At 36.0% G+C, this 121,896-nt stretch overlaps 2 protein-coding genes across 8 annotated transcripts; one reads left to right on the forward strand and one right to left on the reverse strand.

Moving 5' to 3' along the window:
• Positions 1 to 5,487: 5,487 nt before the first annotated feature.
• Positions 5,488 to 70,516, reverse strand: SERPINI1 (serpin family I member 1). 4 transcript variants are annotated; one of them, XM_037002801.2, is made up of 10 exons: positions 69,876 to 70,516; positions 67,256 to 67,299; positions 30,130 to 30,397; positions 29,558 to 29,788; positions 27,822 to 28,016; positions 26,119 to 26,323; positions 19,293 to 19,390; positions 7,537 to 7,623; positions 6,034 to 6,123; positions 5,488 to 5,815 (listed from the first exon to the last, which is right to left on the reverse strand). In XM_037002801.2, the coding sequence occupies exons 3-10, from the start codon at positions 30,377 to 30,379 to the stop codon at positions 5,739 to 5,741; spliced, it is 1,233 nt and encodes a 410-aa protein (XP_036858696.2). In that variant the 5' UTR covers positions 30,380 to 30,397; positions 67,256 to 67,299; positions 69,876 to 70,516; the 3' UTR covers positions 5,488 to 5,738. The 4 variants fall into 4 exon arrangements, with proteins under 4 accessions (XP_036858696.2, XP_017506827.3, XP_017506826.3 ...); XM_017651338.3 differs by lacking the exon at positions 67,256 to 67,299 and having other exon boundaries at positions 69,887 to 70,516; XM_017651337.3 differs by lacking the exon at positions 67,256 to 67,299 and having other exon boundaries at positions 69,876 to 70,512.
• A 216-nt stretch (positions 70,517 to 70,732) lies between these two features.
• Positions 70,733 to 111,574, forward strand: PDCD10 (programmed cell death 10). Of its 4 annotated transcripts, XM_037002822.2 has the most exons (9): positions 70,786 to 70,886; positions 71,759 to 71,859; positions 86,857 to 87,064; positions 95,075 to 95,128; positions 99,503 to 99,620; positions 101,744 to 101,870; positions 107,442 to 107,520; positions 107,812 to 107,894; positions 110,510 to 111,574. In XM_037002822.2, exons 3-9 carry the CDS (start codon positions 86,969 to 86,971, stop codon positions 110,589 to 110,591), a joined length of 639 nt encoding a protein of 212 aa, XP_036858717.1. In that variant the 5' UTR covers positions 70,786 to 70,886; positions 71,759 to 71,859; positions 86,857 to 86,968; the 3' UTR covers positions 110,592 to 111,574. The 4 variants fall into 4 exon arrangements, with proteins under 4 accessions (XP_017506828.1, XP_036858717.1, XP_036858725.1 ...); XM_017651339.3 differs by lacking the exon at positions 71,759 to 71,859 and having other exon boundaries at positions 70,733 to 70,886; XM_037002830.2 differs by lacking the exons at positions 70,786 to 70,886; positions 71,759 to 71,859 and adding an exon at positions 71,343 to 71,432.
• Positions 111,575 to 121,896: the final 10,322 nt, after the last annotated feature.

The following is a 121,896-nucleotide window of genomic DNA, read 5'->3' on the forward strand; positions in this document are numbered from 1 at the left end:
CCAGAGAAAGAGTCAAATGAAACTGAACTCATAAATCTTCCTGAAAGAGATTTCAAAATAAAAATCATAAACATGCTCAAGGAGATACAGAAAAATATTCAAGAACTCAGGAATGAATTCCGGTTGGAGATCCTTTAATTACAGAAAACACTATCAGAAATGAAACATACAATGGAAGATTTTAAAAGAGATTAGACACAGTGGAGGAGATGATAAATGAAATAGAAATTAAAGAAGAGGAATACAAAGAAGATGAGGCACAGAGAGAAAAAAGAATGAAAGAATATTGAGAGAATTGTGACCAATCCGAATGGAACAATATTCATATTATAAGGGTACCAGAAGAAGAAGAGAGAGAAAAAGGGATAGAAAAGTGTCTTTGAGGGGGTAATTCCTGAAAACTTCCCTAATCTGGGGAAGGAGATAGTTCCTCTGGCCATGGAGGTGCACACATCTCCCAACACAAGGAACCCAAGGAAGACAACACCAAGACATATAGTAATTACAATGGCAAAGATCAAGGATAAGGACAGACTGTTAAAAGCAGCCAGACAGAGAAGTAAGATCACATACAAAGGAAAGCCCATCAGGCTATCATCAGACTTCGCAGCAGAAACCTTACAGGCCGGAAAGGAGTGGCATTATATATTTAATGCAATGAAGCAGAAGGGCCTTCAATGAAGAATACTTTATCTGGCAAGACTATCATTTAAATTTGAAGGAGGGATTAAATAATTTCCAGATAAGCAAAGCTGAGAGAATTTACATCACAGAAACTATCTCTACAGTGTATTTTGGAGGGACTGCTATAGATGGAAGTGTTCTTAAGGTTTAATAGCTGTCACCAGAGGTAATAAAACCACAGTAAAGAAAGTAGAACAGTTAATTACTAAGCAAATGCAAAATTTAATCAACTACCCCCAAACTCAGTCAAGGAATAGACAAAGAATACAGAATATGACACCTAATATATGAGGAATGGAGGAAAGAAAAGGGAGGAGAAAAAGAAATGTTAGATTGTGTTTGAAATAGCATACTAAATGAGTTAAATCAGACTCTTAGATAGTAAGGAAGTTATCCTTGAACCTTTGGTAACCACAAATCTAAAGCCTGCAATGGCAATAAGTACACACCTATCGATAATCACCCTAAATGTAAATGGTCTGAATGCATTAATGAAAAGACATATAGTCACTGAATAGATAAAAAAACAAGACCTATCTGTATGCTGCCTACAAGAGACTCACTTTAAACCCAAAGACATGCACAGACTAAAAGTGAAGGGATGGAAAAAGATATTTCATGCAACTAATAGGGAGAAAAAAGCAGGAGTTGCAGTACTTGAATCAGTCAAAATAGACTTCAAAACAAAGAAAGTCACAAAAGACAAAGAAGGACATTAAATAATGATAAACAGGTCAATCCAACAAGAAGATATAACCATTATAAATATCTATGCACCCAAAACAGGAGCACCTACAAATGTGACACAAATACTAAAAGAATTAAAAGGGGAAATAGAATGCAAAGCATTCATCCTAGGAGACTTCAACACTCCACTCACTCTGAAGGACAGATCAACCAGACAGAAAATAAGTAAGGAGACAGAGGCACTGAACAACACATTAGAACAGATGGACCTATCAGACAACTACAGAACTCTCCACCCAAAAGCAGCAGAATGCACATTCTTCTCAAGTGCACATGGAACATTTTCAAGAATGGATCATATACTAGGCCACAAAAAGAGCCTCAGTGAATTCAGTGAATTCCTCAGTGAATTCAGAAAGATTGAAATTGTACCAGCTAGTTTCTTAGACCACAGAAGTATGAAACTAGAAATAAATTACACAAAGAAAATGAAAAATCCCACAAACACATGGAGGCTTCAGAACATGCTTCTAAATAACCAATGGATCAATGACCAAATAAAAAGAGAGATCAAACAATATATGGAGACAAATGACAACAATAATTCAACACTGCCGCAAAATCTGTGGAACACAGAAAAGGCCGTGCTAAGAGAAAAGTTTATTGCAATATAGGTCTACCTCAGGAAAGAAGAACAATCCCATATGAACAGTCTAAACTCACAAGTAGCGAAACTAGAAAAAGAAGAACAAATGAGTCCCAAAGTCAGTAGAAGGAGGGACATAATAAAGATTAGAGCAGAAATAAATAAAATTGAGAAGAATAAAACAATGGAAAGAATCAATGAAAGCAGAGCTGGTTCTTCGAGAAAATAAACAAAATAGATAAACCCCTAGGCAGATTTATCAATAAAAAAGGAAAGTCTACATACAAAAACAGAATCAGAAATGAGAAAGGAAAAATCACTACAGACACCACAGAAATATAAAGAATTATTAGAGAATACTATGAAAAATTATATGCTAACAAACTGGATAACATAGAAAAAATGGACAACTTTCTAGAAAAATACAAACTTCCAAGGCTGATGCAGAAAGAAACAGAAAATCTGAACAGTCCAATTACCAGCAATGAAATTAAATAGGTAATCATAAAACTACCTAAGAACAAAATTCCTGGTCCAGATGGCATCACCAATGAATTTTATCAAACATTTAGTGCAGACCTAATACCCATCCTCCTTAAAGTTTTTCGAAAAGTAGAAGAGGATGGAATACTCCCAAACTCATTCTACAAGGTGAGCATCACACTAATACCAAAACCAGGCAAAGACACCACAAAAAAAGAAAATTATAGACCAATATCCCTGATGAACATAGATGCAAAAATACTGAATAAAATATTAGCAAAACGAATTCAAAAATACATAAAAAAGATCATCCATCATGATCAAGTAGGATTTATTCTAGAGATTCAAGGATGGTACAACATTAGAAAATCCATCATCATCATCCACCACATCAACAAAAAGAAGGACAAAAACCACATGATCATCTCCATAGTTGCTGAAAAAGTATTCAACAAAATTCAACATCCATTCATGATAAAAACTCTCAACAAAATGGGTATAGAGGGCAAGTACCTCAACATAATAAAGGCCATATATGACAAACCCACAGCCAACATCAAACTTAACAGCAAGAAACTGAAAACCTTTCCTTTAAGATAGGGAACAAGGATGCCCACTCTCTCCTCTTTTATTCAACATAGTTCTGGAGGTCCTCACCACAGCAATTAGACAACACAAAGAGATAAACGGCATCCAGATTGGTAAGGAGGAACTTAAACTGCCCCTTTTTTGCAGATGACATGATTTTGTACATAAAAAAACCCTAAAGAATCCATTCCAAAATTACTAGATCTAATATCTAAATTCTGCAAAGTTGCAGGATACAAAATTAATACACAAAAATCTGTTGCATTCCTATACACTAATGATGAACTAGCAGAAAGAGAAATCAGAAAAACAATTCCATTCACAATTGCATCAAAAAGAATAAAATACCTAGAAATAAACCTAACCAAGGAAGTGAAAGACCTATACTTTGAAAACTATAAGAAACTCATGAGAGAAATTAAAGAAGATACCAATAAATGGAAACACATTCCAATCTCATGAATAGAAAGAATTAATATTGTTAAAACAGCCTTCCTGCCTAAAGCAATCTACAGATTCAATGCAATTCCTATCAAAATACCAACAGCATTCTTCAATGAACTAGAGCAAATCATTCTAAAATTTATATGGAACCACAAAAGACCCCAAATAGCCAAAGCAATTCTGAGAAGGAAGAATAAAGCTGGAGGGATTACGCTTCCCAACTTCAAGCTCTACTATGAAGTCACAGTAACCAAGACAATTTGGTACTGGTACAAGAACAAAACAATAGACCAATAGAACAGACTGTAGAGCCCAGATTTAAACCCAAGCATATATGGTTAATTAATATACGATAAAGGAGCTATGGACATACAATGGAGAAATGACAGTCTCTTGAAAAACTGGTATTGGCAAAACTGGACAGCTACATGCAAGAGAATGAAACTGGATTATTGTTTAACCACATACACAAAAGTAAACTCAAAATGTAGCAAAGAACTGAATGTAAATCTTAAAACTCTAGAACTCTTAGCAGACAACATAGGCAAAAATCTCCTGAATTTAAATATGAGCAACTTCTTCCTAAATGCATCTCCTAGGGCAAGGGAAACAAAAGCAAAAATGAACACATGGGACTACATCAAACTAAAGAGCTTCTGTATGGCAAAGGATAATATCAACAGAACAAAAAGGCATCCTACAGTATGGGAGAATATATTTGTAAATGACATATCCACCAAGGAGTTAACGTCCAAAATATATAAAGAACTCACATGCCTCTACACCCAAAAAGCAAATAATCCGATTAAAAAATGGGCAGAGGATTTGAAGAGACACATCTCGAAAGAAGAAATTCAGATGGCCAACAGGCACATGAAAAGATGCTCCACATCACTAATTGTCAGGAAAATGCAAATTAAAACCACAATGAGGTATCACCTCACACCAGTAAGGATGGCCAGCACTGAAAAGACTCAGAACAAATGTTGGAGAGGATACGGAGAATGGGGAACCCTCCCACACTGCTGGTGGGAATGTATAGTTCCACCATTGTGAAAAGCAATATGGAGGTTCCTCAAAAAACTAAAAAATAGAAATACTCATTTTTTTTCTTCCCCCACCAAGTAATACCATTATTTCAGCCAAAGGATAGCAAAATAACTTACTAGAGACCCTAAGAAATGGACATGGCCCCCACTCGAATTGACTACCACTTGTACTAGAAAATAAGACCAATACAATCTGTAGAGTATTATTGAAACTCTGCAGAAGTCTCAAACACAAATTCCTCCAGGAGTCATCAGACAACCACTGGGAAAACAAGGTACATGATACCCCAATTATACAGACATTCAAATTCAAGACATAAAAAACCTCCCAGAGAGAATAAACAAGAGCACCTCTCTGGGCAGCATTCAGCATCCAGTATCTGTATTAGCTTGACTTTTCTAGCTAATTCCCTCGGGATACACCAAGGGCATATTTTTATTATCAGTTTTCTCATATAGCTTATTTTGGGACTTTGGGGAAATTTGCTGTAGTTAGGATTTTATTTGCACCTGCAAAACAAGGTGCTATACTAGGCTGTAATCTACATCAGGTTTATAAAACCGAGTGGATTTTCAAGACATAGTAAAGTATAGCTATAATAATCTACGGGTTTGCATTACATTTTTCTAGCAAGCTTTGTCCTGGAGCCATACAGAAGATGCTCAGTTTGCATTCTTTTCTACTGTACGTTGTCTTCAGAGCAATAAGAATTAGAATTTTTGTGGAATACCTGTCTTCATCTCACTTGTTTTTGATTGTTATGTGTAAGTGTAAAATGATGATTTACTTTGGAGCTTTGATTCTACATGATCATGAAATATTTAAGATGTCCAAAAACATTACTGTTTTCAAATTTCACCTATAGGTATCTTATACTACAATTTCTAAAATGAAAAACAGAGCTCTTCACATATTCAACATGTACTTTTATTTTAAATACCAGCACAACAAACACAGTGACATGACAGGACCATTACCTCAATAATACTGATAACATTCCTTGACAATTTGGCTTATAATTTACATACCTTGTTTTTATCTATAGCTATGTTAAATATTATCTTAAGATATACTGTAAAACACAAATGTTAAATATATACCAGTTACAAACAGAGTGGGCTTAGCTACTGTTTTCATGTTATTCAAATGAAATGACTTAAAGTTCTTCAAAATCATGTCCACTTGTGTTCATTGTTTCAGGATGCATGACCCGTCCCATGAATAGGATTGTACCTGCATTGGGTTTGAAGTGAACAAAACAATGAGATATTTATTTTTGTTCTTGCTTATAATTAGCAATGTTCTAAAAATGAAAATATAAATAGATTACTGTCATTTAAAAAATTACTTGAACATTAAAATTATCTGGTAATACAGAAAAATATTCTGTCTTTAAAAGAACATTTGTTTTTGGCCTATTAAATGATATTCTGTTCTCATAACAGACTTACCTGTTCTTCTGTTCCTGATAAGGAAGAAAAATGGATGGTCGACAATAACTTGAGGATACAGCACAGCCATCCTACTAATTGCAATCATTCCTACAGAGCCGAGAGAAAGTAATTACATGTCTGTGGATGTGCAGGGACTAATGAGTAATTTCTCCACCCATCTATGTTTAATGCAAAAGGAACAATTTATAAGAAACAATATTTTAAAGACTTAAAGAGAGAAAAATTATAAATAAAAGTGTTAGCATTTCAACTTGATCTTTAAAAAAAAACAAATACACACACAATGCACACACACACACACATATACACACACACACACAATTTCTTCCCTCCAGCCCACCAAAAATACTAGTAAAATTTATTCTGCCTGTTACAGATTTTTTGTTTTTGGTCTCGGATAAATACTTATGGCTTTATTATCATCATCTTTGAATTAAGGGAAGGAGAAGAAGAAATAAAACACCCCAAACAAAAACATAAGACAGTTTCTTCATATTCTGCAATCATGATTTCTTTTGTCTGAAATGGGGATTTTTACACAGCAAGTTTCCAGGCTTCTAGTAAGTGGCCAGAATAGCAGTGATTAAAGGAAAAATACAGCAGTGAGAGATGCAATGGTGTTTCCTACAGCTGGGGAACTGAATTCCCCTGAGATCCTTATTACGGGACAATCATTTTCTGCTTGCTGGAAGAAGATTCATTGTCAGGAAAATGTCAAGATAAAATTATATAAGATTTTAATCTTTCTTGATGACTGAGACTACTGTGTTCCCATTTCCTACTAAAAACACTGGTTTAACTGGTGATGTCCTAGGACAAATTTTTGCAGAAGTTTAAAATAATGCGCAAATAATGATATGTTTCATTTTACCAGAGGAGGGAAAATCCTACTAAAACTTGATGGTAGCTGTTGAACACAGGTTTGATACAAATCCAAACAAGTAAATAGAAAAAAAAGTCAACAGAAAAATTATTCTACCTTATCTAGGTAGATCAGAACATTAAAAGTAATGCAAGACTTTTACCATTTTGCTTTGGACATATGGTTTAGGTAAAAAATTTTAAATAATGTATTATAGATTATGATTTTATTATTATTATTTAGTTAAAATTATTTAAATTTATTACATGCTATCATATACTTTGGTTTATGTGCTTTTAAAAAAAATCAAAACTTTTCACTGACAAAATTAAGAACTGACTTCTACAAGTAATTAAGTAGAAAGAAAAATTTAAAGAGGCAGCACAGCAGGAAAAGCTATTCTACAGAGCTGCCAATGCCCTCCTGCCTCTCACTAGGGGTGGGAGTTCCTCCCCGTCAGGGCACTGGAGTGAGCGCATGCTTCAGATCCTATTTAGGAAATTCTAGCTGGTTCAGCATTAGTTTGGCTTCTAAGTTAGAGGAGAGTCAGTTTTTCACCTTGGTTCTAAAAACGACCCCCATCCCCCACCTGGCATTGCTTTAAAAATACAGATCCAGAAAAGGCAAGTTTTTGGCACCTGAGCTGGCAGCAGCTTCTGAGCCTTCTTCATTAACCTCTATAAAGGACTTGTGAATCGCTTTGGAAAGGAAAATCTCTTTGTTATCTGCAAAAAAGAGATTAACAGAAGCATTTCTTCAGTATCAGAGATATGGAAGCATTTTACCCTTTAAATAGACATGAGAAATATAAGTGACATAGAATGTTGATATAAAACATAAGACATGATGTAAGAGTGCATTTACGATTTGAGGGAACTGTTGAAGATGTATTTTCTGACTTTCCCTTATTTTACGTTCTTTTGTTAATTTTCCCCTGCATTTTTATTGGTAATTTTACCATTGTTTATGTCTTGTATTGCTAGAAAAAAGGAAATGTGGCTGTGTTTTTAATGGCAACTTCAAATTAGTTCATAACTCAAGATAAAAACATCTCACACACTGTGCTCTAATTTGAAATTTAAAAACACAAAATGAAAACAGAAATCCAAATATAACCAAAATAAGAAATATTTTAAAGTCTTTAATTACAATAATAATATAAATATCTTTGGCAATGAGAAACAAAATAGACTCTTAGGTTGTAGAAATGCGAATATTTAAAAAAGTTTTCCATTCCAGTTAATTGGTTTATCTAAGGATTCACAAACATGCTTTATTCAGATATCAGAGGACATACACATTTTCAATAACAGGAGAACTTGTCTCCCATTGAATTGCCTTTCTATTAATGTTTAGTTTTAAATTAATGGCTGTTATGGGGCTCTTCTCTCAAAATTCATATGTTAAAGTTCTAATCCTCAAGACTTCAGAATGTAACTTGAGATGGTCTTAAGTTAAAATGAGGCCATTAGGGTGGGCCCTATTCCAATATGACTGGTGTCCTTTTAAGAAAAGGAAATTTGGCACAGTAGGTACAGAGGGAAGACCACGCATGATGGTTAATTCACATGTCAATTTGGCTGGGCCATGGTGCCCAGATATTTGGTCAAACACTATTCTGGATGTTTCTGCAAAGATGTTTTTTGGATGAAATCAACATTTAAATTGGTGGACTTTGAGTAACAGATCACCTTCATGATGCGGGCGGGCCTCACCAACCTGATGAAGACTTTCATGGAACAGCGACTGGCCTCCCCCGGCAGGAGTTCTGCCAGCCGACTGCCTTTGGACTGTCCCTGAGGCCCAGCCTTCCAGCCTATACTGCAGATTTTAGACTTTCAAAGTCTCCACACTGCAAGCCAGTTCCTTAAAATACATCTCTCAACCTCTCCCTCCCCTCCCCTCCTTCACCCCCACCCTCCATCCAGTCGGTTCTGTTTATTTTGGAGAATCCTGACTAATAGAACATGTGACGACACAGGGAGAGGACGGCCGCCAGTAAGCCAGAGAGAGGCCTCAGAAGAAACCAGCCCTGAAGACACTCTGATCTCAGAATTCCAGCCTCCAGAACTGTGAGAAAATAAACGTCTGATGTTCAGCCACTCAGTCTGTGGTACTGTGTTATGGCAGCCCTAGCAAATTGTACAGTAGCTTTCAGTTTTGGGTTTCCAACTTTGCCCCAAGATTAAAGCAAAACAAACAAAAGATCCTCTAACATATACACAAGGAAGAAAGGATTACTCAAATTTCTACCACACACACACACACACACCTTTTTTTTCAATTCTAGGAGGTCTAACTGAAATTTAAGGTAAATAACTGTTGCTGCTGTCCAGAACCATTCAGTAGAAGCCCAGTTGATTGACCATTAGGCTACCTAATAAGACTTTGTAAGTAACCAAGTCCAGCCCACAATATACATTTTTCTTTCAAGTTTTCAAAAACATAATTATTTTACATGGACAGGGAATGATGTTCAATAGGGTTTTTGGTACACCTATTGCATAGCACCCACTTATCTTGAATAATCCCCAAGACAGCTGAGTGACATCTCCCAATATACTTTTAATAGGATATTACTTCCTCAGCTCATATTTAGTATTAAGATATAAGCACTGCATTATGAAATAGTCTGTCTCACATATTATGATACTTTCTTCTAGAATACATTTAATGACTGAAGAAAAAAAGTGCTCACATCAAACAAGTATGACTAGCTCCCTCAAATTCACAATACTCATTTTTTTCACAAATAAAAAGAAAAATATAAACTGCATTAAGTAGTCAAATATATTTAGTTGGCAAAACAAACACATGAATTCCAAGGCCATAAAATATATGGATTATTTAGTAGCTAATTGATGCTATGCTGTTTTCAGATTCGGATGCCCATTTTCATTTCTCTAACAGGTAAGGTAGTATCATGCATCAAGAGCCAGTATTATGGCCCTGAATGCAAAAGTGATACAACCCAGTTCCTAAAGGGTAATGAGTGTCCACATTACCAGCTAAGACCTCTTCAAATATCTGAGACACCCAGTGATATTTCAGGAACATCAATTTTCACAGAGAAAACTGCCTTCAAGAGCCCCTGAGTCTGATCTGCTGGCTGCACTAAGCACCTTGAAAAAAACAGAATCTCGTTCCCTCAATGCTGGCTTCTGCCTCACAGTCATATGCTCTCATTTGCTCTCATTTACCCACACAAAATGGGGGCTGGGGAAGGGATACTGCACAGCCCTGTGGCAGAAAGATCAAGAAAGAAAAAATACTGGGTGTTCGTCCCAGAGAGCTAGTTATTTAAGATAATTAAATGGAAAAGAAAAACTGTTAACAAGATTGACAAAGAAAGAGAGATTACCCCAAAAAGGATATTAAGACAAAAAATGAGAATATATATAAAGATACAGAAGAGAATTTTAAAAATCACAAAAAATATTATGTATAATTTTCTGCAGATATGTGTTAATTAACTTTATGAGTTATAATTTATTTACTAGGAACTGTGTCTATTCATAATTTAAAATTTGGTAAGTTTTGATAGATACGTATTTCTGTGAACCCACCTCCATAAATAAGATATGGAATATTTCTATCTCCCCAAAAAGATGCTTTTGCTTCTTTCTGCAGACAACTTTGAAAGTGAACCGATTTGCCATCAACTGGGCAATTTTACAGAAATGTATAAATTTTGAAATTGAATCAAGGAAGAAATATCTGAAAAATCCATTAACCATTGAAGTAGTTGAATAAGTAGTCAAAAACTTCCTCACAGTTAAGGACTCCAAGCCTACATGGTTTCCTAGGTGATTTTAACCATAGCTTCAAGAAGCAGATAAAATTTTCTTTTATAAAACCATTCTTGATTCTAGAAAGAGAAGAAAAGCAACCTAAGTCATCTGTAGGGTATTCTTACCTTGCTTTTAAAATTGAACAAAGGCAATCTAAAAAAAAAAGCAAAGTCATAGGCCAAATTCACTTATTAATATGGAGGTAAAAGTTCTTTAAAAATCAGAAAATTAGGCCCTGAAACATATATAAATAATTTTTTAAGTGAGTTTCAAGGGATGTCAGTGTGTCAAGACGCAGCAGTTGAGAACTGCTCTAATTGCCTCCAGTTACTGTTAAAGCTTCTTCTGAGATGATCTTACCAAATACAACTCAATGGACGCCACTACCCTCCTTAAACCCTGTATCCCCTCCTGCTTGCTCTGCTTCCGAGCTCACCTTCAGTTTGTTGCGTACCCACATACCTGCTCAGTCTGTAATATGAGGACCTTCATGAGGTTGCCTCTGCTTCGTCCATTTACCATTTCCACACCATGCACTGTGTACCAGATTATCTGAATTACAGTAGCTTTAACATACCATACTTCATCACTTCAGTATCTTTGATTCTCCCAGAAACTCCTTTAACCTTCACAGAGTCTGACACCTAATCTGCTTGTAAGGCTCATCTTCTAGCCCTATCAGGCCTTTTCTGTTTCTCTCTGATTCCTACCCAACACTAATGTAGAACCAACCCAGGACTCTTTCCCACTGAAGCCAGGATCTAATTCTATTGAAGACTTTAGAATATACCATATTTGTTTGTATTGAAATCTCTCTGATTCCTGGACTGCCCAACAACTTTCTTAAGGCAAGAATTGTGTCATTCCTCTTAGTTTCCCTGGCTTCTGGCAGTCAGTGGACCTAATGAAGGCACTAACCTAAGGATGGGGCCTTCCTGGTGTATCATTGTCCAGTAGGTAAGCCGGTTGACAAGGCAGTTGGTGACTGTGGGATGAAATAGGTCAGCCATTTGCATACTGGAAGGCTTTGGGGACGGTCGCCCTATGGGCACCATGGTCACAATTCTCTTCATGATGATGGTTATAAAGTTTACTCTTGTAATAAATAAAACATGACGTTAATCCAAAGTAGATGCTCTAGGAAAACTGGCAGAGAACAGCACCAGAGAGGGAAAGAATGAATACAAACTTACACGCACATTAAGAAACTTCAAAATCAAACCAAGGGAATGGGATGCTGCAGACCGGTGTCTACATAGATTTCAAAGACAGCAAAATAAAGATACAATCCAGTGTTCCAGCTCCCAAGGGTGACTGACTGCTACACAATGGACAGAGCTGTCTGTACATATAAACAAGACCTCAGGGTACTTAACCCTTAGGAAAATGCCATCCCTTTCCTTATACAAGTAGGAGAAAATGTAACAAATAAATCACATCACAGATACTGAAGTGGGAAAAAAGTAAATGAAACTTTTTTCTTTTGGGACAAACTTCAAACAGTCACATTAAAAATCGATAATATGGAAGTGGTTTGAGCAAGAATGTGTCTGCCACCACCAAATTTTCAAAGGAGATCAGGTCATGCAGGCAAACAGGCAGAGTCATAGCCCTCTCGGCCTGCCCTGCCGTCTTGCTTATCCTTGTGCAATCATGTATCAGTCAAGGCCATCTTTCCTGCTAGGCCACACACTTATTCCTTGAGGGCCCAGCCCTTGCCTAGCCTATTCATCTCCTCCCCACAATTCCTTGTACACTACCAGGCAGCAAGTATGCATCAGATATTTGATTAATCAGAATATGAGGGGAATAAGGAAATTTATACTGATGAGCTGGTCTCACAGGTTAGAGAAAACTTAACCATTCTCTAAAAACAGATAATAAATAAATCAAAGGCAAACAGCTACCAAAAAACCACCCCAAAAAACCCCATACATTAGCCCCAAGCAGCCTTCTCTTTCTGGCCACAGCAGACAATGCTGCCCAATAACTGGTCCTACTTTTCCCGGGGCAGCATGGAGCCAGGCTTTTCACAACAGATAAGATGCGAACAGGGGCAGCAAACCCTAGGTTCCCCAGAGAAGAGCTGGGCAATAATTCAAGCGCTCCTAAAGAAAGCAGGGGAAAATACTAAGGCATTCATTCCGTCACTGAGCAAATATTTATCAAGCACTCTGCTGGCATGAGGTACTGTGTGGGGCACCAGCAGCTCTAAGTCTCTGTGATTAACACGGTGTTCGCAGGATGGCCACCATGCAAGTGGATGCCACTGCCTCCTTTGTGGCACCGTTCCTAAAAGACAGCCGATTTAAATTGATTTCTGCATCGAGGACATGCTTAAAATAACAACATGAAGAGAGTTCCACAGAACCTTAAAATACCAAAAGTGTCTCCATACTTTAGTTCTAAAATATTTTTAGCTTCAGTCCCACCCATGAACTTCAGAAAAGTTTGTAGAATTTGAGCTACTTCAAGGCAGGAGTAGTGTTTGTTGTTTGTTTTCTGGATAGATTCTGTTATAGGCCAGGAAATACTCAGTATTTATTTACTCATTCACTGATTCATGTACTAAGCACCTCCTATGTGCCAGACACTGTTGATGAACTGGGCATACTATGGTTAACTCAACAGTTCCTTCCTAATAGGGGGAAAGCAGACATTAAGTAACAAGGACAATTAAAAATCAAATCAATAAGTGACCACAATCAAGTATAAATAAGCAGTAAGATAGCTGGTGAGTAGGGCAGGGAAGAGGAGCTGTTTGACATAGGGTGTCAGCAAAGGCATGTCTGAGAAGGTCCATTTGAGCTGAAACCTAGAGAATACAAGAACCAGCTGTGGAAGGCCTGAAGGTAGAGTTTCTGGTGAAGGGAAAAGTTGGTGCAGAGGCAGATGAAGCCAGATGACTTCCAAGGACCCAGCTGTGGGGCTGGAGCAAGGGGTAGTGAGGGGGGCTGGTGGTGTCAGAAGCCCCATACTTGGACAGGTGGGACCCAGAGCCATTTCCTTCCTGTGGGCACCCACCTGGCACCTGTCCTGCTCCCCACACTGTGCTGGGCTCTGAGGACAGAAAGATGTCCATGACACAGTCCCTGAGTTCTAAGCTCAGGGACAGGTATGCAAATAAACAATCTAAAGAAAGGTAAAGAGTGCAAATAGCACTTTGGACTATGAGAGTCCAGATGAGGGAAAGGTGATGTTGGGTGGGTTCTTGAAGAATGAAAAAATAAAATCAGGGCATTCCAAGCAGAGGATTGTATTTGCAAAGTGAGAAGCAGCGGCAGTGACCTGCAGGCCCAACTGGAGCCCAGGCTCTGAAGAGACAGTGTCAGGGGATGCGCCTGATTTTAAGAGCTTGGATCATGATGCCAGAGAGCCTGGGCTTCATCCAGAAGTAATGAGACATGGCTGCTTTTATTTTAAAAGTATCTGTGGCAGCAGCTGTAAAGGGAGAGTTGGATGAGCAAACAGCAAGGGGCAAGAAGATCAAGACTGTCAGCTGTTGGAATAGTCCAGGCAAGAAAGTAAGAGGAGAACTGGAATTATGGCATTGGAAGAGAAGTACAGCCCTCTGGCTTACAGGTGCAAGGAGAAAGAGAACAAACAGGGCAAGATGTAAGAGTCAGTCTAGCATAAATCTAGCCCTATCAGGCCTTTTCTGTTCCTCTCTGATTCCTACCCACCACTAATGTAGAACCAACCCAGGACTCTTGAGTTTGACCTGAATATGGCCTTTGCTGTGTCTTCTTAATTCCTTTATTTTATTGGCTCCTTTATTAAAGCTCGTACTTTATGCTGAAGGATTTAGTATTCTTTCTCCTTCCCCTTACACATTCCAAGAGGATTATCTATTAAGCCAAATGCTGACAGTCATTCATTTCCACTACAAAAATAGCTCTACTCTTTTACAAGATCCTTGCTGCAACTAGGTGAGCATTTTAAATTGAGTCTGAGAATAAAATGATTTTCTGCACTCTCTAGATTCCATGTTTATTGTATGAGTTTTACTATGTTTTATGTTAATGGCAGTTAGTGTCAAAAGCAATGGACATCGAATTGAGCTGAAAAAAAATACATAAATACAGACCATCTCATCTTAGTCATTCCTTCATTCAGTGAGTCCTAAGTGGAAAACACAGTGCTGGGTGCTTCCTAAACACACATAAAGATCAATCTTTGGAAGGTTTCAGTTCTTGCAGGGGATTTTTGATGGATAAATAATGATAATATGGGATTAGCCGTGATATGTGGCATAAGGAAAAGTACAGAATATTGTGGAATTTAAGAAGGATTGATTACATCTGATTGGTGTAATCATGGTAGCTTGATGAAGCTGGAGATACTTGAGCCTAGGCTCAGCTCAAGAGGCATTTTGGGTGCGGGGAGATTTCATAACAATGGGAAGCTGGGAGATGCAAGGCGCCGAGCGAGATTCCGCACAAACCGTGTAGGAGGAATCAGCCAGAGGGAAGGCTGGAGGGAGCTGAGATCTGAATGCCCTGTCGCGCATCAGACAGCAAACAGCAGACTGAAGGGAGGCTCTGAATAGGACCTGGAATGACCCAGACCAAGTTTCAGGGCGATTCATCTTGGCAGTGGTGGATAAAACAGATTGGATGGAAGAGAGCTTAGAACCGTTTAGGAGCCTGTTGAAATAGTCCAGGGCATCAGTAATGTGAGTCTGAAGTGAAGGTGGATGCCATGGAACAGAAAATGAAGAGTGGTTTCAAGAGGTCTTAGCAAAGGACTTTAAAGTCACTCAGTTTTACAAAAGCAAAAGAGTGTGAAACAGGACTTTTTTTGTTTTGCTTTGCTTTATTTTTCCACTGCTAAATCCCATTTGTCATTTTGGAAGAAAGATAATAAGTTCACTACATAATTTAAGACTTAGCAGTGTCACACTGGTCCTGAATTGTTTTCCACATGCATTCAAATTCATGATATCTGCTGATAATCTTATTTTTTCAAGTTTTTCCTAGTTTTCAAGTAAGAATTTTAATTGAAGAAGTAATACATACACAAAGTAAAATCCCAAACAGTAACACGGTGGCATATGAAATGAACACTCGTCTCTCCTCTAAGAGCCTCTGTCCCATATTCTGGAGGCGACCACTACCATGATTTTCTAAGCCATTGTTCAAAATGTTCTCTGCATTTAGAAGCTTAAATACATTCCGACACTCTCCTCCTCCATCTTCTGACACAATATGTTCCCATTCTGGCTTTTAACTTTTCTTCCCCCTCTTCCATGATGCTTACTCCAGTATAGGGTTTCTCAACTCATCACTGTTGACAGGTGGGGCTGGGTAATCCTTGTTGTGTAGGTCACAGGGATGGAGAAGCATCCCTGGCCTCTACAAACTGGCTGCCAGGAGCACTCCCAGGTGTGGCAACCAAAAGGTGTCCAGCTATTGCCAAATGTTCCCTGGAGGGCAAAATTTCCCTGGCTGAGAACCACTGCTCCAATAACACATTTCCATCCCTATTCCTTTTATTAAATCCAGCTATTTATGTCTTTCTCCCCACAAGTCTGTATGCTTCTTTAGAGCAGGTATATTGTAATCATTTCTTCATTTTTATGATATAGTACTTTGCTCACACTCTCTACCTCACAAAGAATTGTTCAGTGAAAGGAACAGAAATGGCATTGAATATAATTAATGCTCTCCCTCTTATATGTCATGAAATTCTCACCATGAGATTCATTAGAGAGTAATACATGCTAATAATATGCCTGGGTAATTTGGGGGTTACTAAATGTCATAGACACTTCAATCTTCAAGGTTTTCATGTTATTTGGAGAGGCAAAAACTAGACCTGTGTAAAGGATACCAACCATGTAATGCAGAGCATATGTTACCCAAATAAATGATACAAGGAGTAAATGCTATCATATTCAGAGGAAGCAGGTGGCAAGTTTTATAATTGTGTCCATAGCCTTTGAATGAATGATTCACAAATTAATGTGTGTGTGGTGGAGTAGGGAGAATGGGAGAGAGAAAAGGAAGGATGTCTTGGTTGAGGTGGGTGGTTGGCTCAAGCTGCCGGATCTCTGGCAAAACTAGGAATTTAAGAATCAAGAATTCCCAGTGAAAGTTTGAGAGGTTGGCTTTAGCTCTTTCATAAAGTTATCCCAAAGACCCGAACTGGGTAGTGTTTGAGGATGGCCGATCCGAGATTTCTTACTGATGATTTAAGGAGTTAAATGTTCCAAGAAATGTACTATATACTGGAGGGCCAAAGGAACCTCTCCTTTCCTTCCTGCCCTCATTTTTCCCTTCAGCAGAAGTGTGCTGTGTGCCAACTGTGTGTCGGCCCTGTACCAGGTGCTGGCAATGAAGCTGCGAGGACACTGAGGGGGACTCAGTGCTCCTGGTGGTATGATCAGATGAACTGGGTCTTCACAAATAGATTCTATGAACTCCAAAAGACCCTACTGTTATTTCAAATCTCCAAACCATATGCATTCATAATGTGTATTTATGCTCTATTGTCTCTGTATGTAGTAAAGACAATTAAATACTACCTTATAAACCTTCCAGACACGTCAAAAATTTTAAGCTACACTGACCACAATAATTGTTCTGTCACTGAAGCGCTACTCCCTCAGGACTGAAAAGCAGCAGATACTCTGTCTGTCTAACTGCCTAGATGTTTGGGTGAGACAGTGAGGAATCTCTAATCAAACTGGAAACAGGGCCATGGTAAAAAAGCAGACTGTAATTATCCTTTTGGAATTTGGCCAGTATGGTAGACAAATTCTCTCAACTCCTTAGAGGGAGCGTAAGAACTTTAAATTATATTATGCTTGAGACATGAATACATTTCTGACTCAAGTACAAAGGAACCTGTTACTGTTTGAATCTCCACCAGTCCCACCTTCCTGACAATCCCACCGAAGAATTCACAACCCCAGGATATTGGGTGTGAGCCATGGAAACCTTTACTCAGAGAAAATTCCTTTCTCTTGTGTGGACACTAACATTTATATAGCAGACATTTAAAAACAGCTTTATTGGTATTTTGAGATGTAAGCTCTCTAAATAAGGTGCAAATGTGGTATTTAATACATCAGTATCAGCTCATTGCTAGAAGCTAAGTGCTGCTTAGAAAACAATCTGCCCAATCTTCGGTCTGGGAGGGCAAAGCCTCTTTTCATTGTAGACTCCTTGAGAATTTCTCGAAAGCTATGAGAGTATCTCCACCCTGTCTCTCTCTCTCGAAAACACACACACACACACACACACACACACACATCCCTATATGCAATTTCAGAGGTGGAGACATTCACACACACACACACACACACACACACACACACACACACACACACACATCCCTATATGCAATTTCAGAGGTGGAGACATTCACACACACACACACACACACACACACACACACACACACATCCCTATATGCAATTTCAGAGGTGGAGACATTCACACACACACACACACACACACACACACACACACACACACACACACACACCCTATATGCAATTTCAGAGGTGGAGACATCCATTTCCCTGATTCTAATCCAGGCCCTCACACTCCAGGCTTACAGGCTCTTTTTTGGTCAGCTTGATTTTTTAATATCCTGTAACAGGAAAGGAACTCTAGATTCTCTCCTATAATACATGAACTGAGAAGGAATCTTCTGTCACCTCAGCAATCTCTAGTGGGAGAACTGTGTTCAATAAACTGCGTATAAAGAAGACTTAAGTTGAGTTTCTTTTATCTTGACATATATATATATATATACATAGATTTATATATGCCTTTATCTCATTAGAAAACACATTGTATTATTTTCCTTAGCCTATAGAAATGATAGGAAATAACCATTATTTAAAGCTAATTAAGTCTCAAACTGCCAGGTACCTTATTTCAATGGTAAATGTCTTAGGGGTAACTGCTTAAAAATATTTCTGAAAGCATTTTACATGTTTTAAGTACTTTAATGTTATTAATATGTTATGATTTTTTTTTTGCCCTGAACAAATTAGTGCATCTGAATCAAAGAATTCAACTGGATTTGTTTCCCTTTAGGATACTTAAAATAAATTACTCAATGCCCAATGTGACAGGCATATTTTAAAGCTACTTCTTCAAAACCACTGTTTTTTATTGAAGATTTAGGATAATATTTACATCATCTCACCAGGTGTTGTTTTAGAGAGTATCTAGTTCTCACAGCAGGTACTCATTTGTGCTTGCTTCCTTCTTTCTTTCCTATATAAATTATTATGACATTCCTATATGATTTATTTATATAACTATTAAATCAGTACATTTATTGATGATCTACTCTACAAAGTATTGTGGCAGATGTGATGGGGAATTTAAAGATGTAGAAGACAGGTCTTCTGGAGAGTATAATCTACAATTAGAGATAAGGCATGAGCTAGAATAAAATAAACTTAATGGTAAGACTGTATTCACAGTTTTGCTTGTAGGAGTTAAACGTATTTGTTATATTTATCCAGCAAGTAATACCTATATATTTCTCAGGACCCCATCACAAATAGAGGATTCAATGTCATCATTTTAAAAAGCATTTTGAAAAGACATTTCTTTTAAAAATTGATGTTTATTTCCTACCAGACAAGGTTGTCAAATTTGCATTTTTGATGAAAACTTCAGTTATTCCAAGAGCCTTCAAAACATCTTTCAAATCAATTTCTTGTTCCACAGTGAACCTGGAGAATGCATAGGGGAAAAAGTATTTAGTTACAGCACTTTAAAAATATTTAGTTACAGCACCTTGTTACCTGGAACAATAATAAAATGTTAGATATACTGATTTTCTTTTTCTTTAGTTTTCTCATTTTTTTTTTTTAGATATGTTGATTTTAAGGGCAAATTTTCAAAAACTGGCTTTGACTGCAAGTAGTATTTGATTGTGCTTGTAAAAAGAGGGGACAGCAAAGAGAATAGTGTTAAATTATTAAGTAAGAAAAATACATTATATGGGCACAAAACTATAATATACTGTAGAATAAACGAATTTTGAGATCAAGAATTCTCAACATAATAATATGTAAAACTTGCAAATGAATAGCTTCAACCTAGTAAGGAATATATTTGATTTTTTAAGCTGGTAATGACTCATCATGCATTTACCATTCTCTTCTTAGTATCCTGCTCAACGTCCACCCTATGGAAGGGATTACGTAAGAGCCAAGTTCTGCTGTGCAATCCAGCATTTCACCTGCATACCCTCAGAGAAGGAAACATAAAAGCTATTGTGTTAAAAAATACGTATTATCATCGTTACATTCACCTCTGGGACATAAACCTGTTATGCTAGCATTACAGAAAAACTGTTAATCAATGGATTACAAATATAATCTTCACAATTACAAGAGAGATTATTTTAAACAAAGAGTAACATTTTTTGTTCTAATGGACTTTATGAATTATTACATATAAATTTCCATCACTTTTCTAAGAAATGAAACATTATTTAAAAACTTAAATGAAAATAAGTACAGTGACCATAAACAGAATATTTTTTTTAAAAAAAGGTTTCCACAGAAAACCAGATTGATCCTATTATAGAATTTCTCCCATACCAATGAATTGTGTCACACATATTTCTAGTGAATGATATGGAACAAGATGGCTGCATGAACAAACAAATGCATTTTTAAAAGTAAAGGTTTTTACTGGCTTTTTATAAAAAGTGAAAACAACTGGTTAGAACTGAACGTTTCTTTTCTTCTAAGATGTTGCCTCCCTATCAGCACAGATCATAAATACAAGTTTTTAGGCAATGGGCTGTGTCCTGAAAAGATCTAAGTCTATGATAGTCACTAAACATCACATAGCATCATTTCTGATGTCTGGTGACAAGGGAATGATTGCTGTAAACAAGACTCAACACCAGAAGGAATGATTGGGGAAAATAGTTTTAGCAGGCCCCGGTTTATGGAAAATATATAGTAAGTATATAAGCAGTAAATATGTAGCGAACATATGAAACTAAGTACTGAACTTTAACTTATACTTTAACTTGGACTCAACATTGTTTGTTTTGTTTTCTACAAGCAAACATTGATGGTGAAAGAAAGGAGTTGAGTAGGAAAATACGGAATGTCCCAGAATACATTTGATGTCTTGATGAAGGTGTTTTGTGTGTGTGCTTTATTATTAATGTTTTGATCCCTTATATGGAGCTTACTATATATCAGGAACTGTTCCAAGAGTATAAAAACAGAATAATTTAAATATCACCACAGTCCTTGGAAGGAGGTATTATTATTATCTTCCGTTAATAGAAGAAGAAACTGAGTGGCAGAAATATAACTTGACCAAGGTCAGACAGCTAGTAAGTGGCAGAGCAAGAACATGGACCCACCTAACATAACGTATATCCTCATCCAGCTAAAATAGGGAAGTGAAGGAAGGTACCAGTAGAGGATTCTTTTTACTTCCTAAAAGCAACTTGGTTTGTTCCATACTTCTGAGACTGGCTGTTCATGTGAGGATGGTGATCTTACCAGACTGAATTTGGACAAGTTCATTACTTTTTGAGACTCAATTTTGGCATGTGGAAAATGGCAGTAATAATATCTACTTCATAATACTGTTAAGGGAATTAAATAACATTTCTAAAAGTCTTAGATGGTGCTGGCATGTAGGACCCATGCAGCAAAGGGCAAATACTGTTAGTGTACTTAATATATTGCAGTTATGTATAATATTCACATTATTAGGGATGTCAAGGTGTTGTATATCTGCATTTTAATAGTAGTGGAGGAATTTGATTAGATAACTATTAATCCTTTCTACTTTAATGGTAAATTAGTCAGAGCTACTATCTTTTTTGTTTTAATATTTGTAGTATCTGACAGGGCAAAACACATATGTTGAAATGAAATAAAATTTAGGTGTCTGTGAGAGCATTCAAAGTTGAAGACAGCATGTAAACAATTTCTACTTACCCACTCCTCATCTTTTTTTCCTACCAAACTATTGAAAAATAACTATTACCTACTTACTGTGTCTTCTTATTATAGACTAATATTAATATAAATAATCATTATCACATCTCATATATGGAAGGCTTACTGTGCCAGGCACTATGCAAATACTTTTATGCATACTATCTCATTTAATCATTGTTGTGATAATCTCAAACAATTCTCTGAGATAGGTACTATTATCTCTATTCCACAGAAGAACAAACTGAATTCAAAAAATCTAAGCAGTTTGTCCTAATCACACAGCTAGTATGTGGTATAATGAGGAAATGAATTAAGGCTTTTCTGACTGCAAAGTGCCTCACCACCAATCACTATAATTCCAACAATGTTTTATTTAAAGATGAACAAGCAAAAAAAAAAAATATATATATATATAGACAGATTTATATTTTACCCACTGAATTTAAAAATAAAAATCCACAAAATAGCAGTAGACTCATAGACAGAGAAGTAACTAGTGGTTACTGTGGGGAAGGGATTGGGGTGGGTGGGGAGACTTTGGGGATAAAAGGGCACATAAGTTCTTAATCATGATATAAGTGGGTCACAGGGATAGTAGTACAGCATAGAGAATATAGTCAATGATTCTGTAACATCTTTCTTTGTTGACAGATAGCAAGCACACTAGTGGGGGTGAGGACTTAATAATATGGGTAACTGTTGAACCACTGTGTTGTATATTTGAAACCAATATAAGATTGTTTATCAAAAAACTTCAATAAAAATAAACACAATTAAAAATCCACAAAACTCCTTTTCTGAAGCCAAAAGGCATGCCTGTTTTAATAAAAGCATGCAATGTGATCATACATTTGCAACTTTCTGAGTAAGGTGAAGAGGTATGGAGAGGGCAGAAGCACTGGAGACTGAATAGATGTGTGGAGCAAGGGTTAGAGAAGAAGAAATATATATTACATATAAGGAGATGTCTGTAATTTACAAATGATTAAGAAACCAATCAAACCCTTTGTAGACAGCCCTAATAAAAAGCACTCTTGTTAAAGAACAAAATCAGATAGTTTATGTATTGTTTTTCTTTTATGAACATGAAACTGAAATGCTTTATTTGTAGACAGTCACTTCAAAATAACAGAATGGTTTCTGATTATAAAATAGAGAACCACTTTACATCCTTTGATTTCTAGCACTCTGATCCCAAATGACAAATTTGAGGCTACTAAAGTCAAGAGTGGGAAGACGCTACAGCCACATACATCTGCATTCTAAGTATTGAGATGCTTGATTTTGATATTACAAGAATCTTCTTATATCGTATACAATAAAGAGGAAAGTGTTTATTAGAACTGGTTTTGAAAAAATCCTACTTAGAGAAAAGTATATATACAGCTACCCATAGATTAACACAAGATAAATACTAGGGCTGAAAATGTCCATTGAAAAATAAACAATCATAGTGATAATAGGCAATAATTATATGAATGCTTACTTTGTACGAGGCATTATTCTAAAGCGTTTTTTAGATATTTTACATATATCTACATATATGCCAAACTACTTTTTGCTGGAAGAATATCTGGCAATCTCATTTAAGTCTTAGAGATGAATGACTGACTGTGTATAAACCTGGTTTTTATTGGATTTGGTGGTATCACATAGGTATAGCAACTGTACTTTCTTCTGAATAGATTCTTGTATTTTGGATAAAAATAAAACTTCAGTTTAGCTTATGATTCCTACAATATTTATTGTTCATGGGAAAAATACAAAAGTAGTTGTCCCTTCCCAACCCCAATACCCTATACCTCTTAAGGAAAACATTTAAAAGCTATCTGTGTAAAATCTAGTATAATAGAAAGTAAAAGTACCCATCAAGCAGGACAAGAATATGGTCAAATTACAGAAATGCAAAGTTAAATTTTGAGAGTGCTGTCTTCAAATGAATAGAGCTACACAAACCATCTAAGATGAACACTTGAGTGAACCTAGAACACAGCTATTTGAAAATTTTACCTTTGCAAAATGGGTCACATAAATCATTACCCATATTGAACATTTCATGGATCTTAATGCTGTAAAATGGAGAGGGTGGATAGTTTCCCATTGATCATTACTGACACATAAGTATTTGGAAACAATCAATCTCTTAAAAAGGGAAACCAAATTTAGCTTACCTAGCTATTTAGCCTCCCTCTCTATGCATTAGCCATGCAGAGGGAGAGTTCATAGAACTCCTAGAGAAATGAATGCATAGTAATTAACTGAGCTTAGTTTAGAAACAGGCATTAATATACACAAGCAAGCTAAACTATTTCATAATTGAAGAGTATCTCTTAGAAAATGAAAATTTAATTTCCTTCTGCTGCCACATTCAATTTCTCAGTGGACAGGATCTGGAGGCCATATTTTCTAGTGAATATGGTTGAATTAGAATATATGATACTTATTAAGCATTTATTTGGAATTATGTTAAAATAATTCTAAGAAACTTTGCATCCCTGCAGAACTGAAGCATTTGGAGATGTTGTACTTAATCCATGGAATTTAATGAGGGAAGCATTAATACTTCCTGAATTTTTCATAGCAAAAGGAATTCTTTATAAAATGCAAGGTAAAATACAAAAGTAATGATAAAAGGTCACCAGATGAATTTAAGTCTCAATTATGTTAAATTTAATTATTAATGTTTAAAAGCAATTTTTTCTTTTAGAGTTAAGACACATTGTTTATATACTCCATGTAAGTATACTATCCACTATTGTGTAGATGACAATTATAATATATAAAAAACCTTGGCTTTATTAGATATACATTAACTTTCCTTGAGATTAGATTTATAGTGGAAACTTTCTACATAAATGTATTATCATGGAAAGTTATGTAAGCTAAGTATCTTAGCCAAAAAGAAAATAACTAAACCATTTGGGTTATGATTACCTTAGTTTTTATATGTAAACTAAGATATATATAGCTACATATTATATATGGTTATATATTATGAATATATAACATTAACATAAGGTATATATATATATCTAGCCAAAAAAATCTACAGTTCCAAATCTCCTTCATTAATATAAGCAAACATCAGCTAACTTTTTTGGAATAAATGAGCATTTATGTAAGATGTAACTTTTAAAGGACAATACCAAATATTAGAAAAAATATAAATAAGTTAGTTTTTAGGAATTTAGCTTTAATAGTAGTGTTTTATTTATCATTTTTCAAGAATCTTATTATTTGTATAATTTTCTCATAATTTTTCTACTACTACTACTACTACTACTACTACTACTACTATTACTACACACACACACACACATATGTGTCTTTTGGTTCTTTATTTGTATCTTGTTTTCTAGCCTAGAATCTACATATTATGTTTATAAACTTGTCTGTGCTTACTGGTCTAGCTCCCTGACTAGATTTTAAGGTATTTAAGGGTGGAATAAATAAATTCTGGGTTTGATTTTATACTTATTGTATCTTGGAGGACAGAACTGATTCTATCCCAGACAAACATACAGAAAGAAAGCAACACCTCTAAAAAGGTATTTGCATTGTGGGGCAGTAACATTAACATACTGTCGTAACAGGAAGGTACATACACAAGGCGAAAGTGAGGTCACCTGCTCCATCAGACGGTTTCTGGAAGGCTTCCTAGAAGAACTAGGTGCTGTACCCTGAAGCCTAAGTAGACTATATCTGGCAAAGAAATGTGAGGAGGGCATTTTAGGCCAATGCAAAAATATATATTGAGACCCAGGGGCATGAAAGAGCCTTACGTCTTTACCATAATTATAAGCACATGGACAGTAATATGATGCAAAATGTTTGATGTGGTGAGTAGTCAGAGGTAGGGGTGAGGAAGTAGATGGTAGTCAGAACATCAAGACCCTGCATGGCTTTTCCTCTTTCAGCCACAGGGAGAATTCTGAGCTTATTGTTGCCTAGTTATGATTGTGTCTCAGCCCCTAGCACAATGACTTGCTTGCACTTCTTCCAACAACGTCAGAGATTATTTTCCCTCCAGCTATATTCAACTTCAAATATTAATGAAGTGCAGGAGATTGCCATTGCAAATGATATTCGGAGATGATCTATTGAAGAATCTTTTAAAATAAGGCTTAGACTATTGACTCATATCTGAAACTAGGTCTCAGTAAATAGCGAGTAAAGCAGTAAGTGAGCCTGTGCTCTGGTCAGAACCACATGAGTATGAAAAAATACTTTAAAAAAAGAAGCAGAAGAAGCATCAGGAGGAGAAAAAGGAGGAGGAGGAGGAGGAGGAGGAGGGGAAAAGGAAGGAGGGGGCAGGGGCAGGAAGAGGGGGAAGAGTGGGAGAGGCCGGAGAAGGGAGAGGACAGAAGCACAAGACTTAATTAAAGTTCAAAAGCAGTGGCAAGAGAATTTCGGGGTCAGAACTTTCCCAGAAATCCCTGCCTCCACGCTCTCGGGGGAGTCACACAGGCACCTCTCACCTGGGCAGGTACACTTCCACTTTTTGCTTCTTCACGGAGTTTGCCCATTCTTCAATCAGCTGTGCTTTGACCAGTGGCTCCAGAGCGGCCAGTGGAACTTCCTGTCTGGACAAAACCAGCATCATGCTTATCTCATCTCCCTCATATGGGATTTCTAGGACTTGGTAGATACCACCAGCTTCATTGGAGCCATCACTAAATTCCCCTAAAAAGAAGAGAAAGGTGATAAAAGACCCATATCAAAGCCCAAATAAAAGAATTCAATTTGTTATAACTTTCTTCCAAAATAGGGTACAGAATCCAAGAAATTCAGGCATCTGAGAAAAAAGAGGGTTTATTTTTAAAAAGGCCCTGAAATTCAAATGAGTCATCAGCCCTGAAGAATTTACTTTGGAATCCCAGAATTATTTCATACTGATTGTATAATATGTTCCCTAAACTTACTTTTTGTTTTTAAATGAGATACTGCAAAGGAATATATATTTAAAGGGTATCATTAGAGACAATGAAAAGTCCCAGTTAGAAAAACAAAACCCTGGATCCAAGATGGATGTAAATCACATTTACCAATATCCACCTGATTTCTAAGAAAAGAAAAATTGACTGCATAATGCCTGGTGCTCCGTTTTAACACAGTTAAAAGTGTTGAAGCCAAGGTAGAACAGACAAAATGAAGCCTATTGCATTCTGCAAGTGTTAGCTAGTATATTTGTGGTGATTAAGACCTCCAAATTAAGTAATTGGGTAAATTAGGTAATTGGCTTTGTGTTCAATGAGCCTAAATTGACTAGGCTTTAATAAAAAAATTAAGAAGTCTTTAAAACAAATGGTCCAGCCACTACTTTTAAATTTTCTCCATTAAAAAAAAAATGTAATGCTTTCGTTAATGATTATTTTTCTGTAACTGATCTTGGTCCTTTAGACATCACATTAAACATTGTAGCTTTCAAATAAGTGGGTATTTTCCTTTATTATTTTTACTGTTAATTTGATTATGTATGTGAATTTCACAATGTATTTTCAAATAGAATAACTACTACTAGTTCTAACATGTATTTTGCCTATGATTAAAAATCTGCCCATGAGAACAAATTATTACAGTTCAGCATAGTGTGTAGGAAGGATTAACAACATAAACTTCTGAAAAGTCCAATTAAACACTTTGAAAAGAATGCCAAAGATACTGAGACAATATTATTGACAAAGAACACATTATTTGAGACAAATATATTGATAAATCATAGCCTTTCAATAAATGAAACTATGAATGAATAATTATGTCTGACCATGCATACATAAGTCTGAAAGCAGAATTTTAAGAGAATGCTTATAATTCAAAAAGTGGTGAGGAGTCCATATCAAGAGCGGGGTGGAACATACAGTTCACTGAAAACCACCCTAAATTCAACAACTTTCTGGAGTAACTCAGAACATTCTTATACCAGGGCAGGTATGTTCACATGAATAAAGCCACTCTGCAGGTATGCTCAGCTTTATAATTAAAGAAACATATTAGAAAACTGTTGATGCATGTCATATTCACTCAGGATCTAATTAGATGCCTTTGAAAATAGAGCCAAGGAAATTGAATTTTAGCTCAAACCAGACTGACGAGAAATTTGGGTAATGAATATTTCATGCTCTTTCTTGTAAATTTGTTGATATACTGCAAGAAGAGAAAAATAAAAGTCAAAATGTCTTACCATAATAAAATTCTCCTTGTTGATACATCATTGGAATTTGAACTTCACTTTCATCATCTTTAGTAAAGGAGAAGGTTCTAGTATTTTCAGGTCTAAATTGTGACTTCCAGTTTCCCTTGAAATAGACAGCATTGATGAGGGCCAGGTGAGTGACAGTGTCAAAATCCCTTGGGGATACCAAATCTTTCAACAGATCTAGTCAGATAAAAAAATGAATGGATGAAAATTAATATTAAATTGGAAGATGAAGGGGACCAAAAGGTTATCAAGCTACCATTTGATAGAGTGATCCAGAAGAGCTGTCTACCATTACTAGATATACAATAAAAAATTAAACATATCTTACTTTCAAAGGAAAAATGTTACAAATACACACACATGCAGTCACAGATTAGGGGCAACTAAACATCCACACCACCTAGAATAACACTAATAGTATCTTGACACTTGCACAGACTACAGAACCACACACAACAAAATCTCAGGCTTCACCAATTTCTAGTTGCAATGATATATGAAAAACTCTGAACATAGAGCAAGCACTCAATAAATGTTTCTAAGTTTATTCTTGAACAATGTACATGATTAAAATAGGCTTTCTACCAAATACAACCATTTTTGACTAGGTGAAACGAATGAAAGCCAATTTAACTCATGATCCCTATCTCTTTAATTTGCAACATTCCTTTCCAAGTTAATTTTGAAATCCATTGTGTCTTTGTTGATTACTAAAAGTTTTTAAAAGAGTTTAGAAATGAACAGCTTTTAATAATTCAATCTGTTGCAGGTAGATTCTTATTCTTGACTTATTCTTTGAATGTCAAAAAAAACCCCACAAAGGTTTATTTCACCCTACATTTCAATCTTACAGTTGAAAAAGATAGGACCAAAATTTGCTCTGTATTCTCTCATTTTACTAATCATAGCAATTCGATGGGTGCTTAAGAAGATTGCTGTGTCATTTGAGGGATTACAAGATATAGGGAATGTGATCAGGATTTTTTTTGTTGCTGTTCCAACATAAAATTTATTAGATAAACATTTGGGAGTTTTGACGATATAAATTAATTTAATGAACAGCTATAGTAATCTCAATTTGGTCTCATTTTTTTAGATGCTAATTTCAATTTGATGGTAAAATTGGGAAATAAAATGGAAACACATGAAACTTTTGGAAAGCTTTCATATATTGAAAAATATGAATTAGAAATAAAATATGAAATAAATACATTTCTTTCTAATTCTCCATTTATTTGGGTTTAAAATGGGCTGCTCTTTGTAAAGGAAATCCTATATAATTTTTATTTACTTCCAATCAAATTCTGTGTTTTTAAAACCAGCAAACTTCCTTAAACTGATTTTTAATTCTCCTTTATTCTACTTTAATCATATTGTTAAGAAAGTCATCAACTGCCATTTTAACTAGTATCTAACTAGCAAAATTTCATACAATAGTTTAAGGTTACTATGCAGAGGAAATTCATCAATTGGAGAGCACAGATTTCAGATTAATTTAACAGTGCCAGAAATCTATACATTCCAGAAGATTTAACTTCTTTCTCAAATGTTTATTCATAAAGAATGTTTCTAAAATCTATAAAATATAATTACTAGATATCCAACTAAATGCTATCAAACATGAAAAAAATGCAAAAGGAACCAGGGACAAATAATTTCAGAATTAGAAGAGAGTTAAAACTAAGCTATTAGAGAAAGAAAGGAACCAAATGACATACTATTTGTGTTATTCTCCACCCACTTATTGATATGGTTGGCCACAGCTATATTTTGACTGAAGTCCACATGATTTACTTCTGCATTAAAATATTTTTTCATCATTTTCAAAAACTCATCCTTGACGTGAAATCCATTTTGCACAAAGAGGGAACTGGCAATTTTCATCACATACTGGCTCTCTTCAACAGTTACCATGTTAGAAAAATCTTTCAAAAGGGAAAATTCTTCACCTGCAAATGACAAAGGATATGTTTATTGGTGAAACAAACACAGTGAAAGATCAAGGAGAGTGGAGGAGCAGTAAAACATGCAAGGGAAATTAATAGAAGAGGGGCCATTGCACAGCAATGTTTATTTAAGTAATAATAATAATATATAGTTTTCTTAGATCTACTCAGCCAGGGGATAGAGCCAGTAATGAACACCTGCCTTATGTTTCTAATGTTTCTCCTAGTCATCCCATCACAATGAGATCACTTATCCTGCATAGTACTGCTGCCTCTGGCACAAAAAACTGAGTTGAAAGTTAAAAGTCAAACCATCTTGAGAAATCCAACCTCAGCACACTTACCATTTTTCAGGCTGTCATATCCCATCAAATGACGGATTTCTTTCAGGGTAGACCCTTGGGCTGCAAGGTCCATCATTCCCATTGCAAGGGTGACACTCAGTGGGGAGAAAAGAATATTTTCATCTTCTCCAGTGGCTCGAAGATGATTATACATATTCACTGACAACTCAGCAATGGTTTCATCAGGGTAAGTGGCCCCTAAAGCCAAATTTCGCAGAACCAGCAAAGAGAAGAGTCCAAGGAAAGCCATGTTGGAATAGTTTCAAGCCTGGAAAACAATAATTTTCATATACACTATGTCAGAGAAATGGAATCAAAGGTGAAATAAAAAATAATTATTTTTTGGCAAAGTTTTGGAGCAAACCAAATGTTTTTAAACAGTGTTAATATCTCTATAATTAAAGCCCCACTAAGGGACATGTTAGAAGATTCTATTTTAAAACTTTGATTAATAGTCTAGTGAAGAAACAATATTGCTAAGTTCTGAGAATACTCCCAGGAATAAGATAGCCCCAGTCCCCACTTCTATGGGGTTAAGAATATGTATAGCTCCATATACAAGTAATTATAGGTCATGTTTGGTAAGGCTAATTTATCTGTTTTTCATAACCTCACCATATTATTTTGGTCATGATTTTGAAACAATTTATTCCAGCTTACATTAAACTGTGTAGGGCCAGGACAATTACAATGAAAACCAGAAGATATTTACACTGTTTAAGATGAACTAGTGAAGTTAGACATTTGAAAATGCTGCTTTACCCATTTACTGCAATTTATAAAATTAATGCACAATACAGCTGGATTACCCATGGGTGGGAAGAGATCAGACACATACCTACCATGAACCCTAGTTTATTTAGCCCAGGCTGTAGAACTCAGAGGAAGTGGTAACTCAGAGAAGAAACAGATTCATCACGTCCTTGTGTGGTTTTATCCTTATACATTGCTTCCCTATGGGGCTACCAGTGACAATCTCTGGACAGGGAGGAGATTTCTACAACACTGTTCTTTAAACTCAGGCTTACTACCATTTCATCTTATACCAACACACTGGTGTTTCCGTTTAAATGATTATTTCCAAGCATCAGGCTTATTTGGTTCTTAAACCACTTTCTCTCAGTAAGAGAAAATTGTGCCAGTGCCCAGATAACTCGGAGTAATATTCCTGCATCTCAGCACTGCAGTATCCCAGAAGCCCTGTCTCCCCACAGAGGGCACACACTGACTGCCACACACCGGGACACATGTCCCTCTTTCCCCGTATTTGCACTTTGCTGCTGCAGGAATCTGAAAGCTAAACTGCCTACTTACACAATTAAGTAGCTCACTTGTTCTTGATCATTTTTTTAAAATCATCATTAAAACAACATGTAAAATGATGTTGTGCAAACTCATTTGGAATATTGTATTTTAATTATCATGGAGCATTAACAGTCCCCATCACTCGGTTAACAGAGTGCATACACACTCAACAACTGTGTGTTTCCAATGGGCTTTTGAGTCAGAAAGTCCTAATCAGTCCTGTAATATTTCTAATTCTGATTTCAGAAAACTGCCCGGTTACTTTGTAAGTCCTTCACACTTTAAGGTTCAGTTTTAGGTATCATTTTTTGTCTGAGAAGTTCCAAGTTCCCCACCCTATACCCCTCTTCTGTATTATGGTTTAAATAATTCTCACTGGCTTAGGAAGGGAAGGTTGTCAGTATGTAAACATGGACTCTCACAACACATGGTGAAGAGGCAAATGATGGCTGCTGGTGGGACATCAAGTGCATTGCTGCAGAATAGCGTCTGTGTCACGTGCAGAGCTGGGCAAAAGCCAGGCGCACAGAGCACAGATGCCCGGCTAGACTACCAGTGTCAGCTGTCGACGGGAGGCTGCTGGGGCATCCTCTGTTCCTTCTGCACTCCAGAAACCTCCAGGAAAAGGTGGAAGTAGAATAAATGAGATTTCTCTCTACATATATTCAGATGGAAATTTAGCAAGTGCCCTTCTAAGTTCAAAGAGAATTCAAGACATATCTGGTGTTAAATACTTAAGATGTAATACTATTTGGTAGAACTCTGAAATCCAAAAGAGATTCAAAAACCCATGCCTTTAATTATGACACTATGCTACTGTCTGACATGCCATCTTAACTTCTACCCTACAAGACCCAAACCTGGGCTTTATTACTCTCGTTTAATGTTATATAGTATGAGACCAAGAAATTAAGGTCACTCTAAGATAGTAGCATCTGTCATTCATTAACAACTATATGGAAACTGCTGCACTTAACATGAAAATCAAATTTTAGGCTAATAAGAACATTGCATTCATATAAAAGAAAAACCAACCTATTGCCAATGAATAAGCATTCCAGAAAACAAGGCCAAGTCTGTCATGTTTGTAGGCATTTTTTTTTTACAAATGAACCTACCATGATATATTAATAAGCTAATGTATGATGTATGACCTTTGGCAAGTCACATGCATTCTCTCAGTCTTTGATTCCTCATTTGTGAAATGAAGATACCAATTCTTATTCTGCACAACAATTTAAAGAAATAAATGAGATAGTGTGCATGTTTGAAGCACTCATTTTAAGCTACAAGTTACACTGATAAAAGAACATTATCATTAGAAAATAATTTGTATATTTGCTAAGTCAAGCAAAAAGCTCCAGAGCCAAAATGAGTATTGTATCACTCCTGTTGGTCCATCTAGTGTAGCACTATTAGCCATTCATTCAGCCAAGACTGATAGAGGTACCATGGAGATATAAAAATTTATAAGGACAGACTCTTGTCCTTAAGGATCTCACTGTGCAAGAGTGTATGACCTATTACAGTGGTTCTTATCTTTTAAGAAAAGAGAGTCTTTCAAAAACCAGGAGTAGGGACATTCATCTCTTCAGAAAATGTACTCACATGGATAACAAAACATTGCATTCACTGGCCAGGATATTGACTGTTGTTAAGTTAGGAACTCCTGGCCTAGAGCAGATGGTTCAGACGCAGAAAGCAGCAGCATTTAATGGACCTACAGCTCTGCGGTGTCCCCTTACTGGGGGAAAGAGATTCCTTCACTGCTAGTGTATTCAGGCTTCTAGAGGTCTCCTGGAAAGAACACCCATGTTTATGAGAGGGCTCTCTCCAGGGCAAGATTTAAATTTTCTGTTAGGAAATTAGAAGCAGTATAGCTCTGAATGGTGGAGCAAGTTATGGCAGGAAACTTTTTAGTACAGACATAAAGAACTCTGCTCTGGAATACACATTTTATCCATAGTTAAGTGATCTTTCCTCCTTTTGAAGATAAGATTTCCACTGTGCAAGCAAATGACCTCTGCTAGACTGGTCCACCTTTCTGATCACACCTCACCCCACCCCTGGCCCTGGCCCCTTCACCTCTGCTGCCCCTGCTACTCCCTCTGAGGGGATTTTTCAGAGAGGGGAAGACTTCCTTCCCCCTTCTACCTTCTCAGTGCAGGTGTTCTCCATGTATCTATTCCTGTGTCATGCTCTTCTCTGCTAACTTCCTTCAAAACAAAAGATGCATAAACTATTACCCCGTTTATATTATTCCAAGTAAGTAAAATTTCAGCTCTGGCTTCATTTTTATCTTAATTTCTAATGTGCATTGAAAAGTTTTCCTGGAGTCTCTAGTCTTTGACTCTTGCCAACACTTCAAATTCAATGACTCAAACATGACTTTGTCTTCTTGATCAGACCCACTCTTTTTTTTCTTCTTAAAAGTCTTTGACTCCTGTTCACCTCTTTTTGCCTTATGTTCAATGGACTGTCAACACTTAGTCCATGCTGCATCCCTGACACCTACTTATACACCATGTCATGGCCACTACTGTGGCCACAGTGGCCATGCCTCCTCTTAGTGCATTCTCAAGGACTCCCCAAACGGCTTTTAGCCCATCTCCGACCCCAGGTTACTGCCCTCTTCAATTCAACATATGCATAGCTTCCAGATAAATTGTCTTGATGTACTGTAATGAATAGGTATTCCTATATCTGTAAAACCTCAGGCTCTCCCTCGCGCTGAAGCCCAAAATCTTTAGTCTTAAACATAAACCACTGCACTGTGACCCAGTGTAACTTCCTACTCACTACTCTCTTTCAGGGATCTTGAAATTTTAGCCAGATTCCCTTTGGCAATACCTACACACCAATTTCCCTCCCCTACTGCTGGCTTGTGTAGCTCTCTTCCGGGAACCATTTCAACCCGGTTCTGTATGTTCAAGTCCTAACCATTCTTCAAGGTTCTGTTCCACTTCCATTTCCTTCATGAATATCCTCCTGGTTCTTCAGTTAAAACAGCAATTTCCCCCTCCTCTGAAATCTTGGCACATTTTATCTCTGCTTCTCCAATAGCGTATACCATTGTTTTCTCCTATTACAGGTAATTCTGTACATGCGATATTTCTTTTCCTCGGCATTTTCAAAGCACACATGGAAGTGCATTCATCTTTGTGCACCTTAGGATAACCAGAATTAGCACCTAATGCATTGCACATAGTAGGTTTCAAATAAACATTTGTTGAATTAATATAGCATGAGATATAAAGGGCCACAATGCTGCCTGAGAAGTAATAGCAAGAGCAGCTGCTGCTTCTAAATTCTCAAGGCTAATTTAATCTTAGTTCACAGGTATGAGCTCATTTCCATTTTTTATTCCCTTTGATAAAGTGTTTCCTTATTGAGTCTGAGACTGTCTTTCCAGCCTGACAAAGTGGCACTGTCACCAGTGCTGGCATAAAGCAATGGCTGGACATGGGATGCATTAACAAACAAGCACACCCCCTTGAAAAATCACAAAAGGTGCTACCTAATTTTACTGTATTAATGTTAGTTACAAAATGCTAGGGCCCCACCATGAATCTTAATAATCGACTCATTCTAAAATGAGTTACACTCACATGGAGCATTTCTTTTTGATTCATTATTTTAAAGCTGCTATCAAGATGCCTTCACATAAAAGCAAAGGGCTGCAGTACAAGGATAGCAGTGGGTAACATTGTTGTGCTAGGAAATTCAGAAGCAGCTGAGCTGTGAATAAATGACATTAACTCTTGCATCTCCCCCAGTGTGAATGGTAGGGTCAGTTGTGGGCATGTGTATGTGTGTATACTGCTTTAGAAAACACTTCATCTAAACATGTCAGGGAAGTAAATCTTATAAGACAGGTATGGGGTGGGGAATCACAGAACTAAAAGCTAGCACAATAAACAAGATAGTTGTTTAACTTCCTTAGAAATAAATATTATTTATAGAAAGGTGACTAGTCACAAATGCAAGTTGTTGCTTTTCTCTCATAACCCAATTATTTGAAATTAAAGAGAAATGGTTTCATAATTGTGAGTTGAGAAAAAAATGGAGGTACTCTGCAGAAACAGAAAAAGACTGAAGAAGTTTCTTTCTCCAGCAAAAAAAGAAACCCCGCCATTGGAAATACCCAAGGAGATACATCTAATGCAAAGAACATTGTCCTGAAGCCCTCTGGCCTATTAATTCTCAGATTTTTGCATGTAAAGGACTAGTAACATTTTAAAGTGAGGGGACCAATATAGGATTGCTAAGTTTTTATTTTACCAAGTAATTTACATTAGAATTGGGGCAAAAAAAATTTTTTTAAATATAGTGCCTCTTACAGACACATAAAAAAAGGAACACATCAACTACATAAAACTTTAATATTTTAACATGAAAATAAGACAGTTTTTAAAGTGGATAATATGTGAATTCATGAGGTTTCACTGCTTTTTTTTTTTCATGGGTTGGCACAGTGTTTGGAAACCCTTGCCCTAACTCGGTTAGTACTAGTTCAGTTGGGGAAATTTGGAACAAGTTGACGTTTCCAAGCTTTTGTTTCTTGACATACTAAGAGAAAGGGTTTAGCCTAGATCAGCAGCAGTGAAGCTGGGAAATTTGTCAAAGAATTTGTCACACACACACACACACACACACACACACACACACACACACACAAAGAATTATTTATCTTGTGAAAGAATCTGTATTTCAGCAATCTGTAATTTAGCAAATTTCCTCAATTGTAACATGCCTGGTATTCCTCCCTGCTGCCAGTTTTAACTTTTCTTAAATTGGAATAAATCTTATAATCAAGATCCAAAGAAACTAGCTATTTCTCAGACAGAGAAGCAAGTTGCAACACTTGTCACTTGCGGTGTAAACATCATAGCCTGGACACGTTCCTTAGCTACTCGCTGATCCTTGTTCCCTCAGTTCATGCATTTCCACTGGAGCTGCTTCCCACACTTTGGTGAGGTTTTCCTTAAACTTGGATCCAGAATTGTCCTCAGTAGGACTGTCCTAATATGGCACACTGAAAAGAAATAGAACCACATTTGCAGAAGAGAACAGAAAGGATATAAATTTACTGTAAATGAGGCAAGTATTCATCCTTTCAGAAATGAACCAACTGATTTCCTTGTAAAACAACAACCAAATGTTTTACAAAGAATCCAAGAATAGAAGACATGTGTAAGGAGACAAGTATGTGCAAGTAGATAAATCTCTTGTCCTTGGGATATATAAAAAATAATTGTCTGTTGGATGCCAAACAGTACAATTAAAGGCAGAAGAATTTGCCAGACCTCTTAAAATAAATTACAGTGTTTTCAAAGGGAGGAAAGGTGAATGACCCACGCATACTTTGTGAAGGACTATTGCTCAGGTGCTAAGCTGTCAAAAGCTTCTTGGTAACTTTCCAAACTAGCTATTTAAATATGTGAGGGTAGTGCTGGAGAGGTGGGCTAGTAAAATGATCAAATTGAAATGTAGAGAACATAACAGTATTCTTGGAAATGCCTTAAGATTACACTTGTAATCACAAAGACACTAAAATGTTTTCATTGGAAAGTGCAGTATGAAAAGTATCATGTCATATTCATGATAAATGATGGACAAACATGGTTCAGAAGAATGATAAGAAGGCTAGACCTAAACGTTGGTCATTAAGGGCATAATATGCTAGGGCATGAATAAATACACTCCATTGTACTATTTTTTAAAAGAATTGCACATTTTTTCTCTAAAATTTTCTTTCTCCCCAAAAAGTTGTTAAGTTGAGATGTGTCTTAAAACCATGAGTTCAGAAGAGGGAAATAAGGGAATTCAAGGAGGTTTAATTCTGAAATTGCAACATCTATGATATTATGATACAAAAGATTTAATTCTTTCATCTTTTTTTCCTTTGCTTCTACTTCCAGCTATCTAGCCCACTGTGACCCTTTCTATACTCATACATTTTTCAGTAAAATACATATCTCTATTCTTTGCTCTGTCCTATTGAATCAGGCATAAAGGAAAGCGCATCTGGTCTCTCTCAAACAGAGCAAATAAATGGCCAGGTAAATCGAAGGGGCAGAACTATGAAGAGAGTAACCTATAAATACTTAATTTGCCAGAAAAAATTATGAAAGACTTGGAAATGGGCCCAGATGATTACTTCAATGTGTCTTCAATGGAAAACTATGCATTATCCAGAACATAACCTTTCAGGTTATCTGACTGTGGGTTTTGGACCCTTCATTATTTCTGAACAATTTTACAATTCTGTAGGTTGCAGATACGTGACAGTGATGCAAATGATTCTTGTCCATAAAAACACACAGAGTGAGTGCATGGCTTAATGAAATTGATTATTACCCTGTGGATATTGACCAGAAGCAAATGCATTTTAGTATTCCTGATGGGTTTATATATTCATCTACTTTTTGGATGAATTGTTTGTAACATCTTACTGGTTCTTTATTAATTAATGAGCTAAATAAAAATTTTGATATCTGTTCATTTTACATTTGTATGAAAGTCAAGATTACATCCTTTTCTTTCTTTCTTTCTTTTTTTTTTAAGGCTAGAAGACAGTTTTATTGAGCAAGGAAAAAGTTCATTCTTGAAGGGAGAGGGGGTGGCCTGAGAGGTCAGGACCAGCCAAGATTATAACCTTTTAAAAAAACTATCATTAACTACTTTTTTTAATACTTAAAGTTAGAAATTTTTCTTTCAAAAATATTTTCGTGGGATACTCCAATAATCAGAGTAGGAAAGAACTAGAATGTTAGTCTTTTCTTAATTGCAGAATAATCCTTCATTATTGGTTGAATTAGTACTGTACAAGTGGTACTGCAAAATGATATAGTACAGCTCTGTTCACATAGCAGCCAGAGCTGAGCTGGCTGTGCTACAAGTCTTGAGTATTTTGTATTCATCCAAGAGGCAAGGTAGGCCTAGAAAAGTCTATGGTGGCCTGCTCATTTGGAGACTAACCAGTCCTGGAAATGTTGAGAAACAACCAAGGGAAGATGTGGTGCTAAAACTCCCCAGAATGCCTAAAGGGTTTTGGTATATGTGCTGAATTCCTCAGCATCAAGAGGAGGCTGACTGGAATAAAGATGAACTTTGATTTAGGAGATTCACCTTCTTTAATAGTAACTAAGGCTTCCAGGGAATGCTTAGGTTTTCCCAGTAACCTCTCTAGGACATAAAACATCCTCTATCTAGTAGAAGGTAGGGGCTATAAACCTTCAAGAACATTTCACAACAAAGATAACCTCTTGGGAAATTGTTTTGACTCAATAAATAGATGCTGAATAAATAAACCACAAATCTTTTCCCAACTTAGGCCATATAGATTTCTAAAACTCCACTACTGTGTCTTTCAAAAAAGTAGAAAAAATGCAGTCCAACAGATAGAAATAACACATATGTGTACTTGTTCAATAAGGTAGTCATTTGCCACTAGTGACTATTCAGTACTTGTAATATGCCTAGTGCAACTGAGGAAGAAGAATTTCAATTTTATTTAATTTAAATTAACTTAAACAGCTTCATATTGCTGGCAGTTACCATTATCAACGGTGTAGAGCTAAGAGTAGGCTGAATAGATCTACTCTTCATAACACTGGTTCTTGACCAAACAGCCCATAATATAAGTGTTTAAAACAAAAACGGAAAAATTAGTAGAAAAGACCCTACAAAACATGTCTCCTTTATCTAAAATGGTTTACCTAAAAACAAACTCCTGTTCTTCAGGAGATCTCAACTGATAAAGAGGCTCCATTTGGTATTCCATAAGCAGTTGGTTAAAGCAGGTGACGATGAGAAAATAAAATCAATGCCAACAAGAACCAGTAAGCTGGCAGGTTAGTCCTCCTGGAAATGTGATTTGGGCTTTCCATAAAATGGTAATGAATAATTCTGTTTGGCACAATTGGGGAGATCTGTCTTTGCCAATGAGTAACTTCCTTTGGAATACTATCAGGAGAGCTAAACAAGTGACACACAGGCCCTAAAGCAAAATTCAAAGAGAGATGGGTTAAAAAGTCATGGTCCATCAAGGTCACGTGTGGCCCAAGGCCATTTTATACGCAATAATAGTCTTTGCTTATCCACTAATGTTTTAGAAAATCCTACTGATTGCTCTTTTCCCAGCTTATGGGTTTAGCTGTTTATAAGATTTTAGAATGTTCTTGCTGGAAACACTTTGCCCCAATCCTCATGTTACAGGTGAGGATAATGAGTAATTTGTACTGAACAACTCCTTGTACACAAAAGATGGTTAATGAACTACTATAGATGCTAAAAGAATAAACTTCAAATGTGAATGCAATATCTAGAATTGATTTAATCAATTAATTCAATAAATACTTGTCCTTGACAACTACATGTCAGTCCACATGCTTGGTGCTGTGACACAGAGAACAGGATGGCACAAGAGGAATGCCTTTGTGGTATTTTCCTTCATGTGTTAGATCTATATTGTTTAAAGAGAAAACCAGCCTTTTATTCACATCTTTCAAAATATTAGATTTCCTATTTTTTATTAGTAAAATGTTGCTCATGTAATAGAGATTTTAAAAGTTGGCTGTGTCTCTGAAAATCTAAAAATGCTTGGACATAGGTTGCTTCTCAATTATTTTGCCAGTGGAGGGAGTACTAGCTTGACTCCTCCACAGATCATCAATTAACACTTGAATGTATCCTGAAAGGCTGGGAAATGAGGTAAAATATCCAGAGGAGTTATTTAGTGCACAAACCTACAGAAAAAATTCTCACAGAAGGGCTTGGAGAGCATTCAAAACTGGGTTTAAACTTGTTTTGATATGCTTTGTCAGAACTGTAAGTGTTCTATTGTAATGCATTAATACATTAATAAAGGATAAAAGTCAGGGCCTTTGGGTAGCCACACCAGATACTCAGTATTTATATTTGCATTTAAGTTGAATTATATTTGGGTTATATTTACAGTAGTCTTACTTTCTTTTTTGGATTCTCTGTCTCTGTCCACTATAATACAGGCTTCACAGCTAAGTTATTTTTCTCCTTTGGCTTTAACCCCTTGCCTCATTTTATATGACCGTGTGTGAGGGTTTGAGAACATGCCTGAATGCATAGGTTCTTTGCCTCAGTGTCTGTTGAGATTACACAAAGCTATTTCCTTACCTTGGCTAATAACTATAATATTCTCAAGATCTGAGTGATCTTTTAATAAGATGGTTCAAGTTCATTGGATTCTAACAACAAGGTGAGTAAGGAAGGATATCAGTATGAGGGTAAATCTTGTGAAACTGCCATTTTGTAAGCCAAAGTGGTCAAATATTGGCAACTTATATGCTTCAACCTACTACGTACTGAGCATTTTCTTTGTGCCAGGCTGAAGATTAGAACATTCACATGCAGTTTTGCTGCTTCGTATTTCATAGTTTTTCAATGTTTTGCAAAGTCACAATATTTCATATTTTAAAAATGCACAGAGATCTGGAAAAAATATTTATTATAATTTCCTCTTAGGATTCTTTTCTTTTTAACTTGTGCTAGAAATGCTAGGAACTGAGAGAAGGTACTCTGTAACTCATACAAAACACTAATTTATAAATTAGGTGGCTCTTTAAAATAAAAAACACAAAATACTCCTGACTCACGGTTTCTGTACCCTGGGGAAATTAAGTTGCATGCATAAATTTTTAAACAGTCCTTTGCAGGACTATGGGCTGTGGGGAAAGTGAAAGTGAGAAAGAATGTGTCAAAAAATAATTTTACTGCTTTGCTTTTTAATACTCCTGTAAACTTAAAATACAAAATTTCCATAATACTGAATAATGGTATATGAATGCCTCATGAAAATACCTACCAGTTAACTCTATTTGTAAAGCTGACATACACATTGCAATATAGAAGGATTTCTAAAAGAAACTTTGGTTTTCTCTTCCTGTTCATCAATGTCAATGACTGAAAAGGTAACTTGTAATTCTGTTTGCGGAGGGTGGGCCAGCAAGTAAAATACAAGTAGATATAAAAAGGCTCTGTGAAAGTATTCTGGTTACATTTCCCCTTAATTTTCAGAACCACATTTACAATATAGTAACAGCCTTAGGAGGTATATAGAAATATGAATTAAGGAAATCAGCCAATGTTAATGTTGGCGAGGCAAAAAAAGGAAGAAAAAAAAGAGAAAAAGAAAAAGAAAAAGAAAAAGGTATCAGCCACTCATTTTCAAATATCTGGAGAGAAATGGATTTAATTATTTTCTTCTCAACCTCTTTAATGTTTAACAGTCATCACTGACAAGAAATCGTCCCTTAGCAAGCTCCTTACACCACAGTGTAAGGCTTTTCCCATCACTGAACAGGTAAAGTGGGAGGGATAGTTTATGGATCCCGTAGCTTAAGTGCCAGCACTCAACTACCCTGGCATGCCATTAGGGTGCACTGCACTCCTTACTGAACCCCTGAAGGATCTCAGAAGAGTCATGGTGAAATGCAGGAAAGGATGTCGGCTTTTTGTTTTGTTAACTTGTGGGCCGCTTCTTACCTGCCTTAAGCATTATCAAAAGTTAAAGCTAGTTGTGTCAGAGAAATTCCAGAGAATATTTTTTGACTCTAAGATAGGTGTCAGAGTCTATCTTGTAGATGAGACTTGTCTATACATAAATTAGAATGAAATGAAATAGTTCTCAGCTTTCAAAAAAATTCAGATAATTGGCCCTGCAGAGAATGACTGAACCATGGGCATCACGTTGCCATGAGCCTTATCGATTTTACACTGGAACAGATCTGCAGGTCAGTATGTTAAATATACAGGTTTAGAGTCCCAATAAGGAATAAAAGTGAGAGCCAAAGCTCAACTCAAGTCAACTACAAAAGAGGCTACTCAAATGGGATGGATGGGCTGTCGTATTTTCTCACTTCTCGTATTGCTTGAGAGTCTACATGTGAGTATCTGGGGGCTTGAAGATCAAGGAATTGTTAATAAAATTCAAGAATATAAGAATATGTGTTTTGAAATGAAGAGAGAAATTCTTCCCATAAAATATATCCTTTGACTTCAGTTTTCTCCCCAGGGACCAATTAATTCAATGAGTTCTAGATCTGAAATAATAATATAATGGAGCAGACGTGGACATTATACAAATTATTGCTAATCCATAACAAGCTGGAGGGTAGGTGAAGGTAACCCCATTTTGTATATTAAGAAACTAAAACCTAGTAAGTTTAAGGTGTTTTACCATGTTCCCAGTTTACTAAGGAGTTTAAAGGAGATCTGAACTTTTGTCTGAAGCCTTCAAATCCCACACTATTTTTGCTCTGCCATACTGTCCCCATTGGATGGGACTAAGAGGTCACTTGGTCCACTTTTTGTATTGAATGCAGGAATTCCCTGTATAAGACTGACTGCTTAAATTCTGACACATACACAAAGCTTTCCATCTCAGTTTTTCATTTCAGAAATACATAATTTCACAGGTGTGCAACTATCTTTGCAGGATAAATTCCTGTAAGTTACATTGCTAGGTCAAAAGACACAAGTACTTGTAATTTTGATAAATATTAACAAATTGCCATCCATTGAGGTTGGGTCATTAAAAAACCCTACGAATACACTGAATAAGAAATCAGGAGGATCTACATGAAAAAAAGTTGAAATGCTGCTGGAGAAGAGACACAAAAAAAGACTAGAATACTTCATCTCCGATATAGTATTCTTCCTAAAATAAGGACAGATGAGCATGTTAAACAACACCATGTGGGTACAATCAGCAAGAACCAAATGGTAGAAAAGCCACAGCACAACTGATTTAATTTCAACAAATAAAATGTAGGAATAAAGGGCAGTGAGAGTCAGGGAAGCTGGGAGACAGATGGTTAAGAGAAACTTAAGAGACATATCAAAAATTGCTATGTCTGGACTTTATTTGGATGCTGGTTGAGACAAATTTTTTAAGTAATTTATGATCTTATTAGTCAATTGGAAGAAAAGACTGGGATAAATGGAAATTGATACCTTATTCTTCAATAGGAATCATAAAGATATTATTCAGTATCATAAAGATATCAGTTCTCCCTATATTACTTTATACATTTAATACAATTTCAAAAAAAATTAGCAACCTTTACAATTTAGACAAAGTTTAAGCTTGCATAGAAAAGGAAAGAAGCAAGAATAGCAAGGAAAATTCTTGGGAAAAAAATAACAGTGAAGAGATACTAAAATGCATTAAAAACCTAATAATTAGGAGGGGTGGTGAGAAATATAATTCAGTAGATGATAAACCTGGCATGTCAAATCAGTGCCATAAAGATATTACTCAGTATGTGCTACTGATGTTAGGAGAACAGAATATCCATAAAAAATAAAGATGAATACTTTGTACTTCAAATCAAAATAAATTCCAGATGGATCAAATTATAAAAGTGAAAAAAGTGAAACTAAAATTTCTGGGAGAAATCATGGGAATTTAAAAACATATCGTTCATAAATATACATACATATATCTTTCATACATACAAGCATATGTAAATATATACACATGTATTTGTTAGTATGTTATATATGTATGCATTACATATATATTATCTATATATTTATAATATATGGATGTATTAATAAATATATGTATTTATAGCTGTATTATATACACATATACACACACACAGACACACACACACACACACACATATATATATATATGGTATTGAATTGTCTTTCTGTGACAAAGACCAGAAGACATTAAAGAAAAGAGTAATTAATATCACTATGCAAAAATTAAAAATCTGTACAGCAAAAACAGTGTAAGCAAAGTCAAAAAAACCACTGACAAACTGAAAAATCTTTAATTACAGATAAAAGGATAATTCCCCTATTCTATGCAAGACTTCTATATATCAATAAAACCAACAAAAATACTAAGGAAAAACAGGAAAAGGATATGAATAGACCTTTCACCAAAAACATATTAAAATAGCTCTTAAATACATAAAGATATGATCAAACTTTTCAGTAATTATTAAAGTAAAAATACAGTGAGGTACCATTAGTCACATATCAGATTGATAAAATATTAAGGCTTAACTCTTAAAATTAGAAAATGATCCTAAGGCTATTTGATTTGTGGGAAAAACTGGATGGAAGTCAAAAAGCAGGAACATCTTAGAAGTTTCAGAATATGCCTATAATCTCTAGGGTTGGTGTTATGGTTCTGTCTCAGTTATGTGAAGGTCACAGTATCACGTAATTTCTCTAATCCAAAATGCAACTGACTAGTAAGTTCTTTTAAACAGTCAAAAACAAAAATCCATAAAGATACGCATTTTGTATTGAAGCTTGAATACTTAACTCAGAGGGACACGCCTTGGTCCCTACTCCAGAAATGTTAATATTTATTTACAATTCTAACAAAGATTTTTTTTGATTTCCCATCTTTAGCAATTGAAAAATAACAAAGAGGCTCCTGGAGACAGGTATACTGACTATAGGAAGTAGCCACAAAAAATGTTGGTGTACAGCAAATGAAAAACTATGTAGATCTGACAGAGGACTTAAAGTTTAGCCATTTACTAGGGGCACATTTCCTATGAGAATAATAGTATTCTTGTAGTGCCTAGTGTAGGATATTCATGATGATGATGCTTTTGAACCATCTCAAAAATATTACCATACTCAGTTCAGTAGAGTCTGGAGGGATGTATGTAAGTTAGATAAACCACCATAAGCCATCTGAAACAAAATATTGGGGTATTTACAAGGATACATTTCAGCTGTCGACAAAACTCAAATATATAGAAAACCAAATTTCTCCTTCGACACAACTAACTATGGTACCACTATAGTTTAAAAGGCAAATAATAAATTGTCATGGGTGTAGTTTTAACCTAGAAGTCAGATTTTCCAGGCTTCAATAATCTGGAACTGACTTATATCTAACATACCTTCTAATTATTTACTAAGGAGTAGTTTTGTGGGTTTATGACCTTATTGCAGAACATGGCCACTGTCCTATTTCAAAATTAGATGTTTTAGCGTAATTACACTAACATTTTTTTAGCAGATGTTTTAGTGAAATTATGTCCATATTTGAATCTGCATGGCATAATAATGGCAGCAGTCAGTACCATCTGTTAATGGCTCTCTTTGGTGTCTGTGGCAGTAAGGCTCTCTGTGGTCTATTTTTTTTTTGGTTGTGGCTCTCTTTGCTGTTCTTCACTTTTTAGCAATGAAAATGAATGGCATTTTAAAACTCTTCAAGTGTTTTTGCAGTAAAGCTACTAGGCAAGAAAAGGTGTCCTCCCTCAGGGGGGTGAACTCTTCAACACTGAGAATCTAGTATGATGAGATAGTGTGTGTAGCCTCTAGGATCATTAATATCATTAATGTGAGGCAAAAGTCTCAGACTAAATGGCTTCTGGGAAAGCATAATTTATTCAGAATGGCATGACTTTAAAATATATTTATAACCTATTCTTAAAAAGTGAGATAAAAAAAAAGTGAGATAATAAAACAGTTTCTTTAAATTGGAGCTTCTCAGTGGGTGGTTTGGGAACTTCTGACTTGCCCAGGAGACCAGAATTTCCTAGGAGGTGCTGAAAAAGCTGGTGGGGAAAATACAAAAGCTTTTGAATCAGAAATCCTGGAATGGTCACCAGTTGTCTGTATTTTTGAGAGGTTTCAGGCGATAGATGTACTCAAGTGTGAAGCAGAGCTGGTAGTATACCAGCAAGGATGTGCCTCTCAGTAAAACCGAGATTAGAACACCGCAGCGTCGATGAGAGGAGTGGGGAAGGAGGAAATGGCTGAGGGCTAATTACAAACAAGGCACTTTACAGACCAGCTGACTCATTCCTTTAAAATCGAGTGGTTGTGTTGCTTCTATTTGTTTGTAGGATGACTGTTTAGTACCCACTTCCTCCCTAGATTACAAGGTCCACATGGGCAGGAACCAAGTCTGTCTCCCTCAGGACTACCTGGGCCTAGCCCATTGTTTGGTCTGTCCACCCTCCGTATTTGCTGAATGAACGACTTAGGTATATTATCTCCACTTACACATGAGCCAACGGAGATTCAGAGAGGGTAGACAGCCTAAGACTACATGGTCTCTAGTAAGTGGAGAGTCAGTCAGGGATGGCTCCGAGGCCCAGGCCCCTTCATGCCCAACAGCCCCTCCTTGTCACAGGGCCTTCAGTTTGTTTGTAAAAGGGGCCTATATCAACTTTACCTGGTAAACACTCAAATCCTCAAAAACCCCTGTAATGGAGTTTATTTAGCAAATAAAGTAAGTTACATAGTACTTTAGAATATGATAAATATCCTGGCATACAAAAAACAACTCAGCAAAAGGGGCAAAGAGAGTGAGGATGTGAGAAGTATTCCAATTTTAAATAAAAAGATTAGGAAGGCTTCACTGCATAGGTGATTTTTGATCAAAGGCTTCAAGGAAAAAGCAAGCCACTGATAGCTGGGGTCCCAGACCAGGGATTAACCAGAGCAAGGGCCTCAGGAAGGAGTGTGTCTGTTTAGGCCAAAGATCAGCAAGAAGCCAACAGGATGGGATGGAGAGGGGATGAAAGCCTGACCAGACTGAGCTTTGGAGGAATAGGAAGAGAGGATTCAGACACAGAGTAAAGAACCATTTGAAGCAGAGAAATCCAGCTGGATGGAGAAGAGGGTAGTCAAGGGAGGCTTTTCTTTGTTTGACTGTTTAAGGTAGGAGAAAAAAAGAAGGTGCTTGTTTCCTAGCGGTAATGCTGCAGGAGAGAGGCAGGAGCTGATGATTCAGAAGAGAAGAAAGAGCAGGGCAGGAGTGGTGGTGAAGGAGAGAGCATGAGGCCTGCGCGTAGGTGGGGGTGGCCTTAGAAGCTCAGACGGTTCATCTATAGAAGCAGGAGAAAAGGCAAAGTGTGTGGGTACAGGTGCTTTTAGGTAGTGGGAGGCTGTGGAAGGCTGTTGATGGGTTCCTTTTCTCCATGAAACAGGATGCACGGTCATTAGCTGAGAACAAGCCTGGGAATGGCTGCTAGAGAACTGCCTTAAGAACATTTTCACTGAATTGTTCTTGCTCATAAGCACTGTACTTGGTATTTCCGCTTAAAACTATGGAAATATCTTATGAATATACTCTTGCCAAAGCAGTGTTACTTATTTTCAGTTAGAATTAGCTTGGAAAGTACACTGTGTTAAGTAATGAATGTTGGAAAATAAATTAATACAGATTGAAAACCTTCTCCTCTGCTCCCATTTGTACTGCCATTTGCATTGTAAATTTATTCTCTCAATATTATATGTTTTGAATGTCACTGAGAAATTTAGTAGGTTGCTGAGCTGCACCCCAGAAGTGGGTTTCCAACCATAATTTAATTGGAAGGGTCGTAACTAAGTTTCACCATATGGGTCTGCCAGATGTAATCAATGCAATATAAGTTTGAAGAAGGCATTATTGAGTGTGTCGAAGCACATTTTATAAGCAATGAAAGCTATCATGTATGCAACAGAAATCACTTGGATGTCTTATGAAATTAGGACATTCGTAGAATATGTGTTAGAGGGTTAATGTAGAATGAGTAATTTTGGTTGAAAAAATAGTATGAAAGATAACATACTATTTAAAGACAAATGTAAGTCAGATAATAAAGATATGACTCACTACACCTCCACTCTACCACAGCAATCAAATCTGTGAGGCTAACATGGTATTAATGTGTTTATATTAATACATTTGATGATACAATTGGAAACTGATACAACTAGGAATTTAGTTTTATTAACAGAGAATCTGGACAAATTCCTCAGCTATTAAATAGAGGCTCATGAAATATTTAATCTGGGGCCAATGAATGGCTTAACAAACTGAAATTGCCACCACTGAACTTTCAGCTTGTTATTTGGAATCTTCAAGACTTGAGGGTGTTGAAACTCAGTGGCTAGTCACGAGTAAACTTACAGCAAAATCTGTGATCCCAAAGTCTGTCATTCCAAAGTCCAAAGATAGATTCAGAACAAAGGATCACAACAGAGTAAACCAAGTGGTTTACTGTGTTCTTCCCCTCCAGCTCAGGCTGGAGAGGGCTCTCCTACAAAGAGTTCATCTGCCCTAGTTGTGCATCAAGAGTAAATGTTGTATTAGTATTAAAGTCCTGCTCACATATAGATGTATATATTCCATAAGCCATCAAAACAATGGCACTCCAAAGCTGAAGATATGACATGACCCATCATTCAGAGAATAATCGTCTGGTCTTTACATTAGTTATCTAGCCAGTGGCTGGCCCTTCTCCTGCTAGACCCATTATAACTCTAGTAAGATCCGACTGAGGGCACCATGCAGAGGAATTGAAGCCAGCCAGCTGGACCACAGAGATATATGGGCAGCAAGACTAATTTAAACTTGCCAGTGAAGCAGAATGTTAAGTAGATTCTAAAACAATCCCCAAAGCATAGTTAATGTGAAGAAAATAAAGTTTACTTTTAAACAGCCTGTAAGTGGCCTTTCACGGTGGATGGACACTAAATGTTTATAGAGAAGTAATAAAAGGGACCACAAGGGTCCAGTTTTATTGTACTACTATTCTACTGTAGCCCAGCTGCCATCTTCAGAGGCTGAGCTACCTCTACCTCAATTTAGAATGATATTCTTAGCCCTTTTTATCTAACTTCTATTTCTCTTTCAAAACTTCCCTCATTCAAGACAGCCCCACAAAGTCATTTCCATTTTTTGTATGCATAGTACTCAATGCAGTGTCTTGATGGGAAGATTCTAAACAAATGATTGTTGAGTGAAAGAGAGAAATAGCTACATTTATGGAACATGAATGAAAAGAAATTGGATTAAGAGTGAGAAGACTTGACCTTGTGTTCTGATTCCACCACTCACTAAATGGCAAATGTTTTACTCTTGTTGGGATTCTGTTTCCAAGTTTATAGAATGGGAATAACTGTGCCCTCCCCAATTTCTTTGTAAAGTAGTTATGAGAATAAAGGGGTCGTAGTGAGGAGAGCAGGGTCTAACAGAACACCTGACTCCATAATGAGTAGACTTGGGCAAATCACTGAAATGACTGAATCTATTTCCTGTGTCACATGTGGATCATGAAGACTTTCCTATTTCTTAGGCTTCTTTTATAAAGAGGCATTCAAACATCAGAAAGCATATGGCCTTTTTATCCAAGTATTAACATCTTAATTATGAATGAGGCACAATTATGAAAGCTGGGAAGTTAACATTAATATGATGTTATTAACTGACCTATGGACAGACCATAGGCAAATTTTTCCCAATAACTCCACTAAAAGCCTTTTCTGGTCCTGGATTCTAACCAGAGTGCCACATTGCATTTAGTTGTCATGTCTCCTGAGTCTCCTCCAATGTTTAAAAAGGTTTCTTGTGGGTGGATACATTAAGACTCTGCAAATATTCTGTTTCTCATACTTTTGGCCAATAATTATAATATCTGTTGATTATTCTTACCTGTAACAATTATTATGATGTTTGCCAAACGGATATTTTTCTATGTCCGTCATTGTTTCTATATTCATCCATAAGAACACTAGTGTTAAGGAAGAGCTATCTCTTTTCTCCTGTGTATTCAGATTACTTATCTGTATAAGTATGGACTCATAGGTATTTTAGTCTGTGGTTATAGCCAATTGCTATCATTATTTATTTTATTTTTGAAATTGTCCTAGATTTGCCATGACCTTTTTAGATGGGTTAACTCACACAGATCAATGCCTTGCTAAAAATAAATCTACCCCAAGAAATGCCTGTTTGGAGATACGTCATATGAGAAAAAATTAAAAGGTATAATTGGAGAAGAAAAACTGTCTGAGGTATCAAGGGCACGGGGTCCTGGATCCAGACACCAGCAGCTCCAAGAATGAAGACCAAAGACCTATAAGAATACAGAAGCTCAGGATACTGACCACCTCTGACATTTACACTCTGGCTGAAGATACAGCCATCTGGCAACTGGCAGGAAGGGAGTTTAGGGACATTTATAACCCTGCTTCATCTGAATATACAGAGGCTGGTAAGAAGTATAATTACAAATTCAATATCCATATGTCATGGTCTGTATGTATGAATGAGAAGGAGAAAGAAGAGAGAGAGATTAAGATATCACCAGTTTAGGCTACTTTAATGAGGACAGATACCTTTTGAAAACAGGTAAAATCAACCTTGAGTGTGATTTGTATAACACAAATCCCTATTCAACAGGTGATCATGTTTGCTCATAAAATCACTTACTAATTCATCATACAGACTCATACTTTGAATATTTAATATGTCCCTAGGACCGTGCAAACACCATGAATATAAGCAACAGTTAAACACTGTCTTCAGTGACCTTGCAGGTTCAGTGGAACTGAGGTCCTTTAAAAAAGCTGAAATGTTTCAGGCGGTCTTAGAAAAAGTTCTGGGTTTCATCAGTAACATTGGAGGGCTGGTCTTTGATCTTTAAGATTCTTTCCAGTATCAAAAGTCATTTGATACTATGATTCACTAACTTGATTATTTTAAGAATTACTGTTTAATGTGTTCTAGAATATCTTAATCAGTCATAGATGCACTTTTCTCTTTAATAAAGCCTTTGTAGCTGTTGAAATACTTACTGAATCTCCCACAGTTGATTCCCTATAGGTGGAAAACTCATTTACACACAGTCACTAACTCTATTTTTCACACAGTGGCTTAGATTTGTGACAATGAAGAGTCATATGAGACTCAGAATACATTATTTTTAAAGTCAGGGGCAGACAGTTGCACACTGTAATTACTTAGTTTTCTTGTCTTTTGATCAAAGGAAATAAAATGCCTAATCTTAAGAGTTGTAGTGTAACAATTGTAGTGTTGGGACTAGAAATTGCTTTCATGGCTATGACTGTTATATTAATTACAAGGGGCAGATGCTTATTTACATTTCCCAAAACAAGAAAGATGACTTATTTTATGACTGGTGGCAAGATGTACTTATTTGGAAGTTTAAGAAAAAAAATTAGAAAATCGGCAATGCCTACTTGTTTTAATAGCTTATAGTACAGGCTTAACTTTATTAATCTAAACCTAAGCTATTTCATTAGTACTAGAATCTAAGACTACAGAGAAGAAAAGTGAAAAACAGATGAAAACCAAGACTTTTTTAAAAGACTATTTATACTATATCAAATTCATATTTTATATTTACTGCAACTTCAAGTATGAACTGCAGTGATATTGGTCTGCATTGTACGAGTTTCTAGTACTGACCTTGGACTTCTTACAGTTCCCTGTGTCCCAACCTCTTAACTTAAAATAGCAGATCCTTTTACAAAGCACAGCTATACTACAATGGACTAGACTGAAAGGGTCTAATTCTCTCACTTAATTTTTTTAAAAACAAGAATTGATTTTTCCTCGTAAATTCATTTAAAAATATTGAATCTACCATCATTCTTTGTTACTTGTCTATTTCATATGAGGTGAAGATGTGTAAAAGATTAACAAAATCTGAATTTACTCTAAAAGGAGGTCAAGAGTGATCATCACAATACCATGTGCCTTCTTTCAATTTCTTAATTAGAAAGTGCTTCCAAACTGTCATCCTGAATTATACCCTGGATTCAAATGTATCATCTCACCCCCAAACAGAAAAACTTACGTTATGGAGATGGCAGTTGTATGTGTAATTATCGTGGGAAATATGACCCAGTACCCTGCTAGGAGATTTGAAAGACTAAAGTAAATGTGGAGAAGGAATTGGATTTGTTGAATGAGTATGTTTTGGAAATACCAGTTCAGACAACAGAATGCCTCACCGACCCACCTAAGGCTGCAGGAAAGAGTTACCAGAGATGTTGTGAACAGCAGGAAAGAAGGAAGCAAACCAGGGATGCCAACTGGTGGTCAGTACTGGAGGCAAGCAGCTCTGGGCTGGAAAGGACCCAAGGCCAGTGTGACCTTGAACTCCAGGAATGGGCACACAGACCCTCAGTGAAAGACTGAGGAATCTTGAAGTGGAAGGAAATGAAAGGACTTAGCTGACCAACTCCGGGAGCACTACAGAGAAGCAGCTTGAAAATGAGATACCTCTAACCAAACAATGAAGGTGTGATCAATTAACTTCCCTTCTTGAATAGAGCTCTGCCAGTAGTTTTTACTTCTCATGGGTTAATGTGAGGTAGTGACATTCCCAGTGTGTCTCAAATATGTGTAAATTCAGATTTTGCACTGTGGATTTCCTTAAAGCCAGTCTTTAAACATTCCTTAAACCTTAAACCTTAATGTTATTCTATGTTGACATTTAAAATATTCAAATTTGAACAGCCTTCATATACCACAGAAAGCACAGCTTTATGCTAGAAGCTGCAACTTATGAAAATATATGCTCCGTAGAAGTAGGGCACTTCAAATTGCTTAAATATTTCAGCTGCATGAGCACCCAAATGCTTGTAAACATCTGACAATTATAGAAGAGTCGAGGGCTTTAAGAGGTACTTTTATCTGATTGCTCGAGCTGAGTCTCTGTAGCCCAGGGTCTGGCTGGAATGTGTAGTTCTGTTGATGATTTCTCACTCCCCCTATTTTTGGGATTTGTGGCCATCCTGTGGTGATTCTAACCCTCATCCCTCTCTTGCCTGGATTTCATACCTAATTAACTAATATAAAAATGATCACAGAGCTCACCAATTCTTAAACTGAGACAAAACAAAGATAAATGTGGCATAACTGAGTCTTCCAACCACTGACTGGGACTATAAAAATCTCCCTTGAAAAAGGAGCTTGAGTAAAGTTATTACATTATTTTGGAGCATAAGAAATCCACCCCCTCTCCTTTAAAAAAACTATGGTGAAGCAATTATCTTTAGAATTAAATCCAAAGTAATATACCAGAGCATTCAAGCACACATTCTGATATTTCTTAACAATGAACTATATATTATTTTGCAGTTTCTTTGTGTGTGTGTATGTGTGTGTGTGTTTATTAACAGTCTTCTAATATACAGTCCTCACTTATCAGATATTCCAGTGACATTGGTTCTAAAGAGGTATTTCTCAACATTTGCCTCAGTACACCTGCAGGATATAATATATTTGAGAATAGTTTCTCTGTAGTAGGCAGTGGGGGTGAGGTGTAAGTTTAGGTAGTTTAAAAAAAGCCAGAGATTATTCTAATGCACTCACCTCACTGTCCCCTACTTGCAATCTTTATGGGATCCCAGGGCTTTTGAGAATCATTGGTATAAAAAAAAAATCAAAATTACATTTTGAAAAAAGCCTTGGGGTTTCCAGCATTTATTGAGTACCTGCTATGTACTAAGTAAGCACTTTCTATGGTTTCTCTTATTAAACCCTTCACAGTGTCATGAGAAAGGAACTTTGCAAGGAAACAGAAGTTCATTCACTCAATGGATATTAAGCATCCACTATTTACCACGCACTTTTCTAGGCTTTGAGGAGAGTAGTGAACAAAGTAGACGAAGTATGTGCTTTCAAGAGCTTACACCCTAGGGTCTCAAAAATCTTAACCAAAATGAAGATGGGATTTGAAACCAGCCTGTATCCCACATACTAAGTTACATTTCCAGACACCCCCTTCATCACACCTCTTCTGAACAATCTGGTTTTCTTCAAGCAGGAATATCAAGCTAGACTGTGTTTTGCTTGAAGCAGATAGCATCTACTATGTACTGGCCCAGACACAGTGGTGAGCACAGCAGACAAAAGCCCGTATGGACCTTATGTCAACCACATACACACACAAAATTGAATTGCAAACTGTGTTACGTGTAATGAACAAAAAATAATAATGTGCTATATGAAAAAATCATGGGCCTGGGGGTCCTACTTCAGACTGGGGAGGGGATCAGGGACAGCCTCTCTGAGCAAGTGTCATTTAAGCTAAGAGTTGAAGGATAAGTAAATTAAGGTCCAGATAAAGGTAGTAATAGGAAGACCTGAGGGCAGGAAAGAGCTTTGTCTGTGAGGAACTTAAAGAAATCAGTGAACAAAAGGGAAAGAGGAGGCTAGCTGGAGTAGGAAGGAGCCAGATCAAAAGGGGCTTGTAGACAGCAAAGATGTTACATTTTCTCCTAAATGCAGAACAATTTAAGAAGCTGATATTTGAAGAATGGATTATAGGGAGTCTAGATTAGAAACCTAAGGGTAAATTGGATGGTTACTGCAATAACCCAGGTGAAAGGGAGACAGTAGTCGGATTAAGGTGGCTGCAATGGAGATAGAAAAGGAGTAGGCTTTCCGGCTATTCTTATCTCACAGACAGACTGGACAGGACACAGGTAATGGAAAGGAAGGACGGCTCCCAGCCTTCTCCCAGACGGCCTGGGTGGGCAGAGGTGCCTTAACTGAGATGGAGAACCTTGGACCAAAAGCACAGAGGGATGAGAGATCAGGAGTTTTGTTTTGGATGGATAATTCAAAATGCCTACAAGACATCCAGTTGGGGAGCTAAGGTAGTGACATAAACAAGGCCAGAGTTCAGAGACAGGTCTGGAATAGAGATACATTTAAGAGTTGTCAGCACACTTTAAACTATCAGGATGGATGAGTTTCCTGAGGCGTGAGGGGAAAAGAAGGCCTACGATCAAGCTCTGGGAAATTCCAATACTTGCAAGAGATAGGAGGATGGGAATTAAAAATGACTGTCCATGTGAGCAGAGGGCCTGGCAAAAAGCAGGGACACACTGCATGTTTATTATTAACATACAAATGAAACTGTTTTTAGTTTCTATTGAAAAATTTTCCCAGTTTGGTTTAATACTGTCTTGGTTGGAATAGCTGCTGATGTATTACATTGAACCCTGTGAATTATCTTTTTTTTTTTGTAGGTCAAAAATAGTCTAATCTCAGCAATCATAAAGATCAATCTAATACAACCCAATTATATTGTGGGACAGTATATAGTTCCAGAATGTTGCCCATCATCACACATGAGAAGTAAACTTTTGCTAACATTAGAGGCTTCTCTGTTACCTTAGATATTCCAGAAGATATTAAAACAATTCTTACATGGCAATGCTGCATACTGCTTACCTATTAGTTTTACCCTGGCAATCAAGCTGACAGCCTGAAAATCCCATTGACAACCTATCAGCATATTCAGACTTTTGATAAGCCCAATAAAATTATTCCCTAAGCACATTCAGCAGGGTACATATTTGCAATTTTACACATCCCCAATTTTCTGTCTGGCTTAAGAAAAATCTCTGATTTCCTACTCCTTCCTACAGGGAGAAAACATTTAAAAGAAATAGATATGAGTGACTGCTCTATAATAGTCATAGCTTGTAGATTCAGCTTTGAAAAACTACGCTGATGACAGTTTGAGTTACTTTGTATAATCACAGCTCTACCTATTTTATAAAACAGACATAGTCCAAAAAGTTAGGTGAGTAATTCAACAGCACATTTAAAAATTTACCAAGGGCTCATGATATAAAGCTGGCATTATAAACTCAGATGTCAGATGTGTGAATTAGGCCAGAATAATAGGGAGGACTGAGGTCTGTGACAACTGAAGAGTGTATCCCTCACCTAAAGGATTTTTTTCTCCCTAAAATATGAACCTTGCAAAACTATTCAGATGGGAGGATTTCAGACCGATGAGCTGACAGTTTAAGGCATCTGATCAAATGTAACTTTGCAGAGGTTTTTTTTTTGTATTATCAGTGGACTTTTATAATTTTTAAATATTGATTAACTATGTTTAGTAACTATGGACCATTCTATAGAAATACACAGTGCATTCTGGTCACTTTTGGAGTAATAAACATAAGTCATGTTTAGGTTAGAAACAAATGCAAACTTGGTACTATGTGGTGATACCTGGGGTAACTCACATAACTTTCTATAACTCACTTTCTCATCTGTGAAATGGGGACCAAAGTATAATGAGATATTTAGATAATATGGCCAGTCATCCTGTTATTTTCCCATGATAAATTGTGCTGCTGAAATAATACTTCTCATAAAGTTTCCTAAATTCAAACTGGAAAAGAGAAAGCTTACATAATGTATAATTAGTCATTACATAAGTACATCTCTAAAATAAATGTAACAATCAAAACCATTACTTTAGATATTTGGATAAATACATATATGTAATTATACAAAGAAAAAGCAAAATTTTTGTTTTCTTAATTTCTCTGAAAATGTCATCTTGGCTGTGTATTTCAGCCAATAGCTGTGAATTTACTCCTTAAGCACCCAACTTTTTACTATTTGCATGAACTTCATGTTTTTTCCCAGAAAACAGGGAATATAACTATTTTCCTCTATTTTATGTCTGAGCATCTTCATTCTAAATATACTGTTCTTCATTTATCCAATTATCTACTGAGCATTATCCCAAGGCACATGTCACTGGACTTCACTGAGGTGTCCAAACATGTACCCTTCAGACGCTTATGTTTTAGTTTCAGTTTTTTCCTTCTCATTTATATCAATGAGAGGGTTTATATCATTGAATCCTTATTGGTCTAAACATGAAAATAGTATTAAATAGCAAATTAAACAGTTATTAAAAGTATACAGGCTCTAAAAAAGGGTTTAAGAGGCTAACAAATGAATAAAGTGAATTTTACTGCATGAAATTTAGCTGGATTGGGAAGCTTACTTTCTGGGTTCTAGGGAATGCTAAGGAGGGAATTCTGGATCCATTTGATAAATGAGATATTCCTATTAAAGGTCTTCATTTACAAGCTACTCTTAAGTGGAGACAGAAGAAAACACTTCTTAAAATATCAGCTGGTGCACTATTGTATTTAAAGTGAAACTGGGTTTATGGTTTTGTCAGCCTTATAATCAAATGGGTGTCTTATAAAAAGAGAGCAATCACACTAGTTTGCCATATGTGGTTAATGGTTCCTAGTGATGGATTATTCATTGTAGATAGCTAGCTGAACATTATATTTTCATAAGAGTAAGAAGCATAATTAATGTTTTGTGGCACTTAAGCAGGTGTCAACCCAAAAACTAAAATTGTCCAATTTCGGTGATATAAAAGGTAGGTGTTAAGAGAATAGAGCAACAACAAGAATGTTAAGACTGAAAAGAGAGGAAATGAGACAGTATTTTAATTAAAGCTGACATCCTCAATCTAAAAGCAAGGCTAACTTTGTACATAGCAATGTATCAATGTCTCAATAAACCATTAATTTTTACAGTGTGAAACAAACTGAATACAAATGAATACAATCCCTCTAAGACAGATTTAACTGCTTCAGCAGATTTAGGATTGTTACTGTTTTTTTAAGATTTCTAAATTTATTTTTAATGTGGCAAAAAACATACAGTTTTTCCATCTTAACTCTTTTTAAGAGTATACAATTGTTACTTTTGAACTACAATTATTCATTCTTCTTTTATTGTTCCGATTTACAACTTTGTAACTCATTCTTCCTTAGCCATTCTCCTCTACCTCAGACCGTGGGTGACAAACTGAAATGCCTCTAATGGCCAGCCGGGCAAGGCAAATGACCCAAAATAACTCAATATAAGACAATAGAGAATGGAGATGATTATAGAGAACTGGCATTCAGATACTGTAAAAACACATGTGCACTGCACACACACACACAACTGTGGGCTAATTTCTGACTTGTTTTGTAATCCCTGCAGTACAGCTAATGCAGGGACAAAAACTGTTCACTTTGAATCCCAGATTTTCCTCAGATCTCCATCATTATTACTACCACCTCTGGGCCACTGGCAACACCTCTGATTCTTCCCATTTTGGCCCTGGCCCTTTCCTTATTCTTCACTTTGTTTATTTATATCCCCTGAATCCAGATCTGACATCAAGGGGTGTTTTCAGATTGTTTTATGTATTTTAATTCTATATAACCGGTATAAATAGGCTCATGGCTATTAAATCTTCATTGTAAATTAAATACCAATATAAATTAGTTTTGATCAGATTAAAGGTTATTACCTTGAATTCTGTCTTGACTTACAAATATGGCCCACCTAGAGTCTTAAATTTATTTTTGTTTATTATTGCTTGGCCATTTTAAACTGGTAAATATTGTGCTTAGCTTTGTCTGTTAAAAACCAGTTTGTTTTCCACTCAGCATAGCAGTTTCTACCTTTCAATAAAGGACTAAATTTACTGCAATTATAATGCATTTGTTTAGCATTTTGTCATGCTTTTGTTTTGTCTTGCTTTGATTACATTTCTTTCCTACGTTCTTAAATACGTATTTCCTATGAATGTGAAAAATAAAATATCTACTGACTCCACAATTTGTAAAATAAGGCTTTTAATGTGCTTTCTAATACATCCTCTTCTGGTTTTGATCCAGAACATTATTATTGTTTTCTACTATAAAGCAACTTTTTTTATAAGAATTATTTTTAACATCTCATTTGTTTTAAAACAATATAGCAGCAACTATTTAAATGTCATTTGTTTCAGTATTTTATAGTCCCAATCTTGAATTCTTGATTCTGATTATTTGACCAGCAAGTACACATTTTTGTTGGTGGTGGTGGTAGGTGTGTCTGCCCTAGTAAGACTGAGATCATTCTTTTGTTCTTATGTACACTGAACAATAGCTTGGCTGAACAGTCAGTTTTGAATCATAAACTTATTCTACTGAAATTCCATATGCATTATTCCATTACTTTCTAACAGTGCTGCAGAAGAGAAGTCTGATGACAAGGTAATATTTCTATTCCTTTTGTTATTATCTGTTTGGAGTTGTTTAGGCTTTGTTGGTTCCCTGTCACCCCCCACCTGATGCCCCCCACCCTTCATTTTAAAAAGAAGAGAACTTAAACAAAGTGTGGCTAGATCTTCGTCTCTGTTCATTAATTCTCTGTCTGGTGTTCTGAGGTCAAATGCTATAAAATGAAAATACTTATTTTACTTTTATCTGCTGGTCTGTGTTCCTGATAATTCAGTCCTCCATAATTCTTCCCTACGTTTTTCATTTTATATTCACTTACACTTACATGTATACTTTTAAAGTGTATAATTTAGTGGTTTTTAATTTGTTCATGAAGCTGTAGAATCACCACCATCTTAGAATGTTTCATCACCCCAGAAAGAAATCCCATAACCTTTAGCAGCCACTCCCCTATTCTCTCTTAGCACTAACCTTTCTGTCTTAATGGGTTTGCCTATTCTGGATTATTTTATATAAAATGTGCCTGTTGTAGCTGCTGTTTCTTGTTGTTCAGCATGTTTTCAAGAACTGTCCATATTGAATCATCTATCAGTTCTTCCTTTTTATGGGCAAATATTCATTGCATGGCTATACAGCATTTTATGTATCCACTCATTCATTGACAGGCACTGGGTTTTTCCACTTTCTAGCTATTATGAATAAAGCTGCTATAAACATTTGTGTAGTTTTCGGATATATACATTTTTTTCAATTCTTTTAGGAATATGCCTAGAGTGGAATTGTTAGGTTATATGCTAACTATATGGTTAACATTTTAACCATATAGCCAAACTATTTTTCAGTGTGGCTGTACCATATTACAGTCAACCCAGGAATTTATGAGGGTTTGATTTTCTCCACTACCTCACTAGTACTTGCTGTTGTCTTTTTTATTTTAGCCATTTAGTAGTTGTGACATACTTATCTCATTATGGTTCTGATTTGCATTTCCCTAAGGATTAATGTTCTTGTGTATCTTTTCATGTGCTTATTAGGTGAAATAAACATCTTATTTGCTGAAATAAACATCTACTCATATCTTTTGCTTATTCTAATTGGGTTGTCTTTCTATTTTTGAATTTTAAGAGTTCTTTATGTCCTTTGGATACAAGTCTCTTTCCAAATACTTGATTTCAAATATTTTCTCCATTCTGTGGCCTGTCTTTTCATGTTCTTGAACTGTGTCCTTTGAAACACAAAAGTTTAAAATTTGATGAAATCCAGTTTATTTGTATTTTCTATTTTCACTTGTGATTTTGGCGTCATAACTGAGAAACGATTGAGTAATGGAAGGTGATGAGAATTTGTTCCTGTTTTCTTCTAAGAGTTTTGTAGTTTAGCTTTAATGTTTAGGTGTCTGACACACTCCAGGCTGTATTTTTGTAAATGGTGTGAGGTAGGGTCCAACCGCATTCTTTTACATGTGGATATCCAGTGGCTCAGTATCATTTATTGAAGACTATCCTTTTCTCTTACTGCAAATCAACTGAGCACAAATATAAGGAATTCTTAACTCTTAATTCTATTTCATTAATATGTGTATGTTTGTGTTCTTTGTACTTCCACATAAATTTTAGACCAGCTTGTCAATGCAAAAAAAGACAAGGATATTTAATGTAATGAATCTGTAGATTTGGGATATATTGCCAACTCAACATCGTTTTTCAATCCATGAACATGAGCTATCTTTCAATTTAGCAGCTCTTCTTTAATCTCTTTTAGTCATGTTTTGTACTTCACTTTGTTTTTGGTCTCCCTTTGTCAAATTTATTCCTAAGCATTTAATTTTTTTTTGATGCTATTGTAAATGGATTATTTTTCTTAATTTTGTGTTTGGATGTTCATGCTAGTATATAAAAATACAACTGATTTATCTTGATTTTCTATCCTGTAACCTTGCTTGCTGTATTTATTCTAATATATTTTTGTGGACTCTTTATGAGTTCCCATATTTTAGATAATTTCATCTGTGAATAGAGATAGATTTACTTCTTCCCTTTCGATTTGGTTGATTTTTATTTCTCTTCCTTGCCTAACTTCCCTGGCTAAAAACTCTAGCAGTGTTGAATAGGTGAGAAGGCATCCTTCTCTTAGTCCTGATTTCAAGGTGAAATAATTCAGTCACAATTAAGAATGATGTTAGCTGTGGGTCTTTTATAGATGTCCTTAATTAGGTTAAGGAGATTCCTTTCTATTCCTAGCTTAAGTGTTTTCATTATGAAAATGTGTGGAATTTTGTTAAAGGTTTTTTTGTGTGTTTATTGAGATGATCATGTATCTTTTATTTTATTGATATAGTATTACTATACCAATTGACTTTCATGTTAAACCAACCTTGCATTCCTGGAGTAAATCCCATCTAATCATGGTAAATAATTTTTATTTGTTGCTGTATTTGTTTGCTAGTATTTTTTTTTTTGAGGATTTTTGAGTCTATACTAGATTTTCTATCTCTTTGTCTTGGTAGACTTGTGTTTTTGTAGCAATTTCTCTATTTCATCTAGGTCACCTAATTTGTTACTATACAATTATTCATAGTATTCCTTATTGATATCTTTGTTTCTGTAAGATTGCTGGTTGTGTCTCCTCTTTAGTGTATTCACTTTTAATTATCTTCTTCTAAGATCTAAGAAAGTATCTGAACTTCTTTTTCTAATTGACTGGCATGGCTCTCTACAATATTCAATATGTGACTCAGCATTACTTAATTGTATTTTAAAATCTGGGTTTTACTTTCCCATATATTTAGTTTGTTTCACTTTACATCAATCTTATTGTCCCTATACAATAGTTTTAGCAACTCTTGAAAATTTCTCACAATTAAATGATACCCTTCCTAGTTTACTGAACATTTATTTTAGGAGGAAGGAGTACTCAAATTTAGAGCTTCAAATCCCCACTTGAATTAATAAAGTTATAGCTCACTTAAAATAATAAATCATAATAAAATAAAATCTAGCATTTAATAAAACAGTAACATTTAATGAGCATCTACCACTTACCAGGTATGTGCAACACACTTTATGTGAAACCTCATTTAAACAGCCTTGGAGTTAAGTTACAGACTACAAAACCAAACCTGAACCCAGTTTGTTTGACTGCAGGGCTCACATTTTTAACTAGTGGTTGACAAACTTTTCAAAAAAAGGGCCAGATAGGAAATATTTTAAGCTTGTAGGTCATATGGTCCTCGTGACAATGACTCAACTCTACTGTTGTAGTAGGAAAGCAATCTTAACAAGAGGTAAATGATAGGCACAGCTGTGTTCCAATAAAATTTAATTTATAAAAAAAGGTAGTATGCTTGCAGGCCAGAGCTTGCTGCTCCCTGCTCTTAACCAACATACCACACCGCCTTTCTTCCTCAAAGCCTTCCCTGATCACCACATAGATCAGTTTCTTCTGCTCTGGATCTTCTACCATAATAACCGCTGCAATACTAAGTCACATATCCTTGTTTTTATATAAATGTTTACTACAATGTCTTCTTTTGTAAACTATATTGACAAAAGATTACACCACGGAGTAAGTGATTTTATGTATCTTGTATCTCTCTATATGACCCAACCCCATGCTATAGACTGTAAAAATAATTTGGAAATTTACATAGTGACTGTATCTGGAGAGCTGTGTCCCAATAAAGCCATTCACCTAACATCACATGGTAGAAATGTTAAAACTGGACAAAAAAGAAGTCAATAAGGAAATGCAGACAACTGCAATATAACCAAGGTTCTATGGTCAACATCTTTGATAATGATTTTTTTATGTAGAAAAAAAATACGTATTTGTTTCATTTTATCAGTTTTAATTTCCTCCTCAGATTTTCATATCTCAAGGAATCAGAATTTATCAAAACTGTAAGTTCAGGATGTGTTATAAGAATGAGTCATAAGTTAAGCAATAATCTCCATATAGATATCAATAATATTTTTCACATTTTAGAATAGGTAATGACACAATTTTCCAGGATTAAAAATGTACAGAGTGAGTTTCTCTCTATGAAACAAAGGCTTATTTTGCTTTTCTAGGGAACTAAACAAATATTCTTTAAAAGAATCCTAAGAGTCAAATGTTCTTTCATTTGCATTTACCCATATTCCTGAATGCAGCTTACATGGCAATTCTTGATACTTTGAGGTTCATAGCAGATTTATAATAGGACCATCTTTTTCAGTATTACTGAATATGTCTGTAATGAAAAGCACAGGATGAGTATTAAATATGGCATGGGCTAGATGACCTTTTAAATAAAGATACCATTAGTCTCTGAGGAATGCCTTTGCCCAGAGACCTGAAATGTGGTAGTCAGAGAAGGAAAAACTTGGTGTAAGAAGGTTAGACTTTTCTAACCTAGAGAAAAAACAAATAAACAGAAGGTACTGTGTCATAAGAATGAGAAAAAAAATACAATTTAAAGGTAATATGGTTTTAATTATCAGACTATTGCTTAAACTACTGACAGGTTACTCCCAAATCATTCTCAAACCATTGTTCCCTTGCTTCATTAACCACAATGGCCCAAAGTCCTTGGTTATCTCAACATCATTTAAAGTTAGGGGCAGCCACATGCATGGGCCACGTGAAGATCATTGGGAAAGCTTTTATTTCCCTTTTAAAAAGAAACATGCAATAGGTACAGCTATTCCTCATTCTTTCTGCCCTGGACTAGATTGTGATGTCTGGATCAGCAGAAGAATCTACTTTGTAGCAAGCACAAGAAAAAGCATGAGGAAAAAACACCGGGTCACTAAACTAAACTACTTTATTTTAGACTTCTTATTCTGGAAAAATAAATCACTGCTATTTTATGTCATTGTATATAAAACATGCACCTGAAAGTATTTCTAACTGATACATATTTTAAAACTATTTTTTAAACTGTTAAATCATTTTGGGTCATATAATGTAAGTAAAACTTTGCTTTTAGGATTATCTTGGATAATAAGATTTCTTTCTCCTTCAAAACGTTTAGTTTTATGTTACTAATTATTAGCTAAATCTGCTGTTCATTAAAAACATAAATAGTTATTAATAGACCTTATACTTTTAGGTACTGGCATTTTATTTTTAAAAGAACATATCAGAAACTTTAAAATATGGAAAAAATTACCTTTCTTAGATTTAATTAATGTACCTTGTGTTTAAGACCTAGTAATATAATTTTTTTCAAGTTCCCTGATTTAGAAAAAACAAAAACTATACCATTGCTGTTCAGCTGTGAGAATTCTGGTATTGTATAAATTTCATCCAGTCTTATATGTCAAATGATTTATGATACACAATTTAACCTGCTTTGGATATAGTATAAGTGATTTAATATCTGTAAGCAATTTAGGATACTTTGTAGAGGCTTCTTAAGTGGAAGGCTGAGTGTATCTAAAAAACATTAATTGCCTCAATGATTTTAGATTGCTTTACAAAGTACACAACAACTAAATCAATAACTGATTTAATTCAAGTGAATGGCAAAAATTGTACATTTTGATACAGTACCTATAACATTACTAAAAGGTGGGAAAACAACAGAACTCTTCAAGTCACACAGTTAAAAGACCTCAAATAAAACTATTTAGTTTTTCAAAACAAAGTTTAGATTATCAAGAAAATCAAACAAGCAATCCAATTTGGGAAAAATATCAGAAGTATTCCAGTGAGTTCCTCCAGGTCCATTCAAAAGAAGCCAGGATGCTGGGAGAAATGGAATACAAATTGATAGGTATTCATTGAATGGCTGGATTGTGCCATAAGTATTGCTTTGTGACATCTCAGTTACTGTTACTGGGAACTCTGGTATGGGATATATCTGGGAAAAACAATACACTTAGGAAAATGAGGTTATTAGATCAAGTAAATTCCATCTGCCTGCCTTCCCAGCCTACATTATAAGCTGTGAGGAGCTGAGAAGGCTCCTCTCCTGATCTAAACTAAAAGGGGGCTTTGAAGCAGTGGCTGGAGCTAAAGGTACCATAGACACTTAAGCAGCTATACAGGAGACCAGCACTGAGCACTGTTAATGTCCACACTCAGGACTCATCTCTTCTTCATACTGGCTCAAATATGATAAATATTTGAGTAATTTAGGTTTAATGATACTGAATAAGGCTTCCCAATACAATAAATTTCACTGAAAACAGAACATTCAAGACCAGTTAAATTTTATGTAAGATAAAGCCTATATTACATTTATCTATTTTTCTCTAGGTCTCTATTTCTATGTGTCAAGAAAAAGAGTCATAGTGTGTGTATGTATGTATGAAGAATATTACTCAAAAGTACATCTTTAAGTCAGCAAAGTTCTAGAGGCAAGGAGAGACAACTCATTCCAACTGGCATCTCATTAATTAATTTGTATCTAAAATACACATATATATGCAAGTTTACAATTAATAGCAATGTTTGCGCTATTCATTCAGAACTACAACAAAAAACAGCAGTATTTATATTAAGCTCTGTATAAGCAGCTGTTGTGGGCAGAAGATTGAATTTGGTGCAAAACAGATGTCTAAGAAAAATTCACTTTTGTAGTTGCATTTGTTTCTAAAAAAGTGTAAAATGATGCTTGAGTTCAGGTTGTCAAATATTTAAACAAACTATTACCAAGTCAGACTATGCACAAGGGTCTCTAAATAAATATAGTAGCAAAAGAAACTCAGTTCTAAATCTAAAGTTACTAAGCATCTAGTGAAGATGACAGTTATGAACTCTGCTAACTCTACACAAAGCACAGTACTAAGCATTAAGACTAATGCCAAAGGAACATGAAGATCAATCATTTGTTCCAAGGCAATTTCTGTCAGCATGCTAGTAAAAGTATATTAAAAAGCAAACAAAAAGCAGTTAAATAGCTGCTATATTACTACTAAAGAACTATTTGCAATTAATTAGAATTCTCCAACTCTTATAATGTAAAAATGACATCTGAATTCTTAATTCTAACACTAATCAGATTAATTTGTTTCTAGAAGGTCAAATACAGAAAAACAATTGCTTAGCTCCATTTGTGCTTGAACACAACATCTTACATCTTTTCTTTTTACTTTTTTTTTTGGAAAGAATAATTGGAAAAATGGAAGAGCAAATTCAGTTTTTATAGAATGAAATATACTTTTTATAGAGAAGCTTCATCTAAGGTATCTTACTTAGGGTAAAATGGTGTTCAGCCATAGGCTTCCCTGGCTGTAAAAAATAGGACTTAGGTGGACCTGGTGGGAGAGCACTCTCCCCTCACCCATGTCTCCTCTCTCTGGGATGAATAGGGAAACAGTGGCATACAAAGTTGTAGACAAGTCTTTGCAGACCATACAGTCTGAATCAAATTGTGCTCAATTGCCACTTGTGCAAAGGCTCATCACCAAGCACAAAGACATTCTCAGAAGGCCTAATGTATAGTAACCATTCGGTGAGGTCAACTGAATCAAAATATCTCCATGAGCACATTAAAAAAGTATTGGTCAATTGTCCTAATTCAGTAAATAGTTATAGGGCCACTCCCTCATGCTGAGCATGAAATTAGGTGCTCAGAACAAGCAGGCAGGCCATAGAAAAGATGTATATTGTCTCCTGGAGCTAATAATCTAGTTACTTAAAACACACCAAGCTTTAAGGACTAAATTCTGAAAACATTAGAGGGAGTAAGACTGAAAATAAAACAAAAACAAATCCTTACTTTTCTATAGTAATTAATCCTGACCCTCAAAGCAGTGTTTATCATTGGGAGTTAGCTTTACAAGGTGGGTGGGTAGGTGGGCTCTTGCTCGTTTTTAGTGTCTGGTTCAAGAACCTCTGTTATTAAAGGGGAAAAACCATCATTTTAGAATTTTACTTCTTTTTAATATTATGTCCAAATAATTCACTCACTTAGATGTGAACGTGTACATGCAGGATCTTTCCTGCTTTGCTGTAATAATCCATGATTACTCAAAATCGAATGAATTAATGGCAGTGTGACTCCACGTAAAAGGACAACGTAGAAAAGTACTGTCTCCTACTACGGACATTGGCCTCTTGACATTATGATTGGGAAGAAAAGGCCATGGCATCACTTACAGGTATTTAACAAAAAACATCAAATCTCTTTTCTCTCTTGCTAAAGGTATGTTTTACAAACAGTTCTTCATATCTATCCCCCCACTTTAAAACTGACCCCCCACACCCAAACCATTTGATTTCGAACCTTTAAGTCTTGCTCTTTTGTGCTGCATGCATCAGTGAATCCTCCTGTTAGAAAGAGAAATCCATGCTACTCAATTATTTTTTCTCAAGAGGCTCAGAAACAGAATTTAAAAATTTTAAAACAGTTCAAAATATATTGTAATTTGAAATCAGCCAGGTCTGTAGGCTAAAGAACATTAATCTCCCAGAACTCTTCCATTCAAGAGACATTCTGCCCTCTGTTGGTTTTTCTTCCTCATGATATCATATACTTACTCACTGATAGCCACACACAAACAGTGAAAGTCAAGAGCAGAATAATACACTTCTAACCTACATAATAATAGGTGTTACATAAATTCATAAACTGCCATATAAAGAACCTTCTCAAAACTAGGAACATACAAGCAAGAAGTCTTCAGATTGTCTGAGATTTAATGTGAACACCAATTTAAGATATGTAAAGGTTTCAAGGTAAGAAAGGTACCATATATTGCTAATGACGTCCTTCCTCCTAACAAATGATACAGGAACCCAATCTCTTTCATTGACATAATAAAAAGAATCCAAATCTTGGAAACAGGTGAAAAATACAGTACTTTAATACCACAACTCATTCATTCCTGGGATTCTATCCTTCTCAGAATAGAAGCCCTATAAATAGTTGAGATTCAAAGTACATTCAATTTCAATTGTTCAGATATTCATTTTCTATCCCATTTACTTGATTATTAACTGATTCCTAAATTCTTTCAAAAAAATCTTTTAATAAAGGCTCTGAAAGAACTTCATTGCCAGGATTACTATTAATTATTATCATTAGGTGGGGGGAAAGACATCAGTGACAGCAGTGTCGAATTGTACAGAATCAACCAGGGGGAGAGCCTGAGAGAGAATCTAAGACTCTAATTCAGGACAACCCACCTAATCACAAATAACAAGGGCAAACACCATCTTTTTCAAGCCTTACTACACCCCTGTACTCATTTTTCCCCCTAAAATCATTTTCACAGGGTCATATCAGCTATGTGAATTTATAGACTCTCCTGTGATAAAGATAAAATTGGATCCTTACCATGGTTGCTAAGTTTAGTGGCTACTGTTGCTCTTTCTTTCTTCTAAGGCCTTTGCTGCTTCTAATACTCACCTGATGTGCTTGGGAACAATCTAAAAGCAGCTATTTTTGTAAGATCTGTGCATTTATATATTTCTCTGGTGTGTGAGAATTGTGGAAGGGGGTGTTGGAGGAGAGAAGTAAATTCACTGATGAGTCACTTAGGCTTATCAGTAGCACTCAGTAGGACTGAACTTTAATCTACTAAAGAGAGTTCTTTCCAGACATTTCTTTTCAAAAAGGAATTTTGTGTGTGCTACAGATAGGAAATCCAAAATTCCTAAGTAAACCAAGAAAGTGTCAAAACAAGAAAATGGGAGGTAATTACTCCATTTTATTGACTCTAATTCAAAAAAATCCAGATTAAAGTATTCAAGCAGACTCTGAAATATACAACTGTCATTATGAAAGCATTTCAGAGCAAAATGTGCTGCAATACGCTACTATGATTAAAAGCCACGTAATCTAGGGAACAACTGTAACAAAAAGAAAATGAACTAGGAAAATAGCTTTTTACATACCTCTCTAAAAAGAAAAGGCTGCAATTTTGTCATAGTTACACTGGGGTAGGTGCAACTTTCATCTTTACCTAGTATTAAAATATATTTTCATTCATAGATGTTTAATTACATCAAATAAATCACACATGGCTTAATAACAAGAATAAACTATTATTTTATGATACTATTACATGTGTTTTAAATCTGGCCGAATCATAACACATAATGAGGGTAACCATACAGCACATTCGCCCTAAACAGAAAGATTCCCGTACAGCTTTTCTTATACTTCTGTTTTTTAAAATGTACGAACATTACTGGACACAACTGAGAGAAAAAGGAACAGCAATGAAATACACCATATGTTCTCACTGTAGCTGAGCCCTGGTCTTTGTTCCAATATTGTAGAGTCACTGGAAGAAAAGCTAAGTATCCACCCATTAAAACAGATTTTTACATTATTGCTGCCGAAAGTTATACTTCTGATAGATTTAGTCATCTTGATTCTCTCTGCCTGCATTTGCTTATTTAATACAGACCTCTTTCGATTCTAGGAACCTGCAGTACAATCACCCCGGAAAACAGGTCGGTGTCAGGACAATCTGATAGAACAACGTAAAGGGTAGGCACTGAAGAAGAATGCAAAGTTATTTTCTCAGTGAAAATTCTTTAGTAATTCTGTATCAATGACATTTTTTTGTTTGTTTTTACCAGCTACGCACCTATCCATGTATCTCCACCTTGTCTTCAATCAGCAGCGTTTTATTCAATCTTAAAATCTCCCAGAGCAGTTTTAAAGGTCTAACTCAAACCAAAAACACTAACCACACCCTTTTACCCTGAGTCAATTCACCTTTTGCTCCCCCCCGCCAAAGTCCAAGAATGTACATCTTTCACCTAAAAGGATTTGCAACAGTTCTTTAACCCAAGTTACAGACCCGTTTTAGTTGTATTTTGATATAATTCCTACTGGAAGACGCTTTCTCTTGGACAGTGTGCGAACGCCCGGAAGAGGCACCCACGCTTACCTCCCACACACCTGCAACCCCGAGCGGGATGCTGTAGCTGATGCTCCGAGGGCTGCGCTCCGCTCCGCTCCGGCTCCTGCTCTCGCCTCTCCCGGCAAACTAGTCCAGGCTGCGCCTTCAGCGGCTGCTGACCCACGCTCCGCCTCCCGCTCCTCTAGTTGGCAAATTCAGCAGCTGTTGCTCCTCCCCCTGCTGTTCCGGCTGCTACCCGGGCTGGAAGCGGCGGGAAGTGGCTGCCCTGGTACCTTCCCGCTCCCTGCACTCATGCAGCTGTTCTACCGCCTCCTTTCCCTCTAGGGACTCCTCTGCCCTCACACCCGGGGCTGCCTACTGCTACGCCCGGGCTCAACCTGTCCCTCCCCGTCCCGCAGGTCTGGGCGTCAGGTGTGTCTGGGACTTGGCCGCTTTCGGGGAAGCTTCTCCTCTGGCCAGGGTGCATCCCCCTCCCTTACACAGCACCCTCCTTACACCGCATCCTCCTTACACCCCAGCAATTTTCCCCGATGCTTTCCCTTCGTCCGCGCGGGGTCCACTGCTCAGTCACCCTGCACTCGCCACCTCGAGCTCCCCCCAAGTTCCCCTCTTGCCTCAGCTCCGCTAGCCCGCCCCCACAATGGGTGAGCTGCCTGCGGGGCCGACCCTGCACCCTGATTGGCGCAGGTGAGAACTAACCCCTCCCTTCCTCTTCTTTCCTTGCTCCCTCTCTCTTGTTCTCACCTCCTCCCGCAAAGGCAGCGAGCTCTCCTACTATTGGCTAGAAGTGTCCCCACCCATCGCCGTAGGCTCCACCGCACGGCGTGCTGGGAATTGTAGTCTAATACGTGCAGCAATTGCCGACCACGATAACGAGCAGGACTACGAGTCCCCATAGGCCCCTGCGTGACTCCGCTGGGCAGGATTCCGGACAACGCCTGGTTCCTCTCGGGTTCTTCCGGCGTCGCCGGAGTGAATTGATCCGGGAGTTGAAGAGGGCTCCAAAGGTGGGAAGTGAAGTCAGTGCCTCAGTTCCCGGTAAGGTGTGGCTGTTCTGTCCCAGTCCCCGTAGTGCCGCGCGGAGCAAAAGAGGTCTGGGGTCATACAGGGGCCGTGGCTGAGACACTCGGGCTTGGCGCTGGCAGGCAGAGCTGACGGAGCTGGGAACTGGGCCCTCTGGGCGTCAGCTAGGTTACCCTACGCGAGTGGCGTAAAGCGCGTTTGTAAATGCCGCCTGCCCTGCTCGGGCCTGAACGCCTCCAGGAAGTCTCTTCTAGGTGGGGGCGGGAGGGAAGGGCGAGGTTGGCCTCCGGTGCCCCCGGAGAAGGGAGAGAGCGGATGTGCTTGGGGTGGGGTCCTCTGAAGGTGTGGCTTGGGGCGGGGAGAGGGGGCTGCAGTTTCCCCTCGCTTTAGCAAGTAGGATAGGGAAGGAGTTGGGGAAGGAAAGGGCGCTGGTGTTCCTGCTCCTGGAGTGACTCAGGTTATGCCCTTTGAGGGAAGAGGAGAGCTATGGAAGGAAGAGTCAGATGTTAACGGAGATCTCCGGATTTAGTTCCAGTTTCATGATGTGGCCCTTCTAAGGAGGTAATTTTGCCCAAGGCAGAAAGCCGTAACCCTCTTAAATATAATTCTTAAAATGTGTTTTCACCTTTACTGTTTTCAAAAGCATTCACTTTGGGATGCTGTTGAGTAAACGGACGAGATAAACGACATGCCCCAGGTCACACACCGAGAGCCCTATCTGAGTCTAGTCCAGTTGTAGTCCAGCTTTCTGAGTAAGAACTGCCAAACCAGAATGGAAGTAGGGAGGTTGATTGTGCTTTTTTTGAAGAGGGTGTAGGAAGTTGCAAAATAATTCATTTTATGTATTTCTAAGCAAATAATAATGCATTTTATGTATTTCTAAGCAGCCATTTGTGTGGTGATAAGTTTTCTTAAGCTCGAAAGAATTTCCTCAATAAAGGAAGGACTCACTGACCATTTGGAAAAACAAGAATCAGTTTCGGTTTAGGTATTTTTTCATTTTATTATGTGTGTATTAAGTGATGGACTGTACTACCATTTTAAATGGCAGATAACGAGATAGAATGTAAATTAAACAGTATATCCCATCCTTCCCCTTCCTACCTTAAGAGTGGTTTTACTCTTAATTTGTAAAAGTAACAACAGTGGGATTGAAATTCTTTCACAAACTTATTTTACACTTTTTTTCAAATAATGCAGCATCAAGAGTATTAGTGTGCTCATTACTAGAAAAGAAGATACATTGCATTTCTTGGAGGTAACATCACGTTTTTGCTTATTTTTATTTACTTTTTTCCTCATTTTCTTCACTCTGGGTGTGTGTGTATAAATAATATCAGGCTTTTACATTTTTTTCTTAGCATCATCTATTACTTTTGACTCATGTTAGTGGAAAAGGATATTTGTATTGAGCAGAAAGCACTGTGCTTGTTCAGTCTTTAACTTATGACAAATTACAGTTCATGAATCTTACTAGATAGTTCTTTAATAGAATTTTAGAGTATGTTCGTTTGCATCAGGATTTTTTTGTGATGAGTTTATAAACAATAATCAGTCTTCTACTGCTAGCAGATAATCAGTTATGGCTTACTATTAATATAAGTTCACCATTGAAATATACTGCATTTTGAATGTACTCTGCAGTTGTTAATATTGCCAACTTTTGAATGCAGAAACACGTTCTAGGAGAAGAGGTATTTTTTGTTCCCATTAAGGTTGAAGTTCAGATGGTCTAGAAATTAATATGATCTTTAAAATAGAAGCGAGGTATGATGCTCTAGAATGAAATGAGGTCAGGAATAATGTACCACCATGAGTAATGCAGTACACAAGGAAGAAAAACCAACTAAATAAATGGAAAATTATGTGGGTATAACTGGCTCTGTGCGTTTTTAGAAGGTTAGAATAGTTTAAGTAGGCCATGAACTAAACGTGAGTCAGTGATAGTGAAGCAAGCATGTTAATGTATTTTCTAGAGGTCAGTGTGGGCATTTGTATTTTGTTGGGGGAAGTGTGAAGTGAGCTCTGTCTTTTGGTATGCAGCTATAATGACTGTGGAATGAACTTTTGAACTAAAATGAAAATTTGGAAATAAGTAAAAATAACATGCACTTGTTCAGTGTGTGTGAGTGTTTGTCTTTGATTAAGTTCTACCATTAGCTTTCCTTCATCTTTGAGGTCCAATATAGTTTTTTACTTCACGTTTGTTTTATTGGTGAAATGTTTCTATTTATTATCTTTCAGTCACATGCTGGAGTACTGTGGTCATTTTGGATCTCTGCACATTGAATAATTTAGGGTTCACAGAGTTATGTGTACATTTGTGTTTTTATAGTAGTGTGCAGGTTCACCAGTGTCCACATTTGATCTCATTTTAGGCTTGCAGGATCCTTGTGTCAGCTTGTGGTTACAGGATTTAATGCTGTTCCCTATATACATGTGTCTCATTAAGCATATAAAGGTCATAAGAATGGGCCTGTGTATTACTGTATTTCCAGTAGGTAAAATAATTGAGTACCGGCAAAAAGAATGAAGAGGTTCAGGTTAGTCAAGTGCAAAGTCATGCAGCTTGTAGCTGGTGGGAACAAGGCACAGTACAGGTCCTCTGACTGCAGATTTTTAATACTGACAGACCCAGTTCCCTTAGATTATTTTACATGAGAAAAAGACTTAAAATGACTTAAATATTCAAATACTATAACCTTACTCAGTTTAATGCTGACAGTTTATCTTTTGTCCTCTGTTCAGCTCTCCATCCTCATTCCCAGCCTTTCTCGTTACAGCATACATAAGCTCCTTTTTGATGTGGAAGGCCTTTGTACATGTTCCAACCTCTGCCTGGACGGCTTCCTCTCCCCTTCCCAAATCTGGTCAACCCCTAGTTAATTTTTAAGTCTGAGGTAAATGTCATTACTCAGGGGAACCTTTCTTGATCTTCTTTGACCCCTCCTTCCTAAAACTAAAGTAAGTTCCCACTCTTTGTTCACCATACTCTGTACTTCCTTGTAGCATCATCACAGTAGGAACCTAATAATTTCTGTATTTATTGATCAGTGTCTTCCACTCTAGCTATCTGGGCAGGCCCTCCGATTTGTCATGTGTTCTTCCTCACTGCTTACAAGTCTGGCACTAAGTGAATGCTCAGTAAATACTTGTGGAATGAATGAATAAATGATTGTATAAATGAGTGCATTCATGAATAGTGAATCCAGCATTTTGCTTGGACAGAAATACAGAAATGAGTAAAACATGCTTCCTGTTCCTAGATTTAAAAAGTTATTGATAGAAGTTTAACATAAATTGTAGAAAAATGTTTATTCTTTATTGGAGGTCTCTAAAATCAGGGTAGTTTACAATGGAGAAATGACAAGTCATCTTCTGTTATAGCAAACTTTCTGTGTTCACATTTTGGAGACTGTATCACTGTCCTGCCTTTTGCAAGCAACATTTCATTTATAAAAAAATACAGACATGGAAGAAACTAACTTTTAATGGATTCTAATCTTCCCTAATGTTACCTTATTTTGTTTTCAATGAAATCCATGCTTATTTCCTTTTTTCTTTGTTATTTCATTTTATTTTTTAACTATGGTATCTTCCTTTGAATCTATCATTAATATTATCTACTTTAGACAAAGTGACTATAAAATTGAGTGGTGCTTGTTTCAAAGGAGCTTATGTTTTGGGCTTCTTCACAATTTTTATATTACAGTTGGTCTTCAGGTAATGTCTTATTTGCCTTAAACCTAGATCCTTGTAAGAGTAAAAAGATCATTATTTTTAAAACATGCAAACTGAATTTCAGGGATAAATTGTGTTAGGTTTTGGTCCTGAAAATAAGTTCTCTAATCTTTTGTGATACTATAGTAATACTATCTAATAAATTCAACAGCTCTTTGAGTTTCTGTATCCTTAAATGTTTTTCTTATCAATTTACTTTCCCACAAGATATTGTCAAATGTGATTGCTGATATTTGGCTTCAGATTTTAATAATGTTCCCAGTTTTTATTATTGAACATTTAAGTCTTTGATAATTCCTAAACTTAGGTTTTTAAAAGTCAAGTCATATGTTCTTTCAATCTTGGATAAAAAAGTTTATTTACCTAGCATAACTAGTATGTGGAGGATAAAAACTGCAGTACTGCTTCTTAATGTTTTTAGATTATTAAGGTCATTATGATAGGTAATATTACCAAAAATTTTTAGCAAATTCTATGATGTTTTTATTCATAATATAAAGTGTCAAAGTGGCTTAGAAGTTAAATACTGTGATTGTGCACATTATTGCATGTGAAATATTATAGGACGTTGCAGTCTTAAAGACCTATGTTTTAGGAATACTTACACACACAGTGTGAACACTTTATTGCAGCAATTAGAAATAGTTTATTTGCAGAAATGGAAACAATGTTATTTATTGGTCTGTTTTTGTATGAAGATGAAAAATTCAGTTTGCTCATTTGAGCTATAAAATTAATTGTCTTGGATATAATGTAATTATTTGTTTTTTAAGTTCACTCTTATATTTTTGGTATGTGTAATCTTTTTTTTTAACCATCATAAAGTTAATTGAATCTATTCAGTCCCAGTTTCACTCTTCTATGGTTGCCAGAATCAAGTGTTGTCATTTTAAAAAGAGAAAGCAAGAGGGATTTTATCAGCAAGTTTATGAATTATTGGGGAACAGCAGTAGAATATATTAAATGGTAGTCACTACTGTTTACTGAAGCCAGTCTCTTGGAGATAAGTTTACTAGAAATAGTGTGAATCACATAATACTGATCCTTTGGTTCATTCATTTATCAAATATTTATTGTGTGTATATATATATGTATGTGTGTGTGAAATTGTCTTAAATCTTCTTTTGAATGAATTGGGATATGATGGCCAACACTTATTGAATAGTGACTAAGTGCCAGGCATCATACTAATAAGCATTTGACATTTTTACATGCTCTCTTAAAATCTTTGCAACAATCCTGTGAGGTAGAGGCACCATTATCCTCAAATGAAATGAGGAAACTGAAATATAAAGAGGTTAAGCAACTTGCCCAAGGTCACATAGCCAGTAATTGTTTGGAATTAAGATTTGATTCCAGAGACCGTGTTTTTAATCATTGCAGTAAAAATTATGTTGGTGTTGAATTCCACTGGCAGGCAAAAATTACTTATATTCAAACTTGCTCTAAAAGATCCCTTAGAAACTTAACCACATTGAAGACTTAACATAACTTCAACACAGCTAGTTTTTCCTCTAGCATAGGAATAGAATTACTTTTCCTTTGAGTACTAGGTGAGGTGTTTGACTTGTTATCCAGAGAACTATGCTGGAAAAGAAATGTATGTATTATAATACACGAATCACATTGTGGCAGAGTACTCATTGTGACAAGCACAGTGGGTTTAAGTCTAGTGAGGTAATAATAACAGATCCAGGTCTCTTACCTCCTTCATGCTGGGCTTAAGTGCATGAAATGGAATTAGCACCTACGTATTTCACAGTTATTTTTCTTTTGGTTTTGAAAAAAAAACAATCATGTCTGTTAAACTTATGTAGGGTAAGTATATGTATAACGTGATGCAGGTAAGCTCCTGGAGTTTTACAGAGTGGCAGCTTGACATGTTGTGTTTCTTCATTGTCTCTCTTCCAAGACTGCACACCCTCTAGGGCTTGGACTGTATCTGACATTTTTTACCTGCCACATCTCCAACTAAAGCTTTTGCAGACTTAGACTAACCATGCAATGTCATAGTAGGTACTAGGAAATAGAGAAAGGAATAAAACTTTTTAGGGGATTTTTAATTTAATGAGTAGAAGAGGAAGGGGATGGAAAGACTATTATTTGGGCATTTAGTCTTTCTGGGTTTTTTCCTAGATTTTTTTTTTTCTTTTTACCTTTTGGTCCTCTTCACTCTCTTTCTCATATTTTAGGTACTTTCATATGCATCAGTGCATTTGACAATTTTGGGTCAGGGCTGATAGGAAGGGGGGAAAAAAAACATGCCTACCTGCCTTATTCAACCATCCTGTCTTCAGGATGAACTGGAACTCCATGGAGTTAGGGAAAGGCAAAACTCTAAGATGTTGCCCCCCTGCTACCTTCTGAGACTTACATAAAGTTGCTGTGACAAAAGTGAGCTGGGAATGGTAAGTGAGGCCAGCCTAGCCTCTGGACTGCATCTGCTTCCTATACCAGTTGAGAGTATATCAAGGCTTTCTTAGTTTCATTCTAAAGGGTTTTGGATAATTCTGTGGTCTCTTACTCAGAAGTACACATGCTTTGTGGATGCCTTTACCTGTAATAAAATTGGCATTTTGGCAGTATTGTCAAACTCGAGGTTTTTGAGGTCCTATCTTAATTTTGGTATGCTTTCTTAAAAAATGAATTACAGTTTTGTAAGTTAAGATTACAGGAGGAATTGTATATACAGAATAAACAGATAAATTTTGTGTCCCTCATTCCTTCTTGTGACTAAACACTATACATGCTAATCATAATGCCTCCTTTCTTTTTCCCCGCCCTTATCCCTCCCTTCCCACCCATCCTCCCCAGTCCCTTTCCCTTTGATAACTGTTAGTCCCTTCTTGGGTTCTGTGATTCTGCTTCTAGAACAAAACATTTTTTGTTTAAAATGAAAACTTAAGCATTGGAATAGGAAAAAAAGTTAGGAATTGTTACAACTAGAGAGATGTGTATTGTTTTCTCCAAACCAATTTTGCAGACATATCTTAGAAGGCAGCTGTTGTTATTTTCATTGTTGTTTCCATTTCTCATAAGCTAATTCAGAGGTAGGAGCCCTTTGATTTTATTATCAACTTTTGATTTTTCCTGTGTAAGTCATCTCCTTTTATGAATTATCTTAATAAAGTCTTTTATTGCATCTGGATTTCACTCTGCTGCCCAGTCTGCTTCTAGGCCATAGCTTACTTTATTGAATTGATCTATGTGCATTAGGAGAATAAAAAGGAATTTTAACATAGGTTTGGCAAATAGTTTAAAAATGCATTTGATGACCAAATTCTTTCATGTATTCCAAAGTCATGTAATTTACTTTGGGTGATAGATGTTTTCTGGTGGCCCAAGTAATTTATTAAGATCTCCATTTTGGCAAATGGGGAAGGAAAGGTTTTAAAAATATACTACATAAGTGGCCTTTATGACATTGTATCAGTATTAGGCTGTCTGTGTGTGCCATGCGGGAGCAGGCTAAGAGGAGGCAAACGAGGAGCCTTTGGTGCAAAATTTGAGGAGGCCCTTATTCCGTGTCACTCAAATCCTACATTTTGTGCTCTGAGCATCTGGTGTGCCTCACCCTAGTTCGGTCCTGTTGCCATGTCAGGTTCATAGAATGTTGGATAAAATATATCAATTACTAACAGTATGAATTGATTGTTTATTGTGTATTAGCCATCGTGTTTAGTGCTGTATATGCATTTACTACTCTTAACACTGTGTGGTGTGTACTTCAATCAATATTTCCACTAATTTTTCCCTGAGCTTAGAGAGACTAAATTTAAATGATATCACCTAGCTGAGCAAAAATTCAAACTCGGATCTTTGTTTCAAATCTTTGTACTTTTCTGCTTCTCTACACTGTCCATCTGTGTGTAGAAAACTTAATCACTTCTTGTCCATTTTATAGATTTCTGAACTAAAAAAAAGTACTCCCCCAGATGTGCAGGTGCATACACTGACATGATGTAGTTAATTAACGTTTAAAGTGAGTCAGAGGTCTTAGCAGCACCAAACTGAAGATACACAAATTTTTGCTGCTTAGTACCCGAGAGCCACCTTGAGTCACAGCCACATTCCTACTGAGTCAGTCTCCCTGAAACATGCTACATGGATCCTGGGGGTCTTGGCTGTAAGCTGATTGACCCATGGATGACTCCAAGAACAGGGCAGGTTAGTCTAGAAGTAATTGAGTTAGGCAGACTAACATGTCCTGTACAATAGCTGTAATAGCTCACTAGCATATCTGTGTAAAAGGCTGTCTCCACTCTCTTAATGTGAGTTTCTGTGGAATTATTTCTAAATTGTGGAATTATTTCTAAATTGTGAAATTTAGAGATTGGACTAGATAATACATAATGGCTGTTTTTGCTTTAAAATCATAGGGTTTTAACATTTAAGTTTTTTAAATGCCTGAGCATGTGACATGAGTAAGGGTAAATTTGCTGGTGAGATTGAGGTCTGGAGTTACCTGGATTATGGAAAAATCTAGGTCCATCTATCTTTTGCCAGCCCTTACCCGTAACTATTGGGACTGTTGACCTTTGTTCTTCACAATGCTTTGTTTACAGTGCACGTATACTGATTATCCTAGAGTAGTGGTTTTCAAGGGAGGAGAGATGTATTCAAAAGCTCCTGTGAGAGGGAAGGGCTAGTAAACTGTAGTAACTTAGTACATTTATTGAACGGATGGACAGTTTTGTTTGTTTTATCCCCTATATTTGGGTTTGATAAAATATTTTATTTGAAAAACAAACAAAAGAGTTCTGCTGTTTTAAAGAGGTTTAAATCACTTACCTTCCTCTTATTTATCTGGCTTGCAAGTATCCTTGATTCTCCTGGCTAGATGATTGTGTGGGAGACCTGACTTCTAGAAAGAGCTCTGATGTTGTCATCTAGTTTAAGATGTACTTAATCATAATAGCTAATAATTGCTTTGTGCCATGCACTATTCTAAATACTTTATCTGTAATAACTTGTTTAACCTTCACATCAACCTTAAGCAATAGATACTGTCACTCCCATTTTGTAGATGAGAAAACTGTAGCATAGAGAAACTAGATTACTTGTCCCCCAGGTCACACAACTAGTGCTAGGTCCAGGGTTGAATCCAGGCAATTCTGGTTTTAAAATCACTGTGCTTGTTAACTCACCTCTCTAACGGCAGTGCTATTAATGTTGGCTGAAGTATAATTGAAATAGTTCTCTTCCTGTTTTTCTTTAGGTAACATTGTACATTTTGAAGGCTTTCTTTAGACACCCCTCATTTAACCCTCTACAGAAAAATTTTAAATGATTTAATTATCAGGGTATGTTTAGAACCAAGTCTACTTACTGGTTAAGGAACACCTAACTGACAGGTACAAGGAGACTAACAAAGAATGATAAAGTGAATGGAATTAAGTCTAGAGCTTTTTATATTTAGATATGTTTTCCTCCATGGGTGATTGTGCATTAATTTGCCATTGTCTGTTTACAAAACAGTTTTAACTCAATTTTCACATGATGTTTTAATTAAAACCTTTATTACTCCTTACTGAATAGCTCACCAAGTACTTGTTTGGTCAGCCATGTTTACAGAGCTACATGTTTACAGAGTGTTGTATCTTTTTAATCTTGTTTTTTAAAGAAACCATAGTTGAAGTCCTTCAAGCAAACATTACTTGTTTTCAAAGAAATTTTAACTCAAATTTCAGGTGATTTCTTAAAACCTCTGTTACTTTTTAATTAATAGCTTAACAAATGCTTGTTTGGTCAATCATGTGTACAGAGATATTGAATATTGAATCTATTTTATCTTGTTTTTTAAAAAAGCATAACGGGAGTCCTTCAACCAGGTAGTGGTATCAGATACCTAGAAATTGTGTTGTAACATAGAGGGTGCCTTTAGAAATTTGATGGAGTTGGTGAGACCTACTCATTTGATTGAGTACGTAAAATGGTAATTCACTGTGAAATGTGTGCATTCTTCGAATAGTTATTTAAAAGTACAAAAATGCAGTAACTTAGTAAATTATCGTCACTTTATATGGAGGCCTTATGGTTTTATTTAGAAATTACCTCATTTCTAACTACATTTCTTAAAGTATAGAACTCAGTTTTTGTCTATCTTAAAGAGAAACTAAAGCATAGAGAGGTGAAGTGGCTTCTCAGAGACAAGGTGGTTTATAATGACAGTACCAGTATTTGAGCCCTTTTATCAGACTTTAATTCTTAATGCTTTTTTCCCATATGTCTCTGCACAGATTAACCATTTGATATTTTGAAGATGCGCAGAAAAAATTTTGATATATATAAACACAGCTGCAGGGTGTCATATGTTATGCTTAGTATTGAGAAGATTGTTTCTAGATGTCCCTAAATGCAAAATTTTAATAAATGCTAAACTCAAAAGTAGTTCATGTTCATGGTGGTTGAGGTTTTACATTACATTCCTTATTAAAAAAGAGAAGTGTAGAATGGAAGACACTGAATTACAGAAAATGAGAAAGATGTAGATACATATTGAAGGCTTCAAGCTCATTTTGTCTTAAGTAGGATTTCCTGCTGACCTATCCTCTGCCTCCCTTTTGTATTTTGTTTGGAAGTGGCTGCAACATTTGACATGCGAAAAGTAAAAGGTAGATTGTGATGTCAAACGTCCACCTTTCTAGGTCTGTGAAATGGTCAGACTGAGCTACACAGCCTTGGAATAAATTCAGTTTCTCTAGGAGCCTGAAGGATATGATTCGTGATCGGGTACTAGAGAAAGCAAGGGGCTGCCAGTTATTTGAAACCCTGTATCAACCAACTTTTGTGAGGATCTCCTTAATATAATTTGTTTTTATGGTCTCATGAGGTCATTTTCATTTTTAAACTTCCCATGAGATTACTTTTGAGCCTATAGTAGGTACCAGTAATAAAATTTTATTATCACTGAATTTTAGAGAATTATAGCTTTGAAGATGATACAGTTTTACCCCTTTTCTGTTTCTGGTGGGGAAACAGGACCAGTGATAAGGTGAAACTTCCACAAAGTCAGGACCAAAAACTGTTGTGTCAGTTGCTAAGTCAAACTTAATTGTACCTGTGTCCCTGAGACTGGCCTTGGCAATTAGTTTTTCTGACTTTCTAGCTACTGTACTTCCCATACCAATGGTTTTCAGCCTGTCCTGTTACTACAAATCATCTGGATTGCCTGCTAAAAATACAGCTTCCTGGCCTCTTTCTTGAAGCTTCTGATTGAGTCAGTTTGGGAATATGTGTTTGTCTTAGGCACTGAAGCAGTTGAGGTGGCTTAGGTATCTGACATTTGGGAACTGCAGCACTCTGCACACATTTTCGTAGACAAAGTTTTGATTTCTGCCAAAAGCTAGGTAAGTTCGGATCTAGCTTATGTGTAAAGCAACATTAACCCATATTGGAAATTCTTGTGCTTTGACAATTCTGTGAACTACTAAGTTACACATCAGTTGTGTCCCTGGGCTCTAAAAGAAATCCTAGCAGCTCCAGTAAAAATGAGACATTAGAATTTAACTGACAGTTGTGTTTTTCTATTGTTTTACTTGATTTTTATGTAAATTTGTTGGAATTCTGATTTTATTTGCAATCATCTGATACTTATATTCTCTAAGTTTACTATACAATAGGAAGAGCTTGGGATTGAGAAAAGTAAAAACTGGCAAATGTGACTGGTAAATTAGACTTTGTTAATTGAATTAGGTTTCTCTGTTTCTGTTTTGCTAGGCTTGATATTTGAAAAGTAAGACTGATTGAACTTAAAAATTGTCCATCTCTTACCTCATTAAGTTTTTCATTCAACAAACATATTAAGTGTCTACTATGTACCTGCTATGCTAACTCTGTTGTCTCTATTGGGGAAAAGAAATACAAATGATAGTATAAACCCATGGATTCTGCTTACTGCTGGAATGAGTACACCTCTTTTATCTAAATTCATTATAGCTTGGAGATAAATAAAACTTCCTCTTTATGGTGAGGGGGGTAGAGAATTAAAAGAATTATAAGAATTTAGGACCAGGTGAGGGGGTTAAGTACTGGATTTGACTATAGAGAAAAACAAGACAAACAGACGTGCCTACAAACATTTTAAGTGTAGAATTTACTTTACTTAGGAACTGCTTCTTCTCCCCAAGAATTGCATACAGTAATACCAAGAACTTAATGTTTGTTCCCTTTTTCTATTCGTGAGTGAATACCTTTGGCTCTAGAATTATCACCTGTCCCAGATAGAGTGAAATCAGGCTGTTTCAGGAAATGTTGACTGAGCCTACAGACAGGCCCTGATGTAGTTCTTTAAGCGAATGGGACTCCTGTTGGTTTGATGGGCAGGGCATAAGCTCCCAAGACACCAAGACAGTTTAGTGGTGGAATGGCCAAGAACCTATTTTTGTTGCCACCACAGTCTAACCAAATAATCATCTTCAGCCCAGGAAGATATTTAAAACTGGTTCATCTTGTGTTAGAAATAAGCAGTCCCATTCTGAACATTAAAGAAAATGAAGGGAAAAGTTTAAATGATTAAGTTGCTTATATTCTATACTGGTGTCCCCGTGTCACAAAGGATGTTTTTGAAGAAAGATTTGTTTAACAGTATACCTTTGTCTATGTTAATTAGCGTCTATAGTTCTGATTCTCTTAAAAATTCTGTGGCTGCTAACCCCTCAAGAAATAAAGTTTGCTTTGAAATGAAAACCTTTCCCCCAAAGCAACACATTGGAAATGGGAAACAAAGGAGTTCTTGCTGTGTTGCCTACCCACATGACATTTTTATTATTTATTATTAGCTAGAAGTTGTAACCATAGGCAAGTTACTTTTTGGACTGGGTTCTACTGTAATAGAGGGTGGGTAGGGGACTTTTTAAGGCCTTTGGTGATTTGGTATTTGGAATCTTCGTCTGGCTGGGCATGCATGATCAGTACCAACCCCAAAACCACTATCCCTTTGTGGACTGAAACTTTGTGCCTGGCTACTTAGGGCCTGGCCACACCTGTACTGAAAGGAAGGAACCTTCTCAAGAAATCAGGACCTCAGCCCCTTGCTCAGCTTCACTGGCTATTGCTTCCAAGGTAGCGGCATCTTTGTTGGCTTGGAGTAGTTGCAGGTCGGCCATTGAACCATTTCAAATGAAGAAGCATGTAGAAGGAATGACAGCATATTTTAACTTGAACTTAAATTGGCAGAACAATTTTGTGTTTAAAGAGGCTTATTGGACTTGTTGATTTTTAGCCTTAAGTGAACATTAATGAAAGCATGAGTAGCCCCTATTGGTGAATGTGTGACCTGAAAAGTTCAGTTGTAAATTGGTTCTTTGGCACATTTCCCGTAGGAACAGTATTAAAAGGTAGTTAAATGCTGTGTAAGCCAGCCACCTATTTATTTGGCCCATAATGTTGTCATGACAAGAGTAGTTGATAGTACTATAAAGTTAGTTTTAGATGGGAGAAGTAAATACACACACACACACACACACACACACATATATTTATATATACATACACATTTTTATATTTTATAAAAGCATATATATATTTTTGAATAATTATCATAAACATAAATTTCCTGACATGGTGTACAATACTGCTTATAAATGCCACTTTAAAAATTCAGTGCTATTGTTTGTTTACAAAAAGTAAAAATGAAGTATTTGCGCAGGGGTAGAGGGTTAGATAGGTACATGTCAGCAGAAGTTCTGAAAGTGACTCCAGTCACCTTACTGATCCTTTTACCTCTGTCAGCCTATGTTATAACGCAGGAATGGGCACACGTTTTCAAAAGAGTAAATAAAAGACAAAATGGTCCCATTGCACCTGCATTATTGTGCTTCACCTCCTTTAATATTTTATGTCCTTTTTACTGAGATTGTTGAAAATTCAGATGACTCTCACCAGCTCATTATCTAGGTCCCTGCAGGTAGTTCCCTTGCCCACTGTACATGTGACACTGCCCTTTGAGCATTACTCTTGACCTCTTCAAGAAATCAGATGAAATTTTTTACTGTCCTCTCACAGGAGCATTTAAAACTTTTGACTGTCTTCTCTTTGAAACACCTGTTTTTTGTGATGCTGTTTCCCTCATTCCATTCTCCCATAAGAGTATAGCATCCTGTATTCCTCCTTTGTGAGGTATTCACAACTGTTCATTTTCTGGCTTTCCTTCCATCGTACAACCTCCATGAGGTAAGAAATTGTCCTGTCTTGTTCACTGCTCTGTAATTTGCACCAGACCTAAAACTGTATAGATAATGAATAAATACCTACTAAATAAACAAGTGATTTTTTTTTCTGTCACCCGATGAGACAGCTCCTCAAGTTCTGCTATTTCTTCCTTGCTTTATTCATTGATACCCTGCGCTCTGTTACTATCTGTACTGTGCATCCAGTATCCATCATTTTCATTTTGACTATTATCACTGAATTTCAGTTCCTCTTCTTTGTCCCAAGTTGATATGAAAAAATATTCACAATTTATTTCTAAATTCTAGTCTGGTAAAGTACGTTACCAAATGGCCTATTAAGTAGTTAAATAGGAATGGCAGGGCCAGAATTGATATTTACTTACTTCTTGGAATTAAAGACATTGTGCTGACTGTTTAGGTCCGGTTGATCTTCTGCTTAGATATACTAGATCTCTAAAGTTACCCCTGCCTTCATCTTCTGTTCCTCCATTTTCTCCTTAATGCTATGACCAAAGCAATCTACTTAAATCAATGGTCTGACCAGGTAATGGTTTTCTCTTATACTATAGAATAAAATGCAAGAGTTGGCTTTTTTGTTTTGGTTCTGTGAAGTAAGTTGAGTAAGTGGATTTCAGCTCAGAAACAGGAAAAACTTCCCATGTTTAGAACTACCAGGAATGGGACTAAGCTGTTCATCAGGTAATGAGTTCCCCTTCACTAGTAGGAATATGGAAGGAAATAAGCAGTTCTCAAACAAGACAGTTTATTAGAGCTTTTTGGAGCTTGTAAGTACTCTAGGTATTTGATTGTGTCTTTCAAACCACTCAGGTCTTCCACAATCTGGCTCAGATAATTTTTGATGAGGAGGACCATATCTTCTTCATCTGCCACCTCATCGTGAATATAATAAGTGCTCAGTATAAATTTATGGTGCTTTCTTGGGTAGATGAGCTGAGGTTCTGTTTCTACTCCAGACTTAGTTTTCTGAGTATCAGCTCCAGATTCAGAGTACTAGGATCGCATCTTGGGCCTCTGTGTGTGGGTTGGGGCAAGTTATCTCGGCCTACTTTTTCATCTGTAAAATTAGACAGTTACTGTAAAGTAGTTAGTGTGAGGACCAAATGCATATGAAAATGTTTTATAATCTGAAAATGCTTTACAAATGGTAGAAATTATTCAAAATTGATGGCTTTTTGTTTAATAAAACTTAATATTTATTTAATATATAAGTGTGCCACTGCAGTTGCTCTTTCACTTTATAATTAGTCTCATTTTTTAGCCTAGCAATGGAAATACAGTTGGTTTCTCTTTAAAAGCAACACAATTCCTCAACTCCTCAAGGGAAAATGTCTTTCTTATTGAATTGTTGATATTTTAATTCCAAACTACCAGTGTCTGTGGGTTTCTCCACTTACCTTTTGTGTGAGATTTGGACAAAGGTTTAAAAAGTACCACTAGCAAAATTAAATAACATTTCTTCCCCACTCTAAAATAGACCATATTTGGTAGAATTTTTTGTTTTAAAATTTGTTTTAAGTATTTGTTGCTTGCTATGTTTTTGTTATTTTTAGGTGACAAAGCCTGAACAATCAGCAAAAAATATTTTAATGAAAATGTTGAACACTTTAATTCTTCATTCTTAATTATTTCATTTGATTTTTTATACACACTTATACATAATACATTTCAGTTATAATTTTATATTACATGTAAATGCTATATAATTAATATGTGTTCTGTTGATACTCTTCCCTACACTGTATATTGTGGAGATATGTCATTGTTCATGGTACTTCATTGAGAGCTCTCTTTGAGTTCAAGATGAGTGGGTTTCTGAATCTCTGCTTTGTAAAGTAGTACCTAATGAGGGAGACTAACTGTAAGAAAGGGCAGTTCTTGAGTCTGGGGAAGAAAAGATGTGTCTCACTGACCAGGGTTGCCTTTATAAGTAAGATATAGTAACAGATCAGCTTCTCAAAAGATAGGGACTCTACCTTGGAAAAGAAAATATTGGCACTTTTGGTTTCCCTTTAACATAGTAAATCTGTCTTCTTTCTTTCCCTTTTAACCAGGTCAGTGTATGTTTTATGCCCTATTTTATCACAAAAAAAGAGAAGAAATACTGCAGTGAATGAAGATTCCTCTGCATTTTAGCACTGCTTTTCTACTATAGTTGGCCTTTGAATGAGGATGACAATGGAAGAGATGAAGAATGAAGCTGAGACCACTTCCATGGTTTCTATGCCCCTCTATGCAGTCATGTATCCTGTGTTTAATGAGGTGAGTGCATAAACATATCCTCATATGATCTCTGCAGTTCCTTAATGAACTCCCTCTATGTGCCAGGGCTAGATAGACATAAAGTTGGTGGAGCCGGGGAGGAACCCAGATATATTTCTCTCCCTCTGGAGGTTTCACTCTAGAGGGAGAGATACACATTGAACAAAATAAAGCAAGTCATTATATAAATGAAAAGTTATGGTAAGTGTTACAAAGTTTAAAAAATAATGTATTAAATAAAATAGCAGGTGGGACCTATATTAGGGATCAGTAGAGGCCTAACTGAGATGAGACATATATGCTAAGATTTGAAAGAGAAAAACAAGGTTTAGACAGTTGAACAGTTGGAATAAGCATATTTTAGATAGCCAGAAGAGCAGGCACAAAAATATCCTAATGAGTTTTAGTCAGTGGTGACAAAACATATTTTAGTGATAAATGGAAAGTTGCCATTTAATATTTGGAGATGTAGTTGCATTTTTATTTGAGGTATTTTCTAGGACTTAATTATACCAGTACATTTTTGGTTTTTCTTTTAAATTAATATTAATATGCCAAGGTGTGCAGAGAATTCTAGAGCTGGAGGCTGGTTAGAGATAATTTTAATTTACTCATTCCCTTCCTTTTGATGGTCAACTAAATTCCTGATATGTGAATTCATTTTCCTGAAATTGTGTAGGACTAAAATCTAGGACTGAGTGGCTTCAGCCTGCTTGTGTATTTAATCAGGGCTTTTGTTTGCTAGTAATCTAATTATTCATAAATTTGTCACCACCATTGACCTTATTGTTGCTATTGTAGCCTAGAAGTCCTCACCATTTCCAGTAACTTTTTATCTTTTTTGTAAAATACTTACTTTAGAGTAAGATTCTGGGTTTTAAAACCATTTCTCCCACATAATTAGGTTTACTAATAATGCAGTTGATGTAGTTTATGGCCATCAATCTTGGGGACAATAGAGAATGATTCACACTCTTCAACTTGACATAAAATTGTACTTATGGTACATAGACTTACTTGCCATTTCAGACATACACTTTAGAATTCCAAATACTATCTGTCACATAGTGTTAAGTTCAGTGGCCATAAAAAAGACTTAGAACACTCTTGGCTAAGGTAGACTCAAAAAGTTTTTGGCTTGGGTAAAAGTTTATTGCACTAACATAAAAAATTCTGGAGGTAAGGGGTCCAGAGCATGTATTATGGCTCATTATTATCAGAATCTCAGGTTCCTGTCTTGTGTTCCATCATCCTTGTGCTTGCCTTCCTTCCATTATCAAAGTCACTTCATGTTGGATGGTACTGAAGCTTCATCTGTCATGTCCAAAGTTGCCTGGAAGGTGCAAAAAATTTGGAGTGGAGGGTGGGATTTTACTTTCCCCTGATTCAGTTTCCTTAAGTAACCTTTTTGAAAGCCCCATACAAGACTTCCATTTACATCTCATGGGCAAGAGCTTAAGTCTTGTGACCACATCTAGCTCCCAAGGAGGTTGGGAAATTTAGAAGTTTTGTTACTGAAGAGGAAGCAGGTAGGAGGCATCTTTTGAAAATCCTGTCCTTTTTACCACTAGCATGGTAGCACTGGAGGTACCCTTTAGGGCTGGTTGTACCCACTTCTGGCCGCTATAGCCAGCACTTCAGCAATTAATTCCACCATTTTGTTCTGATACTTTACCCATTTACTGCAGTTACTGTTAGAAGTAAGTGCTTTAGTTTTGTTCAGTAAATAGTTACTAAATTCCAACCATTTGTTTGCTGACTGCTTTGCTGGGGACTGGACACATGGTGAAAAAAAATGCGACATACCTCTTCTCAAAGCTTATAGGGAATGCAGATGTTTAAACAAATAAATTATTTACTTAGCCTTGTACCAGGTATGAAGAAAGCAGACAGTCACTGAAAGCTATTGAGTAACCCAGTTAGTGCTTGAACTTCTCAGGTTCTTCAAGAACCATTATGACAGTTCCACCCAGGGATGCTCGCTTCCCTTATGTCTGTATAGCTAACTCTAGGCTGTTGGGCCAAGTTGTTTAGGGGCATTTTCTATGTTTATCTGCTATTTTAAATCTTTATTTACAGGGAAGGCAGTTTACATTGCAAAGCTTCTGTTTGATCCTCTAGTTAGTGAAGAGGAATAGAAATACTTTTTTTCTAACAATTTGATCTTTTCTTCCATATGGAAAATTGATTTTTATTTGAATTGTGGCTTTGGAAAACAGTTTTGTAGGATGTGAGATTCTTATAAAATGCACTATGGGATTGTGGGATTAATTGTGGGATTAATACTGATAAACTTTTTCCAGTTTATTCATGTGTAAGGAAAATTAACTTGAAAGGAAAAGAAGTGGCTGTGAATGGACTAGTAAATCCATTCCAGAAATAAAGGTGATTCTCTCCAGATAAAATCTGAAAACATAGAGTTAAGAGACCCAGAATTAGAATATGTTGCCAAATGATTCATAGTTGATTAAAGAACTAATTGTTAGAAGTGAAATTTGAAAATGAAATAGAGGTAGTCAACTGAGAGACACTATGTAATATTGTCAGGATCTAATTCTCTGAATTTACTGTTTACACAATAGTATTAGGCCTTTTTTAAAAATCTATTTGTCATGTATTTAAAAACATGTTCAGAAATAACGGGCTTATAGGACTAGTGGTGGTAGTGGATTTTCCTTCTGACAGAGATAAAATCTAGGGCTTGATTTTAAGAATGGGATAAAATAATTGTTCCTTCAAATATGAAGTATTTGGTTAAAAAGAATAAAGTACTAGCATTGTTCTCTGACATCCAGTGTATTCGTGTAATATCTTAAATAAGCTACCTAATCAATTAAACATTAATATTTAACTGTAAGTTCAAATATGAATTTTTATAAATCTATTCATACGAAAATTAGAGTTTAGTTTGCCTCTGCTTTTTTGCGCTATGTAGATTTAAAGAAAAATGGTTATCAAATTAATTTTACAGAAAATGACACCAGAGTAGGAATGAATGTTTTACTCTGAAGCTAAGTGATTTACTAAATTTTGTTCGCAAGGTGTTCTAAGATTTAAAAACTTACTCATTCTCACCTTGACACTACATCCACAGAAGTAACAATGGTAGTCTAGAAGTCATCTTGTTAAGAGTAGATTTTTAGACATTAGGATATCTGCATACCTGGGGAAATTTTAGTACTGTTACTTGAGCTACAAGGCTAGAGTAACTTTATCTGTGGCTTTATTTATGGCTTTTTGGGAGTTTGATGCTTGCTAACTTTATAAAGAAAGACCAACGCAGTTAAGGAATAGGCTTCTTGTATAATCAGCTACTACGCAGGGTTCGAGTCCAGGTATATTGCATGGGATACAAATGTGTGAAATAGGTCTCCTCGTTACATTATGGAATAATGAGTTTATAGAAACCTCATGACAAGTCATGATCAGATTCTCATGTACTGTGTTACTTTTTACTGATTCATTGTATATGGATGAAGAGAGATGTATGGTTCGGTTCTTTATTCCAGGAGAGGATATTTCATATATCTTCTTCTCTTAAGACTTTTTAGAGAATTGTTTTAAGATGAAAATAATTTCTGAAGAAATAATTATTTTATTTTGAGACAGAAATAAGCAATTTTGCAACCAAATAGGAATTTTGGATCATCAGAAATGTGTATGCTTGTTTATTAATAAATCACACAGAAATGGTACTTCTGAATAAGTAATACCATTCTGTTCAGAAGCATCCAAAAGCAGATATTTCTGCCAACTCAGCAGAACATGCAACTCTTAATTTTTCCCAATAAACAAATGAAACCTGGTAATATTTCTTCAACTTTACTACCTACCTATCTCTTGTTTTCCTACTGAAAAAAAAAAAAAACAAGCTTTGAGCATAGTAAATAGACTTCTTCACAATGAGGTCATGTGTTTCACTGGCAGTTCCACCCATCGGAGGTGGTCATAATTAGTACTTTGTATTTGAATTACTGCTCTGCCACTTACCTAGGCTGTATAGTCTTCTCTTAGTTTCCTTATCTATAAAATGATGATAAAGAGTATTGTACTTAATTCTTAAAACTCTTGTGAAATAAGTGAGTTAATATATTGTAGTGTTTAAGATAGTACCAGGAATGTAGCAGCATTATCTTTAAGGAGCCTTTCATATAATTTTCTGACAAAATTGTGATCATAACCTAGAATTTTCAATACTTAGAGAAGTCCAGGTGACTCGGTTTACCTCTTTTGCGAGGCAGCTTGGCAACTCCAGAAACTGATTGTTTTAGAAACATTACATGAAATATATAGGAAACACAGATGGTGGCTTTTATCTTTCTGTGGTAGCCTAAGAGTTAGTAGGTGGCCTCTTGATTCTGTGCCAACTTTTCTGTTCCTCTAGCTTTTTTTTTTAATCACCTCATTCTCATTTGAATCAGTAAGAGGGTTATCTGGAGTTTTTATTCTTGTGTCTTGGCCCAGTTTGATTCCTTTTAAAGAATAGGATGAATAATTGAGAGGTGGGAGGAGGGGAGAGGATACCAGCATGGGGAAGGCATGCCTGATTTTGAGGAAGCAAGATTTGTAGACAATTTGGAACCAACTAACCTAGTTACTGTGACCTTTAAAAAAAAAAACTTTCATAAGATTTTATGGGAGACTCTTTAAAAAACTTGAGCAACAAAAGGGTTAAATGGATTTTTTTTGAATTATGGGTTTAAGCAGCTATCTTAATACTAGAAAGTAACAAACTGATAGTTCTGGAGGGAGCGATGAAATAAATGAGCTCTCTGGAATCAGATTATGTGTAATCTTTTAAAATATTTTTATAAATGATCCAGAGAGTTACACTGACAAGTTTGCAATTAATAGTAAGTGCTTTCAAAAGCTGTCTAAAGTAAGATGCAGGAGGAGTGCACAAATCTAAAAGTAAGCATAACTTGAGGTTGTATTAGGCTAACCAGCCCACTATTTCCCTCCTAGTGCACTTCAGGAGGTATTCTCCCTTCCCTTTTAGGTGAGACAAGATGTTATGTACCCTTTTCTCTCTCTGATTCCCTTTTCCTTTACTCTCTTACTGGTGACATGGAAGTTCTAGATGGCTGAGGCCCATGGCATGTCTCAGTATTCATTACTGCAAGATGTAATCACAGGTTCCCTCCTCCTTTGGACTCAAAATGCGGTGTATGCACCATCAGTACTATGAAAAAGCTGCTGCATTGGCTCTGTAACGATACCCTGCCAACACCTGCTATCCTCCAGGCTAAAAAAATGCTGGACTAATGAGTTAAAATATTGGAAACAGTGGAAATTCTCTTCTGTTGTGTAAGAGTGCATAAAATGATGATGCCCTCATGTGTTAAAGAAAGCCCTAAATGTGAGAACTGCCAAAGAAGATGATTTTAAGAGGCCACGTTCTTCAAGGACCAGTTCAGAACAGATCTCAACTTCGTGCTTTCGCTGACAAGGATCCCATCAGTTTCCATATAGCTGCTTACCTAAGTTGATCTGGGGATCCAGGACTATGTAGTCTCTTTGTGTCTCACATACTGACTTCCTTGCACATGATAGAAACTCAGGAGTTAGGCTGTTGAAGAAACTGAGTTAATAAGATACCAGTCTGGAAAGGGTGAGTGCAAGGGGACAGGGTAGCAATAGTGGCTTGTGCACAGGTTTTGGAGCCACACGAATCTGGTACAAATCCTGTCTGTGTCCTTAACTAGCTATTTAACATTGGGTAAATTTATGCAAACTGAGTTTCCTCTTCTCTAAACTAGAGGTGATAGTGAGTACAGATTTACCATGAGGATTAGAGACAATCTATAAAAATGCTCTATAATTATAAAGTTCATAATAGGAACTCAGTTAATGGTAGCTATTATTAGGATATTACCAGAACCTGACACTGTCATGAATCTTATTGGTTAGATGATCATAATTATACTATCAAATTCATAGGTCACAAGTGAGAGGCCTAAAAGAGAAGCACTTTTTAATAGAAAAGATAAAAACTTACCTTGCTACCTAAGTATTACAGGCTGGAATTATAAATAAACTCAAGAACAATTAAGTATATTTTTGAGTGAGAGATTAAATTCAATTCCACAAACATATGCCTGGTACACTCTGGGCATTGTGGATATTATATGAGTAATAAACCCTTGTGGGTTTATTGTAAGATGTACAGGATGTAATCCAAAATGACCAGCAGAGTTCTGGTGAGGTGCTTCACAGCTACAGGTTTAATTTAGTATGTTAAATCTGACCTTCCCCTTTGCTTTGTAAAGTACACCTATGTAAACTTAATCTGGAAGTCTGGAGATGTTGATGTCTGTCTTAGCTAATTTTATTAGTTCTTCACTGACTTTGCTGGTCCTCTTTTACTTGCCTTGGCCAGTAGGGTGGTACAGAATGAGTTTACAATGCTGATGCTCTGAAGGCACATATCTGACTCAGATCTTTGACCTGTTGAAAGAGATAGAGTGTGGTATAAACCCAAATAAGGCAATGGGTTCCTATCAGGGTGAAAACATTCATCCTGTCTGCCTTTGCCTCCCTTGCACAAGAACTAGAGGTCAGAAGAGCTCTATTGTTGTTTTACTCTTAAGTAATATTCATTATAATTAAATCAATTTTGTGGAAGAAAAAAAAATTTTCAGTTTTGGAAACATAACTCAGTTAATTTTATAAACTCCTTATACAGTAATTTCTTTGCTATGTTTACCTACCTGGTCCCCTGTGTCTTCCTTTTTACCTACTAAGGCATTGTTAGATTTTACAAGATTTGTAGAAGCCAAGTTAAATATTAAATTAAATGGTCCATTGTTTATTTTTGGAGGTAACTTATTTATCCTTGTTTCTTTCGCCTTAGGCTTAAGGTGTATATAACTCATAGGGCAGTAAGGGTCGTGGCATTTCTCGATTAGAAATAAATTCAAGTATAGGATATTCCTTAGATATGTATATGTATATATGTCATTTATAAAGGAGAACTTACATTTTAATTGTCTCAAAGGATTGAAAGGAATATTTACTGCCTAATGTGATATATGTTCATAAGGTTTTTGTAGAAATATTGCATTTGCATAAAAATCTATGAAAGTTGTATTGTTTTCGAACATTTACTGTCGTCCCAAATTTAAAAACAAGTACCTTAAATTTTATTGAGTTAACTGGCCCAATCCTTAGGGACTGAAGAAATCTAAATTTAACTGAAGGTTCATTTTAAGCCTGGTAGTTAACTCTTCAACAAATTGGGTTATTTTTATGAAATTGTATGCTTTCTTTGGCTTACTGAGAAATGAATTGTGTAGAGTATGTAATAAGGAAAATTTACCTCTCAAAATGGTAAACCTCACATATTTGTTAGAAAAAATAAAAAGCATTTGTATTTTTATTAGCCGTTTTTTAATCCTGATTAAACAGAGGACAGATATAGCATCTCTGAAGCCCAGATGATCACAGTCTTCAATTTGAGTATCAAACCTTTATCAGTGCTCTTGCTAGTTAATAAAATGAAGCTAATCTCAGCTTAATCCCTGGCTGAGGGATTGTAAAGCAATTAAAAAAAACAGTAAAATAATAAATACAAAGAATCTTAAATAATAAGTGTTTTCTTTTTGTTGGTCATTTTATAGTCAACACATACACTCTGTCATGTGCTTACTACAGTATTGAGAGTCTTGAACCCTTCCTGCTTCATTAATTCAAGTAAATATGTTAATTATTTTTACAGGAACACTGTTTTGCATTCTTACCTTTATGTCTACCTTTAAGATAGAGTATGTCTTACTTTTTCACTAAAAGGAATTAAAGAACTGATAAACATACCTTAATTTTTTTCATTGTTTGTAATGAAAATTTTAGATGACCTATCTATTTGAAGAATTTTAGTGATTTAGAATCATTAGGTATTTTTTGTTAATTGAGTGATGGATAGATCAATGTGATTACTACAGAATGAAATAGTGTAGATGTGCTTTTTCTGAGAAAAATCTATATTAATGATGATTTTCAATTTCATTGCAGCTAGAACGAGTAAACTTGTCTGCAGCTCAGACACTGAGAGCAGCTTTCATTAAGGTGAGTTGCAAATAATTTATTATTATGATTAAAATGTATGTTACATATAAATCTAAATAACCATGTGATAACTGCCAGTTTATTTCCTTTTAATAAATATAGAGTTAAAATCTCTTCAACCATCTTTTGCCCATTTTAGTATACTCCATAAAACTTAAAATACTTCCAGAAAGTTAGTGGGAATAAATACCATTTCTTTAGCATTCATCTTTTGTCATTTTGTGCTTTTGAAACTGACTTCTTCAGTTTTCCTTTTAGTTTTAGAGATATTTTTGAATTTTTTTTCTATTATTGGAGTTGTTAAAAACTTTTGTAAAATTATTACTCAAAAAGTTATTCTTCATATTGTTTAACTATGGAATAAAACTATAAAACAAGGTTTTTGAGTGGGAAAACAAGACCCACATATACTTTGAGAATATACAGCTAAGTCAAAATAAATTTTTTCATTGTCTCTTTACCTCAGCTGTTCAGTCAGTAATCACTAGCCACATATTGCTATTGAGCACTTAAAATATAGCTAGTTTAAATTGAATTGTACTTAGAATAAAATTCACCAAATTTTGAAGACTTAGTACAAGAAAAGGAATGAAAGATAACTCAAGTAATAAATATTTTATATTGATTACATGTTGAGGTGGTAATATTTTGGATGTACCTTTAAAATAATTTCCTGTGTTTTCTTCTTACTTTTTATATGGCCATTAGAAAATTTTAAAATATAATGGATGATATTTCTTGCTTGTATTACATTTCTATTGGACAGCCCAACTCTAAATTCTGGGTGCATTCCTTCATATAAAACTTTATCTGCTCCCTTCCCTTCCAGTATGTATCAGGGTGCCCAAAACTTTTTACTTTACTTTTTGTGTTTGTTCCCATTAATAGCTATAACAAGATACACTTCAGGTAAAATATTTTAATGTTTAAACCTAGAATAAATTTATAGTTCTAAGTTTTATTGGATCAAAACTATAAATCCATTCATTCAGCTTGATTTCCTTTTATGGCAAAGTTTAGTTTATTGATACCACTCTTAATTGGTAGCATAGATGTCACCAGACATTGCTCTCACTATAAGAATTTAAAATTGTGTTTGTTGGATTAGAGCTGTTTTCAAGTGTTTAATACTCTAAAATGCAGCACTTGTGTGTACATACATACTAGCTTCATTAAAATATATTCTGACAAATTTAATGAAGAAAATCAGTGAAGCAACATCATCAGTTTTTTTACTTCTTTGAGCATTAGTATGATTTTGGAATATTTAACGTATTTGGTCATTAGGGAGGCATGGTGGGGACTCATTTAGGCTAATTTAATAGCCGTTTTCTTTATGGCCAAAGAAAAGAAGAAAATGTGATCTTTTGTACAGTGTAGTATCGATAAGGCAAAAGGCAGTTTTCAGCTTTACCAATAACCAAGAAGAGAGAAATTGCTCCTGTGGATCCTTATGAAAAAGACCCTATTTAAAGTAGAGATGATATTCTCATTGTCATTCCTAAGAGAGATTAAATAATGAATTTCATTAGGCTTTTCCATATAATATCCTTAAATATAATCTGATGTTTTTAACACTGAAGTATGATTAAAAAGCAAACACTGTGTTTATAGTATGTAGCTATGGTAGATCTGGTTTGATACATGTATAAATTTTATTGTCCACAGCCCTGATTCTAAATTGTGGGGAGTGGAAGTTATTTTGGAAGGAAAAATAAATTAGTTTTGCATTGACTTAGTCTTAATTGTTACCTAATTTCACAAATATTGTTAAAAATTAATTGAAGGTTTAAAAACGCTCACCCAGCCATATATCCATATTTCCAGTTCTTTGTCAACAGCAGTGGTATTTATTAAGCTTTAATATCTATTTCTGTGATTTAGAGAAAAATCATTAAAATAGATTTTCCTAAGGTAAAATAATGTAGTGAATATTACCTTTTAAGATATCTATTCTCCTTAATTCCTTTCACCTCTGGGAGATTCTGATAGGTTATGCTGTTGAGAATAACAAATCCAAAAGAGTGGATGTTACTAACTTCAGAGATAGTTTTCTTTAATAGTTGGATTCTTCATAAAAATTAGATAACCACAGAATGCAAGGTTGTATTATGGGTTAAAACCTGGAGAAATAGGTAGTTATAGTCTCTTATTTAAAGACAGATCTATTTATTTTGTCAATCAGTCATTGGGTAAATTTACGACTTTTAAAATGAAAAGTGTCCCAACTAGGACTTTAGCCAGAAGATACTGAGACTATTTTTCCCAAACTGTGTGCTAAGGCACCCTGGGGCCCCACAGCAAACTCAGGAGTGCCTTGAGGTACTTTGAAATTTTGAAGGAACACAGTGGTGTTCAGCATCTGTCTGTTACCATATCACTCTGTAGTGAACTATACTAGCTTGAAGTGGTTTGCAGTTTCAGCAGATGGGGCTACATTCCTTTCAGTTATTCGTATCTTTGTGAAGCTCGACTTCTGGCTATTGCTGTAGATAGTAAGTACCACAAGAAAATTAGTGAACCACAGGAAATGGGGGTATAATGGGCCAATCTGGTTCCAACAGTTGAGAAATTGTGCAGTGCCCAACAGGCACACATAGCATTAATAAGTAATCATGCTTAAAAAGAAAAACATTTTTCTTTCAGTGTATTTACTTTTTTAAAGGCTACTAAGTTTTTTAGGACATAAGTACTTATTACCAACTTTTTGAAACTTGACTACTTAATACATTTGGCATTAAGAATACAATGAATGGAAAAAGTTAGGGACCTCTGTGAGATTTCTGTAATGCTTCTTTGGCTGTTTGAAGCTCCAGACCAGCTTGGTATTGAAAACTTTGTTCTCAGGCCTTGAGCATTGAATTCTTTCAGCACCTTATGATAACTTAATCAGAGAGATACTGTTTTACTGCTGGCATTCTCTAAGCAAATGGCGTATGTTCTCTTGCCGCCTAAGATAATGCATTATGTACAAGGCTTTAATGCTTAGAGAAGGAAGATAGACCATGTTATCAAAAATCCTGGCTTATTAAAATAGTGTATGATATATAATTTTGTGACATTTCACCAAATTAATGTTAACACCTTAAGCCATCTTTGCACAACTTTTCTTTTAAAGTCAACTCTTGCTTTTTTAAAATATATTCTATATTAAATATGTTCATGGACAGAAAAATAAAAATAGGTTATAAAGGTAACAATTCTCAGTAGGACATTGTTTCAGATTTATTATTATTAATCATCTATCAGTGATTTCCCTGACCTCAGGACTGAGGTAAATATATTTTCACTTTTCATCTACAACCTTTCAGTTTTGATGCTTAAAATCTAATGAGAAACAAGTTGTTCTAATAGAAAGAGCAATAGGAACAGAAGAAACCTGGATCTGCAGTGATACCAGAAGGGAACTGAAAAGGCAGACACTAAATGTACTTGACCGATAAATAAGTAATTAGATTGTCATCTGCTTAAGATCATAAATTGTGTTTCTATTTGCTGTTTAATACCAGGGCAAAAAAAGATAGGTAATGATGAGAAATTGACAGGCATTGTAAAAGAAACAACTTTGAGTGTGATTACTAAATTTAAAAAATAAAATAAAATGGGACAAAATTACTGGGGAAAACCAGTATCCGAAAATTAACTTTGGTAAACTCAGAACTCTTCATGCCCAGCCTTGAAATGACTAGAAGATTTTAGTGCCCTAGGGAGTGTAAGTAACATAGAGCCAGTGCAAATTCATTAGTGAAACAAGCTCAGGAGGGTAGTAAAAGGATTAATGATGTTCCAAAAACGAGTGAAGGAAATGTTCTGGCTACAAAAATAAAATAAAAAATGAAAGTCATTGTGTGGGAGAGTAGTTGAGGGATTATATAGCTTTTTTAAAACCTGCAAATGAAATTGTGGTTTTTTTTCTGATATTCTGTTAAGTTAAATGCAAAGAATCCGCAAAACACTGATAAGTTGTTTCTTGATCCTCAAATTGAAATATTAGCTACTGAAAAAAAGCTGAAAATCCTGTGTATTTAAACTAATGAAAAGAGTAATTGATGGGTTACCAAAATATATGTAGCTTTATTTTACCTTTGTTACTAATTTGATTGTAAGAGAGTAAAGGATAAGTAGGAAAGGTTAAGAACTTTATATTCAAATGGAAATGGGACCATGGCTATAATAGGAAGTTACTGATGCATGTATGAGCTCTAACAAAACATAAGTGAATGCTATCAGGACACAGGCTTTACAAAGATTTCTGCCCCTGTTATAAGTTTATCAGTGTAAGAAGTTTCCAACATCTTCTGAACAATTAAGTTTTGCTTTTAAAAATGCTGATTAGGTTTCTGTATTTCAAAATTGGCTTTGTCTTTCTTATAGGCTGAAAAAGAAAATCCAGGACTCACACAAGACATCATTATGAAAATTTTAGAGAAAAAAAGTGTAGAGGTTAACTTCACAGAGTCCCTTCTTCGAATGGCAGCTGATGATGTAGAAGGTAATCACAGAATCTTGTTGAGTTTTCTTAGTTGGAAATCGCTTCTCCAAATTTTTATTATTTGACAAAAGGGCCTTCCTTCCCTCCCCTGCCTCTTCAACTTCCTTCTTGTTGTTATTGTTACTATGCTATAGTGGGGAAACAACACCTGTGTAAAATACAAGAGTACTTGGTTTTTGTTTTACATTTGTAAGATTTAATTCCTGGAAGTAACACATTTGTTTATAAGCTATGTGCTTTAATTTTTTCTGTGTTAATATGTTTGGTGAGCTCTAGTTTAGAACTCTGTGGTTCTAAAAGATAAGCCCTATGGAATGGTTATTTCATGTTGACTTTATTATGCATGTAACAGTTTGAAAGTAATGAGGGTTTTTTTTTTAACTTTAGCATTTTTCTTTGAAGCACAGATCTGAGAAAACTATAATAATCACCTTTTTTGCTTATCTCATTTTTTTCTTCTGTAAATAATTAGAAATGGGTTACACTTAAATTTAGTGGCTATTTTCCCACTAAGAAAAATGTAGAGATAATTTCCTATGTTTATTAAGGGAGCACAAAAGTAGATATTTTGACTGATTCTGTAGCTTAAAAGAACATCCTCATCATTATTCTAGACTTGAGCATTTGCAGTCTTTTAGGCCAGGTTACAGTGCAATTGGTAGAACTGTAATGTTTCCAAGGCTACAGTGAATATGGTCATGAACTCTCTGCCTCTACCATCTCTGACTGAACTTCTTTTCCAAAGTTAATGTTTTGAGATCCCAACCTTTGTGTTGGATTTATGTTAGTATTTTTGTTTTTAAGTGAAATTTTAAGAATATGCTGAAGATTTTAGTAGTTTTGGGGTTTTGATGTACTTGTTGCCAGGCACCTGCATCTGGGGAAGTCTCTCCCTGCACACTGGGTGAAACATCCTGGAAGGGGGAGGGTTCTTAACTGTCTGAGAAAGAAGTCTTGAGCAGGTCAAATGAGTGTAGATAAAGAAGGACTTCATTAAAGTGAGAATAACATAATGGCAGCTGCCTTGCAGGCAGCAGAAAGCAAGGAAGCTGAAGTAGGACAGAGAATGAAGACGTGCTAAAGTCTAGAAAATAGAATGAAATAACGAAGTAACAAACATACTTACCACTGGAAGAGTGCAGAGAAACGCAGTAAGTTGAGCGGTGAGAATTTTTTATTTAAGGCAAAAAGTACACCCTCGAAGAAAGATGAGTGCGGGCAGCCTCAGAGAAAAGGCACACTTAGGGGCTTAGGATTCTGTCTTTTAAGGCTTTTAAGAATAGGGCAAAGAGCGGGGCTGGGGGCTCTTGGTCGTAGGCTTGACTTGTGGTTTCATGATGTCTCTCTCTGGTGAGAGACTCAGTTCTCTAGATAATTCTGTAAGATAAACCTAACACAAGAAGTTCATTGATCTGGTTCTTCTCCAAGATAGTGGTTTCCCTCAAGCACTGAGAACCTATCAGTTAAGAATGCTTGCCCTGCCTTAGATAGAGTGGGTTATTGTCTGATTACCAAAGAATATGTTAGGAGTCTTACCTCGTAACTCCCTTGTTTTTAAAATGGAATCTTAGCCTTAAGATGGAATTCTTCCTGTTTTTACTGTGCTGTTTATATATCAGCATTTTTCATCATAGGCAAGGAAACTTAATCTTGATGCTTGTCTCATGTCCCTGCCTTATATCATAATGAGCTATTATATATTCAATATATAGGTTTTTATTAAACTCATCTTCCCCACTGGCAGCTACATATTCCCATTGTATTTGTTATGAATGCCATTACTTATGTTAAGATTTCCTTGTGAAATGTAACTTTAAGAGGTCTGACAAACTTAATTAAGCCTCCCTTTTAAATTTTATTTGCTTATTTGATAAGATTCCATGGGATTTCCATTACCCCAAATTGAAAATGTTTTTCATCTTTTGACATTTTATTAGACAGCCCTAATATTATTACTGAACTCATTTGAACTGCAGTGAATTCTGCTTTGCAGCCTTTTCTTCCCTAATTATCTCGCCTTTTTCTCCCCACTCTTCCTACCGCCTTAATCAACATTGGAAATTCTTAGACTTGAATTTGGCAGGGAGTTGCATTATCTTTTTATCATGTGTTTATTTTGTCAGAGTATATGATTGAACGACCAGAGCCAGAATTCCAGGACCTAAATGAAAAGGCACGAGCACTTAAACAAATTCTCAGTAAGATCCCAGATGAGATCAATGACAGAGTGAGGTTTCTACAGACAATCAAGTAAGCAACTTCTTGCTTTGTTTCTCCTTTTCTTAAAAAAGACTCAAAAGAACTTTTCATTCTAGTTGTTTATTTTGTATGGTATTAGTGTTCAATTGAAATACTAATTTGAAATTTTTAAATGCTACATTTTTTTAATTGACTTCTAAGCTGTGATACTTGGCTTCAGTATGGTAACATTTAATGTTTAATTTAAAACCAGTGAATTTAAAATTTAAATTTCCTTTAAAAACAGTGAAATGTACATCAACTGAAATGTAGTTTGAACCACATAAATAATGGAAGAAATATAAATGTCAGAATAAAGCAAACAGAGAAGTTGAATAAATTATATTGATAACAAAGGACACCAATACTGTTTTTATCTCAGAAATGGCACAAGTCGTTAGGATAAGTAACATACTTTTAGGTGTGAATAGCATTTTCGAATATTGACCAAATTGTGAACCTCCTTGCCTTTGGGATACAGGTTAAGAAAGTCTGAGAATGTTTGTCAGGCCTGGAGGCTGGCTGCTGAGCAGCAGCAAGAAGGGTCATCCTAGAGCACTGGTTTCAAACCAGGGCACTCCCCTTAGAGGTGAGAGTGTGGGGGAAGGAAGGGAAAACTCCAAACATAATTTCTGGATTAATAGAGTCTGATAATTTTCTTCAGCCTCCGTGGGCATAAGAGAGGAAAATTGGGAATAATTATAGTGGCACTATCAATGCAGCCTTTTGGTGAAACTTCAGGTAGAAGTTGTTGGAAAGGAAGGATTTAGCACAGGTCTTTTTCTGGAAGAGAGTGCATCATATGTAGCATCTTCATAGGACCTAAGAATGATTCACTTGGAATAAATATCAACACTCGTCTGTCAGAAATAGTACTCTGTTATTCACATTGCAAAATCCTGTTTTAGTCAGTTTGGGCTCCTAAATTGAGTGGTCTGGGGAAGGAGCATGTCCCATTTAGAAATAATGGTTGGTAACAGGTACCCAACCAAACTACCAAAGAGTGGCTCTCCTCTTTTTGGTCGTGTAATTGAGGAAAGTATGAAAAAGACTTTTCACCAGCTAGCCAAAATCCATGTCACAGGAAACAAGCCCTGGGCAATTATTTTACCTTTATAGGAATGCCTCAACTACCTTTAACTATTTTTAATATGTGAAGAAGGAAGACAGCCAATTCTTTATGGATTTTTATTTTTAGTCTAGTACAAGGTAAACATGTTTGGCCCATAGAAGGATAAGTTGTCAGTGATCTCAAATACTTTTAAGCAGTTATTTTAATAACTTATTTGTAGAATTTTCAAATAGATTAGTTCTAATTTGCTTTGATGATCATATGTTTGTTGATGATCTGTGCTACACCTATATGAATGTTTGACATTTTAAAAATAATACAAAATAAGCAAATTTTGCTTCAGGTCATTGAAGTAGAGTTTATAGAATCAGTGCCATTAATAGCAATCATTTATGTAGAACTTATATGCTAAACATGTTTTTAAGTGCTTTACATATATTAACTTATTACAACATTCCTGTAACAGATAAAGAAATTAAATAACTTTCCCAAGGTTACAGAGCTGGTAAGTTAGTAGATCTGGGTTTGAACCTAGTCAGACAGACTCCAGTGTCTTCTGTACTACTTCTTTCCCATAGACTCATAATGTTGATCTAATCTGGTGATAGAATAAAAGGTTTCTGCCCTTTGGAAGAAGTATGTATGATAAAGGACATCTTACATAGAATGCCAGTAGGTAAGAAAAAGAACAGTGCTGTGGTTGCAGCTGGGGTAGAATGGGAGGCCCAGAGCCCTCATCCCACTCTCTTGGCACCCTCTCTCCCTCCTGGGGAGTGTAAGGCATCTCTGCTAAACTAGCCCAGTGTGGCTCCACAGAGATAATGGTTTGGAAAACACTTTAACAGCCACATTTTAATAGTAAGGAACTTGAAGTGGAGAGGCCAGGAGTCTTCCATAGTTACTGACAGGATGAATTAGAGTCTTGTCTCTTATTTATGGAGCAATAGTAGTATTTCAGTTGTTTTCTGGAGTACACAGCTGAATTAAAAATACTGGCAATTATAATTTATTTCTTGGCCATTTTAGGAGGGATAATTTCCCTCCTAATTCCCATTAGGAGCCATGGGAAGGTTGCAGTAGTATGTATTATTTCTGAGACTAAAATTCATCCAAGTATGAATTAGCATAGATGGCCAAGGTGTAATTATTTCTATCACTGATATATATTGATATATCTTGATATATACTGTTACCGCTGTGAATTGTTTAACAAATTAGTAGATAAAGTGCTGTGAATTGTTTAACAAATTAGTATATAAAGTACGCCAAAATAAAAAATGACTTATCCTTCAGGCACAACATACTGTGCAGTTAACTATTTTTCTTTAAAATATTTTGCTTTACCACATTTAAGGTAGTTGTCCTCTTCATTTATTTTAGCAATACTTTTCAGTAATCATGTATCAAATACCTACTATACCAAGTAATAGTATGTAATATTACAGGTTATATTAAAGTGGAAAAAAAGATTCCTGTCAGCTAGCAAATACCCAGGCATTTTTGTGAATATTAGCAGACTTAGGTTTGAATCTCTAATTCTAACAGTGAGCTGTGTGATTTCGGATAAGTGGCTTAGCTTTTGTGATTCCAGTTTCTGTCTGTAAAGATGTAGGTAGCAGTTGTGAAAATTGAAAGAAATGATGTACTTAAATTGCCTAACATAGAGCCTAGTGTACACTCACAGCACTTACTAATGTTATGAAGTAAGATTTGTTTTTCCTTCTCTCTACGGAGTTGATTAAGAAAAATTATCCAGCAAACAAATATTTTTAAAGTTCTCTTGATTAATGGGTGTTTCTGTTTGACCACACTTGAGTTTATGCAAATATTTTATATAATTCATAGCTTTTTTTTTTGAAGTCTGATACATTCCAATTGATGGATGACTAGCAGAGGTTTGTAATTTAACAGACCAGAAAGCCACACATGTATCTGTTTACTCTTTACAATCTGTGTTTGCATACTTACAGGCTAAAATTCCCCAGGGTTTGGTTTTCAGGATGGCTTTTCCAGCAATGTGCGGTCTAGACCAAGCTAAGCATGCAGCATAGAATTTCCTTCCTTTAGAGTGTTTGCATAGACATATGTTTTACAGATTTGGGTGACATGATCAGAAGCTCTACTGTTCCATGCAATTTTTAGATAAGATGTATGTTCAGTGTCAGCTGATGCCTGTTGTCCGCTCTTTCAGTGTATATGTTCCCCCAAAGTTGGCTGCTAAAATTCCTTCCTGCTAATCCATACTCCATGTCTCTCATCAGAGAATCAGTGAACTTCAGAGTGTGCATAATCACACTGTAGTTATTTTACCCTTAAGTTTTCCCTAGTTCTTCATCTGTCTAATTGCCTGAAGTATTTTCTAGTGTAGGAAACAAACCCTCATTTAGTTACTAATATAAGTTAGTTTCCCTGGTGCAAACCTGGTGCCTTAAATGAAAATGCTGTTCTGTGTATATACAGATGGCATAGTATTTGACCATAAATAACCACAGGTTATTTTTGGAGAAGGCCAGGCCTAGGGATAAATGGTATTGGTTGGTCAGCAGAATTCTTTATAAAGCCCTTTGGCTAATAATGGATCAAACCTTGGTCATAGGCTTTAGGTTCCCAAGTAGTGGTTTCTAAATCTGGTTCATTAGCAGAGTTACTGAGGGAGGTGGGGTGGTTTTGTTTTTGTTTTTTAGGTTTTCTATTAAAGGACAGATTCCCAGTATTCATTAGTAAGCCAGGGTACCATCCAGTAAATCCTCCCTTCTTTCCCTGCCCCACCTTTTTTTTTTTGCTTCACAGGTGTGAGTGAGCAACCAGTTTTAGAACTGCTCTTTTTGACCTATGGAGTCCAGCCGTTATCACTCTTTATGGAATGTATGTTCATCTTGTAGATCAGTACTGAAAGAAACATGTTTATAATCCCTTTTTAGTAGAATATTAAAGTGTACTACAAAGCATGGTGTGTGTAAACACCTGATTGATAACTGTAATTTGCTCCATTACCCATTTAAATTAAATAGACTCATTGTGGATTTGAAGTAGCTTCCATATTTAGAGATTAGACATTTTTTGGCCAAAATTGTAATTCTTCTCACATAATAGGATGGTCATGTGATGCTGTTTTATTAACATTGCTGAATTATGCACATCACAGCAATGCAAAAGCATTCAAGTTGGCTTAAATCATAAATTAAAGGAACAGTTATATAATGTAACTGCTATAACTAAACTAGAGGCAAAAAAAAAGAGTGGACAGATGACTACAGGTTTCTATATAAAATTCACTGTCATAGCTACTGTTTTAATGTTTCATCCTGATTCAGATGTTTGACATCCAGGCGGTATTAAGTAAATATTGAAATACTTAATGAAAATATTACTACTTCAGGGTAAACTAATACTAGAATCCTCTGTACTTGTAATTCTTCAAATTTCCACATGCTCACTTACTAGAAAATATGCTGTGAAACATACACATGTGCACAGAAATCTAGACACTGGAGCTTTATTGGTTTTTTTCTTTAATAAAGCTGAGATGTTTTAGGTGTGCAATAACTGAAATCTGATATTTCAGATTAAAAGTAAGTAATAAAATACTACATTTATGTCTTAACCAGTTGATCACACTTACACTGCATTTGAACAGCAGAAGTTTTTGTAGGAATTAACAGCTAAGAGAAAGAATGTGGAAAGGGACCATGTGCCTTCAACAACACAATGTAAGGCTATTTGAGAATGCAGAGTTACAAGTTCGGTTTGACCAAAAAAAATCATTAAGAAGTTAGAAGATAGAAATTGAAAAGGGCACATACAAAAGATAAGAAGAATTCACAAGAAATGGTGCGTGGATAAGAATTGTCAACTTGAGAATTTGTGATTGCTTCTCTTGCTCTCTTTAGAAAGGAGAGGAGGGTGTTGATGCATATATAATCAAAGGGTGATTGCTGGAAAGGCTATGGTAGAATCATATTCTGATACTGTCTCAGAAGTTTATATTTTCCAAAGGAATTAGTGACAGCAAAGGTTTGGAAGAGGAGGATATGTGGTTGGTAGATGTAGAAGGTAAATGTACTTAAAGAGGGAAGAGCTGTCTGAGAGGAAATTACTTTATTTTAAACATTAAAATTATTGGTTATGTAACTTGCATTAGTACAGTAATGGATTACGTGTAATAGTAAAATTTCATATAATTGTTCGTGAGAGAGCAAGTTGGAGGATATGGTGGCTATAATTCAGCTACATTAGAGAAAGGAAAAATAACCAGGAAAGCTGAGAAGCAGAGGTACTTAGACTTTTTAAAGTAATGCTGATGAATTGTGATTGAAAGTTAAAGTTAGTTTTGGAATATTTGAATGGCTTTGGAACAGTTGGGATCACAGGAGGGTGCAGACTAACTGCACATTGCAGCCTTGGCAAGTGTGTGTGTCATAATTTACAGTAAGATCAGTAATTATATATATGTACAGACTTCTTTCAAATGTAACTGATTATAAGGAAATTCTTTTTTCTTTGCCCAACAGGGATATAGCTAGTGCAATAAAAGAACTTCTTGATACAGTGAATAATGTCTTCAAGAAATACCAATACCAGAACCGCAGGGTAAGTTTAGTAGAAAGCCTTCCCAGCTGCTTGATGTTGATTTACACCTAGTTGCTTTATGGAATTAAATACTTAGATGATTTGATTATTGGAAATATATTTGTACATTAACTGTTGGGTTTGTCCCAAATTTAAATATGCTATTATATGTGTTTAAGTAAATACTTTTTGCTTTACTGCAATATAAAGTCCATCTCATGTTCCATGTTGTCCACTGTCTTTGACTTTGGCTTTTGTGTTATTTTTCTTCTCCTATTTAGTATTTTTTCTTACTATTTTTGATGTCTATAGGCACTTGAACACCAAAAGAAAGAATTTGTAAAGTACTCCAAAAGTTTCAGTGACACTCTGAAAACCTATTTTAAAGATGGCAAGTAAGTACTATGATTTATCATTTGTCTGCTTTTAAAATTAAATGAATTATGTGGTTTTATATGATATTAAAAACATATAAATTAAACTCTTGCTATATTGCTAATACCCAAGCCAGCTAGGAACAAAGGTAGACCATTAAAAATAGAAAGTGGATTGTTGATAATCCAGCCGTAACTCTAGTCTAGAGTAGGATCTGGTGTTAAGTAAATATTGAAATACTTAATAAAAATATCAGACTTTCTAAAATGGGCCAGATAGCATATACTTTGACTTGATGGTCTTTTTGCAACTACCTGATTACCTCTGCTGTAGTTACTTTGAAAACAGTCATGGACAGTATGGAAACATGTAGGCATTTACAGCCATTTCCTTTATTTATAGACGCTGAAATTTGAACTTTGTATTTTTTTCACCTTTTCACATAATTCTTTTTTTTTTAATTTTTACTATTTAAAATGTAGAAAATATTCTTAGTTTGCAGGTTATGCAGAAATATGATGACTAAGCTTTGGCTTACTGGCCTCCTTTACCAATCCCTGAAGTAGTGGTTCTCAAACTTTAGTAGCACCAGAGTCACCTGAAAGGCTTACTAATGCACAGACTGCTTTTGGGACCTCACTCCCAGTTTCTGTAGCTTGAGGGCCGACCCAAGATTTTGCATTTCTAAATAGTTCCAGGTGGTACTGATGCTGCAGGTCTTTGGAGAATTGCTGCATTGAAGTTAAAGTAATAGTTTTCAGTCCTGTTTGCATGTTTGCATGTTAGAATTACTTGAGTCCGGTTATTTAAAAGTCCTGGTGCCTTGGTCCCACCTTCAGAGATTTGGATTCAGTTGACTTAGAGAGAGGCCAGAGTTTAGGTGTTGAAATGTCCCACGTGATTTTAAAGTTCTGCAAATGTGATACACAGTCCTGGAAGGAAAGAAGCTTTCACAGTGTCATTCTGTAAGAAAGTATAACAAAAGGGTAAATCGAACATCTTAAATTGGCTATAGAACACTCCAGAAAACCAAGAGATTTTATGTGTTTTTACGTACATACTCTAGTATGTGTAATATATAAACTGACACGCAGAGTCCATGTCCTCTGCAGCACTGTACCCTACAGAGTCGTCCCGTACCTCAAGTAGAATGCTAGGAATTTTGTGGGCAAGAGCATTTTCTAACAGTGCTTGAAGTCAAGAAATAATTTAAATAGTGATTATTTCTATAATTGGCAGGGACCTCTACATTCTCTTCTACCACTGAAGTTTAAGGATCTCTATAAGCACATCCAACCATTATAATATTACTGTAATATTAAAAAATAATTAAAGAATACATATGATTTATTGATTTTCATATTATTTTTGACAGTTCAAAATAAGTTAATGTATTTACATTATGAATTAAAGATACTGAGCTAAATTTTATTAATGATTTTGTGTTCCATACTACTTATTCAATAGGTTGTCTAAGGGAGATGCTCCTTGATGACTTAGTTTAATAAGTGAGCAGGTGTGTTCTGATAATAAACTTACATTTGTTTTCCTTGGTCTCCTCTGATAAGCCCAAATAACCAAAAACACACTAAAAGGGTAATTTACATGATGAGATCATTATTTCTGATTCTAATTAAGAACTGTTGTGGACTAAGCACATTGATAGTTAGAAATTCCTTTAAAGCCTAATTTTCATTATTCTGAAATTACTTACTCTGCATATGGATTATTCAGGCTTCCTACTATTTTTTTTTCTCTATTCAGTAGCTTCTTTAAATTACAATTATTTGTGCATGAATGATGTTATGACTTTTGTACCTGTTTCCTCAAAAGTAAAAATCATTAATAGAACCTGCTCTTAGAGCCATCTTTCAATAGGGGGATGAATTTGCATTGATTTAACTAATACTTCTTGGTCCCTCTTTTTTGAGGAATACCTGGAATGAAGATACAAGCTTTAGCTATGATACTAAGAAACAGATAAGGCCACACAGTGGGACTAGGACATCCTGTGCTCCAGTCACATGAAGATGGGCTGATATGAGAATGTGGTACAGCACAAAGTAATTTTTAAGAACATATTTTTTTATATGTTGTCAGGTTCCAAATACTGAAACACAAGATTATGTTGTTTTAAAAGTAGGTTCTCCTATTTTTTTTTTTTAAAAGAAGGTAAGAGATTTAAATGAAACTGATGCATAGTAATTAGGTTTTTTCTTAAATATTTATGCCAATTGACAGGTTTTTGAGACTGAGTATAGTACTTGAGCAGATTTTATTTTGGTAACTTCTTTGAAACCACATATGGCGACTACATTTGAATCCTCTTTGGTCAGTTATTTGTTGGACCTGTTCATCAACTCTGGCTGTTGAGGCACCACCACCCATTACTAGCAGCCCACCAACACCTAATTGCCAGCCAGAACCACTAGGGGGCAGTAATTCCTAGATAGTTTCAAATGATGTAGGATCATTCAGTTCCAAGCTGGTATGATACTCTGTACTAACTTGTCTTTTTTTTTCCATAAATAAATTTATTTCATTGCTACTATTCATGGATGGCATTGAGTGTAAATATATCTAAAGGATGGATTTTTTTGATAAAATTAATGCTTATTTTGTTTTGTTTAAACAGGGCAATAAATGTGTTCATAAGTGCCAACCGACTAATTCATCAAACCAACTTGATACTTCAGACCTTCAAGACTGTGGCCTGAAACTTGTATATGTTAAGAGATGTACTTCTCAGTGGCAGTATTGAACTGCCTTTATCTGTAAATTTTAAAGTTTGACTGTATAAATTATCAGTCCCTCCTGAAGGGATCTAATCCAGGATGTTGAATGGGATTATTGCCATCTTACACCATATTTTTGTAAAATGTAGCTTAATCATAATCTCACACTGAAGATTTTGCATCACTTTTGCTATTATCATTCTTTTAAGAATTATAAGCCAAAAGAATTTACGCCTTAATGTGTCATTATATAACATTCCTTAAAAGAATTGTAAATATTGGTGTTTGTTTCTGACATTTTAACTTGAAAGCGATATGCTGCAAGATAATGTATTTAACAATATTTGGTGGCAAATATTCAATAAATAGTTTACATCTGTTAAACATTTCTTTACTTGAAAAAATACATATATATATATATATATATATATGAATATATATATGATCAGAAGACCAAGATAACTTGGTGTAATGTCTAAAGAACTTCTAATGGGGACTTATTAGCAGTTTATCATAATATAAAGCAAGAATTCCTATTTTTTTTGTCCTTAATCCCTCTGGGCAAAAAGTCAGTGGAAATATTTTTGTTATATATATATATGAGGTACTGATTATTCTTCCATTCCATTTTAGGAGACTTTTGAGAAAGAAATGGCAATTTATAGTGTTTTTTCACTCTCTAATGCCACTTTTTGAATTCGTATGACAATGTAAAATTAAGTCTTTCTGGTATGCTGGGCCCTAATAAATTTTGTACCTTTTGCTCCAAAAATAGCCAACTAATGGTAATTGGAAGCTATTCCAGTGCTAGTTTGAAAATTGTCGTGAGTGTTATAAATATTATATATACTCTTTAAATATGTATAGTTTCATTTCACCATAAAGACTTAAGGAACTTCTGTATCAGGTATTCATGTTACTCATTTTTCAGTTATGGTAAAATAAAAATATCACAGTTTACCTTTTATGAAGATTTTAAATGTTAAATTTCTTTTGGCAGTATAATTTTTTTTTAGTTATAATGCAATTTGTTTTAAACTTTTTTCTCCATTTTTAAAAGTGGATTTTTTAAATAGTTACTATCATTTCCAAGAGGAAGTCATCCTGTTAGGTGTTAACAGAAAGAAGGTAGAGAGAAGCAAAAACCAGTAGACAGTTCATTATTAGATGAGATTCCATAATTTATGGGCATTTTGCTGAATTACTTTTTTCTTCAAAAATAACATAGCTAATAGAATGAATAGAATTGATGATCTTAACACTCTTAATTTTTGACATAAACTGTCACTCTTAGAAGTAAATAGGTGGTCATTTGCAAAATGGACTTGTGAACATGTGAAGAAAAAATGCACCGTTTTATCTTTTGAGCAAAAGGCTTTTCTAACATAAACCAACACTGTCTTCCCTCCCCGAATCTTCACCTCTTTAACAGAACTCACCAGTTACCATCCATACCACACCTCCTCTCTTTTTGAAGCCATCTATCTTTTATACCATTGTCCAGTATCTCTGGCTTCATTTTTCATGAAATTTACCTCCTGAGAGGAGGTTTATTCTCAGGATAATTCCATTTCTTATATAATCCTACTGGGGCTGAGTTTGGGTCAGTGACGGAAGGGCCAATGTGGTCATCATCGGATAAACCTCTAGGGGACAGAAATTTGGCTCCCGAGGAAATGAAGAGAAAGGGGCATTCCTTGAGCACCTTCTTTGTGTCAAGTACTATTCTAGTTATACTAATTTAATTCTCTTAACAGTCCTATGGCTTAGCTATCTGCCTTGCAATTAGGAAACTAAGAGAGCTTAGATTACAAAACTGGTAACTACAGGAGCCAGGATTTGAATTCAGCATTTGTCTCCAGACTCCATACTCTTTGCATTGAACTGTACTTCATCCGTTGCTGAAAATGTACCTTGTTTAAAATATGAACTCCTTTACAACAAGCTGACAGAGCTTTCCCTAATCTGTAGGAAATTTATTGATCATATGGTTGTTAACAACAATAAAATTCTGTATAGGGGACTCAGTGCACAATCATTAATCAACCCCAAGCCTAATTCTCAACAGTCTCCAATCTGCTGAAGCATAACGAACAAGTTTTTACATAGTGAATAAGTTCTTACATGGTGAACAGTGCAAGGGCAGTCATCACAGAAACTTTCGGTTTTGATCACGCATCATGAACTATAAACAATCAGGTCAATTATGATTATTCGTTTGATTTTTATACTTGATTTATATGTGAATCCCACATTTCTCCCTTATTATTATTTTTTTTAAATAAAATGCTGAAGTGGTAGGTAGATGCAAGATAAAGGTAGAAAACATAGTTTAGTGCTGTAAGAGGGCAAATGTAGATGATCAGGTGTGTGCCTATAGACCAAGGATTAATCCAAGCTAGACAAGGGCAACAAAACATCCACGGATGCAGAAGACTTCTCTCAAAACAGTGGGGGTGAGGTTCTAAGTTTCACCTCTGTTGACCCCCAATTTCTCACCTGATGGCCCCCCTGCAACTGTGCCTGTCTTAGGTTGTTCCTCCCTTGAGGAATCTTAACCGTCTCTAGCTAACCAGTCATCTTCTGGGGCCATACAGGGAAATGTAAAGTTGGTAAGTGAGAGAGAAGCAATATTCTTTGAAAAGGTTAGCTTTTTACTTCTTTGCAGATTTATGCCCTGTGGCTTCTATGCCCAGCATATGTCTTGAGGTGTCTTTACCACTTGGAAGAATTATGAAACTCGGTAATGTCAATATGAGGCACGAATTCTACTTAAGGGTTGTAATTAGGAAAGAAGAAGAAAAGCTATAGAAATAGCAGATAGAAGAAAACATGGGAAGATTGATTATTTCTTTGACGTATCTTCTTGTAGAGTAACATAAGCATGTATAGGTTTTAAACTACTAAGTAAATTGCGCACACACATTAACATAATAGGAATACAGCTACATAACCAAAGCAGACCTACAATTACCAGCCATCTCCAGTGAAACCAAGAAAACCAGTTAGGCACCCTAGGCATTTGTGAAAACTTTTCAATGATATGATGGATATTGTCTAACTGAATTTGAATATTTTGAGAAAAATCAGACAAATTAAAACCACATTCCTGGGAACTGTTCACATCCCATATGTCTTTTAACAGTAGATAGTCTATAGTTGCAAGATTTTGGAGCACTGCAACTTGCACTTCTCCTAATTCTTGGTTGAGTTCCAACAGTATAGATCCAGTCAAATTTGTTGTTTTACTGTATGCGCAGGCCAGCTTAGATATCTCCTTCTTCATTCCAATGGCAAGTCCAGGAACCAGTGGGATGAATGCAGCTACAACTGCAACAGCACCAGGATCTTTGTTGAAGTTTTTGATGATCATCTTCTGGAATGACTCTTCCAGAGGATGTTGATATTGGAAGTTCTTCATATCGTATCTTAATTCGTTTTCTGGGTAGTCAAATTAGGCTTTGATCCTATGTGTAAACACAAACAAACCCTTTGCCCACACTTTGATATGCCCTTTATACCATTGTGAAGAACTTACTGGAGATCACACAGGAACTGCTTTTTAAATTTAATTTTTATTTTTTAGAGACAGGAATATTATTAGAAAAATGTACTTCCATAGCTGATCATCTGACACCCTTTAAATGATCAAAATCAAGGATATTTAAAGCATGCATTAATCGGTGATTTGCAGTTAGTTTTATCTTATCAGGGAGTAATCCCTCTTTTTGTTATTTTTAATCTACAATTACATGAAGAACATTATGTTTACTAGGCTCTCCCCTATACCAGGTCACCCCCACAAACCCCCTTACAGTCACTGTCCATCAGCATAGCAAAATGTTGTATAATCACTACTTGTCTTCTCTGTGTTGTATGGCCCTTCCTTTACTCCCCCCTCATTATGCATGCTAATCATAACACCCCCTTTCTTCACCCCTTATCCCTCCCTACCCACCCATCCTCCCCAGTCCCTTTCCCTTTGGTACCTGTTAGTCCATTCTTGGGTTCTGTGATTCTGCTGCTGTTTTGTTCCTTCAGTTTTTCCTTTGTTCTTATACTCCACAGATGAGTGAAATCATTTGGTATTTCTCTTTCTCCACTTGGCTTATTTCACTGAGCATAATACCCTCTAGTTCCATCCATGTTGCAAATGGTAGGATTTGTTTTCTTCTTATGGCTGAATAATATTCCATTGTGTATATGTACCACATCTTTATCCATTCATCTAATGATGGACACTTAGGTTGCTTCCAATTCTTGGCTATTGTAAATAGTGCTGCGATAAACAGGGGTGCATCTGTCTTTTTCAAACTTGATTGCTGCATTTTTAGGGTAAATTCCTAGGAGTGGAATTCCTGGGTTAAATGGTAAGTCTTGAGAATTTTGAGGAACCTCCTTACTGCTTTCCACAGTGGTTGAACTAATTTACATTCCCACCAGCAGTGTAGGAGGGTTCCCCTTTCTCCATAACCTCGCCAACATTTGTTGTTTGTCTTCTGGATGGTAGGCATCCTTACTGGTGTGAGGTGATACCTCATTGTGGTTTTAATTTGCATTTCTCTGATAATTAGCGATGTGGGCATCTTTTCATGTGTCTGTTAGCCATCTGTATGTCTTTTTTGGAGAAGTGTCGGTTCAGTTCCCCTGCCCATTTTTTAATTGGATTATTTGTTGAGGTATGTGAGCTCTTTATATATTTTGGACGTCAAGCCTTTATCGGATCTGTCATTTACAAATATATTCTCCCACACTGTAGGGTACCGTTTTGTTCTATTGATGGTATCTTTTGCTGTACAGAAGCTTTCCAGCTTAATATAGTCCCACTTGTTCATTTTTGCTGTTGTTTTCCTTGCCCGGGGAGATATGTTCAAGAAGAGGTCACTCATGTTTTTGTCTAAGAGATTTTTGCCTATGTTTTTTTCTAAGAGTTTTATGGTTTCATGACTTACATTCAGGTCTTTGATCCATTTTGAATTTACTTTTGTGTATGGGGTTAGACAGTGGTCCAGTTTCATTCTCCTACATGTAGCTGTCCAGTTTTGCCAGCACCATCTGTTGAAGAGACTGTCATTTAGCCATTGTATGTCCATGGCTCCTTTATCAAATATTAATTGACCATATATGTTGGGTTAATGTCTGGAGTCTCTAATCTGTTCCACTGGTCTGTGGCTCTGTTCTTGTGCCAGTACCAAATTGTCTTGATTACTATGGCTTTGTAGTAGAGCTTGAAGTTGGGGAGTGAGATCCCCCCTACTTTATTCTTCTTTCTCAGGATTGCTTTGGCTATTCGGGGTCTTTGGTGTTTCCATATGAATTTTTGAACTATTTGTTCCAGTTCGTTGAAGAATGTTGCTGGTAATTTGATAAGGATTGCATCAAATCTGTATATTGCTTTGGGCAGGATGGCCATTTTGACAATATTCTTCGTAGCCACGAGCATGGGATGAGTTTCCATTTGTTAGGGTCCCCTTTAATTTCTCTTAAGAGTGACTTGTAATTTTCAGGGTATAGGTCTTTCACTTCCTTGGTTAGGTTTATTCCTAGGTATTTTATTCTTTTTGATGCTATTGTGAGTGGAGTTGTTTTCCTGATTTCTCTTTCTATTGGTTCATTGTTAGTGTATAGGAAAGCCACAGATTTCTGTGTGTTAATTTTGTATCCTGCAACTTTGCTGTATTCCGATATCAGTTCTAGTAGTTTTGGAGGAGTGGTGTCTTTAGGGATTTTTATGTACAATATCATGTCATCTGCAAATAGTGACAGTTTGACTTCTTCTTTACCAATCTGGATTCCTTGTATTTGTTTTGTCTAATTGCCGTGGCTGGGAACTCCAGTACTATGTTAAATAACAGTGGGGAGAGTGGGCATCCCTGTCTTGTTCCCGATCACAGAGGAAAAGCTTTCAGCTTCTCGCTGTTCAGTATAATGTTGGCTGTGGGTTTATGATATATGGCCTTTATTATGTTGAGGTACTTGCCCTCTATTCCCATTTTGCTGAGAGTTTTTATCATGAATGGATGTTGAATTTTGTCAAATGCATTTTCAGCATCTATGGAGATGATCATGTGGTTTTTGTCTTTCTTTTTGTTGATGTGGTGGATGATGTTGATGGATTTTCGAATGTTGTACCATCCTTGCATCTCTGGGATGAATCCCACTTGGTCATGGTGTATGATCCTTTTGATATATTTTTGAATTCCGTTTGCTAATATTTTATTGAGTATTTTTGCATCTATGTTCATCAGGGATATTGGTCTGTAATTTTCTTTTTTGGTGTGGTCTTTGCCTGGTTTTGGTATTAGGGTGATGTTGGCTTCATAGAATTAGTTTGGAAGTATTCCCTCCTCTTCTAATTTTTTGGAAAACTTTAAGGAGAATGGGTATTATATCTTCTCTGAATGTCTGATAAAATTCCAAGATAAATCCGTCCAGCCCCAGGGTTTTGTTCTTTGGTAGTTTTTTTATTAGTGCTTCAATTTCGTTGCTGGTAATTGGTCTGTTTAGATTTTCTGTTTCTTCCTTGGTCAGTCCTGAGAGGTTGTATTTTTCTAGGAAGTTGTCCATTTCTTCTAGGTTTTCCAGCTTGTTGGCATATAGGTTTTCATAGTAGTCTTTAATAATTCTTTGTATTTCTGTGGAGTCTGTCATGATTATTCCATTCTCATTTCTGATTCTGTTGATTTGTGTTGAGTCTCTTTTTCTCTTAATAAGTTTGGCTAGAGGCTTATTTATTTTGTTATTTTTTCAAAGAACCAGCTCTTGATTTTGTTGATTTTTGCTATTGTTTTATTCTTCTCAATTTTATTTATTTCTTCTCTGATCTTTATTATGTCCCTCCTTCTGCTGACTTTAGGCCTCATTTGTTCTTCTTTTTCCAGTTTTGATAATTGTGACATTAGACTATTCATTTGGGTTTGTTCTTCCTTCTTTAAATATGCCTGGAGTGCTATATACTTTCCTCTTAAGATTGCTTTTGCTGCATCCCACAGAAATTGGGGCTTTGTGTTGTTGTCGTTTATTTCCATATATTGCTGGATCTCCATTTTAATTTGGTCATTGATCCATTGACTGTTTAGAAGCGTGTTGTTAAGCCTCCATGTGTTTGTGAGCCTTTTTGTTTTCTTTGTAGAATTTATTTCTAGTTTTATACCTTTGTGGTCTGAAAAATTGGTTGGTAGAATTTCAATATTTTGGAAGTTACGGAGGCTCTTTTTGTGAGCTAGTATGTGGTCTATTCTGGAGAATATTCCATGTGCACTTGAGAAGAATGTATATCCTGTTGCTTTTGGATGTAAAGTTCTATAGATGTCTATTAGGTCCATCTGTTCTAGTGTGTTGTTCAGTGCCTCTGTGTCCTTACTTATTTTCTGCCTGGTTATCTATCCTTTGGGTTGAGTGGCGTGTTGAAGTCTCCTAAAATGAATGCATTGCAGTCTATTTCCCCCTTAGTTCTATTAATATTTGTTTCACATATGTTAGTGCTCCTGTGTTGGGTGCATATATATTTTGAACGGTTATATCCTCTTGTTTGTCTGAGCCCTTTATCATTATGTAATGTCCTTCTTTATCTTTTGTTACTTTCTTTGTTTTGAAGTCTATTTTGTCTGATATTAGTCCTGCAACCCCTGCCTTCTTCTCTCTGTTTGCCTGAAACATGTTTTTCCATCCCTTGACTGTTAGTCTGTGCATGTCTTTGGGCTTGATGTGAGTTTCTCGTAAGCAGCGTATAGATGAGTCTTGCTTTTTTATCCATTCTGTTACTCTGTGTCTTTTGATTGGTGTGTTCAGTCCATTTACATTTAGGGTGACTATTCAAAGGTATGTACTTCTTGCCATTGCAGGCTTTAGATTTGTGGTTACCAAAGGTTCAAGGTTAGCCTCTTTAGTATCTTACTGCCTAACTTAGCTCACTTATTGAGCTGTTATATACACTGTCTGGAGATTCTTTTCTTCTCTCCCTTCTTATTCCTCCTCCTCCTCCATTCCTTATATGTTGGTTGTTTTATTCTGTCCTCTTTCGTGTTTCCTTTAACTACTTTTAGTGGGTAGTTAATTTTATTTTTTTGCCTTTAGTTAGTATTTGGTTGGTCTGTCTTCTTTGCTGTGATTTTATTTTCTCTGGTGAAATCTGTTTAGTTTTAGGAGTGCTCCCGTCTAGAACAGTCCCTCTAAAATTCCCTGTAGAGGTGGCTTGTGGGAGGCAAATTCCCTCAACTTTTGCTTCCCTGTGAATTGTTTAATCCCTCCATCATATTTAAATGATAATTGTGCTGGATCCAGTATCCTTTGTTCAAGGCCCTTCTGTTTCATTGCATTAAATATATCATGCCATTCTCTTCTGGCCTGTAAGGTTTCTGTCGAGAAGTCTGATGATAGCCTGATGGGTTTTCCTTCATTGGTGACCTTTTTCTCTCTAGCCGCCTTTAAAACTCTTTCCTTGTCCTTGATCTTTGCCATTTTAATTATTATATGTCTTGATGTTGTCATCCTTGGGTCCTTTCTGTTGGTAGGTCTGTGTATTTCCGTGGTCTGTTCGATTATTTCCTCCCCCAGTTTGGGGAAGTTTTCAGCAATTATTTCTTCAAAGACACTTTCTATCCCTTTTTCTCTCTCTTCTTCTTCTGGTACCCCTATAATACGGATATTGTTCCTTTTGGATTGGTCACACAGTTCTCTTAATATTGTTTCATTCCTGGAGATCCTTTTGTCTCTATGTCAGCTTCTATGTGTTCCTGTTCTCTGGTTTCTATTCCATCAATGGCCTCTTGCATCTTATCCATTCTGCTCATAAATCCTTCCAGAGTTTGTTTCACTTCTGTAATCTCTTTCCGGGTTTCTGTAATCTCCCTCCGGACTTCATCCCTTAGCTCTTGTATATTTCTCTGCATCTCCGTCAGCTTGTTTATGATTTTTATTTTGAATTCTTTTTCAGGAAGACTGGTTAGGTCTGTCTCCTCTGGTGTTGTCTCTGTGATCCTGGTTTGCCTGTGATTTTGCCTTTTCATGGTTATAGTGATAGTTTGCAGAGCTGGCACGAGTGACAGCTGGAAGAACTTTCCTTCTTGTTGGTTTGTGGCCTTCCTCTCCTGGGAGAACAGCAACCTCTAGTGGCTTGTGCTGGGCAGCTGCGTGCAGACAGGGCTTCTGATTCTTGTCCAGCTGCTATGGAGTTTATCTCCGCTGTTGCTGTGGGCGTGGCCTGCCTCAGGCTGCTGCGCCTACATGCTGGAGCCGAGTTGGAGGGGCAGCGGCCGGGAGGCTATTTATCTCCATGAGGGGCCTCTGTGCTCCCTGCTGCCCAGGGGGTTAGAGTGCCCAGAGTTCTCCCGATTCCCTCCTTCTGGGGTCCTTGTCCCTTTAAGACTTCCAAAAAGTGCTTGAAAAAAAATAATAATAATAATTAAATAAGTAATTTAAAAAAAAAAGCCGCTCGCTTTTCTCTGTCCTCTGGTGCTGGCCTCAGGGACCCACTCACCAGTCTTGCTGCCCTGTTTCCCTAGTATACCAGTACCTCACGCATGCACTGTGTCTGCGCTCTGGTGTGGATGACTGGGGCTGGGTGTTCAGCAGTCCTGGGCTCCCTCTGCTTCCCCCTCGGACTCCTCTCCTCTGCCAGGAGCTGGGGGGAGGGGTGCTCGGGTCTCGCCGGGCTGGGGCTTGTATCTTACCCCCTTCGGGAGGTGCTGTGTTCTCGCAGGTGTGGATGTTTTTTGGATGTTGTCCTGTGTCCTCTGGTCTCTATTATAGGAAGAGTTGTCTTTGTTATATTTTCATAAATATATGTGGTTTTGGGAGGAGGTTTCTGCTGCTCTACTTATGCTGCCATCTTGGCTCCACCTCCAAAGGAACATTGTTTAACATTGTTTTACTTGGGTATCAGTTGCTATGTTTTGAGTGTTTTAAATGCCCTCATTTTTTAAAAATGATGTAAAAGTTGATGGTAGTTTTGATTTTTTTTTAATGATTGCATTTTATAACCTCAGACAAAACATGAGGTTGGCATCCGTCCTTCCTAATTAACTTTGTATGTGGAAATGATTTCAATTCTTGCCAAAAATTGGCAAGAATAAGAGTATGGACTTTCCGTACTTTTTGCCCAGATTCACCTCTTGTTAAGACTTAACATTTTTATTTTGTCATTTGCTTCTTTTTTTGCCCTCCCTAATTATCCTTCACTCTGGATGATATCCGTGGCCTCCTTTGTCTTCTATGGCACTGATATGACATGATTTTAAATACTACAATTTTCTGACCCACATCCTTCATTCCCTCACACCCCCTGTTCCTCATTGTGGGTTTCTTCATGATTGGGTTCAGATTATACATGCTCCTCATGGCTGATACTAGCTTTGGTCATCTGGTTAAGGTGTTAGTTTCGCTGATTTATAGTTTTTACCTTGTGTGAGGGAGACTTCTAAGTCCATGCAATCAACATTTTGCCCCAAGGTTTAGCATCCATGCATGATTCTTACTCAGTCTTCAACAGCTGCAAAATGCTGGTTTTCCAAGTCCAGCTTCCTTCTTCATGATCCTATTGGCACTCAGCACTATAAGGAGGAACCCTCCTTTTTCCCACATCCATCCATCCATTCATCCATATCTGTCCACATAAATGTTTATATTAATTATTATTTTGGCTTCTGGTTCTCTGTTTTTTCCAATGGCTTCTAATTACTTACTTACCTTGTTGCTTAGATTGTCTTAGATTTGGCCAGTCGGAGCTTTTTCAGTCTGTCTCTTCTTTCCTTGCAGCATCCATCCACTATCTTTTTTTTTTTTTAAGCATATTAAATGAAAGATGTTCCAGGATCTGGAACCAGCAATTTCTCCAAGAAACCCTGGGGAATGATAATAGATACATAGATGTGGCTGCTCTGTGTGTCATCTGTTTCTAGTAGAGACTGTTGAGCAGACAGAAGTAGGAAATGTACATGTAAATATACACAAATATGCACGTACATACGCTTCTAACATGCTCATATATATACATTGATTTCAGAAATCACAAGTTCACTCTATACCTCTAATTCCCATCCAACCTTAGAGAGTTCTCTCTTGCTTTCCCCATTCTGTGTTTCTTTGTCTCTTCTTCCTCAGAATCCTGGCTCCCCCAAAAGTCCCTCTTTTTACCTACTCCATCCTATAATACATCAAAAATAGTTTAGAATTGCTTTTGCCCCATATTACTGTAAAAAGCACTTAAAAGACTGCAAGATTGTTTGCCCATCTCTGCCTATGTGTACCCTGCCCAAGACTAAGGAGATATAATTACATTCTGTAATGA

The sequence above is a fragment of the Manis javanica genome, chromosome 3, assembly GCF_040802235.1.
Source record: "Manis javanica isolate MJ-LG chromosome 3, MJ_LKY, whole genome shotgun sequence".
In the NCBI taxonomy this organism is placed as follows: domain Eukaryota; kingdom Metazoa; phylum Chordata; class Mammalia; order Pholidota; family Manidae; genus Manis; species Manis javanica.

What these genes read in the sequence shown, in the direction of transcription:
- PDCD10 (XM_017651339.3), top strand. Translation starts at nt 86,969, where the DNA reads ATGAGGATGACAATGGAAGAGATGAAGAATGAAGCTGAGACCACTTCC. An exon ending in AGGTTTCTACAGACAATCAA is followed by an intron (nt 101,871 to 107,441) that starts GTAAGCAACTTC and finishes TTTGCCCAACAG; the next exon opens with GGATATAGCTAGTGCAATAA. An exon ending in ACCTATTTTAAAGATGGCAA is followed by an intron (nt 107,895 to 110,509) that starts GTAAGTACTATG and finishes TTGTTTAAACAG; the next exon opens with GGCAATAAATGTGTTCATAA.
- SERPINI1 (XM_017651338.3), bottom strand. Translation starts at nt 30,379, where the DNA reads ATGGCTTTCCTTGGACTCTTCTCTTTGCTGGTTCTGCGAAATTTGGCT. An exon ending in ACAAGGAGAATTTTATTATG is followed by an intron (nt 26,324 to 27,821) that starts GTAAGACATTTT and finishes TCTTCTTTTTAG; the next exon opens with GGGAATTTAGTGATGGCTCC. An exon ending in AGAAGCTGCTGCCAGCTCAG is followed by an intron (nt 6,124 to 7,536) that starts GTGCCAAAAACT and finishes TCGGCTCTGTAG; the next exon opens with GAATGATTGCAATTAGTAGG.